This window comes from Carassius auratus, chromosome 9 (assembly GCF_003368295.1).
Source record: "Carassius auratus strain Wakin chromosome 9, ASM336829v1, whole genome shotgun sequence".
Classification (NCBI taxonomy): domain Eukaryota; kingdom Metazoa; phylum Chordata; class Actinopteri; order Cypriniformes; family Cyprinidae; genus Carassius; species Carassius auratus.
Genome location: NC_039251.1, coordinates 20,900,916 through 21,043,646, shown reverse-complemented (window position 1 = coordinate 21,043,646; position 142,731 = coordinate 20,900,916). Strand labels below are relative to the sequence as shown.

Sequence of the window (142,731 nt, the reverse complement as noted above, 5' to 3'; positions counted from 1 at the left end):
ACACAAAAAAAAAAACAAGATGATAGATTTGGGGAGAAAACGCGAGTTGAGGTTCAGTGTGAATTAAAGCCTGAACCAGGCTGGAGAAGAACCAAGAAACTTCATGGCACTTACACAGGACGGTGTCGCATCCAACTAGTAAACATTCTCAGGAGGCATATCAGAAACATAATAAAGTATAAACTTACTTTGGTAAAATGAATGTTACTTGCCGTGTTTTATGGAAATTCAATTGCTGTACACGGCAAAACTCACGCGTGTTGTTTGTGATCCCAGACGCAGAGGAGACACGCCGCAGAGAAGCAGCTTATAGAAACGTGCCAACGTCTGAAATGGAACAGAAATGAATCGAAAGGACATGTAATTTCACGACCTGAACGATTTTCTGTGAAATCTTCTTCTCGGTTTCTTTCTTCAGAGTAATTTGGGAGAAGAGAAAGCGAGCAGCCTCGACACGCATGCAGAATCTCTCCAGCAGTAGAATGCGAGCTGCTGTCCAAGGTGCTGAAAGATTGAGCGAAAGACAGCCACACCCCTCTCTCTCCTAATTGGACCATGTGTCCACGGCCCTACTGTAATCCCCGCCTTCCAGCTGCAGCGATTGGACCATGTGCTTGAGAAACCACAAACAATGAAATAGTGATTTCATTATTTGCAGAATTTTTTTTTTTTTTTTATATATATATAAATATATAAATCAGTATTTTCTATATTGCACCAAACTAAGCTACAGGCGCGTTTGATTATTCGAATGTACTGTAATTTTCATGCAAACAACTGAAATTGAAATCTTTCACATACACAGATGACCACAAACGTCCATAACATTGAGCCGCCGGCTGTGGTTGGGTTCATTTCAACGTGGAGGTGTAGTTTTGGGCATTCATTGTTAATAGTATAATAATATAATAATAATAATAATAATAATAATAATAATAATAATAATAATAATAATAAATAATAAAACAATATTATCTAATAATTATACGGAGAAAAATAATGCTATAATCACACTTATGGAAGACGTTGTAGCAGTGGCTGAATTATGGATCTCTAGTTCTGGTCACACTCTATCCATCCAGTCCATAATGTGACTCCTTTGAGAGGCAGCTGTGGCCTCCAGGGGGCGCTGTAATGTGCATCTCGCACATGTAGATTACATAAGCACTTACATCATCTCTCCTCTCGGCACGGCTTATTCCATTGAGTCTTTTCCGCTGAAATCTGCTCATGTTGTTGATACCAGCTCTAGATATTTTGAAGCTGATGATGCTTCTTGCGAATTTTATTTAGAATCTTATGATTAGATGGAACGCCATATACCCCAAAAGAAGCTATGATAAATTCAAACCATGTTTTTCTGAATGTATTATAGGCTACAATAGAAATCTGTATAGAATGTATATAATGTAGACTATCCAAAACAACAGAATACACTGAAGAGCAAGACAAGTCTTGCATGCAAAGATTTTTATGTCTAAATAACCAAATATATATATATATATATATATATATATATATAATATATATATATATATATATATATATATATATATATATATATTATATATATATATATATATATATATATTGTCTTAATCTTTTTACATGTTTTCTTATTTTATGTATCTAATTTATAGTCTATGCACCATGGCTGCTCACAAAAACAAACTTATTTGCAACTTACTTAACTGTGATTTTGTATTATTTAATACAATTGCAACTTTAACAAGATGGTTATTGGAACAACTCACCTGCAAACTACCTTTAAAACTGTGTCTGAGGAAGCTGATTTAATTTAGTTAATTGATCAAAATTATCCATTGTATTTTTAAAATATTACATTACTTTCTCTTTTTGTTTCTTAGAGAACTTGCCAGCTCTTCTATGGATTTTGGATATGGACATACCCAAAAAAATGCTATTTAAACTATGTGTAGGTGCCTCAAAACTGCTGACAGTAAATAGATATCTGAATATTTTGTAATTTCTTTAAGGGCCTGGGTGCTTAAAGTACTTCGTTTTGAAAGGGGAGTTAATAATGACCATGATTACAGGGTAGAAACATTATGCTTTCTAGTATTTGTCTCTTGACATTTTCAGTTATCTATTACTTTGACTGTTTATTGGTTATAAAATTATAGATCATGCTCAAGCTCCCCAATTAACTGACTAGAAGCTCAGTAGGCTGCCACATATAATTGCTTTTTAAAATCTCTTCATTAAATATACTTTTCATCATGAATGCCAAGGCCTATTTATTGGCACATACCCCAGACAACATTTTTTATTACTGTCTAAGGACAGAATCAGAGACTGAACTTTAAGAGTGAGAGATACAAACAAAATGATGCAATGATGTTATAAATGCGACAAGGATTAAATAATTTAAGCTTCTTGTGCTAAAGTAGCTTGTCACTTGACAAGCATCCCCACATGGACATGTTTATCTTAGTTGTATTATTATGTGGCCTATCACGACTGAATCACACAAAGCAGTTTTGCTAAAGGAACTCAGTAGGGGCCTTCTCCCTCTGCTGCTTGGTGGATGTATAACAGAAGAAATCCCTTTGTTGAGAGGATTTGAAAGTGAAGTGAAAAAAAGCAAAATAATCCTCTTCATCATTCCCTCAGGGTAAACAGCATCCAAGATAATGCAGCTGCCAAGACAACGGCACGGGGTGTGTGCTGCACAACGGGGCCGCTGCGTTAATCTTCCAGCTCGAACCTGCAGACATGGATTAGGGAACATGTACACGTCAGGTATCCCATAGTGCAATGCAATTGGAGAGTTTCGACTGGGCATTATACTGATTAAAATATGAGGTGGTAAACCATTAGAGATATATGCAGTGGGTAATTTATTCACAAATTCAAAATGACCTATGAAATAAAAGGGTAAAGGTTGCAATCTGCTAAAATAAATATTACGATTTGATCCCAGGTCGAAGTGACATATGGGATACTGAGTCATGACCGTGCCCTTGAGACAGCCACTTTGCACCATTTGTCTCCAGGGAGGACTGTACATAAATTCATTGTACTGCAAGCTGTTCTTGATAAAGCATTTATGCAAAATTACAAGCAAGCAAAAATCAGTCTAACACCTAATTTACAAGGAAACAGCCTGTATTATGTCTTTGACAGTCTAAATCAGTGGCCCCCACAGTGACCTCAGCCTTGATGAAAGGCAAGATGTACAGTACCTATTGAAACAATGCAACAACACTGTCACACTCGCAGTGAGCAGATCATACAAAGTGTAATGGTCAACTGTTTAAAAGTGCTATTGTTAACAATAAAATGCGTATTCACTGAAGCTTCTGAAGGCACTGCCATCAGCATTTTATAAATGCATTGTGATAACAAAATGTAAACAACATTCTCAATTAAGCTAAGTGCAGTTCTATGCAGCATCACTCTTCACAATGCCATCAGAAGGCAAAACTGCTGCAGTGATGTTACTCACGACTATGGGTACGACTTTATACTCTCTGTGTAGTTTGGCTCATAGCTAGAGTGTGAGGCAGTCTGTGAGGTGTCTGTCAGTAAGGTGGCTCCTGTAATTTGATTTAATTGTTTTCATCTGTGAAAATGCTATCTTGCTGAAAGTAAATGGATCAAAGGTAGACACTGACTTCCAGTGCTCATGCAGTGAGGGAAGTTAAATTGTCTCTGGTGACAGGTCCCCAAAAGTCCCTGTGCTTGATCTGGCTTTCAGCTCTGCGATTTTTCAAATTAAGTACTGTATCACCATGTCAGCTCCACTTGACAAAGCAAATACTTGCTGGAATTTGGCTACAACCTGGTCATTGATGGGTTTGTTTTCAATGCTCTGTGACAGTTTTTTAAGCTTTAGCCTCCCATTGTTTAGATGTGTGATCAAAAAACTAAGGTTAGACTTAAATGCATCCACTGTGCTTATAATGCGGGGCAGGTGTCAGTCTTTTCCCTGGCGCTCATTGTTGAGTGTAATCAGATTGTGGTGAAGTCTGACAGAAAAGCTAAGTCCAACAGCCACACATCATCTGACAGTTCCTTGTGCTATTTTTTCATTGCAGACAGAACAGTTTATCTCAACAAGTCGTTAAAGCATTGTAGCACTTTCCCATAACTCAACCATCAGCACGAAGTAGTAGATCTTCATACCCAGTATCAAGCTCATTAAAGAATAAGTGATGCTAAGGTTTTTTTGCTTGTATCAAGTTTATCATATTATGTGAGGAAAGTCCACAACTTTGCCAGCCAAGGCCTGCTGATGAATCACACAATAATAATTCATGAAGTCAGGAAAATCAGGGTCATTACAGCACCGTCGGCACTCACCATGCATTGCTGGTGCTCCATCTATAGTAATAGCTATCAGTTTATGAATGGAATATAATTTTCACTGACATATTTTTTTAACTCATTGTAAATATCCTCTTGTTCGCTCCTTTAAGTGCAAAACAGTGAGGATGTCCTCCTTTGTTGTAAAATCCTGGAAAGCCATTCTGACAAAAACAACAAACTGAGCTGTGTCCATTACATCCAGTGTGTCATCAAACAAATATCTTTCTTGAATAAATCATCTTCTATAAAAATATTTTGAGCAGCAGATTATGTAAACTGTTTTTAAACAGATTTTGTTTTTGGTGGCCCAACAAACATGCACACTTGTTGTTCACTAAAGAAGTTTCTCTTCCCATTCGGGATGCAAATTGTATGTTTTTGCCTTCTTTTGTGAAGCCTAGGTTAAGTGTTACCTTGGAGGCAATCATATCCAAGGAGGGCTGTATATTGACATTTGCACTGTAAGAATGTGCAAGACTCTTCAGATTTAAAAACTGTGATTTGTTAGGTAATGTTTTCTCATTAAAATCGTATACAATTTCATATTAATTCAAAACAATGTATAGGAAAACGCAGAATGTACTAGGAAAACGCAGTATGGTGACAGTGGCTTAACTTTGAGACACTATTTCCCTTTTTTAATACTGTCAAGCTGCTTTGACTCAATCTGCATTGTAAAAAGGGCTATAAAAATAAAGGTGACTTGACATCATGAGCAATCCCGTTAAAGATCAGTTGTGAAACTGATTATCAGTCAATCTTTAAAAACATCTGCCTTGAGCATAAAAATTTCTCCCTGTGGTCTTATTCCTCAGACTTATAATATTCCAGCTACATTTTCATTTTAGTTACAGTAGTTTAGCTTTATCAACAGCAAGCGGTGCAGTCTGACGAACCAACTCAGGTGCATGAACTATTTTGAGGTGGAAATTTCATATGAATTATTGTATATGATGCATTTTATATGGAAATTTATGATTTTTGGAAAATAAAAACATTTAAGGTTGTAAATCCACCCCTGTCCCCATCCTTAAACCTAACCATCAGTGGGCGTAAGCAGATCGTAAGAATGCAACTGTACCAATTAATACAATGTACTGTACCCACCGATTTGCCAAAGCACAAAATAATTATGAAGTGCCATGATGGTATGTTGGGAAAACTTACAAAATCACTATGTATTGTTCACATCGTTTTTAAAACTGAAGAAATAATCAAACTTGCTGTGCTCGAATGTCCTTTATGTTAGTTTGGATGATTCAGATAAATAATTCCTCTTTAAATCATTTCATTGAACCTTCAGCTATGGCTACTCTTCTCAAATGAGCAGCGGACCACTTAAGCAGTTGAATTTGGACATAGAGCATAACACACCAGCCAGTTGAATGTCATTGTAATACTCATTCTTATTCACACTGTCAGCAGTGTTATATTAAAACACCCCTAGAGATATAAAAGACTTGTCAATCCAGCTTAACAATGTGTTCTTAATGGTACATGGTACACTAGCCTCTGAGAGAGAGAGAGAGACGCCAAAGAAACTGTAACACATGGAGTTCAATTTTATGATTGCACACCAGCCTGAGGTAAAGCAGGTGCTTTTGCATCTTTCTTTGTTCCAACATACTCTATTGTAGACCTCCAAATGAATAATTTAGCATTCAGTAACCCGTGTTTCACAGTTATGTAGAAATGTCACACTGCTCAGTTTCCTTTTCAAAACAATTAGAATAAATGAGCCCCACAAGCACATCCACAATCCACATGTGCCTTCCAGGGTCATAAATCAACTTACGGTATAATGTGAGAATATGATTAATAAAATATAATTGTCAGGTTTTAGACCGCATGCATTGTGCAACTGTCCTTTACTGCTCGGCACCCGCAATAACCATCAGACCCGTCGCTTACGATCAAGACGTTCACAAAGGCCAGTCACTCAAGATGAAGCTGTTGTTTTTCAATTAGGGAAAAAAAATATGACTTGACTGAAATTTTTTGTTACTCTCATGTGTTGTTGCTAATGTGACCGTGTACCAGGTGACAGGGTTTGAATAATCCCCTGTGAGGATATCCTGAAGTGATTCCCATCTGGTCATTGTTTGAAGGACAAAGTAAAGCCATGATGTTCAAAAATACAAAAATTCAAGCGTCAATCAGAAATTATTTGTTACTTATTTACATCAGTTTACGTCAGTATTGGCGCATTATTGCTCTTATTAATTTAGGGTACATATGCACAAAAATGAAGCACTTAAAAAATGTCCTTCGCTTTTTCCAAGCACAGATGACATTGTTTTTAAAATATCTAATGGTAGACTCTAATGGAGACATTTGTATTTGCAAGAAAAACATGCATTTGAAACCTGTTTTCAAAAGTTTGCATTTTAAGGCTTAAAACACTGTTGTTGTGTTAACCATTTTAGTTCCATTTTTAGTTGAAAACTGTGTAAACACCCCCTTACTTCTGAAAAGAAATACTGATTACCCATTGGCTAACTTAAGGTTGGTCAGACTAGTCCTTAGTATTTACTCAGAAAAACCAGTATCCCTTTTAGACAATTTTAATGGTTGAATTACATTTCAATGGTTGCAATGTTTATGCTTAGGGCCTAGATCTTGATAAAGAACATTATTACTGATATCATATTTACCAAACTGATCTTGATGACAATAAGTCATTAATACACAGAAACAGCAAAAACCTAAAATTAGAAGCATTAACACAACATTTCTTCCTCATTATGTAATATTTTAAGGCATATACTTACTATGCCTTCATTAGAAGAAACCGGTTAATTTTAAGTCTTACAGTTTTATCCTTTAGGACAAGTTTTTGTTTCAAACCTTTTCGTTTACCACTAGTTGACCTCAGATCAGGTCAGCTTCTTTTCTGTTTGTCTGCGCTATCGATCTAACCGCCTACATGCCTGCACCGTTTTTGGATGAGGGTTTATTTGTAGTTTTTCTCTGCCTCTGGTGAAAAAAGAAAAGAAAGAGAGTAACAACAGATGTAAGTGTCAAAATACAAAACTTCTCAAAAACACATTATTAGAATTAAGAAATGTATAGAAATTCGTCCCCTTGGAATTATAAGGTTCTATCTGCATTCCGAGTAGTTTTGAGATATTGAGCTTCTAGTTATTGTGTTCCATTCGACTGTGTAGTTAGAACATTGTTGCTTTTTAAATAAAAAGTCCCATAATGTACACAACATTAAAAAATCTATCACATAATGTAAATACACAGAATATGTGAATAACTCAATTTTGACAAAAATGTCAGATAGAACCTTATAATTACAAAGGGGACAAATTATAAATTATAAATTATGGAATTACATGTACAGTATGTATTGTATTCAAAGGTATGAAATGACATTAAACAGTAAAATATGATTAATGTTTGAAATGCTCAATAATCAAAACAAATTGAACATATTATGAACTTATTTACAATAATTTGTATTTTTTCTTCATCTAATTTGTTCTTTCTCTATTTGTTCTAATAATGTCCTTTCTTCTTATTTACAAGACTCCTGTGTAGTTATTTTCACTGCATGCAGCAAATATCAATGAACATGTTCTTACCATGGTTCACTTTATACATACCTCCAGGCAAAAGCTCAGAATTACTCTGAAAAAGCTTGACAATGGGAGGGAAAAATATATTATGCATACATGTTTAAGGTTAGTTTAATAGTCATAATTCTTTTTGGACACTATCTACACCTACGATTTATGTAAAAGTTAAAAGATAACTGATGGGAAAAACAAAAGGAAATCAATGGAAAAAAGTTGGTGAATGTGCAAACAGACTCATGGAATATGGATCTCATGCTGAACGAGACTACAGTGGAAAACAGCTATGGCAATGTCAAGCCGCTTGTTTTTGGATGTCATCGTGACAGTCTCAGTGGGGCAATGGGGGTGCACATTCTGTCACAACAGAATTTGTGTCACTGTCCCACTGTCACAAGCGTGAGTCACCAGAGCCTAAGATACTTGTGTGCACACAGAATTTATCAGTGACTCAAAACATCTGCCATTATTGTTTAGTTATTATTTATTTTATTGTTTTTAGTTTTTTTTTTTTTTTTTTTTTTTTTTTTTTTTTTTTTTACATATAATCTATTTACAAAAAAAAAATGTTTGGTTAATACACATCAAAGGGCTAATCCCTTTAAAAATAATAATAATTAAAAATAATAAAAATAAATAATCCTGTAAAAATCCATAAATAAATAATACATTTTATAAACACACATGCATACATATATAGAGAGAGATGCGTAAACATAGAGCTACATAGGCCACAAAAGCTTCTACAATATTATCTATTGGCTTTTGATAACCTGACTGCATGAAGCAAAAGTGCTGACACTGTTTAGTGTTTTCATGCACTGTTAGTATTCTGATACTCTATTCTTATTTGGGAATACATATTTACCTGTAGTCTTAAAGTGCACGTGTAGAAGTGTTGAAGGTATAAGAAGACTTTCTACATCACTGGAAAATGACAGGATTTGTTTGCAGGCTTGTTTAAGATGACCGTAGGTAAAACTCCTCTTAATTTAGCACTCTGTCTTCTTAATTAGACTTTCTGTCTTCTATAAAATATTGTGTTACTGTTTTATGAAGTGATAACAGCTACAAAAAAGGAAGTGGGTGAATGAACTGTCTAAACTATAGACAGTAAAATAAATGGACACAGCGACCCCATTGGATTCAACGGAGAAAAATGAAGTCAATTAGAAGCACGCACTTCCTGGGGGTCAGGCGTACTGCGCAGACTCAAACTGAGCTTGATGATGTAGATGTCACATGAGCAGCCTGTAAGTCTTCTAATCTCTGTGCCAAGAGAAATCTGAATCACCCACTGAATCTTGCAGAGAAGGCAAGCGTGAACAGGAGCAAATTTTGGTAAGTATTATGATTAATTATCTCCCTTGACTTCATACCTCCACGTCCCCCGATAGCCTCATAGAAAGTAAAGGATTGTCTGCGAGCTTCTCCTCCTGTCCATACGGTAATTTCTCTACTGTGCGACAGAGAGTCGCTGGTTATGACGCAATCGTTAGCCTATTTTTTACAAAAACTGCTTCTATGGGACCATAACGTAAGATGCAATGTAATGGAGCCTTTTATACATTTTCGTGTTTCTTTAGAAATAGTTAATAGACAAATGGAGTCTTTAAATGCCTCAGATGTAAAGTTAATCGCTGTCAAAGTGACGCCAAAATGAATGGGAGTCAATGGAAAGATAACAGCAGGTGGGGGTCCGCTAGCCAATGGCGGCGTCCAGGGGTGCTTCTAATATGAAACCCTGCCCCCCTGGTCTAAACGAGATTGAATCTTGAACTGATTTAGATCGGCTCTACATTTGATTACTGATGAACCCATTGGATTCACTGAAAAGAACCGATACAAAAGACTGATCTGAATCGTACTTCTGATTTTAAACAGATTTAAACGGATATTATATGGTAGATACTGTAATTTCTTGTCCCCTGTCCAGACTAGAAGATATCAATAAAGTTGATGTAAAGCCTTTTACATTCAAAGATTGGTAAATCTGAGTGGCCCAAAAGATGGCCCCCTCTGCGAACACCTCTGATTTGAAGGAGCTGACGTCTGTCATGAACAGTCCAGTTATCCAGGTGAAACATTTTATTTTATTTTATAATTTGCTTAAGTTTTTCATTGGTCAACTCAGTCACCTGTCAAAAAAGTACAGATTGACTGGATTCAGTTCAGAAACATTACATTTATGCATTTAACAGATGCTTTTATCCAAAGCAACTTACATTACATCCAGGCTAACAATTTTCTACAATCATGTGTTCCCTGGGATTTGCACCCCCAACCTTGCGCTTGCAAGCTCAGTGCTCTACCAGTTGAGCTACAGGAACACTATCACAAACATCATGGATTGATTCAATTGGGACAAACAGTAATGCTAGTAGGGGTTTGAAGCCAATTGGAATCGGGTGAGGGTTTGACTGAACTGGTTTATCATGTTTTCTGGACACACGAGCAGCAGCAACCATTGATGAACATTAACATAATTTGGCATCAACTCTGGCAAAAATCTAGCATACAAATGGATCCAAAGTTAATAAACATGGACTGCAGGCCCAAAAGTCAAATTAAAACTTTATAACCATTACAAATTAGTCTGGGGCATTGTGGATTTTATTTGTAGGTTAGGAGGAAATGACCCATTTAACGCAATCCATCCTTTTTCACATTTGAATAACAAACAGCACTGTGAGACTGAACTCTCCCTTTAACTAATAAGATCAAACGTTCTGTTGTCCACAGACAACAACTGAGTTAGTAAATCATCCCTCCAAGGTTTTTGACCTAAGTTCCATTAACATCAGTGCCCAAGCCTTAATCGTCATTTAACAACAACTGATGAAGTTCCCATTTCTGCAGCAAAGAGAAGTCTTCCAGGTTCAACCCATAGACAGGTACAGGGCATTTGTAATCGATTTAGAATTTACATAGGTCACAACAGTAATTGAGTAACAATGTTGCAAGAGACTTTGAGAGAAGGAACAGACTTATCCCTTGAGGGATTTCTTTGATTTGCATATAAATGGGCGGGTAAATGCATGCCTGCCATTATCAGCCTGCCTGACTGGCTAAGAGGAGAGGGTAATGAGTGCCTGCCCCTTTTCAATTAGCATGGCAGTATGCATTCCATTTTAGCGCAAAGACATACATACATGACAATACAAGCAGAAAAGAAAACAGTTCTCTCACTCACAGGCAAAACATGATAAACAGCTCAAAACACACCCAAACGACTGCTATGAGACCATGTTAATGTCAAATTGCCTATGAAGCTGAAGAGCAAACCAAGACTGCTAATCATGATCCTGATGATGTTTCATAATGTTTGCATTTATCTATTAAACAGAAAAGCTAGGCCTGGTGGAGCAGGAGTTTATTTCAGATTAAGCATCTGTTTTTTACTGGAAAATCATGCAATGATCTGTAATTCCGAAAGCTAGAGGGCCAAGTGGGAGGAAATGGCTTATTTTAGAGAAGCTATTCCAAGGCTGTTGCTCTTTGTGTTACTGTCATTTGGTGCCTATGACTCATAGCCTTATAAAGTCATTACATAGCTCTCAGTATATGAAATTTACTTCTACTTAATGCAAAATGCAACGGCCACGTGGCAGTCTGTTGGGTCAGTGTGTGAGTGCATTTATTTATTCAGCCTACAGACCTTTGATTGCTCCAACTAAATTACCTCTCCTAAATAAACATAAAGTTGCTTTTTAAGTTAGCATCAGCCTGGGCAACCGCAAACAAACAGACACTGTGAATGGAGCTGAGATAATCATAACCAACTGAGGACAATTAACAACTGGTGGAAGACAGTTGCACCACCAGTAAAGATGAGCTATGACCCCCAGAAGACTTTTCTGGTCTGTCTTTGTAAGAAGTGACTAGAGTGGTCTGCCCAACTCTCTAGGGTCATATCATTAATTGTATTCGTTTGCGGCACCTTTTGTTCACTGTCCTTGAGTGAAATGGCATACAAACCTTACAGTACAGAATGAATGCACGTCTAGTATTATTCTCCTTGACTGTGTTTGGAATAGAATATTAGTGCTCTAAATAGTACTTCACAAACTATAAATTGAACGGTGCCAGTAGTTTTTAGTTTTTTTTTTTGGGACAAATATGATTTATAGAATGGTGATCATAAAGCAAGAGAATATTTTGATTCTTGTTCTTTAGTAATTCAGTTTAAAACAGTTCTTGCAAAAGGTGTTTTACACAGACTTTGTGTGATTTCATGTTTTAGAGGTGGGGTAAATGCAATCCAATAACTGGCCTTAAATATTTGAAACAATATTCAGCAATATTGCATAATTGAATATCCAAAAACTGCATAATTGGTATCCAAGTGCATAAAGTCATATAAACAGCCAGCCGGTAACTACATTTAAGTCAGTTAGTTAAAGCTGAATGTGTTTGATTCTTACCAACTCACAAGAGTTGTTCGGTCAGGAATCAGAATAAACTGTTAATATTTTTGTGTTTATGATCCACTACAAAGAACTGACTCATTAGTCTTTCATTCAGAAATCCAACTAATCATTAATGTCTCTAATTCAAAAAAACAAAATGGATCATCAGGGTCATTTTATAATAAGACTATTGGTAGCTGTTTGTTTCATGCTGTAGTTTCAGTAGATATGTTGTTGCATGGACAAAACCAAGAGTTTTGTAGTATGTCTGAATTCACAGTATTCTTAAAACATTAGACAAAATGTTCAAGGATGACCTACTATGTTGTCATCATTATGTGACTTTTTTTTTGTTATGTGATTATGGGACATATGTAGTATGTCCAGACTATTCACACATTCATATAGACCTTCCTTTTTACATCTGCAAAGTATTAGCATTTTTAAAGAATACCTCCTTAAAGAGTATACTGTTTTGGACACATCAGTCACTGAATGTGTGAATGAATCACTGTTTCTGAATGAATCAGTTAAATGATTGATTCAGTGGTTCATTGCATAAAAACAATTACCTTTTCTCCTTACTTACTGATGATGATGTAAAGATTCAAACTATTTCTGAATATGAACCGATTCTAGGTTCCAACCCTGATCTTAAATGTAGATAGTAGCATTCAAAATCTATTTGGCCTCACTGCCTTGTTTGATTCAGTGTTTGTGTGACGGAGGCCAGCTGGTAAAAGCTGTATGGTTAAACCTCACTCCCCGAACTCAAGAAGTGTACTATTGCATTTTTTTTTTTTAAATCATCAACAAAATCTGACATCAACTGCCCCATAAATATTGTTTCATATGCTCAAAAGGCATTCAACATGTTTATATTTCCAGCTTGGCCAGCTATGTGGCGGTTGGTTCTTTCATTCCACTTTCTTTGATTCATAGTAATGCGATTGCACCATTTTGTTCACATCCAGTTCATGGTAGGATGCCTTTTTCACAAACCCTGTGTGCTTGTCTATATGTCTCATTCTTCCCCTCACAAATCATAGGTGAATCAGTGAAGATGCTTTATAATTAGCACATGACCTGTCTGAACACCTCAGTGCATGCACCAGATTCACGAGTGAAATCTTCTTAGACACACTGAAGGCAATGAGAGGAGACAAGCATGCACAGCTTGTTCCTTCAAACACATCGAGAGCACATCATCTCAGTGGCATAGTTTTGTAAGGTGCCATTTTCATCCCAAGCTCCGTACTCACATTATATGAATATGATAGGCAGCGTACAGATCGCAATACTCATATCATCATCCAAAACAACATTATTATCTTCATCCATGTCATTATTAACATTATCATCATTAACATAATCATGATAATTATAAATGGCTTCTGTCGCAGCGAGGGAGATGTTATGGGAAGATTATATGGAGATGAAGGAAAATGAGGACATCTGTTATTATTATATCCTTTGGTACATTTGGTTTCTGAATTGAGTTACTGGAGAGAAATCAACATGACAGTGGAACGGAGTTACACCAGATCCCCACATACCCTCCCTCTTTCAATTTATTATTTTTTTTTTTTCTCGCTCTTCAGTCTACAGAGAGGGATTGTGTGCAGTACACAGTGTAAATTAGGATGACACTGTTACCGACACAGAGCACACAGAAGAACACACTTTAACTCTTCAGGCTCCAACAAACCTAATGCTACAACACAATACCTTGGCTAAGTTAGCCACTTGATTTATTTATAAATCTATTTATTTATTTTTTGTCCCCTGGAAATATTTTGAAATAAATAAATAAATATATAATATAATATATATATATATATATATATATATATATATATATATATATATATATATATATATATATATATATATATATATATATATATATATATAAAATGTGGCTATATATATAATTCGGTCCCACTTTATATTAGGTGGCCTTAACTACTATGTACTTACATAAAAAATAAGTACAATGTACTTATTGTGCTCATATTGTATTGTAAAACACTTTTGCTGCTATTGAGGTGGGATAGGGGTAAGGTTAGGGAGAGGGTTGGAGGTATGGGTAAGTTTAAGGGTGGGTTAAGGTGTAAAGTATGGGTCAACAGCGTATTTATAAATGTAATTACAGAAATTAAATACATTAAATGTAATTACATGTCGTTTTTTTCTATAAGTACAATGTAAAAACATGTATTTACACAATAAGTACATTGTTCTAAATTATTAATTAAAATGTAAGTACATAGTAGTTAGGGCCCACTTAATATAAAGTGGGTCCTATAATTCTGACTACGGTCTATGTTTATGTTTATTTGTGTACACTGACACTGTACACAAGCCTTAACATTCCGCAAACATATCATACAGGGTTGGACATAAGGGTAAATAAATGATGACTGAGTCAAGATTCAAGACCTGATGTAAGACCAAACTATCTGATGCCAGAAAGCTTGTTCTTGAATCTAGAAACCACTACATTTTTTTTCTTTGCATTACTTTTATTCCTCCATCTAACAAAATGCCACATAGTAAACACTTGCTTTGCTTTGTCGGTTTTTCATCCCTTTAGGCGTCTCTGCTGAAAGCCTTGAAATCCATTACCCATATGTGACGTTTATCTTTTTTCCCTCTCTGAGTGGATGTGCTTTTACTGGATTTTAGCATATATAAAACATGATAATCTCATTACTCTGTCACACATTAAATCAAAACCGAACTGTACTTCTGCTCCATGTGAAAAGAGAACCTAAAAGTATATTGCTTAACATCATCTAAAAGTGAATCCATCAATTTTATGACAAATTTCACTTTTAACTCTCCTCTTGTCCTAAGAAACAGTACCTGTGATCCAAGCTGGCCCAAATTTGACCCAAATTAAAAGGATACAAATCAGACCTGGACAGTAAAAGAGATGAGAGTTACATTTGCAAAAAAAAAAAAAAAAATTCTAGTCAAAGAAAAGAAATGTTGTTTTTTTGGTGTTGTGGCGTTTGACGGGCCCAGGCCTAATTTAGTTTTAAATGAATTCATCTTTTTTATTCCTTGGAAAAAAAGAAAGTCGTATGAGAGTAAGTAAATAATAACATTTATTCAAATAATAACAATGATAAAATTTTTAAGTGAACTGTTTCTTTAAGAAATGTATGAGCTAATTGATCCAGCAAGATAAAGGCCTATCACAATTTATTTATATATTTTATCATTTCAAATAAATGAATTTATTTGAATGATCAAGTAATATGCAGTGTTGCATTACTCGCCGTTGTACCGTAAACCTGGTGCCTGCATCACCATTTTGGAGGTCATGGTTAAACAGACAATAATATCTAACTGCCTTTCCACATGGCTAGCATCTAGCAAGAAGAGGTGTGGCTCAAGGAACAAATAAATCACCTTAACCACAGCGCCACCTTCAATTGCCCAGCCATAAATCAGGGGGTCATGCATTCACGTGCCACCAGCCGTACAAGTCTCCATGTGCATGTTTTATATGTGATTTAATGTTGCAGGTTCATAAATGAAAATGTAACACAAGGACATGCGCCTTTGAGTCTCACATTCCCCTGCAGATCAACTTCTTTCATTTCATTTATGACATGGATGCGTAATGAAGTTCCTTATTTAGTGGTCCCTTGCCTTGATGTGTGAAGGTCTGACTGATTACTGCATTGATCAGTGGGTGGAACAAACAGTTGCTTGAACAATGCATTGATTGATTCATTGATTGACTTTATTAGTTTACTAGATTTTTCTTGGGAGAGAAATAGATTAAGGCCCCATGGTCCCTAATGAAACAAAAACAATATGGGAATATGCTGGAAAAAGTAGTGCAATATATTATAGAATACATTTCTATATTTGGGAAACTAATGCTTATATTTTTCAATATGCCTCATTGTATGCGTGGACCATGTATGGCTATATTTTGATATGTCTTGATTAAAAAAAAAACATATTTATATTGAAATAGTTTTTTGGAACACTCAGTTAATTCTCTTTTATGAGTTAATGTATGTCACACACTTTTATCTTACTTTATTGATTGCATAGTTACACATTTAATCTGCAAATATGTGTAGTAAATGTTTTACTGTGAAATTCTTTATGGACAAAATATTATTTTATTATATATAAACATACATGTGATTTATTAACGTACTATAAAATTCTGTATATTCTGAAAATAAATAAATACAAATTAATATAAAATATTAATCATTTTCATATAAGGAAATATATATTGTATATTTTTGTTGTAGTGTTGGACAGACAAATTAAATGTTAAATGAGCAGCTAGTTTAATTTATGATTTTATGATATTTCAATCAAGCATTCGTCTGTAAATTAAAACTTTTGAAAGACTGCCAGTTATTATATTTTCAAATGTCTAAATAACAATGAAAGTAATTATAGTATTCACTATTGAGTACCTAGCCCATGGAGGATGGAAGGGTGTAATCAACTAATTACTTCCAAGCATTTCAATCTCGTGCATTCTCATAATTTTTCTCTTTTGCTCCCATTGGTGACCTCATGAAGACTTTTTAAAAAGAACTTACATGAAAAGTAAGCAGGCCTATTAGATATTGTAATGGATCCTACAGCACTCACAAATAAACCCATTACAATATTAACCGACTCATGTAAAAGACATGACTGGACGTTTTTAGAATTCACTGTTCTGTGTTGTATCCAAAATATCTTCTCTTTTACTCTGTCTATCTTTCAGACGCAGCAAGTATGAGCTGACAGGAGGTATCAAAACAATTAATATCACTCAGCTGTGGGCAGCTGCTGCTTTCAGAGAGATCTGGTGGCGAGATCGGCTTTGACATCAAAAGCGTGAGTCTAGCGCTTCCTCTCGACATGAGCACCGTTCCACTGTCTCACATAATTGCACACTGACATCAATTAGACCTTAATGAGGGCACCCAGATTAGATCCAAACAGAGAAAATATGAAATGTGACCTTTCGTGAACTGAGAACACGTTTGCGTTCATCTGGTAGGAATAGATTGGACACTGGCCCAATTTGGGTTTTGTGGCCATAATATTTACAGCGTTGAAAAAATAGATACAATTTGGACTCCTTCATCTAAAACGCTGTCAGCATCTCATGTATCACAATGGTTTGCACTGACAGTTATTGTTCGTATGTTGTTCTGTGTCAGCTGTCAGATCCGTTTTCAACATTTACCTTTGTTATACTCTCCAAAATGGTGCTAGGGTTATTGAATAAATGAAGTAATTATTTATTTAGTTGTATATGTATTTTTTGCTCACAAAAAGTGTTCTCGTAGATTCGTAATATTACAGTTGAACCTCTGATGTCATATGGATTTTTTTAGGACTTATGGGTTGGAAAAACATGAGGATGAGTGATTAATGACAGAATTTTCATTTCTCTGTGAACTATCCCTTTAACTACAGAGAAACAATGAAGAACTAACTATAACTAAGGCTTGGGCGTCATGCGCTCATGGTTTTTGAGGGGCAATGATGGTGGGGGGGGGGCGGTTGGTATGGGTTCATGCTTGTCATGTGACAGAACAACCACGATAGCACTGTATAACATATGTAGGCTTATGTTTTATTGATTTATTTCCCCCTTTTACGTTAACGGATATCAGGAAATATCTTATGTGTAAATTTACCAACACATATTTGAGTATCAAGATATTTTCTGATATTTTCCTTATTCGTTTCGCACCTTTACAGATTATGTTATTTGATCAATGAATGGTGATGGAAAAAGTAGACTAATAGTGTTGTCTATTAGCTACACATAAAAACATGACTTTTTACTTAAGTACCATGCTACAGTAAAAATGCCATAAAATATTTTTAATATGACTGACTTTGCATTTAATGAGAATTTTATAATGTTATTTATTAAGTAATATATTAGTAATACATAATATTACATTATCAAAGACCATTTTCATACAATCTTGCCAGAGATCAGGCACGCTCAAAAACTGAAGCTGTTTACACTGTGAAATTAATATCTCAGCTCACATTCGTCTCTGATTGGCCATTGCGTCCATAACTCATAATCGTGTGTGATTATTTATTATGCAGCGTTGTACAAACGCATCTGCATTCACTTTGAATGGGCATGACGCCTCTAAGGCAGACAAAACACAAACTGAATATGAAAATGAAAACAACGGTGTGTAATTATTATAATGCATTCTGCTCCGTATGGCCTTCCATATTCCAGTGTTATCAACTACTTTAGATAGAATATAAATTGCAATTTTTCTTTTTCTTTACTCTTTCTTGATTATTTGGTTGGACTGCCAGGGGTTAGAATTATAAAAAATCAACTAGAAATGCAAAATAAGATGGAAACCTTCACATAATTAGAATGTAATGTAATACATTCATTTAACAACAACATGCCACACTGCTGTTTGAAATGTTTATCTTTGGATACGCCATACATTCTACTGTAATATAAACTACCAGGAAGTAAGCGATGCAGTGTAGACTGTGCAGTATGCTAGAATTCCATTCTGAACACAGTTTGCATCGATCAAACAGTGTTTTTGTGTTGAAGCATGAAGGGAACGGGTAACCAGCCTAATAGATAGACAGCTTCCTGTTCAGAGGGTGTTTTGTTCCCTCATCAGGATCCAATAGCAGGAACTGCACGCTTTGATAGAAAAACACTTCCCCCAGAGCAGAATACAGCTCCCAGGAGGACACACAATGACATCACTGCTCAGAGTTATTGTTTCAGAAAAACAGTTTGGAATTAGTTCAGTCAACCCTAGATGTGTAGTATATTTTGTCCCCACAGTGAACACAGAAACCTGAAGTAAAACCTGCCCTGTAGCAGGTCATGTACATGTTGCCTCCATGTTTCTAGCATTCACCTTTCAAAAAGCTCATGCAAATGTAGGTTTACAGTTTGTTCCAAGTTAGTTGCTTTACTGAAGTCAACACTGCTTTTTTTCTAGCATCCGAACATTAAACTGAGATAGGAGGAAGCTTTTTTTCACACACAATTACACATCTTGCCTATAACCTCCAGGAAGACTGTCCCTTTAATGAAAATGTGCTGCAAGTTGCTTTAGATGTTGATGTCAAATTCCAAAATATCCTTATGCAATTTAGTCTGTCGTAAAAATACCTATAATATTAAATTTTCATAAATATTTAAATTAGGCAATTTTGCAATTAATTTTTAGCTAAGGTGACTTTGAGTGGATGTAAATCCGATCTCTTCAAGCACACACAGATGTAGTTCATCACATTAACACATTCTCTAACTTTCACAGCCAAAAAATATAACTTTTGAAGTCAAATTCTTTATGATTTAAAACCTAGCAGACTTTATTTAACAAAAAAAAATTTTTGTGCGCTCTTTCTTTAAAATAAATGCCACTTGCTTAGATATTTTGTTATCTAATCCAGTGACATTCAGATATTTTTATATGTGGTTTATTGGGGCCACTGCACACCTCAAAACCAGACGTGATCCATTTGAGAGGGAGTTCAATTCAAAGAGGAGTTTGTGTGCATGAAACAAGGGATGATATTGCAGAAAATTCTTTCCTCAGGCTGTGAAAATCATAAACTACACACACGCACACACACACACACACACACACACACACTGCTGCTGCTGCTGTTTGCCGGCAGGTATGTCACCAGGGACAGACTGACCTGTTGTGACACTCTAAAAGGCACATAAACTCCTGGGAGAAAGCAATAACACACACACAGCCTCAAACACAGTTCAAATGATTGTATATAAATGTCCTGTTAATGGTGACAGAGCCTTTAATTCTAAACACACTGTATTTAATATTTTATAAAGCGTAGAGAGTGTACACGATAAGTTCAGGTATGTGCATACAGTGTGAATGTGTTAAATGGCATTATTGGCAGTGTCTTGTGGCAATTTATTAATACTTAAAGGGGTCATATGACTTGCTGAAAAGAACATTATGTTGTGTATTTGGTGTAATGCAATGTGTTTAAGCAGTTTAAGGTTAAAAAACACATTATTTTCCACATAATGTACATTATTGTTGCTCCTCTATGCCCCGCCTTTCTGAAAAATGCAGATTTTTACAAAGCTCATCGTTCTGAAAAGTGAGTTGTATGCTGATTTGCCAGCTATCCAGTGCATTGTGATTGGCTAAATACATCAAGCTTGTGACAGAAATGTTACGCCCGTTACCATATTGTTATGCTGAGTCCTGGCTCTGCAAGACAAAGCCAATAAAACCCATTACAAACTAGGAATTTGTAGCATCCAGTGTGGACATAATTAATGATTATAATATTACGCGCCGCGTAAACATAAACCCATGTCTGCATTTGTGACTGGAGAAACGACAAACAACAAGCGCTACTCTACTTCTGCTTAAAATGTTGTGTCTGAATAATAAGTGGCAAATTCTTTAAATATAAAAAAAAACTTACTTACAGGCTTACTTACCAGACTGTCCTTGCAAATTTGGAACTGCCCCACTTATATATCATATATCATATCATATCATATATATATATATATATATATATATATATATATATATATATATATATATATATATATATATATATATATATATATTAGGACTGGTAATTTAAAGTGTTAATTAGATTAATTATGGAGAAAAATAACTCGTTAAAATTATTTACGCATTTGACGCACTTGCCCCGCCCCAGACCTATGTGGATCATCTGCCATTTCATACAATCGATTGATGACTAATATAAGGCAGGGCAACAAATTACTGTGTGATGGGGCCTAGAAAATGTCCCTTAAATTCAAGATATGGGGCAAAACGCCCATTTGAGATTGTCTCATATTTACATCACATAGTTTAGCAATATCAAACTAGTGCAAATGTGATACTCATTTTACACAACAGTTCATTAAGAAGTGAATATTGTGACACAATGTCTGTTTTGCTCAATTTTGCCAACCAGAAGATAAAGACAAAGCAGAACTGTTCATCTCCAAGCAACCCACAGCTGCACTTCATTTCTTAATCCATGTTTTGAAGGAATTGGGTGAACCATTTGACGAGTTGAACCATTGGCCATAGTCGCATTGGATTTGAAGTGGCGCTGCACAGACCGATTGGTGTATGACATCAAAGTACTGCGGGAGCGATTCAGCACAAGGGGTCATCTGCTCTCTAATAATCTATCTGATGATGATGACCAGCTTCAAGTCGAACAAGCTCAATGATTCAATGAACCATTCATAAAGAAACCTTTACTTCACTCCTAAATGAATCAGCCATTTGAATGAATCAAATGAATGAATGAATGAATGAATGAATGAATGAATGAAATGAATGAATGAATGAATGAATGAAATGAATGAATGAATCAATCAAATGAATGAATGAATGAATGAATGAATGAATGAATGAATGAATGAATGAATGCCTCGATGACTTAATCATTTAGACATTTACCACCACCTACTGTGAGCTTTAGTTTATTATTATTATAGAGTATCATTTCAATAAAGTAATAATTTCATATTTTCATAGTAATAATAATAAAATTAAGAAAATAAATTATTAAAGTTATAGTTCACCCAACCAAAAATGACAATTCTGTCATCATTTACTCACATGGTCCAAAAGATTAAGCTATATGTAATACATTTTATCAGACAAAATATTATACTTTTTGTAATGCCTGTTTGATGCTTTACACAATGCATATATATGTGTGTGTGTGTGTGTGTGTGTGTGTGTGTGTGTGTGTGTGTGTGTGTGTGTGTGTGTGTGTGTGTGTGTGTGTGTTTAACTACCTGTTAAAAAAAGGCTTCTTTTTAACATGAATAATCATTTATAGTGATACTCAAATCAGGATCTTTTTAGACATTCATTCTGGGCCTGACTTTCATTTTTGAAAATGGGGTGAATTCCCCTCTTAGATGACACTTGTGGGAGGGAGGTTTTTTAATTATTTTAATGGTGGAGGGGGGAATCTTTAGACTTTTTTTTTTTTTTTTTTAAATATGTAATGTAATGTTTGATCATGCTGTATATTTTAGTTTTTACCATTGGGGAATTGTTAAGTGTGCATGACATAAGCACACAGTCTCTGGAGAGTGCACAAGTGGTTTAAATACTGTACAAACTTAAAAAAAAGAAATGCAAATGATAAACTTTAGCCACGATGCATGTAAACTGTGACAATTCCTGTGTCAACCGTGCAGTGTGCAGCTCGCTTATAGTGCAGACGCGATGTGGTGTAAATAAGTTGTCCTGGAGCTTATCGGTAGTCCGGTATGGACACACATATTCTCAACATCACACCTTCCGAAAATGAAGCTGATAACTGTCTGGAATGGAGGGAGGCCAGATGGAAGGGCAGTGCAAGATATCTATCCTGTAACCACCATCACAGCTGTTAAATAAACACAAATTATTCACATTTTATTTGGTCATTTTTATTTTCTACAAATACAAAAGCAACAAATTATTATTTTTCCCCCTGTTGGATTTTAATATTGGTACTGTGGCCATCTCCTCTTCATCTGTCTGTGATACTGGTGCTGGTTCTCATCCCATTTTTGTAGCATGTTGGATTAGAGAACATTTATTTGAAAAAGCATTAGACTGTGGGATAAGCTGCTTCACATTGAAATAGATATACATTCAATGATATTTATTGAATGTCAAATAGCCTACTTGTTAATTCATGTTAGCCTACACCCATTTTACGCCTGAAGCTTTACCTGACTGAATTATGTTTTTATGTTTAATTTCTATTTCTTGATTTCTGCTGCCACATTTTTTTTTCCTTTTCTCTCTGTTTTATTTATTTATTATTTTTTTGCCTGTGGGATATCATGAAAATTAATATAGTTCAGTAATTAAATTTTCTGCCAGTTTTCAACTGATAACATTGATTTAAAATTAAAATGTTGAAAATTCAGCTTGAATCACAGAAATAAATTATATTTTAAAATAATTATTTTAAAGTGAAATACTATTTCATAACATGAATCAAATAAAGGCAGCCTGCTTAAAATTTAAGATTTCTTTCAAGAATCTTATCCTGAAACTTTTGAAAGGTAGTATACAGTGTGTGTGTGTGCTCTTGTTTTTGTGACATATCAGGACACAACTTTGTACAATGACATGGGTATGACACAGGTATTACAAGGAGAGGGTGACTTATGAGGACATAACCCATGTCCCCATTTTTCAAAAGGCTTATATATATATATATATATATATATATATATAATATATATATATATATATATATATATATATATATATATATATATATATATATATATATATATATATATATATATATATATATATATATATTGTTTGTATTGTACTTAAACAAGGTGGACATAAATATTTGAAACATGCTTGTGGGTATATAATTATCTCATTAACACCCCCTTTCCCAGCTCACCCACAGCTTTCCATGGAAGAGACATTAATTAGTGTGTTTGGAAGTAAACAGAGAGAGAGGTAAACAGTACACCGTAACTAATAACGGAGTGGCCGTGAGTTAGAGCAACATGTTCAGATTGGATACAGCAGAAGCAGCTGCAGGAGACAGCTAATGGCTTTTAAATGACTGACAGATGACAGTGTGTACGCTTTCCTAATTGAATAGAGAAGGCCATCGGATCCAAAAATATCCTCCATGAATTTATCTCTCCTTAGTGTGTTCTTCATTAAAAAGATTTAAAGGACAAAAGAGTGATAATAATGGGATTAACTTGTTAAGCAACCAATAATAAATATTGACCATTGACTATTAAGTAATATTAATGTACACTTTCACTTCCCATATGCCAGTTCTAAAACCAATCAATTTCATTATCTTTAATTAAGGTCTTTTCAGTATTTATTTATAATTTAAGATCCATTATTATTATTATTATATTAATATCTTCTTTTGTGTTCTGCAGAAGAAAGTCGCTGAACATTTATCAAAACTAGTAATTATTTTTGAATAAAATATTTTACAGTGAAAAAATAAAATAAAAAACCGAGTGCATCCTTACTTTCCTAACAAGAACAGCAGTAGAGGGTCTATAGGAAGGGTACAAGATGAAATGCAATATGTTAGGAAGACAAACACATTTACAACGCAGAACACCTTGACCTCACAAACAGCAAAATAATTGAGAGTTCTCTGAATTTTCCAGCTGAGAAATGGTTCTCATTTACAGCTGCGGTTATTAAAAGTGAGTAATATAGGTATGAGTGCAGAATGTGGCTAATAAATGAATGGGGACAGGGTGTGCCAAATCAACCCAGTCTGACTGAGCATAGAAATGGTATGAAGAAAAAGTAATTTACAACAACAAGGTCAGCGAACATTATATGAGATTCATGAATATGTAAAATCCAATGAAAGCCTTTTCATTAGAGATTCATTTAGATGTTAAACAGAGGTTTATGCATGGTAACAGAAACAGTTTCTTGTAAAAATTTAGCAAACTACATACTTCTGCTCTTTCATTCTTATTTATTTTTCTTTACACATAATTTGAGAATCCTCAATTCACAAAGTTACAAGCGCCAAAGCTCAGAGTATAATTTCTTAATACATTTTTACATACTATGTTTTCCTTCACTGGATAAAGGGGACTTGGGAAGAAAAACAAACAAATAAATAAATAAATAAATAAACTCTACAGGGGCAGTAAAATATTAATTCATTAAAGTAAATAAACAATTCACAATGGATCTTAAATAATAAATAAATTATGAAAATCATTTTTCTTTACTATTATGGCATTCCCTCATTTATTTAGTTAAATTATCAGCAAACATTTTTTGACCCTGGACTCGAAAACCATTCATAAGGGTCTTTTTATTATTATTATTGAGATTTCTATTGAGACTGAATAAATACGCTTTCCATTGATATATGGTTTGTTAGGATAGGTCAATAAAATTGGCTGAGATACAATTATTTGAAAATCTGAAATCTGAGGGTGCAAAAAAATCAAAATACTGAGAAAATCGCCTTTAAAGTTTTCCAAGTGAAGTTCTTAGCAATGTATATTACTAATCAAAAACTAAGTTTTGATATATTTACAGTAGGAAATGTACAAATTATCTTCATGGAACATGATCTTTACTTAATATTTTAAGATTTTTGGCATAAAAGAAAAATCTATAATTTTGACCCATACAGTGTTGTTGGCTATTGCTACAAAAATACCTGTGCTTTTTGGTAACCGGTAAATGTCACAAATTTCTTAAATTTTACCATAGAAATTGAGCAAAAGCTCAAACAATTGTCATTACGTTTCTATCCTAACATTCTTTTTCCTTTAATAAAACTGCAAAACATATTTTAAGAATCAGATTACAAAAGCCATAAGTTTCAGTTCACCCCCCTACATATCATTTAGACACACCCCCTGCATTGAGCCGCAGATAGTTCTGCACCTGTAATGTGACGTGACAGCAGCACTGCTGGTTTTCTGTCTGGCTGCGTGTCAACACACCACCGATTTTATCTCCCGCATCATCTCAACCGCAGCTGCACCAAAGCACTTCCCCGGAGACTCTGTTCCCAATTCAATTACACGATCACACATTAGAGGTCAATTCAAACATTTTTGGCAACAGTCACTGCAAAACCAACCTGTTTTCCTTTCTGGGCGAAATAAACTAAATAGCACAATTTGCTGTGAATACATTTATGTGAAATAACAGCAGGATTCTTGTTTATGAAACTCATCTATTAATTCATATTCATCTCTTATTGAGGTTGCTGCACACACCGATTCATGAATACACAGACTGAAGTTTTCACACTCAGGGTTTTATTACTGTAAAACGTCTAACAAACTGAAAAAAATGTATTCCACTTGTGGATAAACAAACAGAAGTGAGTAATGTCCACTAAGGCAGAGACCAAAAGAAGAAATGCTCATTTCTGCCGTGAAAGGAAAGCAATCATACTCTAAACAAACATATCTCATCAAAACTCACATCAAGGCAGTCGGCTAAAAACAAAATCCCTCATCTTTCCTTTCAAACTGCAAGTCCTGCTAAATACTGTTGAGAAAAAGAGCCATGGAAAAACACATGAAAGCAAGAAGATGCAGAAATGTCTCGGCAGCTTTGAGCAAAACAACATTTGTCACGTGCAGTCATTCAAATGTCAAAAAAGCCAGAAAAACCCATAGAACCCAACGGTTTGGGGTTTTCTTTTGAGTAAAACTGTCCCAGAGGTCACTGCAGCAACACTAGTATTCATTTGGATGTCTTTGAATGTGGCGAGACTGCAAACAAACTAGAAAGGTAGCATTGCGAGTGTGTTTGCCAATGTACGATACTCTTGTTTACAACTGTGATACTTTGGTATCATTGGCACCAGAGTAGCTTCATATGCGGATATGGCAGAGGGATGAGAAAAAAAGAAGAACGGTCAATGATATAACACTACATTTCTCAGCTCTGGCACGTCACACAACACCGTTTGAGACTGTGCAAAAGAGAGCGATCGAAACTATTCTGTAAAGGAAAAAAAAATGGACAAAAGTGAGAAGGAATGTGAAGCAGACTGACATGATGGACTCAGAAGTACATGTCCTGGAAGAGGTTCTGGCCCATCTCAATGTACGCCTCTTTCTCCTGAGCACTCATCTGTTCCACCAGCTCGGGTCTCTGGCTCACTTCCCTGTAAGAGAAAGGTCTTCCCCCACCATAACTACAGGGTCGTCCCCGACCTCCTCAAACTCATCATCATCATCTTCGTCCTCCTCATCCTCTTGTTTTCCTGGCCGCAGGGCTGTAGCGTTGCGCATAGTGTGGACTGGAGCCTGAGGCAGTGAGTCTTCATCTGATTCACTGGTATCGCTGTCAGAGTCGCTGGCGTTAGCCGCTGGAACGGTCGGTCTGGAGACGACAGCACCTCCTGGACCAGCTCCGCTCCTCTTCTCGTGAATGAGGAGAGCCAGCATCACCTCCTCGTTCTCATCCTGTGCAGCTCCTCGTCCAGTCATTCCCTCCTGGGTTAATACAGAGTCCTCGCCAGCTGGTGTGTAAAAATTGGAAGAAAAGAAGAAAATAATCGAGTGAAATTAGATGCATGTCTTCTTCACCATAAATGTGCTATACTTTCTAAACTCTTCTTTCTGAAGCCACAAGACAGCTTTATAGGAACGGGGTTGATTTTCAATAACAATCTTGACTTCCAAGTACTCGAATTTAATTGCAATAAATTAACTGTACATTTGGTTTCTTCTCCTCTTTCATCAATGATGTTGAATATGCATTTACGTTTTTTTTTTTATATATATATATATATATATAATTTGAGTACGTGAAAGCAAAGTTTCTCAGTGAAAAATGACTTAAAATTTATGTCTATTTACAAATAAAATAAAGAATACATATTCTACTAAATATGTTTTTGTGTTCCATAAAAAAAAAAATCCAAAATGTTTGGAATGACGATAAATATCCCTTTTTACCAATTTGTGCGCTTGCTCTTATAAATAGATAGACTATGCATTCAGACCCAAGAAGTGTATAAACAAGAGGCAAATCCAAAAAATGCATGAAACGTTGTTAAATATGTGACCATGACCACAAAAACCACTTTCAAAATAGTTGATGTGACTCACGTTGCTTCAGAGCATCTGTCTCGTTGTACGCCCCCTGCACTGTGCTTTCCGTCAGCCATATGGGCCTCTCTTTGGGGGCCTTTCCCTCGGTAGTCTGGCCAGGCTGAGGCTCCTGGTCTTCCATGCTGATGACCACATCCTGCGAGTAGAGGTCATACGATGAGCCTTTGTTTTTCCATACTTCCCGACCAGGTGCCCCTGCACCAGCTCCTCCTGCGTTCTGGGCGGCCCGCTCCCGACTGCGGAAAATAGCAAAGGTGGATTATAGTGTTTATTTAAACATTATTTATTTGAATATTTATAGTTTTTAATAATCTGAATTAACTCTATATTTTTTTTATTTTGTTGCATGCTTTTGTCTTTTTTGTTTAATAGTTTTAGTTGAAAACAACACGGTCTAGTGCATAAACCTGCCCCTCGACTGAACAGGAGGTGCTGACCTTTGTTTTAGGGCTGGGATTTCTGACGGTTCGGGCTCCAGAAGATCATGTGACAAGTTAATGTCCTCCGTCTCTCGTAGCAGTACATAGATGGGTTCGATCTGCTCGTTGAATCGCGCCACCAAAGTGCGGGCGTCTTTCTTTGGCACGGCCGATTCGTCCTCCTCTACTTCTGTTTGACAGAAGGTACAGCGGAAGGTTCCTGTGTTTGAAAAAAAAAAAAAAGTCTTAAGCACAATAGATCAAAGTGTTGAAAGTACCATTCTGCTTATCGACCCTCATTCTCAACTACTTCACCGCACCACATCCATCACACTTGGCATCTCCAGGTCATTCGTTTTGGAAGTTAGAGCCCAGAAAAACTTTGTTAAGTGGCTTTATATCTCTGGCTTGCTGTGAGCCAGAGGCTTGGATTCCACTTCTCCTTTTCCCACAGACATGGTGCCAATTGTGCAGTTGGAGCAAATGCCAAATCTGGCCCACCTATCCTTTGGCGTTTCCACCAGGCAGTTATGGGACCGAAAAATCGGCTTTGCTCACAAACCCGCTGGTCTCGAACCAGGAACTACTAACATCAGCAGCCAGCGGGTGAGAAAATGTTGTCACCATTCAAAGTTTTCAAAACAGCAACGAATCAGTCTGGCTAAACAAGACATACTCGTTATAAATGACTACTTGACTTTTGGGATCCGACAATGCTGCACACTAAGTCTAAAACAAAATGATTAATTTACAAATACACATCATTATAATTGTCTTTACGGTCACTTTTAATCAGCTGAAAAATCCTTGCTGAATAATTGTAAATCTTATATCAAAAACTTGTGATTGTATTATTCTCAAAATAAAATATTTTATTAAAATAAAACAGCACTGCTACCAAAAAGGAAAAAGCATTTATATTTTAAGGAACTACAAAAAGAACCAAGCTGCGGTACATTTACAATTCAATGCCATCTAGAGGATGGTGCCAAAACCACTGCTGACCATCTAATATTACTGAAAGAGGAAAAACAGTCACGGACACAAGGACAAACATACGCAAACACACATTTTGCCCCAGAATTCACTGATGGCTCCATGGCAAGCGAAGCTGGTCTGGTTTGCCATCTGCTGCTGAAGTTATTTACAGCCTCCTGACAAGAACACACACAGCAGGGCCCTCTGTATGAGTGTGTAGCATACTCCAACCACTAACTGAATATAAAGTACATGCCTTGACATATTTTACATATGTGTGTACTTGGCATTTAATGGTCAGTCACAGATGGTGCTGCTGTTTATTGTAACCTTCCTTTAATGGTAATCTTTATTTAGAATGTCTCTCAACTCGTTTTCATGTTTTGCTATCATGAACACACCAGCAATGTGTTTTTTATGTTTAATTACTCCCATGTTATGTGCTGAGTGCATGGTGAAACAGCTTCTGAGTTTCTGGCCTTGAGGGGAATCGAACAAGTAAACGATACGCCGCAATTTCCATTTTAAAAGCTTTACTGGAAAGTTGACAACAAAATCTGTGGAGGTGCTCCTGAAAAACAATCACCTCCAGCTAGGCCTTTTTACTACAGATGTTTTCTCTTTTCACATCACGTCAAATTTGACACCGCTCCAGAGGAAATATTGACAAGCCCGGAGTGCAGAGAACAATTTTACTGCAGCCCTCCTGGTCAGTCAGTCTGTCTGCCTGTCTTCTCTCTCTCTCTCTCTCTCTCTCACACATACACCACACACACACACACACACACTTTACTGCACTGCCCTTTCATTATTTTTCTATGTAAACATAATGTAAAAACATCTATCTAAAAACAGCACTAAGAAATGCTGCATTGAAGTAGTTCAACTTTTGCAAAACAAATTTTTAGTAATTAAGCTTATTTTTTTCATTACACTACCATGCGTCTCACATTTTTAAACACAAAATAGTTTTCCCCCCAAGGTTTTTCTGCATGAAAGTATGCTGGATGACATCTTTGAACATTTTGTTTGCGTCTTTCGCAGCATCCGGCCTGTGAAACCGCATTATAAAAATATGCCACTAAAGTTTCAAAGTTACTTTGTATTTTTTATCCACTATACTGTATCTCACATTTTTGCAATTCACTCCACTGTCATTTAATAGTTTTTTTTATGTAGGTCTCTTTCTCGCTGCTTTTATAAAGTTTAGTATATGGACACTGCATTTTTAAAATGATGTCAACACATCTTGTGTTCTTTTCCTTTCTGCTGTTACATCTACATCTTATGTTTTTAAACACATGAATGCGTCCTGTATCAACTTCAACTGAGTCAAAAAAGGCACTGCTCATTTGGGTTACAAAAGTAGCAAGATACATCTCAGTGATCAAATATGTATGTGAACAATAATAAAAAAAAATCAAACTCTGGAACCCAAAAACATGCATTTGAACCAACTCTAAAGTGACCGAAAGAAAGTTAGTTCACTAGCTCAGAAAGGAAACTTTACAAAATTCTTCCAAAGGGAGGCACTGACCAATGTTAAGGGATGTTATATTAAGAAATTATTATTTTTTTTCCGTTTTTCTTTTACATGCCAATAGAGGCTTCCAGCCAAAATAATTCTGTAGAGATATCAAATCCAAAGTCTTGGACAATAAGCGATATTGCACATGCACACACTCTTGTTGTAATCTTTGTTTTCAGTCAAAGTGTGCACTGGGTCTGTGCGTACACATTGTACTGTCGCAATGATCTAAAGGAACATGGCACGCTGCTGTTAGCGTGTAGGCATACATTAAGGATTCTGCCGGGCCTGGTGTCTTTGTGTTGATAGTTTTTGTATTTTCTATGAGATATGAATAGGTCTGGTTTAAATTACATAGCATTCGCTCCAGTGAATCAGAGCTCTTTTGAAAACAGGACGGCGCTTTGTTCTGTCGTCGACACCAAATACAAAAGGACTTTTGTGATCAGCCCTTAAAAGATGAATCCAGCATCATTTCAGCATTTGAGAGAGGAGAAAGTTTTTTTTCATGATGGGGTCTGAGCAACTGTGACAAATGTACCGCATTGATTCTAATTGCAGCAGTGCTAATGCAATAAGAATAATTACAATATAAATACAGTTAAAAAATACCGTTAACTGTTCTCCTTTGGAGGAATGTATATAGATGACTTCTAATAATAACTGTTCTGGATTCAATACAAGTTAAGCTCTACAGACAGCATCTAAAACCCTATTCAGAAAGGATTAGTTTTCAGGACAGAACGTCCAAAATCAGTATCCCCCATCATCAGTAATTCACACTGGATTTGCAATGTCTGCAGGAAATGCCCAGATGGGCATATCCACTACATTTATGTGAAGCTGTTGGAAATGACTTGTTGGAATTGTCTCTTCTGCTCACAAAGGTGCACTGTAAAAAAAAAAAAAAAAAAAAAAAGTCCCATAAAAAATGGTAAATGACTGGCAGCTATGCCTGCCAAACAAAACTTTTTAAATTAAAGTAAATTATCGTAACTGAAACAAGGAATAATCTGTAAAATAATCTGTAAAATAAAGATTTTACACCTTAAAAAAATGTCCTATGGCTGCCAAACAAAACCGTAAAAATTTAAGTAAATTATCGTAATTGAAACAAGGAAAAATCTGTAAAATAACATTTATTTTCTGTAAAAACTTAATTTAAATTGTTTGTACTTTATTTGAATTTAAGATATTTTACTTTAATTTTAAGTTTTCATTTTACTTTTGATCGAATTTAATGTATGCTCTTTTAATTAAAATAAATTTCTTTAAAAACATTACTTGGAACATTAAACGCTAGCATAACCATGTCTGTAAAGTATACCAAATACAATAAGTCAGTAATCCTGTACATCGAAGTCTTGAATCAGAAAGACAGCCAGTTGATTCATGTCTCAATATTATTTGTCTGTTAAAAGAAAAAGAAAAAAAAAAGTTTGTGTGGGCATTATTACAATTCTAAAATTATCAAATGCATTAAGAAACTATTTAAAAAATATATTTTAGATGCTTCTTTGGTAGTTCAATTACTCTAAAATCAAATAATCTGTATTAGGGCCAAGGTTATATAACATGGCATCATTTTAAATAAAGTGCTCACTGATTAAAGCTTTCACTGAAAATGATGTGTTTTTAATTTTCTGGTCTCTTTCCATTGACCAACATCCACTCCAGACAGCTGCAGGACTAAAGAAACAAATTTCTGAAAATGAGTTAACCCACTGCCATTTCCTGATTATTGATGGCATACAATATGCCAAAAATAATAAAAATCAGCCATTCAAAAAAACATATTTGCAAATCTAAATATTGGGTGGTTACAGCCCTGTTCTTTGCAGACGTGCGACTCAGATGGAAGGAGGAAAGACTAGAGGGAGATAACAAAATGAGGCAGCGTGAAGACATGCCGAGATAGGATCAGCGAGTGACTTATTACCGTGCAAGCCTGACCTGTCAGATCTCCTTATCTCCCGTAACACCTCACCAATCAAAGAGATTTTCATAGATCAATTATTTTTTATTTTTGCTCAACGAGGGGGGACCTGGATGCGCTTGACCAATCAGATCAATACACTTTTCTGTTCTTAGCCGCAACTAAGCCACCTAAGCACAAAACGCAGCACAGGGTGAAAACAGCCAGTCGCAAAACATCCACATTTGAGCCCTCTCTGAGGACAAAGAACACAGTGCATCATGAAACTCATGAATGTTTAGAAATCCTTTCAGGGACACGAGTCCAGGAGAGAACATGGGAAATAAGTATGTGTTCAATATCAGGGTCTACACAGGGTTAGGTGCCTCATCGTTGGCTGTTCGGTTCTTCTGCTCTATCCTCACCAATCCTCCTGATGTGTATCCTAGCAACAACTTTGCCTCCCTGCCTGCCAGTTTGCTTTCAGCAGAGGTGAGGGTGAACATGTGCCATGCGCTCTTTACCTGTCTTTCTATTCCTCTAACACTCATCACTCACCTCTGACACCGCTCTCAGTCCTCCAACGCTCTCTCTCTCTTATTTCTGTTCCTCTCGTGTGTCCATCACTCTCTTAAACATATGATTTCTGTACAGAGGAGTTCCTCCTGTCTGTTTGGTACAAGACGGTCTACAAAAGCCCTATGCAAGACTCTTATATAAATGTTGGGCTCACAAATATAAGAAATTACATGAAGTCAGGGACAAAGACAGAAAAATAGTCCACAGTTAATGATTTAACTAAACCCAATTAAGTTTTGTGCTGTATTGTTTTGGTTTACTAAGAAGAAATGGCTCATAAGAGTCATTTGTTCAGTAAGCAGTTTAAAGCTGTCACTAACTATTATTTTGGTAATGGAGTAGTCGATTATTCTGATGATTAATCGAGTAATCGGATCATTTTTTGTGGTAATAAAAAGACTTAAGCAAACAGAAGACTTTAAAATGACTTAAAATACACATACAATATCATTGATGCAATAACAATTGGTTCAAATAAAATATCAGAAAGAAGTAATCATTTGGTTTTATTTTACAAAATGGTATAATCGTAACTTATTGTAAAAACAATTGTTTTTACTCTTTGCATCGCAGTCTAATCCTTGTTTAAAATGTAGACTAAACAACATTTCATTAAAATGTCCATTTAATCTTACAGTCATGGCCATAAAATTATCGCCAAAAAATGTATCTGCATTGTTCATCCTTTTGATCTTTTATTTAAAGAATTAACAATAATTGAACCTTTCATTAGATAAGATTTTAAAATGGGGGAAATATCATTATGAAATAAATGTTTTTCTTTAATACACATTGGCCACAGTTAACGGCACCCATTTATTCAATACGTTTTGAAACCTCCATTTGCAAGATTAACAGGTCTAAATTTTCTCCTATAATGCCTGAAGATGTTAAAGAACCTGAGAAGAGATCAGAGACCATTCCTTCATCCAGAATATCTCCAGATCCTTTAGATTCCAGCTTCATGTTGGTGCTTCTTCTCTTCGGTTCAACACACTCATTTTCTATAGGGTTCAGGTCAGAGGACTGGAATGGCCATAGCAAAAGATGGGTTTTATGCTCAGTGACCCATTTGTGTTGTTTTTGAGGTTTGTGTTTTGATTAATATAAGGTAGAAGATCCAACACATGGCCCATTATAAGATTTCTAACAGATTCAGTCACTTTGGTATTTGATAAAATCCATGATGCCATGTGTCTAAACAAGATGTCCAGAACCTCCAGCAGAAATATAAGCTCACAACATAAACATAAGTACCTATTCTAAATAAAGGGGTCATATGATGCAATTACAATTTTTCCTTTCTTTTTGTAGTGTTACAAGCTTTTGGTGCATGAAGAAGATCTGTAATGTTGCAAAGAGTAAATTTTCAAATCCAAAGAGATATTCTTTATCAAAGTTAAAGCTGCAGTAGGGAACTTTTGACGCTCTAGCGGTTAATAATTAGAACTGCTTGCGTCTTGCGGAAGAACATTGTAGCCGGAACTACTTCTCTCTGTTTATTTCTATAAAGAATCATAAAGGTACTGGGTTACTCCGCCGCGGTACCCCCGAAGCAATCTAAAATAGTCCGAATATAAACACTTATTATAGGTGTACCCTAGTGATTCAGGACAAGCTAAAAACACGGTTTGGAAAATGGATTCATGGTGTACTCGCTTATTATGTTAATTTTTCTACATTTTGAACACAAACAAAGTTACGGACCGCAGCTCTGATTGGTTATTTTTTACCGGGAGCGCATGACTTTTTGCAAATGGCAATAGGACCACTGGGCGGGAGCTTGATTTTTTTCACAGATTATCTGTCTCATATTCTACTATCAGGACATAATGACAGGTTTAATAAATATGTAAAAAATATTTTTTTACAAAAGTTCCCTACAGCACCTTTAAAGGAAAACCCCACTGTTTATCCATTTTCCACTTTGTTCTTCCCTCAACTTAGACGAGTTGATACATTCCTCTCCCGTCTCAGTGCATGCACTCAATCGCTGTAGCGTGCGGAGCCACTATGTTATCATTTAGCTTAGCACGATTCATTCCTTAGGATCCAAATAAAGATGAAATTAGAAGCTACCAAACACTTCCATGTTTTCCCTATTTAAAGACGGTTACATGAGTAGTTACATGAGTAAGTATGGTGACAAAAATAAACAGTGGCGATTTCTTTAAGTGTATAAAAATGATGACTACAATGTATGGCAGAAGAGCACTTCGCAGCGCTTCGACCTCGTCGCAATAATATCATCACTCCATTATGGGTCAGGAACTTGTGTGATAGTGTTAGTTCCATTGTGCACTGTGACTTTTGATATACTGTCTGCATGCTTTGTCCCGGTTTAGTATGTTTTATGTGTAATTGATGTGCTTTTATATGTATATATGCAGCATTCACTAAGCCCAAGAAACATTTCCCCTAAGGGGACAATAAAGTATATTGTATCGTATCGTATATTAATACGCCAAGGTCGAAGTGCTGCGAAGTGCTTTTATCCACTTAGAAAATCTCCACATTTTATTTTGTCACCATACTTACTCGTGTAACTACCCATGTAACGTTCTTTAAATAGGGAAAACATGGAAGAGTATCTTATAAATTAATCCCTGTTTGGATCCCAAGGAATGAATGGTGCTAAACTAAACATTAGCATAGTGGCGCTGTGCACTAGAGCGATTGAGTGCACGCACTGAGACGGGATAGGTACGTATCAACTCGTCTAAGTTTAGAGAAGAGTTTCCTTTAAAACTCTGTCACACCCCCTAAAAGGGATCATTCAAACACGCCCCCACATCTCTACGTCACTATGTGAGTTTTGCATGTTGTGTGATGTGTGAGAGATACAGGGTCACACAGTGGAGTCAGCTGTCTTAACCGTCCGTGGCTTGTGTACTGCAAACACATAGGAGCTTCATCACTGTGGTCAGTTGGCCAATCAGAGCAGACTGCACTTGTCAGAAAAAAAGGACTTTGTAGAAAATTGTGCATTTGAGAGAAGCAGGGAATAGAGGACCTACAACAATGTACAGTATTTGAAAGATAATGTTTTTAGAACATTAAAACATGTCAACATATTATGTTACACCAAATACACAAAATAATCTTTAGAAAAACATCATATGACCACTTTAAAAAATAAACCAGTATATTTCATTGTACACATGGGGTACTTTTTATCCATGTACACCAAACCTATCTTAAGTGTTTGCGGCTAAAAATCTCATATTTAGTTTCATCTGATCATAGAAGCCAGTCCCATTTGAAGTGCCAGTCGTGTCTGATAACTGAATATGCTGGAGTTTGTTTTAGGATGAGGTTCTCCCAAACAACATGTGGTGATGTAGGTGCTGTTTTTTTTTTTTTTTTTTTTTGACCCAAAGACTAAACTATTTTCTGCAATTCTCCAACTGTGGTCCTTGGAGAGTCTTTAGCCACTCAAACTCTCCTTCTCACCGTGCATTAGAATGATACAGACACACATCCTCTTCCAGGCAGTTTCGTTTTACGTCATTTTATGTTGATTGGAAATTATTTCCCTGATGATGTAAATGGGAATTTTCACTGCTCTAGCTCTTTTCTTTCTTCACTAATTTGTTAAGCTCAATCATCTTTTGCTGCACATCAGAAATATATTCTTTGTTTTTTTTCCTCATTGTGATGGATGATTAAGGGAATTTGGCCTTTGTTTCTACTCCTATTTATATTTCTGTGAAACAGGAAGCCATGGCTGGTTAATTTCATGTTCATAATCACCCTGGAGTGCTCAAAATTGTGAATTTGAATGGGAAAATACTTCAGAGATATTTCACTCATAAGATAAAAAGGATTAACAATGCAGATTAACTTTCATAGCCTTCTTTGATCATATTTACCAATATTTTTGTCCATGACTGTATTTGGCCACATGTTTATGATAGAAATGCTACAGCCACTGAATTTCTTGAACAAGAACATGTGGACATGCAAACTCAGAGGAAGGGTTTAGACTTATTTTGAAGTCATCTCTGGAATGCGATGTGCCACTTCCAGTATTTTGCCAGGTACTTTTTTTTTTTTTAATCAAGCGCTTGATTTAAATCGAAGAATTGTGACAGCCCTAAAGCTGATTAAACATTTTGCTCTGTTATATTTGTCAAGGAATTGAACCACACTTATCATGCTGTAGATTCAGTAGTGATGTTATGGTGCTAAACAGTACTGAAAAAAACACTGGCTGCATCCAGATATACTTACTTCCTTATAGTAGGCAAAAACGGTACGTAGAGAAATATGTATTCATAAAACAGCAGGCAAAAAGTAATTTGCTACTTCTGGCAAGATTCTGAAGTGCACATCTAATGATAATGGACGCTTTACTGTCCCGTGAGGCCATGGGAGAGGATTTGAGAATTGCACTGAAGCTACTTGACTAATGCTGCAGGTCACATGGTGACAACATGATAAATGTAGTACAATTCCTTTCCTATTACACACATTTATATTACACGGAACATACTTTTTTTAATGGTGGTAAAGTATTTATTCAGACGAAGTACCTATTCTGAGATTTCAGACGCAGCCACTGTCAGTGTTCCAACTCACATTCCTTGGGCAGCACTGCCAATAGAATTAAAATATGCAATATAATTTTACAGTGCATGTTAAACTGCTGATGACCAGCTTAAAATAAATAAATAAATAAATAAATAACATCCTAGACATCATGTTTGCTTGATAAATGTGGAAACTACATAGACTATACGCAGAACATTTTTATGGAGCAACTCAGCACACAGGAATCAATATCTTGAAGTTTCTCCATCTACAAAATCAGTGTCTTAAATGACAATTAAGAGTTTTACAACTCCTATTACACACATTTTATTACTGAAGAACTGCTTTAATAATACAAAAAGAGCTGCGCATTTCTGTAAAAGCCCTCTGGTTGTCTTGTCTGCCAGGCATAAATCGTAAATCCATTACTGTTTCCTGTTCGTATACACTGAGGTTTGAAAATAACATAGAATATTTCCTTTAATTGCCAATACCACATTAATATCTTTTCATTGAGCCCATGTATTCAGTCAATTTCCTACAAACACTGTCCAAATCTGTTTTATGAATGTAGATAAACACTTCATGCGCATTAAAAACAGACATACTTGAAAAGAATCAAGGTAAAGTGTTATTCAGTGGCCATAAATATGAGTCTAAAGTGTTCAGTGGTGTAGAGAGACTGTTCTTCAGACTCTCTTTTCATTTATTTTCCTCCTGAACACAACAACGGTTAGATCAATTATACATGATTCAAGACTGCTGGAATGGACTCTCTCTCTCTCTCTCTCTCTCTCTCTCTCTCTCTCACACACACACACACACACACACACACACACACACACACACACACAGTATGCAGATTGGTAAAAACTTTAGGGGTTAGACTTAGGTTTTGCTGGCTTCAGTCCATAGTAAAAGCTTAAACTGGGACGGCCAGCAGTGTGCAAAGCTTCACAAATACTCCCTCTCTGAAACCATTAAAACACAAGTCACGTCAAGGGCAGCACTTGTGTGTGTGTGTTTCGTTAAGTACATAAATCAGCAGCTGTTGAAGTCAGAAGTGTTAAAACAGTAGGCACAGAAGCAGAGAGGCATGATGATGATGTCAATGCAGTGTGCTTATCCTTACAGCCGCCTCTATGAGATTACAGCCTCTTTATTTTTAAACCTATTAAAATAAAGTTTCATTTCCGTTCCTGTCTGTGATTACTGTCTGCAAACTGACGCAATTCAGCAGTCTCCAAAAGTGAGGTTCATTCAAGTGTTGAAAACATTTCACATTTTGACCTCTGCTGCCATCATGTGCCTGAACACAGTTCTGCCGAGGTCTGGATAAAGTGACTTGAATGAATTTATCACTCACTTTGAGATTACAAGGTACTTACCAAATATGGGCGAAAAGATAAAGATCAAACACAGACTTATATTAAAAACATCTGGTACTTCCTAATGTACATGGCTTAGGATCTTCACAATGATCACACAATCCCTTAAATGTGAGACCAGCTTGGTATTAAGAACTTCAAAATGGTTTCTGCTGAATCTTACAAAACCACTTCGCGGTTACAATAGCCAATGTAAGCTTATGTGTTCATCGTATATGGATCCTACGGAGATCTGAGATGAATAAACACCTGAGAAAAGATGATGCCAACCCCTCAGACGACATCAGATAATGCCAATCCTTTAACTGTCCAAAATTACGAAACTTTGCTAGTGTAATCGTAACCTATAATCAGCCATTAATAGTGTTCGCCGTGTGTTTGATTACTTGTCATTAACTAACTGCATGAATTTTACTGTACATTTCTGCCATATGGACATCAACTTGACCGTCACCACTGATAAGCGAAGACTAAATATAGGCTAAGAATTTAAAATAGAAGCTTTTTGCACAACATTTTGTATCATGAAAAACGCTATAAAAATAAACTTTAATTGAATTGAATATACATAAATTCAGCCAGAATAAATTAAAATAATAAAAAGATACTTATTAGTTTTTTCTAGGGCCGGGACTCGATTAAAAAAATTAATCTAATTAATTAGAGGCTTTGTAATTAATTAATCGAAATTAATCGCATATTAATCGCATATAAATATTTGACCTGAGAACAGTGAGAAGTAATTTTTTTTTCCACATGGATTTATAGTATACCATTGAATAATGACTGAATACATACGCTTAAGCAACAAAATATTGTTTATTTTAGTTCAGCCAAGTCTAGCAGACCAGTGCAATTTTTGCCATGAAGTGTAGCAATAGCATATTTAGTAACAATTTAGAAATAGTACATTTCAGAAATTCAGGTAGCTTATAGGTGCTGGAACCTTCTGTAAAGTGTTTTTTAAAGTAAAACACAATACTGTCAATTACATTCAGAACATTGGAAACACTGACTATTAGAAAACATCTCTCTGTTGCTTCCGAGGCCATAACATACTAAGTCCAACTCTCAATAACCTTGGCCAAAACAATAAAGAGTTCAACATAAACTGCCAGTAGCACCAACAAAATAATACACAGTTCAACATAAAGTGTAAAGTCCACGCTAGCTGCTATATGTTTTGCGTTGAGGTGATACTTGAGGCTTGATGTGCTGCTGTGATATGCGAACGCTAGTTGGTGCTTCAGTATAATCGGTCCGCCGAAACTCATCCAGTGAGAAACGGTCCGCGGTGCAAAAATAAGTTATTAAAAATGCGGGAATTTTTTTCCTGTAATTAATTAATCTTAGTTAATGCGTTATTTTTTGTGTAATTAATTAATCTCAATTAACACGTTAAAGTCCCAGCCCTAGTTTTTTCTAATTGATTTTCAACATAATGATCACACAGTAACTTTGACCAATCACTCACAATACCATTAATTATAACACTCAAAAGAATATATTTGTTCCATGAAATTCTAAGGGAAGAGAGAAATTAAAGCAGATGCATTTTCATTTATTACATTTGGTTATACTGATTTTAAATCCATTTGACAAACTTTGACAACAAGACAAACTTTGCTGTCATCCGTTCAATGCTGAAAATTATACCATTTTAAGTTGAGTGATATTTGTTTATTTTGAGTTAAATTCAAATCTGTGGTTCTTTTATGTGTGTCACACCATGGGACATTACGTCACACTAAATGAGTTAGACGGTCAAATAAAGATGGAACAGATGTGTTTTTAGTCGTTTCTTGAAGATGGCTAAGGATTCCAAGGTTTCTATCTGTTTTTGAAGGCGTTATGGTTAATGTTACTGGATGGAGAAATTTTGATAGTGATGGGTTTGTTCGAAACCACAGGCTGTTCTGTCTTAGCCAGGTTGAGTTGACGGTGTTGGTCCATCATCCAACAAGAAATGTCTGTTAGACAAACTGAGATGCGAGCAGCATGTTTGTACCATAATGACGCCTAACCCTAATGTCAATGATGTCTTTTAATAAAACATCCTTGAAGATAAGGCTGCACGATAAATCACATGTTATATTTAATGTGTATCTTGTCAGTATTGTCGGTTCTGTAACCTGCGCTCTTTCACATGGATCAGCATTAACTACACAGAGCCGTTGTTTAGAGCCTCAAATTTAGGCCCTGGCCCTAGACGCTTACTGCATGCCCTATCCTGGCCCTTGTCAGACAGCTTATCAGAATTACCAGCCCGAGCCCGTCTTTTTTCCCCCCTTCTCACTAAACATCTTATATTACTGTTTCAGCTATTAAAATAGTTAAGTATTGCATGTAATAGCAAAGTGAGCTATATATATATATATATATATATATATATATATATATATATATATATATATATATATATATATATATATATATATATATATATATATATATACTTTTTTTTATTATTATTAAGTAAATTTTGAAAAACCTTTGGAGCATTTTTTGATCATTAAATATAAGTTTTATTTTTTTAAAGTAACGACCAAGCAGCCATGTGGCAGAGAGTGAGGCTATGTTTGATCAATATATGTGTAAACGTTAAACCTAAATTAATTTGCGCTATATCCAATAGTTTGTGTGGAGATGCTTTGCAGGACTTGGAGGTGCCAGCGTGATCATATACCATAATTTTTGCTCATAAAGGTAAGAGTAATCATTCGTAACTGCAAAGGGTTTACTTTTATTTGTGAGCACTCACAATATCAACAAAATGTAGTAATTTTATAAAATAAAGAAAACAAACACGATGCGCTTTCTGCCATCTCGTCTTTAACAGGAGTACAGAAATGAACACTCAGTGAATACATGCCTTACAGAAAGATTTAAATGACTACTTAATGAAATCAATTTTTTATTATAATCATAATCTGTAAAGATGCAATTCTCTGTAAAGGCGCGTCTAATAAAGAGATGAGTCAGGCTCGGCAACTGCATCCTTGCGACACAGACTCAGAAAACAGTAGTTTATTAGTACATAATTCAAATATCTCCTTACTGTTTCTCCCTGTCACATTTATGGTAATTACTTTTGCAGATGCTTTGCGGCAAGCTTAAGCCTATTGCGTGCATTTGAACGCAGAACAGTTCAGCTGCGCTGACGGCACACACATGCATGCTGCAGGACTCTAAACACTGTCGAGCAGCTCTTATAGCAGCTCAATAATTTTCTATATACATTTCACTAATTGATGGATGTCTAAAATATAAAAATAAGGAGAAGCCTAAAGCAGACCAGAGGCCCAGCGCCCGTCTGAACTATGACGAGTTCAAGGGGCGTAAAAAATTCAGGGACCGTTGGGCTCGGGCTGAAATGCAGGTTGTTCACCGACAAGCTGCGCAAAACATGCACAAAATATGATTGTGTTTTTGCACAGCTTGTCAGTGAACAAGGGCTCTGTGTAGTAAATGCTGCTCCATGTGAAAGCACGCAGGTGATGGAGATTTACTGCTGTTTACAGAACCAGCATTACTGACAAGATGCGCATTAAATATCGCATGTGATTTATTGTGCAGCCCTGCTTGAAGTATAGCTTATTTGATCATGTGTTTATAACCTTCAAACACTTCCACTTTCATACTCACCGGTCATGGGGTCAAACAGCTGGTTGGCCTCAAGGTCAGTGAATGTGTTCATGCAGCAGGGGCAGCGGAAGGATGCTCTGTTAGTCGAGTCCCGTTCATCTGTCTCAATGCGTCTGCGCATGTGGTCCAGCTTGTACTTCACCACATTAACCAGCAGCCGGTAGTTAATGAAATAGTAATTGTGTCTTGTCGTCTTTCCGTCAGGTGCCGTCTCCACGCGCATACGACATTTGACAAACTTGTCAGCTTTGAGTGTGTTCAGAACCGAACGCAGCTGCTTGCGGTCGAACTTGAGCAGCTCCAGCATGTCCTCTTCACGTACGCAGGGGTTCCTGATCAGCACATCCAGAGCGAGAGCATGCTCGATGCCATAGAAACCTCGCACAACCTGCTTGGCCAGCCGTTTCAGAGACGCAGGGACCTCCGTGAGCAGCTCTGGTTCAGTCATGATGGAGGGGAGGGAAAGAGTGGAACTAAACGATGGAAAGATGGAGAAACAATGCAAAAGCAGGAGGTGGAAGTATTTTTAAGACCAAGAACAATATGGTTTTAGGAAGAATGGGAGTGGATAGTAATAGGAAGGGTCAGCTTGTCAGGTATTCAAGAAGCTAATCAGGTGGATGACTTTGGGATTGTATGACGGAGGTCTGTGAATAGTGGGAGAACAGAAAAAGAGATCAGTAACACATATGATCCAATAACTGTCTTTATTTCCATCCAAATATCAACAGGTCTATATATATATATATCATTCTCATAGTTTTTTCTACGATCAATCCATGTTAGCCAGAAAACAATGTTTAATCTAGTAAAGAAAGGCTGTCTGGATGATTTGCTCCATCATGACTTGCCATACAGAAAGCTAAGAACCATTAATGACTAGCTATAAGCATTATCAGAAGCTCGGTTTAGCTGGGTTTTAATGTGAACAGCAAATATTGATGTTAACAGAAAGCTTAAATACCAATGTGATGGGGCTCATTTTAGGAGTCATATTTACCCAGTTCAAACACTGTAAATTAAGAGAGAATATAAACGTAGTAATGTTTAGTAGTCATAAAATTTGGCAACAAACGCATAGTAAATTGTATGAATTAAATGAACCAAAACAAAGTGACAGTACTGCTCACTGCCCACTGAAGCTTAATTTATCTCACTGTTGAGTTTAATATTAGATTATCGAAACGGAGTATAATGAAGGCTATAGTTAGATTAATATCGTTAAAAAACAAACAACACAAAAAGCCTGAACGACAGGAATAATAAAAAAAAAAGCTCAAACCTTTAATTTTCCTCCTGTTAAGATCTGAACAAGTTTCCTAGTTCAGCACATAGGTTCAGCATCACGCTAACGTTGAGCGGAAATGACGCATGAGATGTCGCTGAAAAGTCAAATGGGCCGCTTTAAATTATATATATATATATATATGTGTTATGTGTTAAGGGTCTAATTTGCTGTGTTTCAGTACATTTATTTAATATACCGATCACTAAACTATAAGTACATGCGCTTTCGGCTCTGATTTTATGAAACGCTTTTATCATAGAATGATGAGCACCCGCTTCCGCTTTTGTGCTGCCTTCCTTGTTGTTTCCACACTTCAGGCTGCCTCCACGTGTGTTCAGAGTTATGCCAGTCAACAGCCGGAGATCGCAAGGAAAAGATGCTGCTGTGAGTCTGACAGTATTTGTGTTCTGTTGGGTTTCATTTAAACCGGATCAGATCAGATCCGAGAAATAAAAAGGTCAAATATGGCAGTCAAAAGGTGTCAATAGTACCACACACGCAACATGTTAATTAATAGTAATCTACTGTTTGGCCCATAGTTAGTACCTTAGTAAAATTGCATGTAATTTTGGAAATCAAACAATATATGGTATGGTATTTCCAGTCGGTCACCATAATATTTGCACAACCACAACCACAATACATTTTAATGAGCATAATGTATAAATGTATTTAAGTTATATTAATATTATTTATATAATGTTTAATATATTTATATTATATACATAATTATAATTAGCTTTCTGTACTTTGTATGTTGCTTTGACTTGTTATTTGCTGATCTTGAAGGAATAGTCAGTCTAAAAATAAATTTTCTGTAATTGTTTATTCACCCTCATGTTGTTCCAAACCTTTCTTTATTACGTTTTGTTGTGGCATTATTAATTTGCATTAACTGTGGCATTAACATTTGTCCATATTGTCATTGACATTTTCTGGCAGGTGCAGGGGACTAATGACAGCAGTGTGGTCAGTAAGGTGTCAGCCGCAGCACAGGGCTACTTCCACGATGATTTCCAGAAGCATTTTGTGTGCAAGGTGTCAAGAAGAGCTCCACTGATTAATAGGTAAATGTTTAGGAGACGGTTCTTGCTCCTTCAGTGACTATTTTTTTTTTTACAGAACAGATATGATATTTCTGATGCATGTATATTTTCTCTCAGAGGTTATTACGTGCGCTGGAAAGCAGTCGATTACTGTCTGAAACAGTTTTTCAATGCCACTCAATCCTGCTCGAGGAGACAGGTGGGGTGATATGTTCACGTTTTGTGATGTGTTTCTACTGTAAAAAAATAAATAAAAATAATAATAATATCTTGAACATATTGTTCTCTTGATCTCAGATTCTGTCACTTGGAGCTGGGTTTGACTCCTTGTATTTCCGGCTGCATGCAGAAGGAGCCCTTAGAGGCGTCACAGTTTTCGAGGTTGACTTTCCAGAAGTTGCCCGGCGCAAGGCTGCCTTGATCAATAGCAATACTTGCTTGAAGGACACGTTGCCAGATAGGGAGACTTCCTCAAATCAGCAGACAAGTAGGATGTTCACTGTACTACATATTCATATATTAAATTACAAAACATAACCGCTTAAAGGGGGGGTGAAATGCTAGTTTTCACTCAATATCCTGTTAATCTTGAGTACATATAGAGTAGTACTGCATCCTTCATAAATCCAAAAAGTCTTTAGTTTTATTATATTCATAAGAGAAAGATAGTCTGTACCGATTTTTCCCAGAAAAAAACATGACCGACTGGAGGCATGACGTGTGAGCGGAGCTAAAGAATCACGAGCGCGAATAGGCTTTTGCGTTGAGAGCATGTGGAAGCTGTGACATTACCGTGAGGGAAAACCCATCATCCAAAACAAACCATGGCTTACAGTCAGATTCAGCCGTTTATTTATGATCCAGAATCAGATCCAGAGGATGAAACTGAACGAAAGCAGCAGGAGCAACGACTCGCTCCGAGCGGGGCTCGAACCCGGGTCTCTGGCATGGGAGGGGACGCACTAACAAGGAGGCAGAGATATTTGAAGCAGTTTTACTCACCGCCTGCGGTTCCAACACACGATCGTGACCCTTTTTCCTTGGGATTGCATCATCCTTAAGAAATAAACGATACGCAAATCCGGCATCAAACTGGGCCTTGTGAACAAGCATCTTCGAAATGCAGGGAACAAACACAAACACTTGCACAACTCCGTTGATGCTCTGTAAAAATAAACTCCATCCACTGGTCCCTTAATGCTGTTTTTTTTTTTTGGTAATCTGTGCAGGGTTGTCTTGCCCTGGCAACCAAAAACACACTTCTTTTGTGACTTTTCGCGACGCTCTCGCTCTGATCAGTGAATCGCTCTGATCAGTGAAATGTTTGTGCTCAGCCTCGCTATACAGGAGCGCGCGCTCTTCCGGCAGAACTGCGTCAGGACCCATATAAGGAAATTCCGCTCCATCTAACGTCACACAGAGCCATACTCGAAAAAAACTTTCCGAAACTTGTCACAAACCGGAAGGAGTATTTTGGGAACAAAAATACTCCTTCAAATGTACAACTTAATTTTTGAAACTTTGTCCATGTTTAGCATGGGAATCCAACTCTTTAACAGTGTAAAAAACTCAGTATGCATGAAATAGCATTTCACCCCCCCTTTAAGTTGTATAGTACTGTTAATAAATGTTATTATCCATAAAGACATGTGCACATTTTGCTAGTCATTTTGTCCAACCCTGTCATTCGTCCCTAAAATGTCATGTTAAAACATTTGCGATATGTTTCTTGCTGATGTGTAGATGCTGTGTTCATCAGAAGTGGTCATTATAATCTGATTGGTGTGGATGTCAGGAAGGAGCAGGAGGTGGAGGTGACTCTGAGCGGAGCTGGACTACAGTGGGACGCTCCCACACTTGTCTTGTCAGAGGTCGTGCTGACTTATATGGAAACACAATGGTGAGAATGTGAATTCAACTTTAACTTGAATTGCAACGATTTGCATGCATGCTCCTTAACCATTGAGCCTTGTTGCTTATTCCATAGATTGAGCTTTGAGTCTTGCCTGCAACATATTCTGATCTCATTGCTATTCTGCCTTTCTAATAGCTTTCTTTTATGTTCTACTACAACTGTTTAACAAAAGAGCGGCCATATCAACAGTAGACCAAACAGAGCAGCTCATTTTGAACGAGTGTTGTGTTTTGGTGATTTACTCCAGGTCAGATGCTGTGATTGGCTGGGCTGCCAAGTTACTCCCACAGTCTGTGTTTGTGATGTATGAACAGATCCACCCAGATGACCCGTTTGGCAGGGTCATGCAGAACCACTTTTTGAAGCTCAATTCTACCATACACGCTCTCAAACAATATCCAGACACTGTCGCTCAGACGCAGAGATTCATACAGAAGGTATTCCATGAAATGTATTTTTTATACCCATTTCTTTTTTAATACTATATAGCCATGTAATAAGTGGGAGTATGTAACTGTTTATTATTCAATATATACATTTTATACAATGTAATATACAAACTAATAAAAGACCTGACCAGGCCACAGAGTTGGGTGTATGATAACGACTGACTGACTGTACATAATATCTATTTGTATTTTAAACTGTACCTTGTGAACATGAATGAAAGCCTATGTTCATTTCTGAAATTTGAAGGTTGTATTGACCTTCTTCATGAAGATTTTAAAGTGTTAAGGGTTGAAGCGATACAAAGATAGATAATATATGTGACACTGGACCACAAAATCAGTCTTAAGTGTCAATTTTTTCAAAATTGAGATGGATACATCATATGAAAGTTGAATAACTAAGCTTTCCACTGATGTGTGGTTTATTAGAATTGGACAGTATTTGGCCGAGATGCAACTATTTGCAAATCTGGAATCTGAGGGTGCAAAAAAAAAAAAAAATGTGAAATGTTTTTTTTTTTTTTTTGGCTATTGCTACAATATACCCCAGCGACTTAAGACTGGTTTTGTGCTCCAGGGTCACATATACACTGATTATTTAACAATACTTTAATACTTTTAATCAGAATTGGTGCATTAATTGATTGAAATAACAGTAAAAGTTATTTCTCTGTCAAATAAATGTTGTTCTTTTGATCTTTTATTAATCAAAGAATCTATGTTTTCAACACTGATAATAATACATGTTTTTGTGGAGCAAATCAGCATAATAGAATGAGTTATTAAGGATCATGTGACACTGATGAATGGAGTAATGACACACAGGAATAAATTACATTTTTAAATCTATTAAACCTAAAAAAAATTAATTGATAATTAAAAAAAAAAAAGTTTAAAAATCATACCAACTTTTAAATGCTTAATTGTGAACCTGGAGCACAGTGTCTTAATTCGCTGGGGTATATTTTTAGCAATAGCCAAGAAAAACATTGTATGAGTAAAAATAATCGATTTTTCTTTTATGCCAAAAATCATTAGGATATTAAGTAAAGATCATGTTCCATGAAGATGTTTTGTAAATTTCCTACCGTAAATCTATAAAAACTTATTTTTTGATTAGTAGTATTCATTGGTAAGAATTCATCTGGAAAACTTTAAAGGCAATTTTCTCAGTATTTAGATTGTTTTGCACCCTCAGATTCCAGATTTACAAATAGTTGTATATCGGCCAAATATTGTCCGATCCTAATAACCCATACATTCATGGAAAGCGTGTTTATTCAGCTTTCAGATTATGTATAAATCTCTATTTTGAGAAATTGACACTTAAGTCAGGTAACTGATCTTTGTCTGCCACAGGGCTGGGAAAAATGTGTCTGTCTGGATATGAACAAGTTCTACTTTGACCTTATACTTGAAGATGAGAGGCAGAGAGTCGAGGGACGGGAGCCTTTTGATGAGTTTGAGGTGAGGAAACCGCCTTTGTGTGTTTCCAGAATCGCCACTGAGTCGGACCTAATGCCTGATCCCAGACATGTTTATCTTTATGAGAACAGGAATGGAACCAGAAATGTTCCCATTACTTCATCCTTACAGCCTCCAAAGGCTCTACGACCAATCAAGCACTTCTCACACTTCCGAATGGTAAGTGTTGGTAAGATATTTGGTATTATGTGTATCACTAGATGAGGCAGTGTAGTAGAGGTACATGTGCTCTTTTCACTCCTAGTGTCCTCCATCCCTCACATGACTCCTCAGTGGGCCGAGCACCCTCCATTGGTTATTCAGCCCATGTGTGGGTCTCCGAGTATAGAGGCCATTGGTATGGCTTCTGCTGTTCTGGCACCTGGAATCATCTTACTCACTGGAGGCTTTGGGAGAAGTGGAAGAGACACAGCAGCGAGGGTCCTGATCAAAGAGAAGGATGGCTGGAAGTGTGTCTGTGTGGAAGCTCATGGAGATCAAGGTGATTTGATCAGTGCTTTATTTTTGCTTTTGTTAATGGTTTCCTTATTAGAATTTTTCTAAATGAACTGTACGACCTGTCTGTTAGTAAATAAACAAACTTAAAAGTATTTATGGCTTTATGTGAGTGCCGTGTATTATTATTATTATTATGTTTTTTTTTGTTTTATTATAGTGTTTGCAAGTTGGAGTTATTGATAGATTTTTGGGGATATGAAAATCTTTAGCATTTGAAAACAGTAATCTCTATTTTTTTGTTTAATTTATTATTAAATAATTTGGTGTGGAGACCAGTCTAATTATGTATGTATGAATATCTTTGTCTCGTAATTCTTCTCCTCAGTGGTTAGTGTTTATCAGACGTTGACCTCTATCCCTGGACGTGGAGCCGTCCTCTTCGGTGGCAGAACTTCTCCACTCAATCCAACAGGCAGTGTGGTGTGTGTGACCTTTGACCCTGGTAACGAGCAATCCCAAAGTGCTGTACAGCTGTCATTTAGGAACATGGTTTGCACCGGCACTGGTCCAAAACCACGATGGCGACACACATCAACCTTGATATGCTATAAAGGTTAGATATTTTATTCTAGTTCTTTTTTTTTAATCTTTTTTGATTATAAAGTGCAAAATAATAAATTCTTAATGTGTCGTTCCAGATAAGACCTTTCTATTTGTGTTTGGAGGACGTACAGAGAAGGATCCAGTTCTAAGTGATGCACATTTCCTGTGTTTGGAGGACAAACACTGGACTGAGGCATGACTTTCTCATATTTCTCATTTCTCATCTTTCTCATATTAAAACTTAATGAAAACATAAACACAAACAGGTACACTACAGTTAAAAAGTTTGGGCTTGTAAGTCTCAGCAGCCATTACTCCAGTCTTCAGTGTCACATGATCCTTCAGAAATCATTCTAATATGCTGATTTGCTGCTCAAGTATTATTTCTTCTTATTATCAATGTTTAAATTAATTTCAGGATTCTCTGATAAATAGCAAGCTCAAAAGATTAGCGTTTAATTGAAATATAAATATTTTGTACCAGTAAAGGGTTTTAAAGGCCACCTTTGGTCAATCCATCCTTGCTGAATAAGAGTATTAATTAAAAATCTTACTTACCCCAAATTTTTAAACAGTAGTGTATATGCATTAGATTTTGCAACTATCTTGTAAGGGCAGCATAATGTTCCTACTTTTTTTCCTGTTTCAATCAGATGACAGTTGTTGGTGCTGTTCCGGAAGCCCGTCATTCCCATTCTGCTTGCCCCTATGGAGGGGGGCTTTTAATATTTGGAGGTTTGGGGAAAGGTGGCAGACCTCTCTGTGATGCTTTCTACCTGAGACACACATCATCAGGTTTCTGTTGGGAGACAAAGAATTTACATCCACCCCCAATTCCCAGGTTCAAAACAACTCACTTACTGGGTGTGAAAGAATGAAAATAATGTGTTTTGAAGTTGTGGCACCTCTCAGGGATCAAAATCACAGTCTTGGCCTCTTTTTTCAGATATTCTCACTCAGCCCATGTAGTAAATGAGAAGTTGGTTGTGGTTGGTGGAGTTTGGCTTCAGGCTGATGGAGTACCAGGAGTTGCTGTAATAAATCTGAGCACTGGGAGCTGTGTGGAGATCCCGCTGGATACTGTAAGTTACTCCCGCTCATGGCAGTGGTTAATGATTTATTATAAAATAGAAAATGTTGGCTCTAACATTTCCTGGGATAGGCATAATAAAACAATTCTGACTATAATATGTTCAATGACGTTGTACAATCCAAATATACATATGCACTAATGCAGAAAGCTGCTACTGTATGTTGTGTGTTGACCAAGAACAGCTTACAGATAATTTAAAGGGTTTGTTCACGCCCCCCAAAAAATGGCCTGTGATTTACTAACCTTCGAAGCATCCTAGGTGTATATGACTTTCTTCTTTCAGACGAATTACCAAAGTTATATAAAAAATTGTCCTGGCCCCTCCAAGCCTTATAATGGGGTTAAGCGGGTGCTTTTTGTCAACAGTCCAGAAGACGTGAAATAAAGTGCGTGCATCCATAATGAAACATGCATCACATGACTCCAGGAGGTGAATAAATGCCTCCTGTAGCGAATCCATGCATTTTTGTAAGAAAAATATTGATATTTCAAACGTAATAAACACTATTTTTCTCACTTCCGCTGACTGTCGTACGTGGAAGCCATTCTGGCCTTTAGACTTATGGACAATATAACTTGATGAAGGAATTGTTTGATTATTGATATTAATAAATAGAGTTGGTCATTGGTCAAAAGGTGTGAAACCATATTTTATTAAAACAATAAGCTACCTAAGTATTGTATTGTAATATTAGCAGCTGACTAATTAATTTGGCAACCCACAATTTTCATATCTAAAAAGAAATATCACTTTAATTTATTTGTCATTGCTGATCTTTTTTTCTAATTGTATTTTATTTCAGTCATCTGTGCCTTGGCCTTTGATGTTGCATTCATTCTGCTCTGAGCTGCTGGACTCTGAGGGGTCTGAGATGGTGCTCATTGGTGGAGGTGGAAATTGTTTCTCATTTGGAACTCACCTCAATCTCCACCCCGTAACTGTAGATCTAAGACAAATACTTTGCAATTCATATTAGTCCAATTACAAACTACAAACAGGCAACAAATGTGTTGCTGAGTGAATCTCCAGCCAAACTTTATTTCAGCTGGAACTCAAGTGAGTCACAGCCAATTAGCCAAGTATTGTGACACAGGGACATCACTCAGTGAAGCGGCGGAAAGACTGCACGGTGGGACAGACTGCACCCCACTCCACTGGTTTGCGGTAGTTGCCCTTCTCCAGGAAGTACTGGTGGCCACGGTAGTTGGGATGCTCGTAGAAGATCCAGTAACCATCCAGAACTTTGCAGGAATGGACCTCTCTCAGACGGAACCTCTCCAGCACAGATGGACAGTCTTCAGTGGACTCTATAGCCTGGCCTGTGAAGTCAGGCTTGTCGTACAACTGAACCTTGTACTGCATTCCACTTGTCTGCATGGGTTGGATTTATTTGGTTTTGGGAAGGGGAAAAGGGTTAAAAAAAATGCAATAGAAATATTCATTCAGGGCAGAAATTGTTCTGATATTTTATAGATTCAACACGTCATACTTTTTATATGGGATTGTATAAGTGTTGGAGAAGATGACCTCTAATGTCAAAACAAAGTAAATTCAAGAGAATTGCATTGATCTGAAATTTAATTCAGTCCTTTGTATGGTCTATTGACTAAACCAAGCTAAAAATTTGCTCACATTACACATGTAGGTCTGGTCTTTCAACAAGACTGAATCAAATACCGCTGGCCATATGGACACTGATTTATTGGCAAAAGCCATGTGGACTAATTAGGTTAAACTGATGTAATAGTTAGAAAAGGTCTGTGCATGACCTTCCACTACTCATACTGTCCCCGGCTTTAATTGAATTCAGTTCTAACACAGCATTGTGAAACTACTGCATCATTATGCCCAATTTAAAAACATAGCAAATCATATTCTGCTCTATACACTATTCAAGAAAAAAAAAAAAAAAAGCTAATGCACACTGTTGAATATACCAGTTAAACTTACAAGGCGGATGAGCTTGCAGGAACTGAGACAGTCATTGAGGCCCATCCAGCCCAGGTATTCAGGATAGTCTCCTCTGGTTAGCAGATAGCGGTTACCCATGTAGTTGGGCCGCTCGTAAACCACCCAGGCACCACTTTCCACACGAATAGAATTGCAGCAGCTCAGGTAGGGATGGAAGTCAGAGCAGTCACTGTCACATTCATAACGGCGGCCCTGGAAGTTTTTGTCCTCGAAAAACACAATCTGAGAGACCGCAAGAGAATGTTACAGAACACTTTTATACCTGAGTGACCATTTTCTAAACGAATGAAATGTTTAGAAGAAAGGTTTTAGAAAACAGGGCTTTTAGAAAATAGTTTTAAAAGTCAATGACATCATTTAGGCATTGCATTCAAGTATACAATAATATACAAATTAAAATTTTCCCTTATATTCAAGTGATTTTCTGCTCACCCTGCCCATCTTGAATACCGTATTTAGTCTTGTGTGGATAGGTGGTCTTAGTGTCCAGAGTGAATGTTTATAGGGCGGTTTAAATATGCAGGTCCCAACATAAAAATGACGAGCAGGGGAGGGCCAGATATTCACTTTGTCATGAAAATGAGATCCAAAAATCGAGTCAGTGATTCTAGCACTATTCAGTTTTTTTCCAGAAAAGCAAATAGGGATTAAAGGACAATGACTAGCCTGGCATGGGCTTTCATTCACCCTGAAACAAAACGGTAGCCTACAACTGGACCAACCTGAACCACAACAAACACAGTGCACTAACCAGCACCTGATGCCAAGAGCACTGCCAAATAAAGAGCCCAGACTCATTGGATTGTATCATGCGTTGCTGAATGGCACTCTTTACTCTGCCTCAGCTCTTTTCAACAGAAAAGCCACTGGCAAATTAACCAACTTACTAAACTAAATCTGGAGAAAACGTGTGATTTGTATATATACCATTGAACAGGCAGCGATAATTTGGGTTTTAAAATGAGAAATCAACAGTGAAATATTGTATTTAATAAAGTAACCTACAGTAAATATACCCTGCACCAGAATATGCACACTTCCCTGCTACCAAAAACATGTAATGAGTCAGAGGTCCCAATACTCACTATAGACTTAACTTCAGTGAGATTATAAAGTGTGCAGCCATCTTTCCGATTAGGCCAAGAGACATAAAGATTTTGAAAACAAAATTTGGTCAGGGTGCCTTTTTTTAAATGTTTCAATGCTGTAAAAAAATTTCAATATCAGCATGGTGGAAGTATTGTGTATTTAAACGGATATATTGCACGTGATAGCGATGTTGTTAGTGTTACCTAAAAATAAAATATTACAAATATTTAGCAGTAACTAAAATAAAACTGAAATTAAAAATAAAGAACTAACTTAAGAAAATCAGATATATGTTGGATTTCCAACTAAGATTAAATACTAAAATTACTCTAAAACTGAAATAAAAAAAGCTATTATATATATATATATATATATATATATATATATATATATATATATATATAAAATGAAAATAAAAACCTAAACTACAAAAAAAAAACACTAAAATGAAAACCAACTATTATATAAAAAAATATATTATAAATATTAATAAATACTATAATACTAAAATAACACTGCTATATACTAGGATAAAGGTACTTTATCAGTTATTAAGATTCTTTAACAAATTCCATTCTATTAAAGTACTACCAAAATTTGGCGTAAGATAAAAAATAATTACCGCTCACTGAATTAAAGAGGCATTACACACATATACTCCATTCAGCAAGCCAAAGCTAAGTGCTATTGATTCAATATGGCCAATAAAGCTAAAAAGGGAAGATGCAGGGTGTTGTTTCAGAGCCTAAAGTCCAAATAGCTAAAATTGTCTTCAAACTGGACATGAAAATGGCTCTGGTTTATAACAACCAAACTATTTCACTATTTCACACTAACCTATAAAATGCTGATTCAAACACATTTCAAATGTTCACTTAAGACATGAATACATTCATGAGACATTTTAAGTGACAGCATTTTTGGAATCTGTATTGTGAAGATACAGTAATAGTGCAATTACAGTGCAAGGCATTGTGAACATAGATACAGCATAGGAGACATAAACATTTCTACTGGCCATGAGATATCAGAAGGCAACAGCTGCAAACTCTTCAGTGACTGGATGCGTTATAACAGGTACCAATTGAGATTAAATTACAGTACATATCTCATCCCTATTCCCTCTAAATTCATATAAAGGCAGCAAGCGGTCCCTTTCCTATTTTAATTATATAATGATTCCCGTAGGTTGATATTCTCTTGCATATCAACCTCTGGAATCACTGATTCTCATGTCTCATAGCAAAGAGTAACAATGCTTAAACTATCAGACACCTGCAGCAATAATACAGCAACTCTAAAAACTACTCCAGCATAGATTTTTCTAGATGTCAATAATGTGACATGACACAAAGTCCCCATCAAAACCTGATACAGCATTGATAGTCTTTGTACCAGAAGAACGATGATGTTCGATGAAGAGATGGCAAAAGCATCGTTAGGTCATTTAGCTGTTCTTTTAGCAAACAGTTGGCGCCCGTCCCATTGCTTGTTCAGGCTGTTGTTCTTTGAGTACAGTTGTTCCAGAGTTGGAGGTGTGGCTGGAAGGCCAGTGGTCCACAGAGGTGGAAGGGGTGAGAGCAGGAGGGAGGAGGCTGTCAAGCTCTTGTCTTTGTCCCGTCTCAAGCAACCACTCATGAAACTTCTGCTCCACTAAGGCCTGAAACTGCCGCCTCTGGACCCTTTAAAACAACAAAGACAATGCATCACTGGTGCATCCAAATGTGTCAAAAAATAATAAAATACTTACTGCCCATGTGATTATTATGGAGATGCATTATCATTTTACATCAGATTTCATAATAATGCTAGACTTATATTAAACTAGATTGTGTCTGTTTTAAAATAAAATAAATATATCAAAGAATTTATTTTAAAGCTACATAAGCCCAAACCCCAAATATATGAATATAGTGAATACATATTTTACATACAAATCAACAACAACAAAAATACATTTGTTATTTAATAACAATAATATATAATAATAGAAATAAATAATAATAATTACAACAACTACAACAATATTTGTTACAATAAACCTAAAATGGTTATGGAATGCTCCAAAAAAAATAAACAAAACGGAAAAATAAAAATGATTTTATTGGTGTACCACTAAACCTGTGCCTATGTTTACTTAACTACGATCTGAACATGGCTAAAGACAATACTACAGCCTCGAAAGAAACGGAAAAGCGGGCTCACTTGTTTAGGTGTGCTTCCTTCACAGTCTTCTGCCAATCTTCTATCGTCTTCTCTCGGCTCTCCATGGCCTTCTGGTAGTCCGCTGGCAGGCCCCAGGGGATCTCACAGTTATCCCCCTCCATTTGAAAGGGTATCACCAGCGGGTAAAACTCAGCAGGGGGCTGGATGCGGTAGCAGCCAGTGTCTGTAGCGGAACCCTCGGCTCCAAACAGCAGAGGTTGGTCCCATAAGTTGGGAACCACAGCTAGGCCCACACTAGCCATGTGGTCCTCTAGAGTGGGATAATGTGTGTGGAAGGGGCCCAGTGTGAGAGACACATTCCCAGGTAAGAGAAGGGGTCGAGTAGGGGTGAGGGCATGGATTGTACAATGAGAAGAGCCGCCTACGGTCAGACGGCCGGCCACACACACCAGACGAACATTCTCACAGCTCTGAATGTGGACACTGGTCCCCACCGGGCCGAGAACCACTGTACTGTTCCTGCACTTATCCAAGGTCACAGATCTGCAAGATAAGGACTTCGTTTTACATTGATGTTTACAAACTGAATGACATCAGACTATGACCAGCATTTATTTTAACTTTCTTTTGACATGAAGTCCAAGTAAGGCAATGCTGTTTTCATTATTAGGAATGGGACATGATTATACTAACAGATTATTGATTAATGTGTTAACTAGTGCACATTCATTTGATGCCTTATCCCATGTCAGCAACTTGGGTCAAATATTTTCATGGAAAGAATAGGGTAAACGGTAAAAAAAAAAAAATGTAAATAAACTAATTAAGAAACATTTTAAAAGCAGTTGTGGGATACCGCAAATGGTCATAAAGTGACAATAATAACAAATGTATCGCCCATGTGCTTTTTAAGAAGTTACTTTTCGATCCCACATCCCATTGATAGCCTTCAAGAAGAATTGAGGAGTTACTGTATTTTTCGGACTATAAGTCGTACCTGAGTATAAGTCGCACCAGTCCAAAAATACGTCATGATAAGGAAAAAAACATATATAAGTCGCACTGGACTATAAGTCGCATTTATTTAGAACCAAGAACCAAGAGAAAACATTACTGTCTCCAGCTGCGAGAGGGCGCTCTATGTCTTCAGTGTAAGACTACAGGAGCACTGAGCAGCCTAGAGCAGTGGCGGCTCCAGACAATTTTGATTGGGGGGGCAATGGGGGGGTCCTGGTCTTTTCAAGGGGGGGTCTCATGAAAACCAACAAAAAATACAGTGGACATGGCTAATAACTGCATATTTCTGCTACTAAACAACAAAAACACCTTTGCAATGTAAACAAATGACAGGCTACATTTGTAATTCATATCCTTCACACTGCACTTTCATGTCAGGTATATTATGCATTTTTATTGACATTGATATTTTTACATTTATTTCCAGATAGATATTATTGAGTTTACAGGCTAAAGTGGTCTTGCTGTTGTAAACACTGTTGCTATTGTAGAAAAAATATTTTCATCACATCATTATATTTTAATTCATTTCTGAATTGTTTTTATTTTTATAATGATAATTCAGAGAATGAGAAAATGAGAAAATGAGAAAGCCTTACCAGTGTTGTGATAATTATTTTTACGTGTTAAAAATAAGTACTGTAATATAATAAAAGTTTATTCAAATAACAAAAAAGACCAGACCCCTCGATGCCTGTGAAACTTTTCTCCCTCAAACAGCACGCTAGTGTTACTTCTACACAACAGGCTACACACATAGACAGTAAAAGAGGCTACACACAGTAATATAAACAACGTATCTGCATGTTCTCACATCACATCGTTCTTGTAAAATAATAATAAGTAAATAAACACCAAAATCACTTCGCTGAGAATGAAACACCACTTACCAGCTGCCACGATGTTGAAAATATCCTCTAGCAATTAAAAAATGAGCGTGCAGCATGTGGAATCTTCCCGGTTGGATGAGGTCGTAGTCAGGTGAACGGTCATCATGTTGGTCATTTTATTTACGGCTAAATTATTATTAATAAATTGTACTAATATTATGATTGGGCGTGGGCAGGCATTCACAAAAGTTTATGTTATTACAAAAAAAAATTGAGGAAATTTTGCTTTGACAAAAGGGCACTTAAGGGGCAAAGGAGCAGGTGCTCAAGTGAACCGGTTCTTTCGGACAATTCGATCAAATAAACTAGCTGAAAAAAAAAATGGTTCACCGGTTCTTTTGCGCTCGATGTAATGCCGTCATTGGCGATGATTGCCCTTCATTCAAGCCTTTGGTTTACCCGCGCTTATAACATTAGCAAAGAATCAGTTCAGAATCAATCACCAAAAGAATCAGTTCGGTTCAGATGCGCTCTGTGTCAGTCTGCTTCACGCTGAATCACGCATGCGCAGTTATCATCAGCTAATCGGTTCTCGAATCTGACACGTCCGACAGAAACGGTTCTCGGTTCAGTGTATGAATAAATGTCGAAATAATTATTATTTATTATTGTTCTGCGTAGTTTGAAGAGAAACATTTTTGGATCTTTATCCCGAATATATATATTTTTTAATCAGGAAGAGGCTGGGGGGTCAAATGGGGGGTCAAGGCATTTTTTGGCAGGGTCTTGAGACCCCCCCTGGCGCCGCCGGTGGCCTAGAGCGCCCTCTCGCGGCTGGAGACGATAATGTTTTCTCTTGGTTCATTTCTCTCAGTTCATTTCAAAGTAATTTAGATAAATAAGTCGCACCTGACTTTAAGTCGCAGGACCAGCTAAACTATGAAAAAAAGTGCGACTTAGAGCCTGGAAAATACGGTAATTTGCAAAAAAGATAACTCTGTTCTGAACATGTTTTTTCATTGTGCATTCCAATTAATCTCAATCAAACAGCAGCTGGGTTATTTTGATTAGGTAAAAAAAAAAAAAAAAACATCTAAATAACACAATAAAACATGATAACATACAATTAAAAAAAGATCTGTTTTTGCTAAGAAACTCATTAATTCAATTTACATCAAAGACAAACAGACTGAGAGAAAAAGTGTATTTGATACACAGTTAACAATAAAAGTGCATTTATTTAGCTTTATCCTCACCTCAGAGGAGAGAGAAGGTAGATGAAAGCCTCACTGCAACGGTGGAGCTTGATGTTGGCATTGTTCAGCTTTTCAGAGTCTTTGGCTAATGTCTGCTTGCAAACCTGCGACATGAGCAACAGTCGACTTCCCGGAGGAGCCATGTGGGCATTTCTGAATATTTTGGCTTTCTTTAGGGTGCCCTCTACTACAAAACAAAAATATAAAGTGTTGGTGATATTATAATCTGGTTAACCATCAATCATTTTAAAGGGTTACTCCACCCCGAAATGATAATGTTGTCATTAATCACCCATGTCCTTTCCTAACATGTAAAAACTTTGTTCGTCTTTTTTGGAAGAAAACAGGAAGGCTTGGGACTGTCCCATAGACTGCCAAGTAAAATACACTGTCAAGGTCCAGAAAAGTATTAAAGACATCATCAGAATAGTCCATCTGCCATCAGTGGTTCAACCGTAATGTTATGAAGCGTCAAGAATACTTTTTTTATGCAAAGAAAACAAAATAATGACTTTATTCAACAATTTGTCTCCTCTGTGTCTCCACATTACTGCAGTGCCATTTTGGAGGATATGACCTGAACGCAAACTGCCACGACACAAGAATCCATTTTCTACGTGTATTTACGCTTTGATTTGAACGAAAACAGTTCATCTTTGTAGTGCGGCTGACACAGAGGAGTGTAGACTGCTTCCGTTCAGCAAATATTCAGCAAAATGACACTGTGGCGATGTGGAGAGACACAGAGGAGACTAATTTTTGCATAAAGTCATTATTTTTGTTTTCTTTGCAAATAAAGATATTCTTGACACTTCATAACAAGAACTTCCAGTTTACCTTGCAGTGCCCACGCCAGTTTCTTTCCCGACTCAGAGCAGGTGGACATGCCGAAGGGATTGAGGCAAAGGGCCTGATGCAGAAACCCCTGGAACTGCTGCAGAGAGTAGGAGCGACTGAGTTTGGAGAATCCTGCCTGGGACTGCAGTGGCGAGCGGCTGAGGAGCTTGTGGATTGGGTGCACGGTACGGCTATGGCTCACAGATCCTTCCAGCAACAAACTGAGGCTTTCCAAGGCCTCTGAAGTGAGCTGGCTGTCACGCAGGAGCTGTCCTGAACTGCTCAGCTGGCCTGGCTCCGCTAGCAACTCCAAAAGCTCAGACAAGTGTGTCTGGATGAAAGTAAGATGAGCCTGGTCGTCCCAGTTCTGGTAAAATAGAAGGAATAAACAAACTTCTATCCAAAACTGTTATCATTATACACCAAAATAAAAAAACAAAAAAAACAGATCCTTTCTTCCTACAGTATTCAGGCATAATGTACACCTGATTGTCTCAGTAACAAGTTAAAGTACATTCAGAAAACATATCAAATCTGATAATGTCTAAGGATTTGACCCCAAATAAAAAATAAGGAAAATTAAGCATTTTTAATATATATTTTATTAATATTTAAATTAGTTTACATTATTTACAGGAAACCAAATTTAAATTTCATTAAATAAAATAAAAGCTAATTAATATATTTCTGTTATATGTAATTATTAACTATTTGTACATATATAAAAATGTTCAAAAGATTTTTAAGGTTTTTGTCTTTTATGCTCAACTAGGCTTTAAAAGAACAGCATTTATTTGAAATATAGAGATTTTATAACAAAATAAATGTCTTTACTGGACGATGACATCGGCGGTAGGATTGGGGCAGGTTTGCCCGAAGTATGAATCCTTATAAGGGAAAACAACGATCAATTCCTAACAGATAAGACCCGAACATAACATGTTAATATGTATTCAAACTAAACTCATTTAAGCTTTGTCAGTTTAAACATTTAAGAGCCAAAGGATGCGTGAAAGGTGGTGACGATTATAGGGGCCCACGACTGAGGGTGGTTGACACGAAAGCATATCATTGTGTTTTTAAGCATTGCCAATTTCCAATTAAATACTTAAAAGAGTGTAAATCATTCAAACACAAGACGTGGAAAAACTACACGGAGTAGCTGGTTACTTGCGCGCTGTGTTCGGTGCGGAGAGAGCCGCGTTTCACAGACAGCAATATTGAAGCCAGCTCTCCTTTGCAAAGTTCTCCTCGAAGTTCCTCCTGCACCTGAACGAACAAATACAATTCTGGTGTCCAGGGTGCACGCAGAGACGTGTCTCAAAACACTTGAATGCCGAATTTGCCTCTTTTTGCTTTTGTACAGACAAATACATACAAAATGTCAAAATGCCCGTCTAGGAAAGTATGTTCGAAAAAACTGGTGGTTATTTCTTAAGTGTTAGTAAACAGTTGAGAAAAAAATCGGATGTCTATTATATTGTATGTGTTCATTGTCTCTTAAAGTGACCGCGCCTAATTTAGCTACTAGCTGCTGTAATGTTAATCCAAGAAAATGAAAGAAAATCACTACCTGCTCTTGACTGAATTACCTTGTAGTTTCAACAAGAATTAACGTACAATCAAACCAATAATTACTAATATATATATATATATATATATATATATATATATATATATATATATATATATATAGTGGTGGGCCGTTATCGGCGTTAACGTGCTGCGTTAACGTAATCTTATCGCCGTTAATCTATTCTCAAACTTGGGTTTGGAGCTGGGTCTATACTAAGCAAGCTATGATGACTTTCACCTTGATATAGCGCGGATCTATACCTAGCAGAATTGCACTGTAGGGGGCGAGAACGAGTCTTCGCACTTGTGTGTATGCCTACTGTGAAATTACCACTTCAAACATGACGTGCTAACATGGATGCAGCTAAAATGCCGCCGGGTTTGCTTCAGGGATTTTATATAAAAAAAATATATATATTTTTTTACTAGTAGGTGAAGGACAATATAATTCATGTGAGTATAGCAAAATAAAGCGAACTGTGACATATTATACCCAAAAATTCTTCATACAATGGACTTACTACTAGTGAAAGTGAAAAAAATAATAAATTAGACCAAAAATCATTCCGACACTTTGACCTTACAAGGTTTGGCCTATGTGTTTTTTCCTGAATTACTAATGCAACATTTCACAGACTGAACAAATTTAAGCATTGCTGGGTAATTGTTCAACAAAGTATTGATAGTTGTGTAAATATTGTCATACTAACAGTTGTCTGAAGTTTTGGCTGATTGTAATACAGTACATACATTTCTATCAAAGTTATCTGACATTATCAAGATTCATTTGCTCTGACAGTTTAACTCTGACAGTTCTTGTAATATTTTATTACCATTTTCTAAACTATAGCAAACAAACTGATAGTGTGAGAAATGTTGAAGGTGTCTGAATACATTTTTGGTTTGACTGTATATTTATTGTTTCACATTGAAGACTATACAGTGCTGTTTTACATTTAATTATTTGGTTTCTGTACTTGGACATCAACAAACTTGAAAAACTTTTTTTGTGTCAAATTGTGTAAATAGCACAAATAAATAAATAGAACGAACAAACAAATTTAACAATTTCAAACAGGGCCCAATGGTACAACCTGCACCAGGGACCCGCAAACCCCAGCTATGGCCCTGTTTAAATGGACAAATTCACACAAAAATCATGTCAAAATGCCCATCTTGGTAAGTATCTTAACAGCAGACATAGCAGGCTGAACACAGGCCTACTGTATCAGTGCATTCTCTTAAAGTGAAGGTCTATATATTAATCGAACAGCAACAACAAAGAAATCACTCACTGCTCTTAATTAAAAAGCTTTTATAACTTTATTAAAGAATAACCTTTAATTTATACAGTCCAATATGCAAGGCTGTTATACATTTGATTAATTTATTAAATTTTTGGACCTAAAAACTTATGCTACCTAAAAAAAAATCACTGTTTATTGTTTGTATCTTTACTCTATTGTATTTATTTGTGCTGTTGCTTGTAATTGGATAGAATATATTCTTCTTCTTTTTTTTATTAGAAAGTATATTTTTTCCATTAACAAAGCACATACCGAACTGTACGGAAAACCGTGACTCTAAAACCGTGATACAAACCAAACCATGAAAAAGTTGAACCGTGCCACCCCTGGTATACACAGAGTACATGCAATCGTGAATCTTGAAAGTGTTAGGGAAACTAGAAAATGATGCATTCAAAAAGGGTGCGGGGGAATCTTTAAGAGACAACAGTAGGTTGATCTAAATTGATCAACCTACCGTTGATCAATTTAATTCATCCTTGCTGAATACAATTATTCATATATATTTATAAATAAAAATTTAACTGAACAAACTATATAAAACATATGAAAATATGACTCATGTTTTCAGAAAATACACCTACACACCTTATTTTGGGAGTTTATTTTGGTGTCTCTCTCAGACGAGGAAGAGGGAGATCGTGATCTGGGACTAGGCCACTCTTCTCCAATCAGTGAGGTGCGGAGAGATATTCGATTTAGTTGCTGTAGATACAGGAAGAGTAGAAATTGCAGAGTGTCCACTGACAGCTAAAAGAAGAGATAGAGAAAATGATTAGTACAGCAGAATGGTAATCATACTTTCGAACAGCACTACAACCATTTTTCTCTTACCTTACAACGCTGCCTGTCAAGCTCCTTAGGAGTGCAGCACTGGGACAGAGCTTCTGCCCATTCTAATCTCTGCTCTGCAGAACGAGGCATCAACAGATCAAAAGTTTCAAAATACAGCCAGGCAAGCTCCTCTGCCAGCTGCAGTTTGCCACAAGCGATGTGTCGCCACATGTGCCATCCAAGCCTGGGGAAGCAGCCGTCCCGTGTCCGAACATAACAAGCCATCTTGCGCAGATAATGCATGCTGAACTTGCTTGGGGGTGTGGCAGGAAGCACCCCGATCAGGAAGGGCTCCAGACGTGGCCATACACATGCTGTGTATTTGTCCATTTCTATTGAAGAAAAAAAAAGATTTGTTCAAGCGAGTGAGCTGAGGCAGGGAGAAAGTATCAATTCACCAATAGCATGGCGGTGTATGTCCATAAGTGATAATGCACTAACAAATTGCATAATGTTATAGACAACAATAATATGAATGGCAAGAAATGGTACAACAGAAAGACTGGATAGTTTCCAATACATCCAAAAAGTCAAGGAAAGAATTTCATCATTTCTAACCAGTCTGAGCTAGATGTATGAGGTAAAGGGAATCACTTGATGGCATTGTTAAAATTAACTTGCAGTATTTCCATGACAACCACATCATTCCAGTATATATGTATGTATGTATGTAACGTTACTTATATAATTTGGTTTGAAGTCCTAATAGTTAATTTTATAAATGGGAAACATTACCTTTGACAACAGTATAATATATGGCGTATCTTTATCAATTCAACAGCCACTGAAGTTATCATTATGTCAAATCCACTCACCTGTATTTTTGCTTCTTAGTTAAAAGTTCCACATCAATCTAAAATGTTTTTGTATGTATTGTAGACGCCAATTCAATTATACAAACACAGAAAACGAGGTTCCCCAAAATATTTATATTACTAATAACAATGATGTCAAACTTTCGATGTAAGCAAGATGTGTATCATTCAGCCAACTTTATGAGAGACATGTTTAGCAGCATCTTTTCCAAAGCAACACAGTGATAACGGACTCGCCTCTATTCTCCTTAACTTACCTGATCATTGAAGGTTTCAGGGCTTCAAGCGGTGGTCACCATTGTTTCATGGGTTAACATATAATAAACATATACAACAAATATATATATATATATATATATTTAAACTGAAATGCTTTTCTGTGCTGTCTATGCTGATGCGCGCGCGATACCAACCGCGAAAGCGCGCTGCTGTGCCGCTCAAAACTTCATTATTTTCATCCTTTCATTCATTCCACCATATTAGAGGCCCACACAACCACCAAACCGTCACCTTAAAACAATAAAGTAGTTCGAGCCTAATAAATATGTAAGATAATCGCTATAGAAATATTTTCACTCAGAAAACAAAGAACGATTAGACAGCACAACTATTAATGAGCGGTTGCCATGATGTCTGTGACGTAACACAGATGCAGTCCGACTTTATTATAAAACAAAAGTCATATATGTTGAATTGATCGATTGATGTCTTGGACAAATGCACACAAAACAAAACAAACAAGCAGGGATGATAATCACGATGATCAAATAATATTTGGTGTCATTTATAAATCCTGAATTATTTGTTCAGAAAAAAGACAGCCTTCTGTCTAGGTTAGAAGTGCTTCTCTCTATTTCAAAATAAAAGTTTGTCAATTTAGTCTAATTTGTAATCTATTTAGTTGTCTTATTTGTGTTTTAGTAAATTTAACCCAGTTTTAAATCTATTTTTCAAAATATTTTATTATTCTTTCAAATAAACTATAGACAAACCTAAATAAGCGCTATATACAACATTATTAAGTAAAATTTTAAACTTAGTCCTCCCAAAAGAGAAATAATATCAACCTTATATTAAAACTACCCATATATTACTATTTATACTCAACTTAGTAATGAAAAATACATTTTTCTCTCCAAATGCTTAATGGCTCAATGCGCATGCGCGGATGTGTAGGAAGTGCTCGCAGACCGATAATCAGCTGATAGATCAACAACCGAGCAGCCACCACCAAAACAGCCGCGACTGGCAACAACAGGTAAATATCGCTAATGCTGGTAGTCTTATGTGACTCTATGTATGTAAAAGAGGTGTGATTATTTTAGAAATTGGTGTTCATGACACCGTTCGGCCCGCATCGCCCGGATTGAGACCGAGTCACGTTAATAATGGTCAGAGTCTATTCTATGCGCCTCTAATGCATCATATCAGATACATTTAGCTGGCTGTCACAGTTATGGATTAAAGCACGTAAACACAAACACGCCGGATTATTACAGTTGTGCATTAGTTCAGTAGAAATATACTTGATTATTAGATTATTATCAGATGAGTCGACATAGCCTTCTCCTGGTTATCAGATGTATTGTTCAGGGTCAAAAGAAATGCACTAAATTAATTATTCAGATTAGCAGACATACACCTGATGATTGGAGTTATTATTCAGATCAATAGATTTTCGCCTGATTTTTAGAGTGATTAATCAAATCGATAAAAATACGCCTGTTTTTTTTAATTGTTAATCAGATCGATGGACATTTACTTGGTGATTATAAGAGTGTAGAGGTATGCTTGATTAACAACGTTTTTAATCAGATTAATATGCATACACAGGATTAATGGAGTTATTATTCAGATCAATAGACTTTAACATGATTATTATATAGGTTAATCGGATCAATAGACATACACATGATTATTAGACTTACAACTATTTGTTGGACTTATGCATTAAATTACATGCAGTATACAGATTAAATACTGGTAATAATTCTGGATTAATAGACAGGTTATGAATATATTCTAGATGAAACACAACATGCAAATGGACAGATGTTGCATAATGGAGTTTCCATCCCATAATGATAAAATGTGAGTGCAAAACATGGTAACACTTAAGTTTACAATGTAAATGTCAAGTAATATGTGTTAATGCAATTCATTACAACAACTCTGTCAACATAACTGTTCAGATACAATCAGGTCAACAAAGTTGTTACATATAAAGTGCACATTGTTTTTGCCTTTATATTGCTGTATGTGATGTCCACCCGACTTTGACCCTAAAGGGTTAAGCTATAAATATTTGCAAACCAATGCAAACTCGGAGAACAGCACACGACGGAGAAACCACAAAGAGGTGACAGTTTCACAAACCTGGTGGTGTTCCACTTACAAAACATCTAGTTTATTGATCATTGTTTATGTCGACATCCAGTACAGGAGGAATTTGCAACAATAAAGATCATTCTTTTTGGACAAATGGTGTATTAGGAATGGATGAGGGGGCTGTACTTTCAGTAAACAGATATTTTCACTAAGATGCTGAGATAAGAGTTGTTGTTGTTGTTGTTTTTGTCATGCTATGCCCAATAAATCAATCTTGAAGCTGGATACCTGGCACCTTGTTTTCTTGAAACATTTGTAAGCTGTTGAACCAGACACACAGATTTAAATGGTCATGAGGATGTGTAGCAATGCGGTTTTACCTAAGAAATGTTGTTGTATTGCTTTACTCATCAGCTTCCCTATTTCTGATGAGAACTGATTCACTACACAGAGCATCTGTGGTTCTGACTGCTGACTGGAAAGTTATAATTTGGCTTTGTATGGAAGGAGAAACTGAAGACAACTGTATTCTCACTTCTGTCCTCCAATTTTGCTTATTTGATTAGTTTTAGTTTAGTTGTGCAAGAGCCAAAATATTTACCCAGAAATGAACATTTTGGCATCATTTACTCACCCTCATGACTAGCTGTCTGTTGTGGAAAATAAAAGAAGATATATATAAAATGTCTCAGTATGTTTTGGAATACTTGTAAAGGCTTATTTTCAGTAAGTTAACTCTCCTTTACCAGAATGTTTTAGTTGTAAGTTACTTCCTCTTCCTTTACCCGTTCCACTTACTGTACATTCTACTCTTATCGTTGTTGATTTTTTTAGCATCACAGTCTGACAGCTATCCACACAACTTAAAAGAAGTCTCCAGTGCCAGTTGTTGAGTTGCTGCTTTTAGAGACGCTGTCAGGGAGGACGGCCACCCTTCCTACATCATGAACACTCGTGGGACCGGCAGGGCCAATGGAAGCCTACCGCAGACCAAGATCTGCCAGTTCAAATTGGTGCTGCTGGGAGACATGGCTGTCGGCAAGTCCAGCCTGGTGCTGCGCTTTGTTAAGGGCCAGTTTGATGAGTTTCAGGAGACCACCATTGGAGGTGAGGCATAGGGGATGAATTTTAATTGAGTTCATAAACATTGGTAATGGGTATTTATATTTAGGTGGATTTTGGTTGGTTTATTGCATTTGCATTCCTACATACTGTACTGTTCTAAAGTTTGAGGTCAGTAAGATTTATTTATTTATTTATTTTAATAAAAGAATAATTTTATTCAGCATACATGCATAAATGCTATTCTTTTGTACTTTCTATTCATCAAAGAATCCTTAAAAATGTATCTCCAGTGATGGCTGCTAAAAAATCAGCTTTGGTCTCTACAGTAACATAGAACACATTGTCATAATATTTCACAATACTACTGTTATTGCGCAAATAAATGCAGCCCTGGTAAGTAAAAGAGATTTATTTCAAAAACAGTACAAAGATAACTGACCCCAAAGTTTTGAACGGTATTGTACATCATTTGGTGGATTATTTTACCATGCACAACCAATTGTGCCACAGGAACACTGGTTTAAAAAAAAAAAAAAAAAAACCTTTGCACACCTAGATTTTTGCCTGTTACCCTTGCTTTGCAAATGAACACTTCAAGAGCTGGACGAATACCGCAGAGAACTTTGTACATTCAGAGTCTAATCGGGTGTGAGCAATAGAGTTAGCAGTGCTGAGAACACACTTGTGGGTTCTTTATAGCTATTTATAACCTTGTGTTAACTGATCTTATACTTTTAGTCATAGCTGTAGATTTCATCACGTGTGAGTATGATGACAAACCATTTTCATTATCTCTGAGTATAATCTTCACACTAGCATTTGCAAACATTGTTGTAGACGTTGCAACAGTAATATCAGACTGGAGTTCTGCTAAAGCAATAAAGCACCTTAGATCATGAATGGAAGTGATTTTACCTTGATTAAGGGGTAATTTTAGGCATGCACCTGTGGTTAAGTCACATTAAAACACAGCCTTGAGTTGATTAAAACTGCAGCAACAGCAGTATAATAAAAGACACATGTTCAATGAATAAGTAATTCTAATAAATTACACTTAACATTGGTTATAGAAATCAGAATAAATAAATCTACTGCCAAGTAAATTGTTCATTTGCTTAAATATGTTCTTTGCACTTGCTTTAGCCTTGCTGCATTTAAATATCAATGTCAGACATGTCATATTATTAATCCTTGAAACTTTTTGTCTGTTGTCCACCATCAGCTGCGTTCTTGGCACAGTCTGTTTGTCTGGATGACACTACAGTGAAGTTTGAGATTTGGGACACGGCTGGACAGGAGCGCTATCACAGCTTGGCCCCCATGTACTACCGTGGAGCCCAGGCGGCTATTGTAGTTTTTGACATCACCAAGCCTGTAAGTTTACAAAGGTACACTCTTCGCACAAGTTTTATTTGGTAAAATAGTAAATTTGTTGCTTAGACTTTAGCCATGTGTTTATAGGAAACATTTGAGCGAGCGAAGGCTTGGGTGAAAGAGCTGCAGCGGCAGGCCAGTCCCAACATCGTCATCGCTCTCTCAGGAAACAAGTCTGACTTAGCGGAAAAGAGACTCGTGGAGTATGAGGTCATATCCTTTTTTTTTAATTATATTTCAAGACATGGGAGTTGTAACGTTCTTTAAGGGGCAAAAATAATCACATTGTGGTTTGATTTATAAATACCTCTGGGATTGTTGCGTGTAGTGTGCTGCTATTTTTATTTCAATGCACACAGAACAGAATAAAAAGTTTCAGTTTCAGTGGTGTATCATTCAAAAGTTTGTGGTTGGTACGAATTTTATTTATTTATTTTTTTAAAAAGCCTTTTGTGCACATGAAGACAGCATTTTATTTGATAAAAAATACACTAAAAGAGTTATAATGTAACTAGGGCCGGGACTCGATTAAAAAAATTAATCTAATTAATTAGATTTGTAATTTTCTTTGTAATTAATTAATCGAAATGAATCGCATTTTAATCGCATATAAATATTTGACCTGAGAACAGTGAGAAGTAATTTTTTTCACATGGATTTATAGTATACCATTGAATAATGACTGAATACATAAGCTTAAGCAACAAAATATTGTTTATTTTTGTTCAACCAAGTCTAGCAGACCAGTGCAATTTTTGCCATGAAGTGTAGCAATAGCATATTTAGAAACAATTTAGAAATAGTACATTTCAGAAATTCAGGAAGCTTATAGGTGCTGGAACCTTCTGTAAAGTGTTTTTTTAAGTAAAACACAATACTGTCAATTACATTCAGAACATTGGAAACACTGACTATTAGAAAACATCTCTCTGTTGCTACAGAGGCCATAACATACTAAGTCCAACTCTCAATAACATTGGCCAAAACAATAACGAGTTCAACATAAACTGTTGCACCAACAAAATAATACAGTTCAACATAAAGTGTAAAGTCCACGCTAGCTGCTATATGTTTTGCGTTGAGGTGATACTTGAGGCTCGATGTGTCGCGGTGATATGCGAACCATAGACTGTAAAAAAATATGGATGTAGTGTCCGTGATGTCACCCATAGACTCCTCATTAGCGGTTTGAAGCCTAAAGTGTGTAGAGCAGGCCGTCGCCATCTTGGCAGCGCGTCACCGCGCGACTCTCCCGGATAATTGAAAATGGGCAAAAAGGCGGTAGCTGATTGCTGAAGCCACGCCCACCTAGTGCGACGGCATTGTCAGCAGCGGCAATCCACCTGTCACTCAAGTGGCCACGCCCTTAATTATGCAGAACTTTAAGTCTTAATATAATTTAAACGGATGAGTTTTAAAAAAATTCACCCCCCTCACAGTTGTCATGAAGAGCAAAATTAGCAATATAGACCAAAATCATTTTTTGAACCAGGCTGTAAACATGTTTTTTTCTGCTGTAAAGTTGGGCATTTTAACATGGGGAGTCTAAGGGACTGACTCCCTTTTGCAGCCAGCCTCAAGCAGCCAGTCGATGAATTGCAGTTTTAGTCACTTCCTTATTGTCGGAGGTTGCTGCTCGATGCGAACCATAAGGCGTTTCTCAATGTCAAGGATACTTCCTTGGCAGGACTGATCCTTCCAAGTCACTTCCTTCAGAGGCTAGGCGAGACCCCTCTTCGCATTTGGAGAACACGTAAATGGAACAGCCTAGCAAGTGTACGTAATTGCATCATTACGTCAGTGAAAAGGTCCGTTTGAATAACGCTGTGAATGGTATCATTAAATTACTTTGGACAACTTAAGTTATTTATAAAATAACTACCAATGACGCAACCAATTGTTAAATGACAGGTCCGGTTCAGTTAACCATTTGTATTTGTATAATTTATAATATCAATACGGTAGTAATTTGTACTGGCATTTAACTTTACAGTCATAACAAAGGTTTGGTAACGTAAATAAAAGCCGTTAATGCTCCAACATTTTTGCATTTTCGAACTAACGTTAGATAGCAAAGCTGCGCGCATAGGATTGTGGGTGATTTGAGAGCGCGAAGAGCACGAAGGATACACATGTGCATCCTTTCCAGGGGGCAAGGAACTCGACCGGAAGTTGAAGTCGGGTGGGGGCTGCCATCTTTTACCAGAACTTCACTTACGTTAGCATTCCCATTGACTCCCATTCATTTTGGCGTCACTTTGACAGCGAATAACTTTACATCTGAAGCGTTTAAAGACTCCGTTTGTCCATTATTTATTTCTAAAGATACACGACAATGTATAAAGGGCTCCATTACCTTCTATGTTACATTATGGCCCCGTATAAACAGTTTTTGTAAAAAATAGGCTAATGATTGCGTCATAACCACTCGTCTCTCTGTCGCATTACCGTACAGACAGGAGGAGAAGCTCGCAGGCAATTAACTTAATATGGCGTACTGGCGTTACATTTTAAAATACTATACAAAATAATTAATCAGAATACTTACTCCTGCTCACTCACGACAAAGAACTCCCCACTCAAGCTCGCCGTCTCTGCAAGATTAACGATGGCAGTTTGGACGCACAGCCACTTAGAAGATTTACATCTGTCAGACAGGTTGCTTACGTCGTCAAGCTTCGTTTGAGTCTGCGCGTCAGAAACAGAAGTGCTAAAAAACGGTAAAAATGGGCTTCACTTGTCTCCAATTGAGTTCCAATGGGGTCGCTGTGTGCATTTCTTTTACTGTCTATGATCCTGTGTATGGGATATTCTTCAAACGAAGGACTCAGTCCTTGGTTGAAATTCCGAGGATCCTCAACATTGGAACAGTCCTTCGACGGATGTCGATGACGGAGCATCCTCGAAATATTGGCTTCCGAGGATCCTTCCTTGACATTGAGAAACACCTATAGACAGTAAAAGAAACGAACGATATTTGGTGCTCCAGTATAATCGGTCCGCCGAAACTCATCCAGTGAGAAACGTTCCGCGGTGCAAAAATAAGTTATAAAAAATGCGGGAATTTTTTTTCTGTAATAATTAATCTTAGTTAACGCGTTATTTTTTGTGTAATTAATTAATCTCAATTAACGCATTAAAGTCCCGGCCCTAATTGTAACATATTATAGGCTACTATTTAAAATAACTGTTTTCTATTTTTTATATATTTTATAATGTAATGATTCTAGTGATAGCAAAGCTAAATTTTCAACAGCCATTTCTTCATTCATTCTAATATGCCGATTTAAATTGCAGGAAAATGCTTGTATAAGTTCTTATTCTTATCAATGTTTTGAGAGAAACATGATACATTTATTTAGAATTTTTTGATAAATAGAAAGTTTGAAATTGAAATTGAAATCCTTTGTAACATTACAAATGTCTGTACTGTCACTTTTTAATAATTTAAAGCATCTTTGCTGAATAGAAGCATATTTGTCTATATATGTATATATATATATATATATATATATATATATATATATATATATATATATATATATATATATATATATATATATATATTTATTTAATGTCTTGTGTGCAGTAACCAAGACATTCATTTTACATGTATGTACAGGAAGCCCAGACATATGCAGAAGACACAGGCTTGCTTTTCATGGAAACCTCTGCCAAGACTGCAATGAATGTAAACGAGTTGTTCCTGGCCATTGGTAAGTGTTAAAGCTGTCTTCCTACTAGTGTACTCTGTGCTGGTTATTGGTACTACACTTAAGATATATTATCTATAAAAAAAAAAAGGTTTTAATAAGAATAAAAAGTAATAAGATTAGTTGCTATTGTGTTTTAAGAAAATCTATGGTTACTTGGGTAAATGCTTGTAAGGGGCTACAAACTATTGTTAATAATTTGTTTACAGGTAGAATTAAAAATTCAAATGGCATACTGACCCAGTACCAGATTTTCGAGATTGTAATTTCTTAATTATGTTGCATTATACTTTATCTGTGACGTTGTAGTGAGATCTGATCTTTTCAATTGTGACAAACATCCGAGTGAAACAGAAAAAAAAGTGTTTCTTTCAGTCGGTTGTTGATTAGATAGAGGCAGATATGAACACAACCTTCAGTTGAGTGTAAGAAGAGGTCAGGGTTTAAAGCAATGATTGAAGATGTTTTGCATACAGTATGTCAGCAAAGATAATTAGTTTTACTGGTTTATTACATTTTTGACTATTTTGATTTAAAAAAAAAAATGCATGGATGAACTATTCACAATATAATTAGTAACATCATTTAGGAAATAGAGTGAGTTTCATTTCATGCCAAATTTAAACAAAAGATTAACGTTATGAATAGTGTTCAGACTTTTTCATTCAGTTTTCATTCAGCTCTTTTATTTTTATTTATCAATAGCAAAAAAGATGCCAAAAACAGACACCCAAAACCCCACGCATGCTGCCCGACACAGGGGGGTAAACCTGCAGGACCCAGATGCACAGTCCACTCGAAGCTGCTGTGGGAACTAAAGGCCTGTCAACACTCCACCACGGGAGACCACAGACACCTTCTCCTTCCCAAAATCACACCCTTCACCCTTTCACCTCCTAAGACGGATACGGAAAGAAAGAGAGAGGAATTACAGAAAGAGATTGAGGGAAAATCCCTCAGTGATGCCATCAAGAGATTTTTCATGGAAGACTTCTGATGGACAGGGCAGAAAGCGAACGGACGATGGACTCTGTCATAACTGGCAGTAAACATGGATTCTGTATTACTTTTAAGTCAACAATAATTTCAGCCTCTGTTCATTTTCAGTATGCAAGCACCAAGGTGTCACCCAAACAGATACAAGAACACAGAAGAATCAGAATGAACAGAAGAATTATTTCATTGACAAATCCCGTTCTCAGTCCTGGAATGAGCCAAAATGGTCCATAATGCCCCCTTAAAACAGCTAGAAGTCTTCAAGCATCCGTATGTTACCTGTAAGAGTATCCATAAGCTCTGGGCTCTCCCATTCTGATCCCAACTCTAACACTGGAAGGACGTCAGCACCTTACCCTAAACTAACCCTTGGAATTGTTCAACCGTGAGCCACATCTACTAAAAAGGACCATTGAAGCAGAAGTTTTTCTTTCAACCTGAGCTTGTTTTTTCAGCCTCCAGCTTTATTTATTACCTTTATTTGAACTGGTCTCCCGTAAGTAACTCGTCATTTATCTTATACCCAAAAAGTATTGAAGAACATCACTGTTGTCTTCCCTATCCCATTTCCTTCTCCTGACCACATCGACCTTGAAGTTCAGTTTTGAAGTTAACGAAACAACAGCAAGCTCTACGATGCCTTCTCTACGTTCTGGTCGCTTTGTGTAAATTACTGTTTGAGAAACAGTCGACAAATCATTAACAGCACATTGGCAGCAACCAGATGACTGTTCATAAACCATTTCGCTTTAGAAGTAATCACAGAATAACGCACATTGGTTCATCTGGAAAAGGAAGTCATGCAATACCAGACCAATGTCTCAGTATGTGTTATTAAAAAGCAACAAAAATATTCAAGCACCCACTAATCAAAAACGTGATTGAACCAGTGTTGTGCAATACGTCGGGACGGCAAATCGCAGCAAGGGAATTTTTGGCCCACAAAGCCCCTCAAAAAAAAGAAAAAGAGGAAAAAAACAGAAGTGCCTACTCCGTTTTTTCCGTGTTCTTTGTTTTGGGCTTGTTTGAGGTCGTCAGACCACAGAAAAGTAGCGTTTTCGAGACGCTTGCCCGAAGTGTACAGGCTGTAACCTGTAAGAACAATAAGTTGAGCGTGTTAGTAACAGTTTTGTTTTATGGATGCTGTTTGTTGAGGTGTATAAAATGAGTTTTATTTAAAATTGATTTTAGTCAGTAAGTTAATGGGTTACCAATACATTTTTATGATCATTTAGGGAATGAATTGGGTATCATGATATGGTGTCACACAGCTAGAAGTCATTTGTCATGTGTCTTCAGGTCCACTTTTTTTGTGGAATAGATCTGATCTCCTGTTAACACCTCTGTGAACTGAAATGTTAAATAAAGCTGTGCTGTTCTGCTATGAATGGAATGTGGCTTTAGTTTCTGTGGCTTTTTGACTAGCCTTGATCTAAATCTCTGCTAACTTTACCCTTAAAGCATCCAAACGAAATACCACTAGCAGCACCAAATGATATCACAAACATAACGACCAAACAGGTTTCTGGTGCTAAATGCTAATAGATAGCCCTCTAGATGTATTTTTGTGGCATTTCACGTACAGAATCTTGAAATTCCCCTTCCTCCTGCTTGAATGTAACCTGTGTTGTGCCCAATTTCGACCCCCTGCCGAATTATTACCCCCCCTTGTTGAAATCGCTACCTGATTGCCTAATCCTAACCCCTCCCCCACACCTACTCCTAAACCTACCAATACTAGGGTGGTAATAGTTCGACAGGGGGTCGAAATTGGGCACAACACCAGAATGGCAGTCGAGGTCAAATATCCAACTTAAGTCATTAAGTGTCATTTGACGTCATTTTCAAGATGGCTGAGACCTCAGCAGCATTCGTTCCATTGGTTATTTTGAACTGGAAATGGGAGAACTCAAGATTTGTGTGGAGAAGGGCATGACCGGAATGGTTTGAGATCGGAATAGGGAAATGTAATCTTTAATATAGAGTTCTGCAGGAAAACCCAGAAACGAGTGAGCATTGTTTGTGGTAAACACAAGCATACAATATTTTCACTGTTATTCTATGACATAAAATACATCAGTAAAATCCTATACATTATTTCTTAATGTCGTGAAACAAGAAAACTTTTATACTCGCTAGTCTACTTCTACAGCCTTGTGTTTACCATCACACTCTTTCAAACACAATTATGTAGATAAAGATAGAATTTTAAATCAAGTTTATTGCCTAACATTAGCTTTTTTACTTCTAGGAATTGCACTCATGGTTCAGAACTCATATAAATTTTTGGTGTTTTCACAAACGAGTAACAGTTTTTTAGAAATTAAGATTACACGGAGCTCCTTTTCTGCAATTTATTTAAACCACAATGGCCAAATTATTTGCTTTTTGACAAATTAACCAGCATGATGCAAACATCTCCGCAACACTGGTTAGCCATAAAGGAAAGTTGCCGTAGGGATAGAGCAAGTTATTGCCTTTTTATGAAAGACTGAGATGGAATTTACAAAAAAAGACATCACGATCATATATTGTTAAGACTTGATGTATTTACAATAGAATGGTAAAGCCAAGTCAATCGACACAAAGTTAGTAAAATAACAGTCCAGACAGAGTAAACTAATGAGTGTGATGTGATATATTTGACTGAAAGATAGAAAGAAACCGATCATTAAAACCCATCACAAAGGAAAATAAATGACAAATGCAAGATAAAAATTCATGGTTGTGGTGTTACTTTATACACATTAAAATGCCCCCCAAAAATCGACATGTTTTAAAACAGTTTTTCTTTAATTCCTCACACTCATAAAAAACCCTGCTCTTTAAAACAATCATTACCAAGCAGATTAAATCAGTATAGTATAGTAACCCATTCAACTCCTCAGACTCAACTATCCAGCAGATCATACTTGGTAGTACTTTGCTGATCAAAAAATATAATTGCATTTATCTAGCCCTCACTCTCTTCATCTTCTACTGCTGTGTAGATACTCTGGTTTCTCCGTTTGATTTGAGGTGTGCCACCTGTATGACTTGCTGACCCCTGTGTAGTCTCCCCGCTGGTGCGTTTGGGGACCCTGGCTGGTGTAAGGCCCCCCTCCTCTTCTGAGCTGCCCTGAGAGAGGGATGCTGAAGGAGGGGGAAGAGAAAGCGGCCGCAAGGAGCGTAGTGGAGCCTCTGATTCTGGTGTGGAACATGGGGGAGGTAAGATCAGTCTATTGGCCATCTCTCGCTGGGGACTGCTGTCTCTATCGCTGTCCTGGCTCCCTACTTGCCCTTCTGGAACCACTGCATCGGTCCCTTTCCCCTCGGTACATTCTACTCCCTCATCCTCTTCCTCCTCCCATTCGTCCTCAATGGTGATTTCATCAGGATTATAGGAGCTGGAGAGGCCAGAGGTGTCAGTGGGGTACTCACTAGGTTCGTCTATACTCCCTGTGCTGTCCCCATCCTCCTCTTCTTCAGTCACACCTGTGGCACCCTCCTCTCCGTAAGCCTTCCCAGCCAGGATGTAGATGTCTGTCAGGCCGAGGGTGGCACACAGCTCTGTGGTTTGGGGGTTGGTGGAGTAGACCGGGTGGGCATTGGGCTGTGGGCAGCTGGGGTCATAAGCGGGCACCGTCAGGCTGAAATTTTCAGGGATGCAAAGGTCACCGCTCAAATCACTCATGACCTCCATCATAGCTTCTTCTGATGCACTGAAATCCCACCTGAAAGAAACAGAGGAACAGGGTGTCTAAATACTGACAAATTCATTTGTGTGCAAGATATTGACTGTTTGTGTGCACAACTTCCTGATTAATAGTAGAATTTGAAGCCAATTTCTCAATTTATTAATTCTAATATTACAAACTGCATTCAGCAACATGCATTTAATTGATCAAAATTAGCAGTAAATGCATTTATAATGTCATGAAATACTTTTCAAATCAGTGCTGTTCATTTGAAAAAAATAAATATATATATATAGGTTTTTTTTTTTTTCAAAATATTAAGCAATGCAACCCTTGCAAAAATTTATAATAAGAAGAAATGCACAAATCAGAATATTACTATAATTTCTTAAGGATCGTGTGACATGACTGAAGACTGATGGCCACAGAAATTCAGCTTTGCCATAACAGGAATAAATTACATTTTAAAATATATTGTAATAGAAAACTGTTATTTTTAAACTTTAATGATGTTTGTCAATTTTGTAGTTTTACAGTATTTGTGGTCAATCAAAATAAGTCTTGGTGAGCATAAGAGACTCCGATCAAAAAGTTGGCCCCTTTTTTAAAAATATACAATGACATATTCAAAGAACAGTAGTTATGAACAGTGACAATGAGTATTATGAGGGACACAGGCAGCTATGACAATTCTACCAATCAAAGAGCATCTAAAAAAATTCCACAGGATAATATCAGGAACAGAACAGAACTTATTGAGAATATGCTGATTAATGAAAAGTGCCAATACGATATGGATTAAAAGGTATAGCTCACCCAAAAATGACAATTCTGTTATTTATTACTCGCCCTCACGTCGTTCCAAACAAGCAAAACCTTTGTTCATCCTTGGAAACACAAATTAAGATATTCTTGATGAAATCTGAGAGCTTTCTGAACCAACATAGACAGCAAAGTAACTACCAAGTTCAAGGCCCAGAAACATAGTAGGGACACTGTTAAAATGGTCCATGTCCATCAATGGTTGATTTTGATTTTATGAGAAGAAAACAAAAATAATGACTTTGTTCAATGATATCTTTTCTTCTCGGTCAGTTTTGTTATGCTGCCATTCACAAGAGTACTGTGTGGGCAGACTGAGCCAGAAAAGAAAAAAATCTTTGAACAAAGTCATTATTTTTGTTTTCTTTGCACATAATTATACTTTTAGGTTCATAAAATTACAGTTGAACCACTGATGTCACATGAACTATTTTATCAATGTCCTTACTACCTTTCCAGGCATTTAATGTGGTAGTTCCCTTGCTATCTATGGAAGGTCAGAAAGTTCTTAATTTGTGTTCCGAAGATGAACAAAAGTCTTAGGGGTTTGGGACGACATGAAGGTGAGTAATTAATGACAGTATTTTAATTTTGGGGGGACCTATCGCTTTAAGAATAATCATAAAATGATGTGTATGAAAATGTAGTTACTTTAACATAGTCTGTACCTGGTGTGTAGTCCGTTGTCTTGTGGTGGGTTCCAGAAATTGCAGGATGGTTTCTGAAGGCTGTCTGTCGCTTTCAAGATGGCCAGCCATTCTGGATCATACTCAAGGTGCTCCGAGGAGCCCGGTCGGTCTGCTACCTCCACAATCTGCAAAACCAAAACATTCATTCACTCAAAAAAAGACTAGATCTACTACTTGGATCTTACAATATTTGGACAAAGTGGATACTACTGGAAGAGCTTGAAACACGTTTTGTTGATGGAAACAGCAGAAAAATTACCTGAAGAAAGTCTCTATGTGGAAGACACTTGTCAAGTGAAAGAAACTTGGTGATCTTTGGGGCAGCATTTTTCTCAGCCTGTTATGATAAATAGCCAGTTGTGATTTGTTGTAATGAATAATAAACTCTGGAGATTTTGATAATAAATAGGTTTATATCGCTCTCTTTTTATAAATCCCACCTCGTGCTGCATCAGTGCAGCGAACTTCACGTGCAGGTGAGCTGAAAACCAGTATGTGGGCTGCAGGTGGTCCAGAAGCTCTGCAGCAGCAGGGCTGCCCAAGGTGCCGCTCTCTACTTCCTGTCTGAGGAACTTCTTCTGGCGCAGAAGCTGGTTTGTGTTGCCATAGTAATAAATGCCTCGTGGCCAATCATGGGTCATGAAGATGTCTATGGGCATCTTGATCTGGAGGAGTTAGGTTTAATATTAGACATGGATAGCAAAATATTGTTTCCATCTTTTTATGAGTTAAACTGTAAATCATATTTTGATCACTTTTTTTTCTGTTGATGCATTTAAAATATATTTTATCTAAAAGTACTGGATTTAAGGACTTCACTTATCGATTTACCTGTTTAAGTTTGAAGACATCAATGTTTCTTATGTGGTACACACTGCGCAAAGAATCTGGGCTGTATGGTGGGAACTCAAAGTGTCCTGAAATTGCATAAGGTTCAGAAATGTCATTTTTGGGTCTTTTATTAACCGATTTGAAATTGGTAAAACTCACCTTTCTTGTAATCATGAGATTTAAATATTCCCGAAAGACCACCAATCCGTACACCTTTAAAGCGAACAATCCCTGCATAACCTGAGGAATGAGGAACATCAAATCCATTGAGAACTATTTAAGTAAAGGGTTAGTTCACCCAAAAATGAAAAATGCTAAATACAGTTGTAATTTGTTATTATTTTTGGACCAAAATGTATTTTCAATGCTTCCAAAAATTCTAACTTACCCTCTGATGTCACAAGGACTACTTTGATTATGTTTTTATTACCTTTCTGGACATGGACAGGATACCATACATACAATTTCAATGGAGGGACAGAAAGCTCGGACTAAATCTAAAATATCTTAAACTGTGTTGCGAAAGATGAACGCAGGTCTTACGGGTTTGGAACAACATGAGGGGGGAATCATTAATTACATAATTTACATTTTTGGCTGAACTAACCCTTTAAGAAAACCGTAAAAGTCTGAGCATACAACACTAAAACACAAATCTGGCACTACACTTATTAATCTTACTACATATTAAAGTAAAAACGTTTGCGTTTGTGAGTATGAGCCAAAGATCTGACCCAGGTAATAGATGTTGGGGGCCACCCAGCCTCCATACGGAAGCTCCTGCAGATGGTTTGACGCCTCGTGGTTTCCGCCAATGAAAATCGTCAGGACAGGAGCCTTTTTCTCACCAGAGTAGTACCTTAAAAAACCCGATGGATATGACATGTCGATGGTCGAGCAATATCAACGTAATGTTTACTTAACATTCACTCAAAGATAAAAATATTTGAAAAACGAAATGTGCTTTATCCATATAAATAATAATAAATATGCAACCACTGAGTGGTCACTGTTTAATGAAACATGTACGTTATCTACTGAATAATATTGGGTGTATGCTTACTTGTAGAAGGTTTGCATGTGTCTGTACTTGACAGGCACCGCCATGCACTTCATGTCTCCTTCATTTCTGACCGCCTGGAAGTCTCCGCAGCACAGCAGCAGATCCACCTTCACGCCTTCTTTATTTTCCAGGTAACTGATGCTCTCATAGATCTTATCCAGCTCTCCGTGACAACAGCCTTCTACTGCCACCTTCATCCTTATTTCTCTGATCAACAGCCTTACGCTCAAAGACGACAAATTGAGTTACCCATAGCACAGATGATCAAACCTTTACCTATTTGACATAATTCTTCTAGCAGCCGCTTTTGCTATACAATCTATGCTTTTGCCTCCTTTAACTCACATGCTACTCTGCACATGCGCAGAACTGTCATGTGACCAGTGCGTTAAATGCATTTGTTATTCTTCATCCACACTTTCCTTCATTTATATTTGTTCTTCAATTTTATACTAAAATAATAATACAAAAAATGTGTGCAAGCTTTGATTTAAAGACTGATCATCATTCGGAATTCACGTGAACAGTATATGGAATGTACGGAATGTATACAAAAACAGCCATGCAAAATTATTTCTATGTAATACATTTTTTTTTCTCTTTTAAATGCATTGTTTTTACTTTTTCTTTTCTTTGCATTGTTTTTCATATTCATACCAGAACTTTTTTGCTGTTGTTGCAATGAATTTTTCAAATAACGAAGAAGAAGCAAAGAACTCTGAATTTGAAACTAAAATGCCAGTGTGGAAAGTGCAGCCAGTTGCGATGCTTGTTGTCACGTGGTGCATGTTACTTTTCTCAACGATATTCGGGAAGCACCAATCGAATTACTTATGATTAATAAATAAACCAATTCTTCAACCAGTTAAAAGTGACTGTTGTATCATACAGTACAGACCAAAAGTTTGGAAACATTACTATTTTTAATGTTTTTGAAATAAGTTTCTTATACTCATCAAGCCTGCATTTATTTGATCAAAAATACAGAAAAAAAACAGTAATATTGTGAAATATTCACAATTGATCAAATAAATGCAGGCTTGATGAGCAGAAGAAACTTCTTTCAAAAACATTAAAAATAGTAATGTTTCCAAACTTTTGATCTGTACTGTATATATAATTTTTGGTGCACAAATGTCCGCTGTAATAAAGATTTGGCTCAAAGGAGGATGCGTCTCTTTTTCTCTATTATTTAATTTAAAATAAGTAATCTATAGTAATTAATAGCTGAGTAATGATAAATACTTGTTATTATTTCAATTATGCATTGCTTTAATTTCAGATTATTTAAATTAATTTATAAAAATAAATAAATATAATAAGTAGATAAGGTGTGGAAAGTGCTGCTCTGCATGTTCTACATTATCAAGCTTTTGGAGAAAGTGCTGCTGTAAATGCTCCGCTGATTGAGTTGTGTTTATGTGGAAAGTGCCGCTGTGAATGTTCCGCTGAGTGAATGATGGCGTGCCTGCTGGAGGCCCCTTTACGCATCAGCGTGTTATCTGTGAGTCTCTTTGATTATACCCATTAAAACCTAACCTTTTCAGCTCAGGATCACTTACATAGACAATAGACACGTTAGATAGACTTTAGCAATTGATGTAAATTTTTTGCGATGTGGTGTTTGATGGCTAGCTCTGTGTTTGTGTGGTCAACATTAGATCTGGATGTGCTCAGACCTGTCAAATCAAAGTTATATTTAGTTTTCAGTCTATATTTAGAGCTGGGGCTTCAAAAACAAAATCAAACCTGCTTAATATTATCCGATGAAGCTGTTAAAGGATGAGGTGATGAGCTAATGTGGTGGTAACGCCCCCCTCTTGACAGCCCTGTGGTTCTGTGCTGTGTGTTTTGACACATGTTGATCAGTGATGGGGTCAGATGATGTGTACTTTGATGTATAGTGTGTTACTGGATGAATACCGATATTCACGTAGTACTTAAAATGGTAGTGGTAGAGAAAAAAGAAAACATAAATATGATGATTTGTTTGTAAAGGACATCATTCAACTTTAGCCTTCATGTTAGGTTTATTATCTTCCCTTCTAATACATTGAATGTGTGTCTCTGCAGTGTGATATTGTTAAAACTAACCTTTTGTTGAATGATATGTTCAGAAAAGTAAATTGGTTTCCCGTATATTAAAACTGTTTCTGTGTAAAGTCAGTTTGATCATCACAAGTATTATATACCTGCGGTGTTCGCAGTTTGTTCATCACAAGTATTTTATACCTGCGGTTTCCGAGACTCCCAACAAAAGTCATTTTTACAGTAGGATATGAAATTTTGTTCATTATCTTTATTTGTAAAAAAAAAAAATTTATTCATTTCCATTCTTCATATATGTATGTGTATTTATATATAGGTAATGAATATACTAAGTACACACACATATAGTATGTAAACATAGACTTTTATTTTGAATGCCCTTAATTGCAATTAGTCATTTTGAAGCCCTACAAGTAATTGTTTAAACCAGGGGTGTCAAACTCAGTTCCTGGAGCGCCGGAGCCTGCAGAATTTTGTTCCAACCCTGCTCCAACAAACATACCATGTAGTTTTCAAATAAGCCTGAAGGACTTGATCAGTTGGATCGGGGGCCTGTACCATGAAGCTAGATTAGCTGGCTAGCCAGGTAAGTTTCAGGTTAGTTTGCACCAATCCTGGGTTTTAGGTACCACATAAGTGGCTTGGCTTTTAGCGGCATTCATTGCCATAGTAACTCAAACTCCACAGCTAACCTTCTCCGGGGCAGGTTATGTTCTGGGTTCGAGATCTCAAACTGAAGGTGGACTAATCAGATGTGAGAGAAGTGACACATGTCTGACACAAAGTCACTCCTCCAGTTTATCTAGCTCCAAATCAAAGGTCACTGATGCTAAAAAAAGGAAATAGAAGAAGTCTGGCTTTAATGATAATTACGGAGTCGTATTATAATTTATATAATTATTGTGACTCATATTATTATTATAATAATTATTTATCTTTTACACACAAGCAATTTTAGTTGAACAGTTATTATAAATTGTTTATTTTAAATAGATATTAATGTATACAGATCATGTAATATAAATAAGCTGTAGTATCAAAATAGTGCACTATTTAAAAAAAAAAAAAATCTTACCTTACATGTTCGAGTCTCTATCACTATATATTTTCAAATGTATAAGCTAACTTAAGTTTCATGTAACTGCATTGATAGAGCAAGATTATTTATTTTATATTTTATATTTTTCATATGACATTTAAATTTGTCATATTCTTCCATCTCTTAACCTTTAGCAAAACCTTTAACCTTTAGTTTTGAATCTCGCTGGGTCTCTCGCAAGAAGTAAATCAAGCTTGCTTTGTGTTGCAAGGCTCATGATTGGCTGTTCGCCAGTGATGTCACACATCCATGTGCACGCGCTCCACAAACTCAGGATCAAAGCCTGAGTTGACAAATAAAGTTGATGAACAGCATCATGGTACCAACAAATCCGGATTGGAGAGGTTTGGTATTGTCAACTCAAAACAAATCCTGTAACTCTGAATTTGTTCAGCTACCATCGTGGTACAGGCCCCTGGTGTGTTTGATTAGGGTTGAATCAAACTCTGCAGTGCTGCGGCCCTTCAGGAATTGAGTTTGACACCCCTGGCCAAACTGACAGCTGAATATTTCTTTAGGGCTGGGTAATCATAGGGAAATGTAATACTGTAATTTATTAATTATAACAATCATTGTTTAAGTCTGTTGGAAACTCATTTGTGTCAGAACAGGTTTGGCTGGTACAGCAAAACACCATTATGTTACATTGTTATGAAATTATAGAGTTCATGGGAGTGAATCTCATGGGGTGGATGTCCTTCCCAGTTTTCCCTGGCCTGAAATTGCCATCTCTGCCTGTACAAGTGAGTTGCAGTGTTTGAGGAGATGGGAAGCAGGTCTCTGCTCCCCTTCTAGAGACTTCCACCAACAGCTGGCAGCTGTAAGGGTAAACAGACCAAAGTATTGTGACCCTGTGAGCAAGGGAGGAGGCTATGGGGCGAGACTGAAGGTGTTTTGATGCCTCCGATGGGATAAGTTTGCTGAATCATCTTTGTGCTGTCTTTTGTCACAATGCAGGAAGTCACAGCCACGAGTCGCCACTATGTTGACCGGCTTTTTGACCCCGACCCACAGAACGTGCTGCAGGGAGTCATGTGAGTAAACAACCATGTATCCCTCCTTGTGTGTAGCGCTCTACTCTGTGTTATAGTTCACCATGTTCAATTTCTGAGTCCTAAAGATGAGGCTGTCACCAAAGGAGGTTGTTTTTAGTCCTTAGAGAGCAAGTACATTTTAGTTCTTTTTTGTTTAATATAAAAGAAGCTCTGAGGTGCTGTACTTTTGTGTTTATGTGAGTGTATCTGGGGAGCTGCAGATCGGGTCTCTTCATCTTTATTTTTAACTCCGGTCTCCAGCTCTGGTTACTGTTAGGTTGATGTTTTCCCGACTGCCACAGCCGTACTTTTCCAAATAGATCCTTCAGAGCAGCCATTAACTAAAACATGAAGGTTTTTGCATTTTTGAATACATTAAGTTTTTTGCATTTATGCTGATTTATAGTAATGTCACAATCATTTCAGCAGGATGAACGTGATCTCGCGTTGCACCATTGCTGGTGTTGTTATAATCACTAGGAAATGCTGGTTTCTTTTAGAGTTGGGGGCCTGCTAAAAGAATAATGATGAATAATTGATTCTGTCCAGTCAACGTAAATTGCTTTGTGGGGAGTGCGCCGACTTGTAGCGCCATTGCACTTTGGGTGTCCCAAGTTCAAGTGCCGGCTTGCGGACCTTTCCCGATCCCCACCACCTCTCTCTCACCCACTTCGCTTCCTGTCAATCTGTGTTCTATCTAAATAAAAAGGCATAATATGGCAAAAATAAATCTTAAAAAAAAGAATAATAATGCTGTCCAGATCCTTCTGGAAATTTTGAATTGGCTTTTATTTATTTTTTTAATGAAAAATAATATATATTAATTTTATTTCAGTTTCAGTAATCTTAGTATCTTAGGTTATTCCAATTAGTTCAAAAAAGCATTTATAATTGTTTTTTTGAGATTAAAAAAAAAGTTTGTTATCTGATATTTATATTTTTTTACAGTTTTATTTCAGTTATTTATTTTTAGTAGTTTATTTTCCTTTTCTGTTAACAATAGCAGCACTGGGCAATTTCATATTTCTTTCTCCTTTTTTCATTTCTTGACAAAGGCAGCAAGCACTTTAGTATGGAAGCCCGTTCCCGCCACTTTGAGAAAAAAATATATAATTCTGTAAGTCATAATAATGAGATACTTTCTCGTAATCATGCCTTAGTATCTCATAATAATGAGAAATTGGATGATGCAACGTGACGGCATCTGTTGGTCAATACCATGCAGGAACACCACAAACATCACTTGTTCTGTAATCTAAAGTGTATAATCTATCATTAAATAGTGATTTATGATATATTATCTGCATGTAGTCTTTTAATTTGTACACCCCTGAACCTGACCGTGTTATACACGCAGCATAGAAGAGAAAATAATAATGATTAAAGAAGACGTTTAGGTCAGCGTACAATGAAGGAAAAATAAAATTCAGCTTATTTGAGTGACAGTATTAAGCCCCTTTCTCTCACATTGACATACAGGCAAAAGGCAGGAGAAAATACTTTCAGCTAAATAACGCCAATCTCACATACACAATCTATGTGTGACAACTCTGTGTGTGTGTGTGTGTGTGTGTACTGTACTTCAATTCAATCAAATGTCCTGAAGTCGTCGTCTTTTCTTTTTTCCTTTTTTTTCGTCCACAAGGAGACACGTTTCTGTGAATACGCACACATTTTATATCAGATAGGCGTTTCGTCCACAAGGAATCCGGCGTTTTGGAAAAGAAAAACTGATGTTTTTTGAAACCGAGACCCAGACTGGATAAATTTGAAAATGTCGCCCTTTGTGTTTTCGTTTGGACGGCGAATATATTTTCGAATACATTTTCTGAAAAGATGACGTCATCAGCCCACATCTCGCCCCTAGTCAGACACCGCTACGTTTCTTTTACTGTCTATGGCTACGTCACGTAACAGCAACAAAAACATGAACAAACACTGAACGATTGTCTTTTTATTAACTAATATTAACACGGATTAATAAATGAATTGTTCCATGTTCCTTTGTGTACCACGCGTAAGGTTTATGAGCAAGTCAATGTCTTCTTCGTTTTAAGTGTATCTGTGAGGCAGAATTACAGCGCCACATGCTGGTCTGGCATGTATACTACATTGTTTTGTGGTTTTTGTAGACGCGGATATTTGTACAGATGGATAATCTCCATCTCCGTGTGGACGGGGCTGAAGAAGTAACGGGTACTTACAGTTATAGATAGAAATGTAGCAGAGTAAAGAGTACAATATTTGCCTCTGAAACGTACTTGAGTAAAGTCATGAGTGCTCCCCAAAAATGATACTCGAGTAAAGTACAGATCCCTCAAAATTGTACTTAAGTACTGTACTCAAGTAAATGTACGCCGTTACTGTCCGGCTCTGTTCACGACCATGGCAACCACTTGTTCTTCAGCAAAAATGCATAAGCATTGCTGTTTTGTGTTGCATTCCTAATTTGGGTCTGCCTGAATGCCTGTATATACAATATGCATGATCATTAAAGTTGTGTACTGAATATAAGAACGTTTCCCATTATTATTGTGACTTACAGAATCATATTTTTTCTCAACTGTGGCAGAAACAGGCTTCCATACTTTAGTGATAATGGATCAAAATAAAGGGCAAATGGTGTACATTAGGTTTGTAGTTAATGCTCTGTGTATCTATTATTACTTTGTTCTGCCGTTCGTAAACACTCCACTCTTCATTACTTTTTGTTTTGAATGTTGCATGAGTTTGTGATTATGGAATATTTAAAAATATTTTGGGTACTGTTGATAAAGAAAAGCATTGATAAAGCATCAATTATGATTGCACATGCATTGTCTTTCATTTTAGTGCAAAAAAGCATTCTAGAAGAAAAAAAATAAAAATATTCAAAGGCATGCCCATTTTGTTCAGAGCAGAATCTCGATACATTACCTTTGTGTGCTATATGTGCATTCAGGTGTTGAGTCATGAGATGAGAGTCTGCTAGGAGGGTGTTACTATTTGCTCTCGTTATCAGCCTCTGTAATCCTCAGATCATTCAAATGTACGCTAACCAATTACATTTGACATGTCCAATAAAGACAGCAATGTTCTCTGCTAAGCTGTTTTAAACAGCGTTATTGCTTAATTATTGTACATGCAGTTTCCATATTAATTGAAATACTAAATGTAATATTTTTACTTCTAAAATGTTTGTCTCATACTGAAGGAATATTTAAACCTTGTAAAAAAATAATGGGCATATGAAAAATAGTATGATATAAAAAATATATTTAAAACAAAATGTTCTAATGCTCACCAAGGCTGTATTTATTTGATCAAAATACAGTAAAAACAGAAATATTATTAAGTATTATTACAACTGAAGATAACAATTTATTCCTGTAATGGTAGAGCAGAATTTTCAGTCTTTTAAATCGCACCGGAGTATAAGTCGCATTAGTCCAAAAATACGTCATGAAGAGGAAAAAAACATATATATGTCGCACTGGACTATAAGTCGCATTTATTACCAAACATTACCATCTTTCTCTTGGTTCTAAATAAATGCGACTTATAGTTCATTTCTTTTAGTTCATTTCTCTTGGTTCATGTCAAATTAATTTTGATAAATAAGTCGCACCTGACTATAAGTCGCAGGACCATCCAAAAAAAGTATGACTTATAGTCTGGAAAATACGGTATGAAAGTGAAAGTGACGTGACATTCAGCCAAGTATGGTGACCCATAGTCAGAATTTGTGCTCTGCATTTAACCCATCCGAAGTGCACACACACACACACTGTGAACACACACCCGGAGCAGTGGGCAGCCATTTATGCTGCGGCGCCCGGGGAGCAGTTGGGGGCTCGATGCCTTGCTCAAGGGCACCTAAGTCGTGGTATTGAAGGTGGAGAGAGAACTGTACAGGCACTCCCCCCACCCACAATTCCGTCCGGCCCGACACTAGAACCCACAACCTTTCGATTGGGAGTCCGACTCTCTTACCATTAGGCCACGACTTCCCCGCAATCTGAAAGCATGTGTAAATGTAAATGTATGTAAATGTCTTTACTGTCATGTTGATTAGTTTAATGTGTCCCTGCATAATAAAAGTATTATCTTCTTAAAAATATAAAAATAAAAATCAAAAGACCCCAAACTTTTGAACAGCTCTGCTTTGTTTACAACGGCAACCATGAAAATTCTGTACTGCTGCTGTTCCATAAGCACCACATGCTTTCAGATTGTGAACTGCATCTAATTCAGCCTGTCTGCTGTTTTTGTTTTATGGATATATATTTTATAGTATTGTTTTACAAAACTAATGTCAGATCATTCTGTTTTTGCTGCAATTTTTTAATTGTGCAAAAAAAAACTGCTCACGCTGCATGTATGCGGCATATTTGTAATTAAAATGCAGTAGTCGCCGCTAGTCTCTGATTTCTTTTGTTTGTGTTATTCGATTTGGGGTTTGTTTTAAAATGTATTTGAATTTGTTTTGTTCAGTTTAACAAATAAATGTGCAGCATTTTGTCCAATCAATAATAAAAGTGCTCCATTTCATGTCTTAAATCTCATTTGTTCCAAAACAGTCGTGAGAAAATTGTATTGTATCGTAAGTTGAGTGAATTGTTACATCCCTAGTAAACAGCAGTTTAAGTACTTTTTTTTTTTTACTTAAATTTTGAAGTCAGCAACCACAGTACAGCTTTTTTCACCCAGCTTGTTGTTTTTCTGCCCAATAGTCTCAAAATGATTTCTTATGTTCTTCTGTTGATAAGTTTCTATGCCATAGAAAGTTTCTATGCCATGGTTTTGCACCATGAGTTATAAGTGATTGCATATTTATTGACAGTGACATGAAGAATGCTGTCATCGGAAACAACAAACAGAAGGCCAACCTGATAGTGTTGGGAGCCGTGCCAAGGTAAGTCCACCCACTTCACCCTTTTTTCACCAATAGTACTGCAATGAGTTTTGACACAGCCAGTAAGGTTGAAAAATCAGTTAATGTATCCAGTTGTCTGGGCTGGGCCAATGTAGCTGTAAAATTACAGTGAAGTCCAAAAGTCTGAGATTATATTCAAAATCTGGGATTCAAAATCATATTTAAACCTATAAATAAACAAGGTTTATTTAATTAAGACACCTTAAAGATGGCAAAAGCTGTTTTCTCTGTTTTACATGCTATTCACTGCTGATGAGGATATACGTGTGTGTGTGTGTGTGTGTGTGTGTGTGTGTGTGTGTGTGTGTGTGTGTGTGTGTGTAGACTGCTGTATCTCCTCCAGCAGAGCTCCTCTAGTCTGGAGCTGAGGACTGAATGTGCGGTCGTGTTGGGCAGTCTGGCAATGGGCACAGAGAACAACATCAAGTCCCTGGTGGACTGTCACATCATCCCAGCCCTGCTTCAAGGTGCTTGTTCTGTCTATTTTTCATATTACTGTTTTAACTTTTTTTTTTTTTTATCAAATAGCTTAATCAATGCCGCCTTGATGAGCCTTAGAGATTTCCTTCTAAAAAAATCTTCATGATACCAAACTTTTGACCAGTGTTTTCTGTTTTTTGCAGGACTCTTGTGTTCTGATCTGATCTTCATTGAGGCATGTCTGCGCTGTTTAAGAACCATCTTCATCAGTCCAGTCACTCCAGTGCAGCTGCTCTACACAGTAAGACAACATGCACATTCCGAAATGGCATATGTGCATTCTTAATAGGAAGTGTGATCAACATGTTTTAATTTGCATCAGGACCCCACTGTGATCCCCCATCTCATGTCCCTGCTGAGTCGGTCACAGCACACACAGGAATACATCACACAAATCTTCGCCCACTGTTGCAAGGTAGCACACACAACTCTGTGCATTACATGTCACGTATACATTTATTCAGTATTAGAAAAGAATGGTTCCAGTTCTAAATGCTTATTAGATTAGCTACATAAGAGATTTATTTTAAGCTTTATTAAGGATTAGCCAACATGCACCTGTGGGTACGTGTCAAACCATAAAATGGTTGCAGTATTCCAGTTTAGGATTCTTGGCAAAGTCATATTTTCTTTTCTATTGAAATAATTTTATCTATTGAAAAAATGCATTGAATAATTTGTGTGTCCAGACTCCAGAACATCAGATGGTGTTGTTCAACCACGGTGCCATCCAGAACATCTCTCCTCTGCTCATATCTCCCTCCTATAAGGTACAAAAAGGAAATGAATTGCTTTTGCATTTGTAATTGTATTTTTAATGCATGTCGTGTGTTCAGAGTAATAATGGTCTGTGAACCCTCTCTGTAGGTACGGATGCAGGCGTTAAAGTGTTTCTCAGTTTTGGCCCATGAGAACGCTCAGGTCTCCATGACACTGGTGAATGGTGAGCACGACCTCTATCATCCTCTATCATTGGATCACCACTAATTTTGTTCTCCTGGCTTACGTTCATCATAGGTTCTCTTTGACTTCTCTTGTGTTGCAGTTTTTCATTATCTTTGGTAATATCTGAATCACTGTTCAGTGAAATAAAAGAATAGTGCAGAACAGTAGGTTGAAAAAAGTAAAAAATACCATTCAGAACCTCCATAGAGACAGTTTGAGGTTGTTAGGTGAAGATATATGATTCTGTAGAAGCTACAGTGCAGTATGTTAGAAATGTAATTGCTGATTTTGGTGAAGATCTACATCGTTACCTTGGAAAAGTTGGAGTGAGCTTTTGCTAGCAAGTGGAGTCTTGCTGGTTTAAGTTATCTATTGGAAAGCCACCATGGTACTGTAGCTATATGCACTAGTGTTTAGAAGTTTGGGGTCAATAATCTATACATTATATTGATCAAAGTGGCAGAAAAACACTTTACAAAAGAATTCAGTTTCAAATAAATTGTTGTTTTATTCAATCATTTTTATTAGAATTTCTATAAGAATATAAAGCAGCACAAAGGTTTAATAATTATACTATTTTAAATAAATAAATAAAGTAATATATAATAAAATAATAAATAAATGTTTCAAAGTTTTAAATACATTTCTCAAATCAGCATTTTGGGATGATTTCTGAAGGATTGTGTGAAGACTTGAGAAAAGGCTATCGAAAATTCACTTTTGCCATTACACGAATACATTAAATTTTGAAGTATATTAAAATAGAAAACTTTAAATAATAACCATATTTCACAATATCACTGTATTGCACTGCAGTAGTGTATAATACCTATTTTAATGTGTAGTATTGGAGCCTAAAAATTATCAGCACTGTTTACTTCTATCTAAATGCATCAAAAAGACAAAATAGTTTTTTGCTCATTGCTTATTAAAATGCTAATTTTATTCTTTGAATTAGATGTGGTTATATAAGAGATGTTTGGTTCAAAGCTTAAAACCTTTATTTAGATTTTCTGTATGTTAATAAAATAATACTTCAGTCTGCTGAAAATCATATTTTGTGTATATGTGTTATTTTTCAGTGCTTGTAGATGGTGAGCAGCTCTCTCAGGTTTTTGTTGGAATGATGCAAAGGGACAAACCCATTGAAATGCAGCTTACAGCCGCCAAATGGTGAGTAAATCTCATCCTGCAGGCTATTTATAAAAATACATGTGTAACCTTTTTCAGCTTTTACAAACTTGCACACTTTTTTTTCTCAGCTTAACATACATGTGTCGAGCAGGAGCCATCAGGACAGACGACAACTGTGTTGTACTAAAGGTACCTCAAAAGAAAAATCACATTTATGTTATGAATGAATGTGATGAATGCAAAAGTGTCATTTAAAGTGCATGTGAACTAGTTCTTTCTCTCTGTGTGCGTGTGCGTATGCCTGTGTGTGTGTGTGTGTGTGGACAGACTTTGCCGTGCCTAGTGAGGATGTGCAGTAAAGAGCGGTTACTGGAGGAGAGGGTGGAGGGGGCTGAGACGCTAGCCTACCTGATGGAGCCGGACGTAGAACTGCAGCGGATTGCAAGCGTCACTGACCACCTCGTGTCCATGTTGGCTGACTACTTTAAATACCCAAGCTCCGTCAGCGCCATTACTGATATTAAGAGGGTAACTCCACATACACACACACATTTCAATAGCTTTCCAAATTTTGGCTTTACAGAGACTTCTATTGTTTTTATATAAAGCCAAGTATGTAGATTTCAAGGATGTCACCAGGTAACTTTTAAACTCTTTTCAAGTGAAATTAAATCAGTTTAAGTGATCGTTTGTCTTTCTGTAGTTGGATCATGACTTGAAACATGCACATGAGCTGCGACAGGCAGCTTTTAAACTCTATGCTTCTCTGGGCTCCAATGACGAGGATATCAGGAAAAAGGTGGTGTATTATATTGTATTGTATTATAAGTGCTCTGTCTTCCATCAAAAAATCTACAGTATGACTGTTGACTACTTTGATACCCTGAAAATTAAAACAGGTTATTAGGTAGATGTGGTGAATGTGCTAAGGATGTTAACATTAATTTCCCTGCTACAGATTACGGAGACGGAAAATATGATGGACAGGATTGTTAGTGGCCTATCAGAATCTAGTATCAAAGTACGGTTAGCAGCAGTCAGGTATGACACACATTTTCTCTTAGTTGTCCATCAAAAATAATTAGGAGAATAAAAACTGCCATTGTACACTACCATTCAAAAATTGGGGGTCTGTGAGATTTCACAATATTACTGTTCTAACTGTATTTTTGATTAAGTACAGTAAATGCGCCTTTGGTGAGCATTTTCTTTCAAAAACATTTTAAAAAATCTTACCAACTCTAAACTTTAGAATAGTAGTGTAAATGTTAAATGTGTTTGTTGAAAAGGTACAACAATTGAATAGTGAAAGAATTTAAAAATCAAACAAAGAAAGGAGGTTTTGGTTTGCTCTTATTTTTATTTATTTCTTTTAAACTTCCTCTAGATGTCTTCACAGTTTATCACGGTCTGTACAACAGTTAAGGACAAGTTTCCATGATCATGCAGTATGGAAGCCACTAATGAAGGTATGATATTCAGAAGATGATGAGTGAAACCTGCAGACTAGTCAAACCCTAACTGAATGCACATTTGTTTTTGTGGGTAGTTATTACAGAACGCACCAGATGAGGTCCTGGTCATGGCCTCTTCAACACTATGCAACCTACTGCTGGAGTTTTCACCCAGCAAAGAGGTAAAGTACAACACTTCATTGGTTTATTAGTATTATACAGCCAGAATTTTAAATTTCTTACATTAAATGATTTTCATTATATAACTATTTCATACTGAAAACCTTTAAACTTCAAGCTTTTAAAACTACTTGAGACTTTCTGGTCAGGCTTTCTCAAGCCAACATCAAATTCTTATTCCCAGTGCCGCTGGTCGTAAGTGATTGTGTATGTGTTTGTTCACAGCCTATCTTAGAGTCTGGGGTCATCGAGTTACTATGCAGCCTCACCCAAAGTGACAGCCCAGCTCTAAGAGTCAATGGCATCTGGGCTCTCATGGTAAGACCAGCTGACTTCGGTCCACACCAAAGCTTCAGTATGAAAACACTCTGTCATCAGAAGCCATAATGTGTTTCTGTGCAGAACATGGCCTTCCAGGCAGATCAGAAGGTGAAGGTGGAGATAGTTCGAGCTCTGGGCACAGAACAGCTCTTTAGACTCCTGTCTGATCCTGATACGAATGTGCTCATGAAAACACTGGGCTTGCTTCGAAACCTGCTCTCCACCCGGCCGGTAAGTCATATATGCAAGTATATACAGGTGCATCTAAAAAAAAAAGTAGAAAAATGTTTTGTAACATTTCAAAGTTTAACCTTTAATTTATTCTAGATTCATTACATGTAAAGCATAATATTTAAAAAGTTTTTGTTTGTTTGTTTTCATTTTGATGATTAGAGCTTACGGATCATGAGAGTAAAAAATCCAGTATCTTAAAATTGTAGAATATTTATATTTGAGTTTCATTAAAATGACCATCCCTACAGTATAAATTGCGGGTATCTGTATTTCATGAAACCACAATAATGGGGAAGACTGCTGACTTGGCAATGGTCCAGAAGACAATCATTAGCCGCTTTTCCACTGTCTGGCCAGTGTGAGCTAGTGCTTTAAATGGGCCATGTGGTGCTAATAGCCTCGAACCTGTAGCACCGAGGCCAAAATAGCACTGCGTTTCCACTGTCCGGCCAGAAGCTCCACTGCTCTTCACTTAAATCCGTCCTTTACACGCTTCTCAGGAACAACGTCATGTAATCCCCCATCATTTCACCAACAAAGAGAAGTTATCAGAAAACTAATAAGAAATAAGTCATTGGAACTAGCGCAATCACAAAACGAACACAATAAAAGTAGCTGTTTGTTTGCATGCTTTAAATATTTAAATCCAAAAGCATTCATGTTTTACTATAATAAGTGATGCACTGATCAAAATGAATTAATTTATCAGAATTGGAAATTGGTCACACAGAAATAAAGCGTTATGAACATAACCTGCTTATTCAGTCGAGTCGGTTTCTGTTTATTTGTATTATTTGTAGAAATAATGATCATTTCTATATTTTTATAAAATCTCCCAAACAAAAAAACTAAAATCTCGAGGCAAGACTTATGACAGATAAAATATGTTACTAAATAAATACATGATTGTGACAGAGAATAAGAAGCTGACATCTGATTTCTTCATGTGGTCGCATTTAGGCTACCATGTTTACTATGGTAATGTTAATGCCTAGCGTGCAAAAGTCTTTTGCATCACTTATAAATATTCCTGCCTTGTATGGTGATTATTATCCATATCGGATCAAGTTATTTTAAACACTCGCTGCTGACTGAAAGTTAGTTTTGAGCTCAACTTATTTAAAACATTTTTTTAAAGCTGGTATTACAGCTGTTATCTTTATGAAATGATCCACGATGCTGATCCTCTCCAGACGAAGAGATACCCTGCCTTGGTTCATAATCACTCCAACTCCTCTAACCCCAGCTGACCCGCTTTGGCCCAAGGTTTTCATCGGGCAAAAAAACCTGGGCCGCTGGCTCCAAGGAAGCACCGACAAGGGACGATCAAGCACCGGAAATGACAGTGGAAACACGATTGGCCTTGGCACGCACTAGCACACCCACTTTTGGCCTGACAGTGAAAACGTGGCTATTGACACCCTCCACAAAGAGGGAAAGTCACAGAAGGTCATTACTGAATGGGCTGGCTGTTCACAGAGTGCTGTATCAAAACATATTAAATACAAAGTTGACTGTAAGGAAAAGGTGAACAAACAACTGGGAGGACCACAAGCTTGAGAATACTGACAAGCAAAGCTGATTCAAACACTTGGGTGAGCTTCACAAGGAGTGAACTTGACTGAAGCTGGAGTCAGTGCATCAAGAGTCACCACACTCAGACGTCTTCAGGAAAAGGGCTACCAAGCCACTTCTGAAACCGGTACAACGTCAGAAGCATCTTACCTGGGCTAAGAAGAAAAATAACTGGACTGTTGTTCAATGGTCCAAAGTCTCCTTTTCAGATAAAAGCAAATTTTGCAATTCATTTGGAAATCTAGGTCTGGAGGAAAACTGGAGAGGCACAGAATCCAAGCTGCTTTAAGTTGTGAAGTTTCTGAAGTCAGTGATTATTTGGGTGCCGTGATGTCTGCTGGTGTTGGTCCATTGTGTTTAAGTCCAAAGTAAATGCAAGCCGTCTACCAGGAGATTTTGGAGCACTTTATGCTTCCATCTGCTGACCAGGTTTATTGGCAATGCTGATTTCCTTTTCCAGCAGGACTTAGCACCTGCCCACAATGCCAAAACCACTTCCAAGTGACTTGCCTACCATGATATTACTGTGCTTGACTGGCCAGCCAACTCACCTGACCCGAACCCTATATGGAAACAATGGGATTTTTCAAGAAAAAGATGAGAAATTGTTGATCTAACAATATACTGACGAGCTGAAGACTCAGTAGTTCCTCAGCAGTGCCACAGGATCGCTTTCATGCCACACCTAACTGATGCTGTCATTTGTTTTAAAAGAACCCCTACCAAGTATTGAGTCCATAAATGAACATATTTTAAAGAACTTGAACTTTTGGGTTTTGCAAATCCTTTTTTTTTTATTTATCTTAGGAAATATTCTAATATTTTGAGACACTGAATTTTTGACTTTAATGAACTGTAAACTCTAATCGCCAAAATATTTTTTTTTTTTTTTTTTTTTTTTTTATGTTTTTACATATAATCTAGAATACTGTATATGAAAGATTCACTTATTGAAATTGGTTTCCAAAAAAAACTTTCACGGTATTCCAATTTTTTGAGATGCACCTGTATGTGATTGGTCTGATACATTGCCTTTCACTGTCTTAACACACACTGATTTTCTTTCCCTGCCTTTGGTAGCATATAGACCAGATCATGAGCTCACATGGGAAGCAGATAATGCAAGCGGTCACGCTAATCCTAGAGGGAGAACACAGCTTAGAGGTCAAAGAGCAGGTGAGCTTCTCAAACACACAAAGATGACATTGTGCTTACAGAATCAGACTAGTAAGATTTCGCAAGCAACTATTATTTTTCACAGGTGCTTTGTTAAAAGAATGTTCCCAGTTTAATACAATATAATAATAAAAAAAAAAAGATCTTTGTGTCTATTCAGAGTGTCTGTAGAAGTCCTTGAAAAGTATTAAAGTCTTAACATCACTTTTTAAAATGTAAAACTGTTAGTATCTTAAATCCCATAGGAAAAGTCTTTAGCACTTTTGTCTTGTTATCAGTTGGTTCTCCTCTCCCCTGATCAGTTATCAGGTTTTGAGTGTTAAACATTGTGGTGCATTAAACTGGCATTTTTGTGGCATACATAATTTGTTTTAATTGTTTTCTCATCAAGACTTACAGTAAAATCATTAATACTATGCTCTGAAATTGATCTTTAAAGGGTTATAAAACCCCAGACTACTTTTTCTGCGATTTCAGTAGAGGTGTTAGTGTTTCATGTCATAGAAGACAATGTTATTATTGGTTAGTTCTAACTAGGGCTGCACGATATTGGGAAAAAATGGCATTGAGATATTTTATTTTTCTGCGATATATATTGCGATATGAAATCGAATCTAATTTTTTCTTACAAACAAAAATGGGGTGAGTACACCTTACATTCTCATTTTAAATTATTTAAACATTGGCACCATCATGTCAACTGATTAATATGCGCAAGGGAGAGAGAGAGCAAGACAGCGCTCGTGTAGTTTGAAGATGGTGAGCTTGCGGCCGGCACTCGCTCTCTCTCCCCCTCTGTCTCTCTCTCTCGCGCGCGCACTCTTTGATGGTTAAGCTGTGCAATTAATCCGCGAATCACATTCGTCAAGGGCTGGGGAGCAGCTTGCCCGTACAGTTAATGAATCAACTACGAGAGCCTACATCGCACATCCTGCGATGTGACTATAGTGGATTCGTACATCGAGATATCGATGCTTAAACAACACATCGTGCAGACCTAGTTCTAACTGTTGGAGAAAACTGGTTAATTTTAAGCATTTTTATGCTACTTTCATCTTCCGGGTTTAAAATCTACATCGTGTTGACGTCACAATTTGTGATGGGTAAATGGACTAGTACATCGATGACTCTTTGGTGTATATTAAATGATTAATGAGACTGCGTGTTCTTATCCTGTGAGAAGACGCTTCCCTTAATTATTCACAACGGCATGTGTTGATTCGCTATGACAGACGCTTTAGACTGCGAGACCGCGTATATTAACCGACAGAAACGTTCAGGGATTGATGGAGAGTGTATGTTTTAGCTTTGTACTGTAATAAGAATTTGGCACAAACGCGCTTCATTTACTTTTTAAGTGTTACCATTTGTACAGCTCCGTGACACAACCAAAAGGCTTATATTAACGCTGCAGAATAAGCCTAAAGTTATCAGAGGTGCAACAGTACTTTCATGTTTGTTTGTTTTTTTTCGTTGCAGAGTGCAAATGGCTGTGCTTTGTGTTTTTAACTCGATGCGAGATATATATCTGGTTAGCCATGGTTAGCTCTCACCATAGTAATAAAGAAATGCTAAAAAAGTGGGCATGGTTCTACAGTTTGGTTCTGCATCTACAGTTTCAGACAGTCTTGCATCGAGTTAAAAACACAAAGCACAGCCATTTGCACTCAGCATCAAAAAAAAAATATGAAAGCGCTGTTGCACCTGCATTATAACGAGAACAGTATTATACTGTAAATTTTTTTTTGGTTAGTTGTCATTTTTTGCACGTTGTTGCTTGCAAGTTTGCTGTTGGCTGTAATATTGGTGAAGTAAATCCACACTTTGCTAAAGAAGCATTAGCAAACTCTTAGGCTGTTACAACCGTACCAAATACTCTGCCATTTTTTGTGTATGTTTGTTTGCTCTTGCCTTTTAAAATCATCATGCTCTGCGCATGTCTACATACCTAACACATACTACGCATGCACAGAGGATTATTCATCCTCCCAAGCTGTGGCGATCTCTGTCTATCATGTTCAAAATCTGAAAGAAGCACTTACTACTAACCCGAGTCTGCATTGTAGTTTACTACCTATATCGGAGAGACCGATGCATTTGGTGGAGTTGGACCTCAAACGGTATGCTGATGTTTTACCAGCACTTAACCTGGCAGCAGAGAGCTCAAAAACGTTGCACTTCTTGGCCTTGATGAATTTCCTGCACATCCTGTTCAGTCTCATGTTTTTTTCCGCAAACCTTCACCTATGGATTCCTTTGCTGTGACAGCATGAGTGTATTTCATTGCAGTTTTCAAATTCCCTCAAAGGGCCAGATATGGCCAAAAGCCAATCCAAGAATAGTCACACTTTGGCTTCAATGGCAGAGCCAGAGTCCATTGGTGTGCGGAATGTACCTGAAGTTGAACAGCCAGTTTTGGTGCTAGTGGTGTCACCAGACGAAGCACTGCAGGCAACTGCTCAATGCCCTAGTGTTCAGTGTGGCTGCACAGATTCCCTTATGAAGAAAGTTTATGAGTCAGCTGCCTACATTATTTGAGATGAAAATACTGTCTGCCAACTCATTTTTGGCTGCTTCTAACTCCTTGGAAACGGTGGAGGTGGATACCTCTGTCCCACAGTTTTTACAGACAGCCTTGCTAGCTATGGGGCACGAGACTCGAGAGCTATGATCTCTCACAGCAGCACTTTTGAATGCTCGCTGTTAGGTATGGCTCGCTCAGACCAGATTACCGGAAGATTGTAAAAAGAAGGATCTTCCCATCATTCCTGGACATTTTTTTGGTCCTGATGTATCTGAGATGTTGAAGAAACGCATGCTGTCTGCGACTACCCAGCAGCTAACATAGGAGACCTAACAGGTTTCTAAATAAGCTCCCCATTTTGGATGTTGCATGTGACCGATGTTCTCCAGTCAGTTGCAGAAGGGGATTGGTTCACAAGTGTAGACCTGACAGATGCATATTTCTACGTTCCGATTGCCATGCATTACAGGAGTTTTCTATGCTTCAGTTTCAAGAACAAGACCTATCAGTTTAAATTTCTACCATTTTACCTTTCCCTAGACCGTCTTGTGTTTACGAGATGTATGAAAGGTGCCCAGTCTCAACTGTGGGCCCAGGGAATACAGATTCTACCCTATCTGGATGATCTGCTGGTTTTGCTCCGATGAAGAGCTCTCTGTTCCCTGCACAATCCATCTCGTTCATCAGGATGACTGTCAATTCAGTTTCAATGCGTGCTTCCATGTCTCGGAAGACAGATATCCCAAACCTCTTGCCCAGTTTCATCTGGGAGTGTCTCTACAGTATGGAGTGTTACTGAGGCTAATCGGAATGCTAAAAGCAGCCTCCTCCATCCATTTCCTTTGGATTACTCCATTTGCGACCCCTGCAAGTATGGAACAACCTTCTGCGATTGGATTAGTCTCCGAATCAGCATCGGCAGATCATAGTGACACGCAATTGCATGCGTGTCCTCTGCAAGTGGATGTCCCTAACCTTTTTAACAGCAGGTGTGCCATTAGGAATTATCTACTCTTGTCGCAAGGTTATAACAACTGATGCATCCCTCATGGCCTGGTATCCACAGAGGTATCCGTGGCAAATGGTCAAGAAACCAGTCAATGGACCACATAAACCTGTTGGAGATGCATGCAGCTTTTCTGGCCTTGAGACATTTCCTTCCGGTTCTAGCAATACATCCGTTTTTTCAATCTGAATCACCAGTGGGGTACAAAGTCAGAGAGTTTGTTGTGACTCCCTCGCAAGATCCTCACCTGGTCACTTCCACGGTTCGCATCATTGAGGGCTGCTTGTCAGGATTGGTCAGTCAGGTTGCAGATGCTCTATCCAGGAATCGAATACATCCAGGAGTGGAGACTACACCCGAATGTAGTTCAGGTCATCTGGCAAGAGTTCAGTAATGGTGGAAGTAGACCTATTTGCTTCAGAAAACATGACTCACTGCATGTGGTCGTTTACCCAGGTGGTAGCATCCAGTCCGTTAGGACTTAGGCACAATTGGCCAGACTGCCTTCTGTATGCCTTCACTCCGATACCTCTTCTGTGGGAGACACTCCACAGGAGTGCTTAGGGCAGACACCGTGTGCTTCTGATAGCTCCACAGTAGCTGTCCAAACCATGGTTTCCCTGGCTCCTATCAATGTTGGTGAATAAACCAAGGAAGCTTCCAGTCAGGAGTGTGTGTGTGTGTGTGTGGTGTGTGTGTGTGTGTGTGTGAATAAATATATATGTCTTACATTCCCTTAAACATCCTGATAACTGTTATTGAACCTGGAACAATCATTAAGAAGAATTTAAATACTTTCCAGAGTTGATGTTTATCAATGCTTTTGTGTGTTGTTTTTTTTTTTTTTTTTTTTTTTTTTTTTTGCAGACATTGTGCATATTGGCCAATATTGCTGACGGAAACACTGCCAAGGAACTCATTATGACCAATGACGACATGCTCCAAAAAATTAAATATTACATGGTCAGTGAATTGTCATTAGCTCATCTGGTTTGTCAGTTGTGGGCTTTTTTTTTTTTTCAATATGCTTTCTTTCAAACTATTTTATTGTCTCTACCATAGTGTCCTTGTACTGTTGCTTGTTTCCACCTTATCACTGTTCCCCTATGGATAGTTATTTTGCTTCTGGGTAATTTCTTCTGTTCATGTTTCAGGGTCACTCCAATGTGAAGCTGCAGCTGGCTGCCACCTTCTGCATTTCTAACCTCATCTGGAATGAGGAGGACGGTGAGAAACTCATGATACCAGTGCATGAGTTAAATAGGATCTCTTTGTGTATTATCAAGAATACAAGTTTGTGTTTTTCCGCTTCCTCCAGGCTCACAAGAGAGAACAAGACAAGCTAAGGGAGATGGGCTTTGTTTGATATCCTACACAAACTCAGCCAGGCATCAGATCCCAACCTCTGTGACAGGTGATGGACCGATTTTCATTCACAATCTGTTGGTAGTTGTTTCATCTTTTGTTTGGTTTATTCACTACCTCACATAGACACACTGACAGTGTCGCCATGTTTTGCACATTTGCTTCTTGTACATTCCTGGGTATCTTAATATTTAAGACTACAGTAAAATGCATATATGCACATTGTACATCCCTGTACATCTTAATATTTAAGACTACAGTTTACACTCATGCACATTATTTTGCATTCTATATTTAATTCTACAATATACATTTTTATATTTTATTCTTATATTTTTATTGTTTACTTTTATTTCATTCTTACATAGCTTTATTTATGTATATTTTCATCTGTGTTGTTTTCTTTAATAATTGCACTGTCCATGGAGCGGACCTGACTCACATTTCACTACTGGTTATATATGCTATATATAATTTTGTATGTGACGAATAAAAATCTTGAATCTTGAAATCTTGGTTTGGTGCCATAATGATTTGACTCTTCAAATCTCCCTCTTTCTCTCAGGGCAAAAACGGCGATGCAGCAGTATTTGGCATGACCTCGAAGGAAGGCGGGATATGGCCTCACTAGCAATCTCTAGGAGGATCACATCTCCCCGAGTTTTTGTTTTAGATTCGAGTTTCGTTTTGCTCTTCCTTTTGTTTTGTTGCACAAGATACCCTTTGGTTGTGGAGACCCTGAACAGCTTCGTAAATCAAGAGACACGGTATCCTGGGGGCCACAACACCTTTTGGGCTTTCAGCTACATTGGCCTTACTTAAACGTCAATTTTATGTGACAGACTTCTTATGTTCAGGTGGCATAACAATAGCCTTTACCCATGTTAACTATTCAGAGCATGAAAGAACAGGTTGACTGGGGTGGGGTTGGAAGAGCAACATACACATAACCACGCAATAACATACACACACACACTCACACACACACGCACGCGCTCTAGCGCACGCGAGTACAATCATAGACCAAATAGGCCAAACATACAGCAATACAGATGCAGTCTGCTAAGTTTTTTACTTGAATTACATGAGGTGAGAAAAAAAAAAAAAAATAATAATATTAGATAACTTTTTCCTTCACAAACAATCATCTGAGTCAAACTGACTTCCAGACATTGATGGTAGGCTATATATGAATACATTGACCGATCTCATAAAGAATAAAATAAGATATGATAACAAAATATAACAAAATTGAACTAATCGGCCTGAGAGATAGATGACTCACTTCAATAAATGTGAGCCTTTCATGCCACAAATGACAACAGCAACAGAGTCAACTCAAATAATATTTTTCCTGGGTTAAACGAAACAATCAGTCATTCTGAGATTGAGCCTCGAAATCCCGAAGAAAGGACTCAGCATCTCCAGGACTTTTAAACAGGATTACTTTGCCCGCTGCAGTAATCCTCAGTGTGGCAGGATATTGGAGAGAATATTCCATCTTCAGTTCTCGGAATTTCTTCTTGATAGCATCAAATTGACGACGTTTTTGAGCAATGCCGGCACTGAAATCAGGGAAGATGTGGACGCGGTTGCCTTTGTACTTTAGTTCCTTCTTCTCACGCGAAAGGCGTAATATTAATTGTTTATCCTGGAGGCTAAGAAATTTCACGAGGATTGGCCTTGGCCCAACTTTCAGCTTATTCGTTTGTAGCGTGGTGGGAAAACGGTGGGCTCTCTCGATAACTGGGGGAACCATAAAGTTCTCTTTCCCCAGAAGTAACTGAATAAGCTCTCTCATGAAGCCAATGATGTCCTGACCCTCCGATTTTTCCGGAACATGCACAAAACGCAAGTTATATGCTCTACTGCGATTCTCTGCATCCTCGACTTTATCACGCAGGTAAGAGTTTTCAGTTAATAATGTTTTCACATACTTTTGAAGTTCCGTTACGTTGTCTTCATTTGTGCTTACTCTTTGTTCAAGTTCAGACACATGATCACCAAGTGTGGACAGTGAGCCTTGTATTGTTTGTAAGCCCGATTGGATATTATCCATTTTCGCGTCAAAGTGAGAGAACATATCAATTTTCAGTTGCTGTATAGCGTCCCAGATTGATTGATTTGAAATCAGTGTTTGATCCATGATGAACTCAAGACACGCAGATCACAGGTTTGAGTAATGGAAGTGCAACAGACAAAGTTTCTTTGCAACAAGCAGAGGTTCAACTCGAGGTTCAACTCGTATTCAGTTAGCAGGATTATGTTTAAGGACATGAAAGGCCACAATGGTATAATTTAGCAGACTACACCTGACACGCGTGTTGCTCACTCCGCCAAGTTTCAATGCGTGCTTCCATGTCTCGGAAGACAGATATCCCAAACCTCTTGCCCAGTTTCATCTGGTAGTGTCTCTACAGTATGGAGTGTTACTGAGGCTAATCGGAATGCTAAAAGCAGCCTCCTCCATCCATTTCCTTTGGATTACTCCATTTGCGACCCCTGCAAGTATGGAACAACCTTCTGCGATTGGATTAGTCTCCGAATCAGCATCGGCAGATCATAGTGACACGCAATTGCATGCGTGTCCTCTGCAAGTGGATGTCCCTAACCTTTTTAACAGCAGGTGTGCCATTAGGAATTATCTACTCTTGTCGCAAGGTTATAACAACTGATGCATCCCTCATGGCCTGGTATCCACAGAGGTATCCGTGGCAAATGGTCAAGAAACCAGTCAATGGACCACATAAACCTGTTGGAGATGCATGCAGCTTTTCTGGCCTTGAGACATTTCCTTCCGGTTCTAGCAATACATCCGTTTTTCAATCTGAATCACCAGTGGGGTACAAAGTCAGAGAGTTTGTTGTGACTCCCTCGCAAGATCCTCACCTGGTCACTTCCACGGTTCGCATCATTGAGGGCTGCTTGTCAGGATTGGTCAGTCAGGTTGCAGATGCTCTATCCAGGAATCGAATACATCCAGGAGTGGAGACTACACCCGAATGTAGTTCAGGTCATCTGGCAAGAGTTCAGTATGGTGGAAGTAGACCTATTTGCTTCAGAAAACATGACTCACTGCATGTGGTCGTTTACCCAGGTGGTAGCATCCAGTCCGTTAGGACTTAGGCACAATTGGCCAGACTGCCTTCTGTATGCCTTCACTCCGATACCTCTTCTGTGGGAGACACTCCACAGGAGTGCTTAGGGCAGACACCGTGTGCTTCTGATAGCTCCACAGTAGCTGTCCAAACCATGGTTTCCCTGGCTCCTATCAATGTTGGTGAATAAACCAAGGAAGCTTCCAGTCAGGAGTGTGTGTGTGTGTGTGTGTGTGTGTGTGTGAATAAATATATATGTCTTACATTCCCTTAAACATCCTGATAACTGTTATTGAACCTGGAACAATCATTAAGAAGAATTTAAATACTTTCCAGAGTTGATGTTTATCAATGCTTTTGTGTGTTGTTTTTTTTTTTTTTTTTTTTTTTTTTTTTTTGCAGACATTGTGCATATTGGCCAATATTGCTGACGGAAACACTGCCAAGGAACTCATTATGACCAATGACGACATGCTCCAAAAAATTAAATATTACATGGTCAGTGAATTGTCATTAGCTCATCTGGTTTGTCAGTTGTGGGCTTTTTTTTTTTTTCAATATGCTTTCTTTCAAACTATTTTATTGTCTCTACCATAGTGTCCTTGTACTGTTGCTTGTTTCCACCTTATCACTGTTCCCCCTATGGATAGTTATTTTGCTTCTGGGTAATTTCTTCTGTTCATGTTTCAGGGTCACTCCAATGTGAAGCTGCAGCTGGCTGCCACCTTCTGCATTTCTAACCTCATCTGGAATGAGGAGGACGGTGAGAAACTCATGATACCAGTGCATGAGTTAAATAGGACTCTTTGTGTATTATCAAGAATACAAGTTTGTGTTTTTCCACTTCCTCCAGGCTCACAAGAGAGACAAGACAAGCTAAGGGAGATGGGCTTTGTTGATATCCTACACAAACTCAGCCAGGCATCAGATCCCAACCTCTGTGACAGGTGATGGACCGATTTTCATTCACAATCTGTTGGTAGTTGTTTCATCTTTTGTTTGGTTTGGTGCCATAATGATTTGACTCTTCAAATCTCCCTCTTTCTCTCAGGGCAAAAACGGCGATGCAGCAGTATTTGGCATGACCTCGAAGGAAGGCGGGATATGGCCTCACTAGCAATCTCTAGGAGGATCACATCTCCCGAGTTTTTGTTTTAGATTCGAGTTTCGTTTTGCTCTTCCTTTTGTTTTGTTGCACAAGATACCCTTTGTTGTGGAGACCCTGAACAGCTTCGTAAATCAAGAGACACGGTATCCTGGGGGCCACAACACCTTTTGGGCTTTCAGCTACATTGGCTTAATATGTTTTCTGCTGAAATCTTGGAACTATTGTATTTTTGTTTGTTTGTTTTTTGGACTTAATGTGAATGAAAAAAAGCTCCTCAAAGTGTGTTGCAGCGCCACCTGGTGGATTGAGGCTTTGATGCTTTGGACTCCCTTTGGAGAAAGCCGACTGACCTCTCAGTGCTACGCTTCTAGGAGCTTAGTCTCCTTATTTTGGTTTGCTGATTCATTATTGCTATTATTATTATTCTAACAATTATTATTATTTTAATTGGGACTTTGACACAAGGTTAGGAAAAAGACTGCTTGTTTTTGTTCTCTTTTTTTTTTGTGGATACATACCTCGTAAATATATATAAATATAAATATATAAATATATTTTTTGGATTTTTAATTTCCCTTGCAGGTTGTTCTTCCCCTTTGTATTTCCCTCTCTGTAATTTAGGCTGATGTGGGTATATCTGGAGAGGCAGCATGTTGGGTCATATACAAAGACATTTCGTAGAAACCATCCAACCCCAAATAGAAGGTGAAAGTTTGTTTGCTCTTTACACAGCTTTCTTGTTTTCTCATTTTCACTCCCTTCATCATTACACAAATCAGTGCCCTCTTTTTGAAGCTCTATAGTGAATGTTTCCACTCAAATATCTGCAGGCCTCTGCCATGGTGCAGCCCACTGATTTGTGTGTTTTTTTTTCTGGGTTGGGAAGGGCTTTTTAGCAAAGAAGAGCTTGAAGATGAGGCCTAGCAGATATTAAATGGTTTAGAAATGTCAGGCTGTGGTGCTTATGTTGGAAAAACTGGTTTGAATCCTGCCGGTGACCTATTTTTTCCCAAATAATTTCATATCTTCTACCACCGAATGTTCTGAATAATGATGAAAATGAACTCTGTAAGTTATCACATGTTCTAGATATGTTTAGCCTTGGTGCTCATAATGGGTAAAAACATGTTTGAATCGAGAAAAATACACATCTTGAAAAGTGAAGCCTTAACATTTTGATTGCCATCTGGTGGCTGAGTGCAGAACAGGTCATAAACCTCGTCTTCTCCAAGTAAACCGTTAAGCCAAACAAAAAAATCAAGTTGCACTTCAAATAAATGTTTCCGAAAGATTGTTTCCATGATTTGAATTCTTACAATGTTGATTAATGTTCAATTGTCTTTGCTTAATTAGCAATTTTATGCTATAAAAACAGGGTGTGGTGTCATGATAGGGTCTATATATAAATACATACATACATATATACAGTCTATGGTATGAATCCAAATGTCCTTTCTTCTACTTTTGTGTCCAAAAATGTTGCAGAAAACCCCAAAATAAAAAAAGAAATACAAATATAATAATATAATTATTATTTCAAATCAACCAAATATGCTTTTTTATTTTATGAATAATTCTGATAAAGTGGTTTTAAAAGGAAAAGAGAAGTCATTATTCATAGAAAAAAAATCACCTTTTGTTTTATTGTCCTAAGTGTCTCTCATAAAGCTCATTACAGTTATTAAAATACATCTGGACCCCTGTTTGCCTTGGGTCGTGCAGCCCAACCCCTCCCCCCATATATGCAGGCACATTCCTCATGCAAATTAAATGGACATGCAGGAAACCCCAGACCCCAAAGTCCATCAAAGTTTCTACTATTTCTATTTTTAACCCCTGGCCTAGGTAAAGAAAATAGAAACCAAAGTATTCTATTGTTTTACAAATGTGTACTTTCCCTATTCAAGCAAGTGCACGGTAGTCAGGATGGACAGATGGTGCAAGCGCCATGTGTCCAACAAACTGAAAAAAAAAAAGAGATATCAGTCTGGTTCCAAGAGATGTGCCAAATTATATGGCAACTAGTGAAAAGAGGTGACACTGGCTGCTCGGTTTCAGCCAGTCTCTTGCTGGTCATCAGATATCAGAGATGCTGAGGTGATCTTCATTACTGAAATCCATAATCACACGGTGGTGAGGAACAAATTCAGTTTGAAGTGTTTCTGCTTCTGTGGGCACCAGCTGCAAGAATCATCTTTGAGGTTGATCATAGGAGTCTATTCTTATCAGGATAGCAGATAGATAGATAAATACATAAAATCATTAAATAAATAGATCAGTGAAATAAAAGTGCAGTGCTCTCTACTGTGAAACGACCAACAGGTTTTTTTTTTTTTTGTTTGTTTTTTTTAAGGATTGTGAATGCTGAAAAATTGTGAGTGCTGTAAGATTTTTAGTTTATATTTAATGAGAAGGCACACTGGCTGGATGGCTAAAGCTGTGTATATGTATTTATTTCAGTTGTAGATATGCTGACTTCTGTGGCTGTTCATTAGGTCTCATGCCAAGCTCTCAGAACTCACATGGGCTGCTCAGCATATGGCATGCCAACCCCTTCATAGTCTTACTGCTAAATATGGTTACGGTTCCACATGTTACAATAATGTAGTTTGAGTGTTTTGATCTGCGTGATATTCTGATGATTGTCTTGAGTATGCCTGTTATGACGTCTTTTAAATGTGTAATTTTTGCAACAGAACATAACTTATTAGGCATAGTATCATGCATGGTGAGTGCAGGGTCAAAAATTAACACTTGCCTAGTGAAAATGTGAGTTAATTGGCTTTAGCGAGTAAATGAATGCCAGGTGGCTGGTAATGTTTTTCCACATTTCCACATTTTTTTTTTTTTTTACTGTATGAACTATAGTTTTGGCTGCTCCACAACTTGAACAAATCCAATCTAAGCAATGCAAGTAAAAATTTGAATAGCTGTAGATATGTGGTGGCACATTTGTGACAAACCACTGAAATGAAAACAAATTCTAAAGAACATCAAATTAGTTTTGTGTTTTTGATGGGTGGATTAACTGTGATACTGTGAATGACACAATGTGCTAAATATATCAATCGTGATAGGGAATGTGTGTGTATTCCATATTACTATTGATAACACTCACACACACGCGCATATATATATATATATATATATATATATATATATATATATATATAATTAACAAATTACCATATGAATTATCTAAATTCATCCACTATATGCAGGTGTTGCAAAAGTTAATTTTGGACCCTGGTTGTATATGTGCATGTGACAAAGTGTTACACTTTCAGCTCTTAATTATATTTGTTCGGACTGAATGTAATGAATACATCTATAAACTAACTGAAATGGATCATTTTTTTAGAAGTGGAGGACAGGCATTTCCCAAGGTCTCCAATCTGACTAAATATGCAACTCATCACGATTCTGGCTAGTGAATGTGTTAAGTGGCTTGGGACAGACCGGATGAAAAAATTAAGTATTATGGATAATGTGTTGTGACACCTCATTAATTTATCAATTCTGGAAATTCAAATATGAACTCGATTCATAAGGTGGGTAATTTGTAAAGTAAAAACATTGTTTTGGTAATAAAGAGATAAGAAACACCACCTGACATGTCCTATATTCTGTGCATGATTAGTGCACAGCCATGCAAGGTAATCATTGCACTTTTACTTGTTATATTAAATTCCCATAGCAAGGTATGACCACAGTGTGATTTTCGCGGTTTTGGTCACCATGCTTTATGTTGACTGTAATGCCTTTAGAAGAGGAACTCCATGAAGTTGTGCTCAGAGGAGAGTAACTGGCTGGTGTCAGGTACTGAGGGGCTCCCAAGTGGTGTATACCACAGTGACTCTGTTCCAAATCATAGTAAGCTGCCTTATTGTAAGCTGTCTACATTGGCAGCTACAACTCCATAGATGACCAAATTGAAACCGCTTTCATGAGTAGCAGTTTCCTTGCTGAAAAACAGCTTCTTTCAGCCTGACCAGCTGATAAGTTCCCATATTCATACTAAAAAACAATCATAACACATTAGCCTAATCAGCAATATAAGATACCCGTTCACAGTTGATTCCAGTAGAGTCTGAGACACAATATTAGACTAAACATTTTAACTTAAACTTAGGTGGAACTGTTCCCATCAATACTTTTCTTTGTTGACTAGTTCTGTTAGCGTTAGCAGCATGCTAAAATGAACTGGAGTCTGCTGTGAACAAATTTGCATTCCTGACATTTTTATATTACAACAAATACAAGATTCCGACTTGTAAACTGCATTCACGTCCTTGTTGTGTAATTTAATCTTAAACTGATTTTTTAAACCTAAATGCCTAAGCCTACGATGCCTAAAAATGCTATTTATAAGTAGATAGCTCACTGGGGTTTGGAACAGAGCCACAATCTGTCCAATTACAAGAGTGTCGTCCTGAAGGAACAGCAATCAGTTTTGTCTGTCATTCAGAATGTAGGTGTGTTGGGGTAATTGTAGTTGGCCCAGTTCACCGATCCCTTATTTGTTAAGTCAACTAGTCATAGTCTTTATCTTTCAGTCTCTCACAGTGCTGGTCCCTCTTCATCTATGAAGCTGATATGCTCTGTGGAAGGCCTCCCTCCTGCAGCCCATTCTTGCATCTCAAACTCTAACTGAGGAGGTCCCGGCCTGAGGTTCTGCGGGGACCGTGAGGTGCCAAAAGAGGCCTGGGTTTCAGGAAGGGCGTCAAGGGAGCAGGGCAAGGGTAGGGAGGTGTGCGGACAAGGAGGAGTGGTGGACGACCGTGGCTGGACCCTAGGGGCAAGCGCAGTGGAGGAAGGGGATGAGGGAAATGGACTGATCCCCTGCCTGTCGTCACCAGGGGAGTTATGAATCGAGGGTGGTGCAGAGCAATGAGAGGGGGGTGGAGGTGGGGTGTCCTGTGAGGGGGGTTGAGGTAGCAAACCTCTGCTGTGACTGGCAGGTCGGTGAGGACCCTGGCAGGGAGAGCAGGAAGTAGACTGGGAGCGGAATGTAGGGAGCGAGAATGAAAAGGTTAGAGATGGGGATGCAGGATGGCTGGTTTGCAGTGGCAGGGCTGAAGCTGCCTGGATGCCTTCTCCCTCCGTTTGGGCTTTAACTGGAGAAAGAAGGACTGGCAAGGAAGATCCGCTTGAACAGCCTGCCTGAGCCTGTGCTTGAGTTCTCTGCGGGGGGCTGGAGGGTATGAGACAGCTGAGCAAGCCAATGTTCCCAGTGTCTGCGCTGTCCAATAGGGAACAAGTTGGTCTGAGCGGTGCAGACGATGGGGTTGTGGGCGAAGGAGCTGGTGGTGTGGATATTGTTGGACCGCTGTGACTGCTGGGAGATGGAGGCATTGTTGGACTGACGGCTGTCAGGAGAGGTTGAGATCCAATGACAAGCAAGGGCCTGAGGAGACGTGTCATTTCCTGTAGCTCTTTGCTCAGCTGAGAGACTTGCTGGGATAGACTAGTCATCTGTAAATGAGATCAACAGAATGTAAGTCATGGAACATATAGTTCTGGCTATAAAATCTGACTGGATGTTCTTCATTCAAAGTTATACACATTAAACAATGTCCCAGGTAGCTATTTACGTATGGCTGTAGTGGCTGCATGTCTCTCAAATCACAGAATTAAGTCATTTTAGGATATAAAGAGCTTTTCACTTGGTATCTAGGTCCTGATCAATCTCTCTGGGTTTATTTTGCCATGTTGACCAGCTGACTCTGTATAATCCTCTACTTACTGAACAAAGATGTATTTTATGATTGTAGTGCAGCCCATTTACAAAAATCAATAAGCCTCTTGTCTTACACCCTTTAAAAGTGGTAAAAATCAATGTAACGGTTTTGGTGGAGATCTACTTTTCCAACATCTTCACAGATATTAAAGGATTTTTTAACCTGCAAGTTGTGCAGTGTTGTAGTACTCAGGATTTTGCCTGGACTTGACCCAGACTGTATACCTATACCAGTTCAGAGTACTAAAACTCTGTCCACATTGTTGTAGTACTTGAGATTGGAATTGATCTGGAGGTTTGCGTCACAATGACGTGAAACCAGGGAAAGCATGTTGATATTTGCTGAATATAATTTGATTTATTCTGATTTAATGTGTTTGTTTCACTTACCTCCTCACTCAGTTTGGTGATGCTCTGCTTGGTCTCCAGCTGCTCCTGGTTCACTGCAAACAAACCCACACAAAATGAGTTAAATTTGTTGTAGAGAGGATGAGGAAAGATTGAATGGATGAAGAAAATAAATTTACTCCAACAGACTGACTGTCTGATCCAGATTGCACACAAAACTTGTAAGAGCTGCAATCTTATTGGCCAGCTTTAATTTCTCACTGTGCATCAGAAGTTGCATTAGTGAAATTTCCAAGCTGTTACGATTAATGATTTAAAGGAGACATTAATAAATGGATTTGGTATGGTTTGTAAAGTTCAAGGTCTGTGGCATCAAGTCTTATCCTCAAAGGTACTGAAGAGTTTTGATTGAGACATTTAACGGGACAAATATCCCTGAGCTGCAAAATATTATGAATTGCTTTGAGGTTCATATCCAATTTCAGATGTACCAGCCCTAAATGTCACATAAAAAACATAGTTGGCTGTTTTACATATTGGTCAGATGGTCCTTTCCTGTCTAAGTGGGCGGTTCTTGGACCGAATAAGTTGCAGAATTAGTCTGACTTTGAAAGACAGTCTATTTTTATACTTCCAGAAATCGCATTCTGTCTTATAATTGTGTATGTACCTGGAGAAGGGGATGGGGGACCGCTCTGAGGTAGGGTGGGACCGAACTCAAACCTTTGTGTTGAGCTTGAATTGCTTTCTGTCTCTATGCCATCCACAAACCTGCAGAGACATCAGACAAATGCACTGTTGTTCATGTACAGTAATTTATTCCCATGATGATTTCTGAAGGATCATGTGATGCTGAAGTAATGGCTGCTAAATACTCAGCTTTGCTCTCACAGGAATTAATTCCATGTTAAACGTCTTGCTATAACATAATAAATTCTTAATTATTCCAAGCTTTTTATTGATAATGTAATATAAAAATTCCTAGACAGAAATGGATTCCTTTACTTTTTCCTCATTAAATTCAAGTTTTAGATAAATCTTGATTTCTGAGTATAAAAGTGAAGAGCCAATTAGTAGAGGAAGCAGCTATTCCACCCAAATTGGTTGTCATGGAAGCTGGATACTTCTATATTATGAATCAGTAAAGTTCTTATGAGAGCCACCAGAGGGCTACAGCTCATTGAGGATATGATGTGAGATGTGTGTGTACCTGGGGCTGAGTTCTGGAGGAGCACTGCTGAAACTGACCACAGGGATCTGGAGGGTGGCGGGTCGCGTGTGGTCTGACGGAGGGCGGAAGGGGCGAGGGGGGAGAAGAGGCGATCTCAGGGGGGAGCTTAGGGCCCGGGTCAGGCGAAGGGGAGAACGTGAGGCCCTTGATACTGAGTGCTGCTCCTCATCATGCTCCTCATCTTCACGGATAGCAGGAAGTTTCTTCACCAGACCACCGTTGCTTTCCCAGTCCAGCTGAGAGAGACGGAGCAGATTGTTATGTTTGTGTCCGTACGAAATGCAGTAGATACACAAACCTTAGATCAGCAGAAGTCTGTTTAAGTGGTAAAATTAGATCTATTTTAGATCTATTTTTACTATTCTAGTATTTGCAAGGTAACACTGTACTTTTCAACCAATCCATTTATTATTATTATTATTATTCAGCTCATGCCTCTTAATTTTTCTGATTCTGATCATTTGTTAATATAATTTAAACTTATTTTTAATTTCAGATGTATTGTATTTTTGAGATGTATATTTTGGATATTTATACACCGCTTTCTGGAAATTCTGATTTTAATCTAATATCTCTCTATGGACTCTTTCATTAAAACATAATTCAACACACATAGATATTCCATGTTTATGTCCAGATTTATTTGATAAGTGACTGTGCAAAAAAAATAATAATAATAATAATAATCTACATATTAAGATTAACATAATTAGTATAATTTCTATTTATACTTAGTGTTTCAATCAATAAAAAAAATATAAAATTAATCACATTTTTTTTTAAATTAATTAGGATTAATCACAAATCAGCATAATATATTTATACTGTCATAATTTCCAAATTTCCAACACTGAATTTCCAAATTAATGTGGAAAAAACATAAATATGATATATTTTAAATATGTGTTTATTGGCATCTTTTTAACCATTGTTGTAGCCATTAAACTTTATTTTTAAAATGTAATAGGCTATGGGAAATTTTTAATTAGAATGATTAAATGATAGAATGAAAATTAGAATGATTTCTGAAAGATAATGTTACATTGAAGACCGAAGTAAATAAAAAAAATTAAAATAAATAAGTTATAATATTTCCAATGTCAAATAAAGAAATTTCTTTCAATACATGAATGTTAGTGTATATACTGTACAGTATGTTTCTACAGTTTTAAAATCCTCCATTCTTCATCTTGAATGAAACGTTCACATTCAAATTCGCTACAATCTGACTGCAATAATACAGAATAGTGACTGGCCTTCTCACATGCATTTATTTGCAAGCTAAATTGTGATCTTACATCTACTTAGCCATCTATAATCACTTTTCACTGCCATGAAACTGTGGAATTGTGTTGAACCTAGGGTTACTTCCAACATTAACCCTATTCTACTGTGCCCTTGTAAACACTTCCTTCTAAAAATGCAAATCTAGTTATTAAAGAACAATTTATTTTTATAAAACAATTCTTGGTTTTCAGTAGCAAGTAATTCTGATAATTATTTTCAAATGGGCAGTAAAGAGTCATGACCAGTGCGTGGCAGACTAACACAGCCTGTTGATTTTTCTTGTACCATGTTTCTCCACCTCCAGTTCAACTCTCTGCATTTTTTTTCCATTGTACCAGATTAAGGAATCTCAATTGGTTTTTGCCCACAAAAACACTTTTCTTTGTAGAAGCTAAAAATTGATTTCGATTTCTTGGTTGTTAACTCTCAGCACTGCTTGTTCTTAGAATGTCATAAAAAGGATGGCAGCAAGCGCCGTTATCCTGTGGGTCTACAGAAGAGGTTGCAGAGAGGAGAAGGCGGCACTGTTTATTTTTGTTTTGTCAAAACACATAAAAGACTATGTCAATCAAAGTCCGTCGCTATAGGGTAGCAACACACACACACAGCCCGCATCCCTGTATTACGTACTAACATAAACCAGGAAGGAAAGAGAAGGAAATATGATAAAATATTTTGAGCAAATCTTAATTAACGTCTTTCCCATCCCTTTCTTCCTATACCTCGATTTGTTCTCCCCCTATTCAATTTGACTGAAATCTCTCCATCTTTATCTGCAACCCCCCTCCCATTCTCCGCACCCTGCCTCTCTCTTTCTTCGCATCTTGTTTTTTTCCCCCGTTCTTCTCATGATCTCCACCCCCACGCACCGTCTGCAGTCCCACACCCCACCTAAAGCAGAATTTATTTTTAGCAATCTCCTTCCAATCTTAGTAACACAGACTCCAGCGGCACGAGGGGAGCTTGTGTGCATGTCTGCGAGATGCTTAAATTAGTGTTTCTACAGAAGTTTTCACTTTCTTTCCCTCCACTCCTCCAGAGAACGAGCTGTTTATTCAGGCATTTCCATGTCCCACGAGTCACCAAATTCAGTCAATCACAGCTTTTTCAGCTAACAAGAAAAAGGGGCATTGCCTTTTTCTTCAAACGCTCTAGTGCAAAACACACAGACGAACAGTAACAGGGAAGCTTCCCCAATAATCACACGTCTATTCTCACCAGCTCTGCAATTACGTGCAAATGTATGTGTGAGTGTGTGTTCATTGGTATTCCTTGTGCATTCTGGGGTTGTGTGATGAGCATCGATGCTGATCCGCTATGTCTCATGGCACACACAAACTTGATTTTTACATTTTCTGAAGGAAATGAAGTGTTTACGTATGCAAAAGTCTCTGCCGAGATGCCAAGCTATTGTTGCTGGTTGCCAGGGCATTTCTATGCAGTTTCTAAGGTGTTTTGAGAGTGCATTGCTATACAGTTGATAGGGTGTACTGGGTGGTCAAGGTCAGATAAATCTCTTCAATTGAAAAGCGATTTGAGGTAGGGTTAAAGCTGCAACAGTATCTTGTACCTGCCTCTTCACCAACCGTCATTCCTTCCCTCTCTTTCTCTTCTCAAACACAACGATATCTTATATCTAGAGTAAAAGCTGCATGTGGCACCTTGCAGAAGCAGCACTGCAGGAAAGAGTGAAAAGGAGAGAAAAGAGGCACCTCAACCCCCCCTACCCCCGCGCTCCTCTCGTTTCAGAGCTATTTTTATCTTACAGGATCCAATCTTAGCTCGAGGCGTGGGGGACCCATCCAGCGCGGAGTCCCCGCCTTCCCCCTGTGCTATTCTTAGTATCGGCACACACTCCAAACCGCAGCCTGCTGCTATTCCTGTCTTCACAAGTTACACTCAAGGCTGGGAGAACGTGTGTGTGTAAGAGAGCGGTCTCGTGCGCATGCATACATGTGCATCCCAAAGATGAGGGGGGGAGGGGCTTTATCTTAGTCAGGGAAAGGACAGGACACAGACTTTCGAGAATGTGCAAGGAGGAAGGAAAGATGCCAAAGACAGCAGATGGGGATCCATTTTGTATTCTGCTGGTTGTGGATGTGGGCACTGCAGGTTTACACACACATACCTCCAGTCTGTAGGGCACAGCTCATGAATTCATTGAGTAACCAGTAACTCTACATGCACAAATTCACTTTGGACAACTGGTGTGCAATAGAGAGTTACAGATTGATTTTTTTATAATTAATTTGGCAAACCATTTTTTTTTTTTTTCAAAAGGGACAGTTCACACCAGTCTGGATGTTCGGCATGAAAAGCATAAATACAATGGTTACCCCAGTTATTACGGTAAACAAAGCAATGCTTCATAGCTTTCTGTTTCTAATATGCTTGTCGTGGAGAAGAAGCTAGTGTCAAACAGTATTTACGCTCTTAAAAATAAAGGTGCTTAAAAGGTTCTTCACAGCGATGCCATAAAATAAAAATTTTTGGTTACACAAAGCATTCAGTCAAAGGTTCTTGTAAGAACCATCTCTTTCTTACCTTTTTATCCACCTTTTTTTCCCGTAAAAATTGGTATATTATTTTCCATTTGTAAATTCTATGCATTTAGCTTCCAGTCTCATCCGTGTCCAGCTATTTTTAGCTCTACAAAACAGTTTGTTATGCTACTTGATATTGAAAATTGGTGTGTTTTACCTTATTATCTCAATGCATTTTAATCTTAATTACGCACACACTGGTTTATAGTGCAAACAGTTTTACTGTTTACTGCATGTTGTTATTCCTCTCGTTATTTCCCTAGAGCGGCTAATGAAACGGAAGTCTCGCCCATAGGCTTACTTCCATGTTAATGAAAAAGGTGAATAATCTGAAGAACCTTCTGACCTTGTTATTAAAGAAACCATTTAGACAAAAGAGGTTCTTCTAAAGCATCGTGAAGTACCTTTTTTTTTTAAGACTGTACATGTTTCCAGGTCTTTCTTTCTTTCTTTCTTTCTTTCTTTCTTTCTTTCTTTCTATCAACCAACCTGTTTGTTTCCAAAATGTAACCAAGTCACACGTGACTTGCATAAACACATTTTGAAACACTTTGACATATAGCTTTGTGGACGTGAACCAATCCAGCAAATGTAACAACTGAAGCATGTTTCAAAATAAAGAAAACAATAAATATGACCCTGGACCACAAAACCAGTCAAAAGGGCCAATTTTTTAAAAACTGATATCTATACATCTGAAAGCTGAATAAAAAAAGTTTTCCACTGATATATGGTTTGTTAGGATAGGAAAATATTTGTCCAAGATACAACTGTGTGTACAGTATATATATATATATATATATATATATATATATAGAGAGAGAGAGAGAGAGAGAGAGAGAGGGAGAAAATCGCCTTTCAAGTTGCCCATATGAACTTCTTAGAAATGCATATTACTAATAAAATGAAGTTTTGAGATTTACAAAATATCTTAATGGAACATGATCATTACTTAATATCCTACTGATTTTTGGCATTAAAAAAAAAATCTATAATTTTGACCCATACGATGTACTGTTGGCTATTGCTACAAATATACCTGTGCTACTTATGACTGGTTTTGTGGTCCTGGGTCATATATACATATCCTTTTAAGAGCTTTGTTAGCGTCATTCAGTACTAGCTGAGTTACAGAAATATCACAAATGTAATACCAGCAATGGGATTAAATTCTGTGAGAAAAGCACTTTATAAAATGTATACAATTATTAATAGGATTCACACAAAAAGAAAAGGTGTAAATGTCATGCCAATAAAGAGAATAGTTCACTCTAAAATGAAATTTCGGTTATCACCTTCATGTCCCTCCAAACCTGTATTACGTTTTTTATTCTTCTGCAGTCAAAAACAAAACAAAACACAAAAACAAACATTTCTAAGAACATCTTAGTCGATTAAATGACAACTTTTCATTTCTGGGTGAACTTTATGTATGAACTGTATGTATGTATGTAATGTTTGATGTTCTATTTTGATATCTACTAAATAATTTTACAGGAAAAATCGAAACAAAACTGACTCAGCAGAGAATATGAATCATAATAACTGATCATGAAGGCGACTATTATCATGTTTCTCTGTTTGAACTATCTATATTGATCTATTTATAGGACTCGTATCAGCTCCACTGCACAAGCGTACATTACTGATAATCTGATCCTAGGCGATGTATCCACTCCTGACCTGTATGTTTGTGGTAATTGCCTCAGTGCACATGATTCGGGCTAAAAAAAGCACATGCACACACCGCTTGACCTTTACAGTCAAGGCTGTAGAATCAAAGGTGTACTCTGGGATTTTCACCCTTTGCCCTAAAAAACATCATGTGTGCATCACTCACGTCAGCTCCACTGCCCTCCCGCAGGTTATAGGTGAGATCGTGCTGAATTTCGCTGACAAACTTCTGGGCATATTCAGGATAGAGGCGCAGAACTTCTCGCAGTCCCTTTAGGCTGATGTACTGCAGGTCACAATACGTCAGTGCTTTCACGTTTGCGTTGGTCTTTATCACCTGCTCTTTCGTCAGCGAGTCCGATCCGATCAGGTCCCCCTTTCCTGTTTGAGAAAAGCATATAGAAGTTCATTTGTGGCTAACACAGGCTTTGTCATGCAAAATTCATAAGTATGCTTTTAAAGTTGGATATGCATGTTTGATCCCTCCGGTATTTTGTGTGAACATGTTCAGACAAGTAAACAAAGACCGAGTGTGTCAATCAATGCTGAAGTTCTAAGGAAAAACTTTTTGTTCTAGGTTTGAATATGAGAGACAGGAGGGGCACACGAGGGAGCACAGAGGCTAAAAATATATTCTGGTTTGGTGCAAAGGGACTATGAAAGCACTGACAAATTCTGAAGTGTGCTGAAGTGTCAGAGCACTGCATTCTGGGAAGGCACACCAGTTGGAGACAACTGAGTTCAGCAGGGCTGGGAGAGAGATGGGTGGTAGACCATATGTACATCTTTCATCAAGTAAGCAGGTGTGCTAATTATGTGTGTGTATAACTTCGCATGTTTGTACTCTCAGTTTTCAAGAGCTCTATCTATATTGTCTTGGAGATAACATGGCAAAACTTAATAGCTGCAGGTTGTTTTACATTTTTCCTTCAACTGGCCAAAGCACCTTCCTTTCTTATTCCTCCTTTTTGTTGCTATTTTACCTCTTGTTCTCTTCTACTTTTCTATGTGAGCAAAAACATGACTGTACGTTGACAAGCAAAGTTGCCATATATTCTGCCAAAACTATATTTGAAAACTACTTCTCAATCAAAACAATAAGGACATATAAAGAAAAATTGCATACATTTTACTTCTGAACTGACATTTCCCTGTTCTTGTTAATTATTGATTTGTTAGCAGATCCAATGATTCCATATTTTCACTAAAATGTTTACATGTGACCTCCATTGAGACCATGCAATTAAAATGGAATATTCTCATATTTTTATGGATTTTTTTTTTTTTTTATGTGCACAATCTTTAATCACAAACAGGAAAAAAAGCAGGAAGTGTGCATAGGATTGTAGCAAGAAAAAAAAACTGCTGGTAAAATTTAAATTAGTTTAAAAATACAATTAAAAAAACAACACCATTAATATACATGAATGAAAAGAGTCATTCAAGATTATATTGTAAATATTTCTTGTGGCTTTGGTGTCTAGAAGACATCATTAGATATGCAAATGCACGCATGAATCACTCAGGATCTGTCATTGCTGACTGCATTTGGAAAGGTCAGTGGGAAATGGAGTCAAAGTTGAAAGTGTTGAACTTTAAGCACCACATTACAGAGCTTGACTTGCTTTCAGTCATTCTAACAGTCAATCCATAGAGTTCAATGCATCAGGCAACACTGACATGAGCCATGTGACAGAACATTAACAGGAATCTCTCTCTCCATCTCTTGGTTTCCTTCCATCTTGATTTATATATCTGCTTTCTCCTCCTCTCTCCAGTTCTTGTTCTCCTCACAGCCTCGACAGACTGTAATTCTACAGTGCAATAACACGTGTAATCTCATTGCGAGGTGACATGAGTCTAGGAAGCCATTTCATATCACAGCTTTAATTAAGACAATCACTCCCACTCCAACCACAGCTCAGAGACGTCTGTGTGTATCTGTGTGTATTGGTCTAGATCCAAGTATAAGTGTTTATTGCTATCTGTCTTGATTAATCGTTCACTTTCATTTCAAGCTTTCATTTTTTTATCAGCCATTGCCAATTTGCTCGGTGTCTTTTCCTCCTGCTGTCTCTCTGTTTTCCTGGCTGTCGATCAGTTTGTCTCTCATTCTCTCTCTCTCTCCAGTGTTCTCCAGAGCCTCCTGTGGATCCTCGGGTCAAGCTGTCAGATCGATAACGCCACAGGAAGGTGCCATTACTTTGCGTGTGTGCAGGTGGTGTATTTTCAACATCAAACACAGATCCTCCAAACACTGAACCAAACAGTCTCTTGGTGACAGTGAGTGGACGTGCAATGGAACACAGGCAGGCTATATGTGTGTGTGTGTGCATTCATTCACATCACTGCTCTTCCTCTTCCTTTCAAGAGATAATAGTTCATTCTTAAAGGTTGCATACATATTTTTTTGTTTTTTTGTTTTTTTAATTAATACTTTTCTTGAGCAATAATGCATAATGCTCTTCTTTTTAAACTCTCAATTAATCAAAGAATCCTGAAAACTGTGATAATAATGGTTCTCAAATCAGCATGTTATATTAAGTTCTGAAGGAACATTTGACACTGAAGACTGGAGGCTGACAATTCAGATTGGGCATTACACCCATAAATAAAATTTTGAAATATATATATTTTTTAATTAAAATGTATTATTATCTCACAATATTACTGATTTAACTGTATTTTTTGTTCAAACAAATGCAGCCTTGTTGAGCATAAAACTTTTTTTTCTGAAGCTAATAAATATATTATATTCAGCTTACTAGGTTTTGGAACATCTTTAATTTGCAGAGTGAAAGATTCTGTCTGTCTTGTTTTTATTTCTTCTGTATGGCATGGTCTTTTGCCCATTCCTTGATTCAATCCCTCCCACATTATTTTCCACATTATTGTCCATGTGTGTGGAGATCTATGGTTCTCACCTTCATATGTCAGCCTGTATTAATAGTCAAAGCACTTTAATAATGCATTGACCATCAATTATTAAGTGTTTGAGAGAGAGAGAGGTGGATGTGGCCTAGCAGCATGCCAATATTTGATTTGATCAGAGCAATAGAGTTCAGGCATTTGGAGATAAAGAGACCCACATACACACACACACATACAGGAACCTTTAGCTCGGTAAGAGCTCTGGCTCATCGCTTACTGTGACCTTTTGAGAGCCTTTATTTCCAGATTAACTGTAGCCACTGTACAAGAGGGGGTTCGGATATGACAAATAGTTTATTTATGATGGAAAACTGTAAGCATCTGAATTATTTTTTGTCCTTTGGTATGAAGCAGCTTTTAAGGCCACTTGTCATATACTGTATGAATTTTATAATCCTTTAGAAATTGTATAATTCGGTACAAATCATGTTTTTTTTTTAAAAAGGTATGGCTCAAATTGGGAGTGTGAGGATGTGTGTTGAGCAGCTGCTCCACGCTCAGATGAAATGAGAAAAACACAGTAAAAGTTTCATAGTCCATCTATGGTCACAGCTGCTGTCTTGCAGTTTAAAAAAAACAAAAAAACAAACACCGAAAGGCTATGGCAAAGAGGGTCCTGGGTGACTAAGCTAGAAGAACACAAAGAGGCAGAGAGAGACTACATAACGGATGAGTTCATTGAAATCCAGTCCTAATACCCTCAAAGGCATATGGATGATGTTTGTGACAGCGCTGCATTGATACATCTTAAAGAAGACAGCATTTGTTCATTACATGAACCTATACACTCTAGTGTGTCGCATTAGATAAGGATTATGAAGAAATCCTTGGATTATGAAGAAATGAATGAGGTTCTCCTTGTTCCTGTGTGTGTTTGTGTGCTGCAACAAACACTGTGTACAGTCTCTGAATCTAAAATACATATTAATTTGACATTTGCATCTTCTGCCCAATTCTTAATCCACAATATATTTTTGTTTCATCAGCTTTGGAACAAGGGTGAGTGTATATTGACACATTTATATTTTAGGTATCATTCACATTTAGGTTAGAAGATACTTCATTAACCCAGCAGCTTATCAAGATTCATTCTGCTAACAGCTGAAGGCAGTTTGGCCTGCTCTTATCGTGCTTCTAGAAGCTTCCCAGCAAGGTTTTTGGGAGGCCATTGTACTGTGTACAGCTCCCATAAATCCTTTCAGATGAAGCAGAGAGGTTTATTATTATTATTATTATTATTATTAATATTATTATTATTATTATTATTATTATTATTATTAAATGATCCACAGACTCTGTTTATGGCAATGATTTCCATTTTAAATTAAAAACCCGGGCTTTTCTTTTGTTTTTCTATTTTTTTCTTTCATTGACTTGTTTTTCCCCTGTTGTTCATATTATTATTATCCATGGGCTTGTAAAGTGAACTGATTGCTGCTTCATAACACCCTGAACGGTCCTATGTAAAATAAGCCATTAGGAATAGCTGTAAAGGTTATTAATTACTAATGTATGTATCTGTTGTGGCTACCATACATTTATCTTTTGATTTATATTTCATTAATTCATATATGTCATTACACACGAGGCACAGACTTTTTGTTAATAAAATCAGACAATTTTAATTTAGACTGGGCTTAGTTGTCACGATGGCTTCAAATATCTAGTTAAAAATAGACAGTCATAGGTTAGAATATTTTTGTGATATTTTGCTATGCTACGTTTTCCATTTTGATGTTTCATAATCTTGCTATTTGTAATGCATTATTCTCAAATCAGTCTCAATATATGAAAGATTAACTTTGGCCCAACACGTGTTAAGTATGATGCAATTTCAATTTGTCCTTTCTCTTTGGAGTGTTATAAGCTTATGGTGCATTAAAGTCTCAAAACCAAAGATATATTCTTTATATATTCTTTATATTTTTTTCTGGACAGTAATAGGTGAAATGTACAATATTTCTTTGTACACAAAACAACTACCTTTCAAATAAGAAGAAATATTCACTTGAAAAGTGTGACAAGTGGCTCAGGTGTCATTGCATTTCTGCCTCATTAACATGTTGAGTATTTATCTAGTAGATGTCCTTATGGTATGCTGTACAAGATCATGTGATTAAAAGAAGAAAGAATACATTTACATGGAAGTTATCTCTGATTCTATTGTCATTTGTCATCAAAAGTAACTTGCAGGGCAGTTAATGCAGTAACCACAAGGCTAAGTGTCTCGCCGAAGGACACAATATAGGTCATAAAATCATGAATTCTAATGAATACTGGGTTTCACATCTGGGCTGCCTGCCGAGCTCATTAAGCTCTACAATACCATAAAAAGCACTGACCTTTTCTAATGCTGTGCATAGAGAGATTCACACATTTCCAGAGATTTACACAAAAAAAAAACAGTTCAGTGCTCGACTCTAATTTGAGTGGCTACACTATATTTTCCTGAAAATTACTATGTGCATCAGATTTCCGTGTATATGTCAATATTTTTCTTCATATAAGTGGAGAGTGGAGAGTATGTAAGGAACATAAATGTAAGTTTGGGGACGACAGATGGAATGGCAATTACGTACTCCATGTAATTACAGGTACATGTGAGCTGGATTGCTAATGTCTCTTCCGGCATGAAAGTATAAGGTAATGTCAGGATGCAGGATACATATCTATACCAGCTCTAGGTAAAAATGTTCTTAGGTTAGACAACTGGTCAAATGCAATATAGCCAATGGGGAAAATTAAGACTTTGTAGGTATCAGATGCTGTTATAAAAATCCCAGAGAGCTATCTATACTTAGAAAGCATTTGAAGGGATATTTGCAAGCTGAAAAGTACGCTGCCTTCTAAGATATGCTGTTTTGGACATATTTAAATGCACATATCCACAGATCCTTTACAAGTTGTCATACCAGTTTAGAGAAACAAAGCTTACTGTATAAATGTTTCATTTCATTCATTTGGAAATGATACATAAAACAAATGTTTAATCCAAGCAAAATTGAGTATTTTACCCAATTTGGGTATGTGGTATGCATTTTTTATGTTCTATGCTATACTAGTATTGTTTTGTTAGCTTATTAACATGCTAAATTTAAATATCTCAGACTGTGTGTCAGTCGACGAGCCTCCTGTGTGCTTTGAGTGTTTCGGTGTTAATAATATTGCATATATTGGGCCTGTACAGTTCATGGTAATATTATATAAATTGTATTTTATTTAATTTTATTTAATTTTATTTTTAATTAATTACTCACCCTCATGTCATTCCAAACCCATAAAACCTTCGTTCATCTACTGTATGACCCTGCATAGACAGCAAGGGAACTACCACAGTCAAGGCACAGAAACATAGTAAGGACATCGTTAAAATAGTCAGAAAGCTCTCAAAAATATCTTAATTTGTGTTCCAAAGATGAACAAAGGTCTTACAGATTTGGAATGGCATGAGGGTGAGTAATTAAAGACATAATTTCCATTTCTGGGTGAACCATCCCTTAAAGATGTGGTCACACATAAGCAAAATTTCTGTGTAATTTTGTAGCAAAAAGGTCCATTGTCAATAGTGTAGCAATGCATGAACACAGAAGTCATTAAACAAAACAGCATTTTATTGGTGAGTGTGAATTTGTGTTACCAACTTGAATACAAGTCAAATCTGTGTGGGGGAAACTTTTAACGTGAATCTCCTGACTGCACAGATTCCGACTGAAATGACTGTTCTCCGCAGGTGAAAATCGCTGAACAATGGTAAATGTAACCACACAAATAGAAGGTAGCTGCTTAGACAGGCAGCTCACTATGTTTTGGCATGTCATGTATTTGCAAGCACATTAGAGAAACCACACATAACCTCATCATCAACAGTAGCTGAATCTCGCAGATAATATATGCATTAATATGCATAACAAAGGAAGACAAGTAATGAGAAAATGAAGCCAATGAGCCAACAGTGTGTGTGTATAATGGGGGGAGGGGGATAGTTACTGTTCAATAGACTTGAAAATTATATGGGAATCCTCCTCTGAAACAATAAGAACTACAGTGGGAGGATGAGATTCATTGAACAAGTGTGTGTGTGTGTTAAGGTGCTTTAAAAGAGCCATTATTTAGCTCATTTATGATGTCTTACAACTATATCAATGGATAGTGTGTGTGCATGTGTGGGCAGTTTTATTGTATTGGCCTGTTTCAATATCACACAGGAAGCACAATTAATAGTGACAGGTAGGAGGAATTTAAATGGGCTTTGAAATTGCTGTGAAATTGTAATATAGGGGCCACTGAATAAGCCAGCATGACTGACACACAGAAATGCATTTGCATGAGCTGTATTGTGCTAGAAATGACTTTTGAGTCTGAATGTAATTGTTTTGTTTGTTTTTAGTTTTCCACAGTTAACAGCACATATTATATCTGGTTACCTTAATCAGGTAAGTACTAATAAAAGTGGGTTATTTTAGTGGCACCAATGGAATTGCAATCAGTTTTTTATAAGCCAGCTGCCGTAGTGTTTAAAAATTGTTTAAAACACAATATACAATTGGATTGTGTGTGTAGGGTGAATTCAGGTAAATTTGGACAACTTTTCCCATTGGGATGACTAAGAAAAATGACCCTAAATGATCTCTTGAACCCTACTGTTTGTGTGTAATCTTACCCAGTATAGCTAGCACAGTGTTGTCCTTGAGCACTTCCATTGAGCCTGAGCAGACAAAGTAGATGGCCTGCAAAGCGTCACCCTGGCGAATGAGGAACTCTCCTGGAGCACAGAAAGAGGTTTTGATGATGAGCGACAGCGAGCGCAAACACCCTCGACTGGCCGATTCAAACAGAGGCAGCTGGAGCAGCTCTTTATTCAGGTGCATGGCAATGTCAGCCCGCAGTTCATCTGGGAAGTCCTTCAGAAGCTGGGAGAGGACAAAGAGATCTTTTAGTTGAAGTACTTGCACTTACTTTTACTTCTCATGCTTGAAAACCATACAAACTTTCTATTTAGGGTTGATTGTCAAGGAAACAAGTGCTGCAAAGAAACTGTAGATCAGTCTTCTACTTAGACTTTAATGGAAGGTGATACTGATATCAAAGAGAAGAGACATTTATGAGTTATGTAACTAGTGTTTTGAATTGGGCTAATTAAATGCATTGTGAGTGTAAGATGAAATCCCTTGTTTATGAGCAGATCAGAATTATGGATGAGAGGTGAATGGAAAGAGAAAATAAATCAAATGGTAAAAGATATGAGTGATTATGAAACAGAATGAGAGATAGGGAGCATGGTGAAGTGAAATGCGAATAAAAAAAGGATAATACACTTTAATCTTAGACAGATGCATCAAATCACACCAGTGATAGCAAGAAGGCCATTAATTAGCAACGCAGATTGGACTCAACTGTTGTAAAGAAAAGGAGCTACAATTACACAAATGTAATACTATTAGCATAATGTTTCATTACAAGAGCTTATCAGATTTCCTATATTTTGACCTGTAAGGCTACGGGTTAATGGGAGATCCAGCATAGAGAAATGATGAATGCAAAATGCATTGCCTGTAAATGTTAAAAACATTTTCTCCTGGATCATGGAATATTGAATGAATTTTGCCAAATTAGCAGGTCAATAATGTATTTTTAAAATAACATGCTACTCTGTACTCAATAATTATGATTTTACTATCAAAATAGGATCAATAGGATTTTGGCCAGAGCAAGTCAAACAGTTCGAATTTTAATTACATATTATTTTTTCCCATGAAAAGAGGTACTGAGTTAAATGTGTGTACCTCAGAAGAGGCACATTCTAAATACATTACACGTCTACGTCATATAACAATAACATTCCTTAAAAAATCTAATTTCATATTCATTGAATTCTATATACTTCATTTTGATTCATTTTATCTAATGGCTATTGCTAGAAAATAGAAAATCGCAATCCAAAAGAAAAATAACTGAAAATGAATCAAATCATACAATCGTTTGACATCCTGAGGTTGAAGTTTCTGAATGTTAACTGACCGCTAGAGAAAATGAGAAAGAAGCTAAACTACTTATTCAACAAGTGTCAGGGCTACTGATCCTCTCAGCATCAAGAAACCAGGAAAACCCACCAAGTGTTCAACGAGCAGATCAGAACAGCATATATAAGCCCGACATAACTGAGCATATCATCAGCACCTTCAGTACAATTGTTTGCACATGATTTATAAATTGTGAAATTGTTTTGACAATTCATTCATTTGTGCACACAAATTATTGAAAGAACATGTAAAAGTACTACCTCACTGACATCGATGCCATTGTTGACAGACCATGTCGTCTGAAAGCACTCCAGCATGCGCTGCGCAAGGGCCTTGGGAAGTCGATGCACGCGGATGAAATCTTTGAGGTCTTTGGTACGAGTGTGATAGAGCGAGCGGCGTGAGTACATCCTTTGGATAATGGCCGTCACATTACCGAAGACCGCAGCGTGCATGAGTGCTAGAGAAAAACACAACAAACAATCATTCCAGGTGAATTACTGAGAGAAAGCAAGTCGTTTACACATGGTCTTAACATGCATCTCCGGTAGGCTAATCACTTTTTTATCAGGCAGTTGCTTCCTAGCAATTTAGTCACACCCAGCTAGCAAACTGTAAAACCATTCTTCCGTTGCAATGATGGACTTTCCTTCTATGTTGTACATCAGCATGCATTCAAATGAAGAGAGAGAATGCATTCAGATTTTATCAGGAGTGAATGTTTAGTTATTTAGTGAGAAGTGGATCAGTTTTAACATCTTGCTCCAGCCTCTTTTCTTTCTATTGCTTGATCTCAGAGTGAGTGGAATGCATGCTAATGATTTGCAATGCAAGTCCTTTTCAGTTTAGTGTCCTCTGCATACATTATGTTCAATGCAACTCTTTTCACTCCACCAAACTCTGTATCATCTTTTATTTGTTTAACATTGTGAGCTTTGCCAACATGAGTGTAAACAATCAAGAAGGATTGGAGAGTACTCATGGAGTGCTAATTGAAGTCTACACAAATTGTTGCGGAAATTGCATGCCGCTCTTCTGTTCAAGAACTGTGCTCAGCATAAGTGGCTGCACCTGGGTTATGTGCCTTTTGAGTGCTTGGATGTGCTTTGCGATGAAATCCGTGAAAATCTTCAAATTAGGTGAAATAGGGCAACAGAATTATTAAAATCTAATAATACCTGTTTCAACCACCTTATTCCTGTTGGAAGTACAAATTAGTTATTTTGCTGAATTGTCTCTACAAGACAGGAGTGAAATTTTATGGAGACATTTTTTTCTTTATTCTTATTTCATTGTGGTTTCAAACTGTGCAACAAATATGAACTCAAACATCATCAGATTATCCAATACCAAATTATTTGAGCAGTGGTTGCCACATGAATTGTATACTTCCTTTCATAAATAGAGGCACTTAAAAGGCTGATTAACAATTTCCAAATGTAAAGCTGTTCTTTCACTGACCATTAGTATTATTTTCTTATTTACCAAATTGTGTTTTTAAGCATATTATACAATATTACTTTGTGTGACCTTGCAAATTCACCAAGTTCTGAAATGTTTTGAAATGAACTGAATCAAATTGAACCAAAGTGAATTGAATTCATTCAAACTTACTCTTACGTACAAATTTTAGTTTTATTTATCCTAATGGATTTTGGCAAAATTCTTTTATCCAAAGAAATCAACTGGGTCCATAACAAATTTGGTCCCATCTGAATTTTATCATATGGACTTCGTATGGGAAAACTTATTATCTTTACATGTTTTGCATATTTTATATTGCATATTTGCATAGAGTCATGTAGGCAGAATTTTCTTTTTGGGGTGAAACATCCCTTTAAATGAAGCATAACTGAGAAGTTTATTAAGTCTAACCTAAAAAAGCAAAATTAAGCTGAGCTTAGCAAGCTGAGAAGTAAAGGTTTCATCTGGGATGGGTGGTACACAGCATATTGTAGTCTGGATGATATATAAACAATATGCTTACTTGTTTGATGTAATTATGGTAATTTTTAGGCATGTCAGTGTTCCCCAAATACCCTCAGTGTGCATGATCTCTGTGTGTGGGTAGGAGCCCAGCTGTCAGCTGGCTGGGACAGTAATGGCCCTTAGTGGTAGGATTTGGTGACAGATTGGTTCAGTGTGCATGTATGTAAGTGTGTATGGATTCAGCCATCCTCATTTGGCCCTCTTAAGTGCAATGAAGCCTGTGTCTCTCTCTCTCTTCATGGCCCAGAGGAAATGCCTTAAAATTCAGTCCAATGTCATAACATCTCCCTCAAACCCCCACGGGGCACATGCAGCTGAAAAATCATTACATCTGTCTCAGCAGATAGCAAGCCGCTCCAAATCTGTGGAATTCGAATCCCAAAAGTCAGGTTAAAAGAAAACAGCTAAGAGAGGCCAAAATAAGCAGCCTTCTCATAAGAGTTAAACAGTTTAGGAGGTATAAATGATGCCAAAAAATCCACACAAATATTCCAACACTAAGGTTTTGAACCTTGACAAATGAAGACACTGAATTGAAAATTTCAAGTCACTCGTTTTGCAATTAAACATGAAAGCAACATGTCATTAGACAAATAGCATGTTGTCCATTAACATAAATTGGAAAATACAGGAATATTGGACAGATAATTACTCAACTGTCACTGATTTTATAGTTGAAGATTTAGAGGTAGTTAAAAGATGGTCAATAAACCTTATCTTCAAATGTGTTGAAGACAGAGATAATCAATAGCTAAGATTAATGAATAACATGGTCAAAGAAAATGCTGGTGCTTGCTTTAAAAATGGAGCCCTTTGGGAAATGTAGTTTAAAAAGTAAATGAGGTCAAATGGTTTACTAAAAACTGCTTCAATAAAGCAAATGCACCTCTGTGTCTTATCTTATGAAGAACGCGGTTCTTAGGGAAATTCAAGAAGTTAACAGGAAGTTTAGACCTTAGGGAAAATGCAAACATAGCCTTCTTTTGCATGTGTATCTGAAGTATACATAATTCTAGGGAGTTTTATGGTTGAAATGGGTTTTCAAGAGTTCCCTCTAACGTTTTGGGTTAAAATTAGCTGATTTGTTTTTCATTCTATCCTAAATTTGTGCTATTCCATATAAACAAACTCATCATTTTATAGTGTGGGATGGTGAAAGCATCTTATTTTAAGTTTTAAATCATCACTGCTTGAGGGGACTAATCATCTTTCTGAATATTGATGTCTGGTGGGAGTGGGAAAGATAAGAGAGGGAACATTTGGATCCCCCCAAGCTAAGAGAAGTTATTAAACCATGTCTTTAACACAAAGATTAACGAAACAAGAGTGGGATTCTACCAGAGAGGCACAAATACACTTGTCCCAGTATACATGACATTCACATTTTCAACCTTCAAGATTTAATAATCCTGTTTAGACATACATCCTTGTTAGAACTGTAATTCTACAAAATGCTCAATATCTTATTATCTATATGGTTTCCCAAATTTCTGATCCTAAAAATGCAGACTTGGTGAGCATATGAGACTACTTTCAAGAACATAAAAAAAATATTACAGACACCAAACTTTTAAACAGTAGTGTATATAGATATTTTAAACGGATCAAGACAAAAACAATGCTTGAAAAATTAATTATCAATATTTAGAACTAGGTATGCATGATATTGGATTTTTGCCGATATCCGATATGCAGATATTTTTCAACTCATTTTGGCTGATCGGTGATGCCAATAGCAATATATTTCCTTTTGTTTGGAAACAACCAAGTCTCCTGTGCTGAAATTCTAAAGTAATTGCTTTTAATTTGGGTTAGTTTTTAACAAGAACTTATTTGTTAGAATTAAATAAGCAATAATGAAGTTATTTTATAATGACTGTACACTGAAGCTTTCAAAATAACTATAAATAAACTATGTATCAATCGCTGCATTTTTTTTTTTTTTTTTTTTTTTTGAAAGACAAAAACCCTACATTATGGTAACCTAATAGTGACCTTACATTTATTATTTTAAGATTTTAAATTTGTAGATGGTCTAAAGCAAAAGAGTTGTAAAAATTCTGAAAATCTTTTAGAGCTCATAATTTGTTTTAAAAATATAACATATTACACATTGATGAATAAATCAGTATATATAAACTTATTTAATTTACAAGTGCCATGTTTGTGATTTTTGTATTCATGTAAGCTATAGCTTCTGACCTTTGAAACATGCTCATGATTTTATGACATCAATTACTGCTTTAATTAATCAGAAACTCAGTCTTAATGTTATTTATTAATTTTAGTTTCATTTTATTTGAAGTAGGCCAACAGCGCTTCTACGGAAATATCCTTACCAAACGGGCATTAGGACCCAGGGAAGGTTGCCTGCTACCACTGCAACTACAGTATTAGTGTTTACTCTGTCATGCACAGAACACATCATTCTGTATGTTTTAATTCAGCAATCCAAAACAGATAGTTCAACTTTGCTCCAAGAATGAGCTACACTGCTGACAAGATCTAATCGCTAGCACACCCTGAGCACATGTGAGTTAACATATTCCTTTCATCAACAAGACATATCAGCATAATGTTTCATATCAGACTGATGCCAATATTTACATTTAAAGTAATTATCAGCCGATTCTGATATCGGTCCGACAATATTGTGCATCCCTATTTATAACACAAATCTATACATCCAAGAATTAAAGCATTATGAATCCAAAACTCAAAACCTTTTAAAAGCTTTTAACCGTGTTTTCTTCCACTTACCTCCAATCAGCATGGTGCAAATAGAGAAGATCTTCTCTGAGTCAGTATTCGCTGAGACATTGCCAAAGCCCACGCTAGTCAGACTGCTTAAAGCGAAGTACAGCGAAGTCACATATGAACTCCGAATAGAGGGCCCGCCTCCCAGTACTGCTCCAGTCTTTCCTGCATCTGAAGTGCCCATCGGCCCTGCTCCTGTTGTGTTCCATTGGCTCAAGTTCCACACAGACTCATGTCCCACCACATCAGTGCCATTCCACTGGCTTGAATTGACCACCAGTCCATCCAAGATGGTGGGGCGCAGCGAATCAGGAATGAGGGATGCAAGAGGGGACAGAAAATAGGGGGTGCCCAGACGTTTACCCAGCTCATGCAACCAGCCTATGAGAAAAAGAGAAAATTTATTCAATTGGCATATGTTTTGACCTTTGAAATTGTTGAAATTGTCTGTAATGTTCATAATTTGTCACAATTTAGTGATTGTTTTAATTATATATATATATATATATATAATTATATTATATATATATATACTTTTTTTTTTCATTTGAGTTTCGCACTATGACATCCCCGAATGCAATGAGGTTGTCACTTCAAAATTGTTTTCAGTGAGTGCATGGCCACTGTCCAGGGTTCTTAGGTCACTGTCAGAACTGAGTAGATATAGAGTAACTGTCCTTGTCCATGGTGCTGAATCTGAAGAATTTTGAATATCAGTTGGTTCGCAGTAGGCTGAAAGTTTGTTCCCTGCGTGACTGGTTCTGTACATTTTCTTTTCTCTCTCTCTTTTCTCCCTGCTTGTTTATCTATAAGTGTCTAGTTTGGATGTAGTAGAGGTACTATATGTGTCATTAGAAGTGATATTTTTGAGAGAACCAGAAAAACTGACACTGAGACAGAAAGAAGTGTGAAAGGTCAGAAAGGGAATGATGAAGATCGAGGGGGAAAAGTGCCAGATAACCTTTTGCTAGCGGCTGTCAGGCAAGGTTTGATACACAATCACACATGAAAAAGCCTCCTTCACAAATACACAAACAAACACTCACTTTTCTCATTTACACAGCGACCAGCTTCAGTTTACATGACCTTTCTCATGCACACATACACCAGAAACCTTGGTCATTCCTTTCCTGACATATAAACATATCCAAAGTTTTCCTTTTGGTGTCTGTAATGTGTCTACTTGTGGTAATAGGCAGAAAAGTGTCCTTCATATATCCTGGACACCTACAGATATCTGCTTTCTAATAGTCCCTTTTTATCATGCTACTATGTGCTGATTTGTTCTTATGTCCATCTTTTTTTTTTCTTTTCTTATTTCCATCCTTGTGCTCTACTTAATATCTACAGTGTTTTAAGATAAAGATTTCCATGGTTTTGTTCAGATTAAGGATTGTTACGGAGAAGAATGCAGCTCCATTTCCATTTCTCTTTTACTTTCTAAAATTACCTTTTGACCAGACAAAGGAGTATATAAAATAACTACTACTGCCAGTACTATGTAATAGTGCCATTATTGAGAAAGATTTGATATTTGATATTGAATTGGCTTCAAAGTCAGTGTTATAATTGCCCCAATTACACAAATGGTATTAACCCAAAGTATCTCAAATGAGAGCACACCTCAAAGTAATAATATAATTGGTTTAATACTTGATATTATTACACAATAGTTCACTTTTATACAGTGCTAATGGTTTTAGCTAGAAGGAATAATGTGCATGTAAAGGACCTACATTGTTAATATTTTAAATAACTAGATGTTATCTTCAACTGTTTCGTTTTAATAAAATAATGTTCTTCACTCATTTTCAGGATTACACTTTTCAGTTTTTATAAATGTTACAATTGCCCCAAACTCGCAGCCATGATTAAAATCTCATATATAGTAGCTGCATTTACATTAACATTTAACATTATTTGCTGTATTATTTGCATTCAAAGGCATCAAAAATAATATTTGCTTGTGTGTGTGAAAGCTGTGGATGACTGGTCTGGCTGGGGGAAGCTGATATGTATTAGTGCGAGTGTCTCCTCTAGACACCACTGAGATTTATGCAAGCTTTTCTGTTACATTATTTGTGTAAAGTAAAAAAAAAAAAAAAGAATGTGGTTTAGACAATTCAATTGCACTTGATGACAGAGGGCATAATTATCTATGAAAAACAGCCATCAGCCAGTGCTTGACAAGCTTACCGTCTCTAGAATGAATAGAACAAATGTAAATGTAATACTAGCAAAGAGAATTGCAGAAGATTAATTTATACCAGTAATGCCTCTGATGGAGCCGGCTTCATAAACATATACATAACATATCCTGCTGTTTTTTTTTTAGGAAGGAAATGAAAAATGGACAAATTGTGTCTCAAACCACAAAGACTACCTTAGGTTGTAAATCACTGCTGGAGGAAAAGGGACAAGTAAACAAGAAAGATACATCTGAATATCTAATATATCTAATGTCAGAAAACAAGCTATATGTCTGATATAGTTATGAGGCGCACATTATTTATTCATAACATGGAAAGGGAGCCAAAGAGAAGCCCAAGGGTAATGAAACAGGTGACCAAAATTAAAGATAGCTCTTTGAGCAGCAAGAGGTCAAGTAGAAAGGGAAAAGATTCCTTCAAGATAGTGTTAGCTAGGGTTAGGGGTTAAATAAAAGGGAACACTCCAGCAGGAATGTAGGAATCAGTGTTGGGTGAAGAAGGTGAGGGAGATTGATGTGCATGAAGAGGATATTAAAATGCCTGTAATAATAAGACTAAAAGCATAATACATTTCTTGCAGTGGGGGATCTCTGTTCTCTTTCAAACCACTTAAGAAGGAATCAAGAGTTTTGACTGATTTTACGGTATGATTTTTACAGCCAACTTGAAAATCCTCTCTAGTCTCTCAAGGTCTGCTGGGCAGCTAGCCATTAAAAAGAACAGCGTTCTGCTGAGGTGAGTCCAGTGAAGTGAGCAATATGGAGGAAAAAAAAAAGATCGAGAGGGAAGCACAAAGCAACCAGAGTTCAATCAGCTTCTGGAGGAACCATCAGAGAAACCTTTCATTGTTGATACAGCAAAACTCCAGTCCATTTACAACCTTTATGGCCCTATTTCCAATGCAGATAGACAGCACTACTCAAAGCTACTTCAGTATTTCATTATCATTAGGGATGCAGCGATACCACTTTTTTCAGAATGAGTACGATACCGATACTGATACCTGTATTTTCACAGCATTTGTCTTTTTATTTTTTTCTTTATTTTTTTTAAAAATCGTTGGCTAAAGAGACAAAATAAAAATAATAGTAAGAAGAAGAAGAAGAATCATGTTAGTTGGCTTCATTTAGCTAACAGATATTTCCATCAGATATTTCCACACTTGATTATACCTGTTAAAATGTATTGTATAAGCTTTTGTTACTTTCACTGTTCATTTTAATGGAGCCTCAGAGCTCCTCCATCTCAGAAACTGAATAATACTGTAATCACAAAACATTCAACAAACTCGTTATACATTATATGAGTACAGGTTACTATTTTGGTGATTTAATTTGCATCACACTCACTATACGGGGACCCTCGCGTGCAAATAAAAATCATAATTTTAAAGCAAACTAAACACGTTTGCATTGGTGCAGAATGAGAGACATTTCTTGCCTAGTGCATTCCACAGTCTGCTAGTTTCACTTCTGCTTTAATTGTGTATGTTTGATGTTTGAAAAAAATATTGTTTATAGTGAATGCCCATATAATTTTTGTTTGTTTTATATTGACGATTTAGTAATAATCCAAATGCATGGGCTAATGGAGTGAACAGCAATCATGATCATACAACAGAAGTGTGCTCTCTCTCTCTCTCTCTCTCTCTTATACATCTCTCGCCCTCCTCACCGTCAAATAACTTTAAGTAACTGTTTTGCTTGCTTGCGTTTTACATATCTGATCGAACTACAGAACTAAATTATTTCATAGGACTCTTTAAATATTTTCCAAAGTTTATCTTGGTCAAAAAAAAAAAAAAAAGCCTCCTGTGAGGTTAAAGGTCATATAGATATACACTCTTTTCTCACACCCTTTTCTCACAGACCTTTGGTCTTTTTTCTTATTCATGTATAGGGTAACACATGGGGGGTTGAAGAGAGGTTCGTTTCTAAGTCAGACTGATGCAGTAATTCACCTGTACATAAAAAAAAAAAAAAAGTAAAAAAAGGTACATTTGTTCAGACGTGACACACACTTGAATGATGTGAAGAGAATGTCTTAAATCAGAGACTGTCTCATGAGTGTGCTGTTCGAAGAACCAGAGAGATTGTTCTGTCCTTTTGACAAAAGACATTATGGCTGGCCTTTTTTTCTCATGTGTCTGTCTAATTTAAAAAGTGATTTGCAACTTTATTAAAATCACAAACGCAGGATATTTATAATAGGAAGCCTTTTTGTAAGGCACATAAAAAGGTTATACATTTTCAATATAATGAGAATATTAGTGGACAGACGGATTTAATAATGATCCTTGTGTATGATACACTGTGAAAAGAATTCTTTCACATGGGAAGGTAAATGAGATGGGTTCTGTCCAATTTAGTAAAAACAAAACAAGGCCTCAGTCTGATCTGTTAGAGAGAAGTACTTATGCTAATATGATAACTGCCCTATTGTTGATGTTGCTGTTGCGGGAGCTTTAATTTCACTTAGAGTATGTGGTTTAATAAAACATCTATTATAGATATTCAATATTTTTTAGGAGTTTATACCATTTTTAGGGATATTTATAATTCAGCTCAGATAGTATAAGTAATAAACACTGTATTCAAAACTTTTTCGAAGACCATAAGAATCTGTTTGATTGAATTTTAACTTGAAAGATTGGTACAGCTACTGTATGTTGACAGTTTGTAGATATGGCACTCACCAATGTCCCAGGAACCAGGGCTGTTGTTCTCAATCTCACTGCGGCCGATGACATACCAGACACAGGCCATCCAATGTGCCAGCAAGGCAAACATGGACATGAGTAATGTGAGTACCACTGCGCTGTACTGGGAGTAGCGCTCCAGCTTTTGCAGCAAGCGTAGAAGCCGTAACAAGCGAACTGTTTTCAGCAGATGAACTCCAAAGTACTAAACACAAAGATATTGAATGTTCAAAATGAAATCATAGAATGAACTAGAAGGTACATTTCCTGAAGAAAATGTGAGTGGTGCTTGCAGTGGCAAAACTCGCCCCTCTGTTGCTAAGGTGTGGTTGCTAGGGTACCCAGGGTGGTTGCTAGGGTCCCTATGATGGTTGCTAGGGCCATTGCTAGGGTAGCCAGCGTGGTTGCTAGGGTAATTGGGGTGGTTGCTAGGGTGTTGCTATGTGGTTGCTAGGGTACCCGGGGTGGTTGCTAGGGCGGTTGCTAGGGTCCCCATGATGGTTGCTAGGGCCGTTGCTAAGGTACCCAGGGTGGTTGCTAGGGTGTTGCTATGTGGTTGCTAGGGTACCCGGGGTGGTTGCTAGGGCGGTTGCTAGGGTCCCCATGATGGTTGCTAGGGCCGTTGCTAGGGTACCCAGGTTGGTTGCTAGGGTAATCGGGGTGGTTGCTAGGGTGTTGCTATGTGGTTGCTAGGGTACCCGGGGTGGTTGCTAGGGCGGTTGCTAGGGTCCCCATGATGGTTGCTAGGGCCGTTGCTAGGGTACCCAGGGTGGTTGCTAGGGTAATCGGGGTGGTTGCTAAGGTGTTGCTAGGCGGTTGCTAGGGTACCCGGGGTGGTTGCTAGGCAGTTGCTATGGTCTCCTGGGTGGTTGCTATGATGTTACTAGGTGGTTGGTAGTTGTCACAGATGGTCACTATGTAGTTATTATAGAGTTCTTAGCCCATTTGAGCACTTAGCTAATCACTATTAGCATGTAGCTAAACACTGCTAGCATGACTAGAATGTTGGAAGTCCAGTGTGCTAGCATGAGTCAAAAAATCCAACCGCCATGTCTGTACGATGTTCTGATGCAGAGATATAGGTCGTGCAAAACGGTTGCTAGGGTACTCCCTTTGGTTGCTATGGAGTGGCTTGGCAGCTGCCAATGGTGATACTCCAAAGGCTGCTCGCCAATATAAACCAACCCCCATGCCTCTACGATGTTCTGATGCAGAGATATAGATCTTGCAAAACGGTTGCTAGGGTACTGTGTTTGGTTGCTAGGGAGTGGCCTGGCAACTGCCAATGATGATACTCCGAAGTCTGCTTGCTAGTATGAATGATATAAACCAACCCCCATGCCTTTATGATATTCAGATTTGAAGATATCTCTGTATGCTTTTGGTCGCTAGGGAGGTCCAAATGGTTGCTAGGGCGTGGCTATGAAGTGTTGAAGGTGATTCGTGATTGGCCATTTGCTGCCCCGAGTCAAACGAGCCAACCCTCATGTTTCTATGACACTTCTATCCAAAGTTATTCATTTTATATTTTTCAATGGAAGTCTATGGAGCTTGTTGCTATGGTGCTCTATATGGTTGCTAGGGCGTGGCTTGATAGCTTCATAATGATCATGAGAGTCTGATTGGTTGCCTGATTCAAATGAGCCCACCCCCTTGTCTCTATGACTATGTGATCCATAGTTATGTTCAATGCAAAATCCCTATGTAATTTCCCACAGTAGGAAAAACACATTGTTTCATGGGCGATCCCTCACCATTGGCTTAGTATGGGGCAACTTTGGGGGGCTCTTGCGCCCCAGGGGTACAACTTATACCCCATTGCGGGGTATGATCGCGCACAGCCTGATAGCCTCTCCAAATGTGGTGATTCACATGTTTCTGCGAAATTCTCACTCGGAGCTACGATCCGTCAAAGTTGGCCGCAATGCATTGTCTATGGGATTTATCGCCCGATTTATCGCCCGCCGGACGAACATCGTACGCCCGATCGCTTATAAAAGTCATAGCACACCATTCCCATATAGGCCGCACGATTTGACGCCTGTTTCGTTGGTCTGTGACGAAAACTGCGGGACTAGTTACGCGCCGAAATTTGTACGGATCTATAAGAAGCAGAATAATAACTAGAAGGTACATTTCCTGAAGAAAATGTGAGTGGTGCTTGCAGTGGCAAAACTCGCCCCTCTGTTGCTAAGGTGTGGTTGCTAGGGTACCCGGGGTGGTTGCTAGGGTCCCCATGATGGTTGCTAGGGCCGTTGCTAAGGTACTCAGGGTGGTTGCTAGGGTAATCGGGGTGGTTGCTAGGGTGTTGCTATGCGGTTGCTAGGGTACCCAGGGTGGTTGCTAGGGCGGTTGCTAGGGTCCCCATGATGGTTGCTAGGGCCGTTGCTAAGGTACCCAGGGTGGTTGCTAGGGTAATCGGGGCGGTTGCTAGGGTGTTGCTATGCGGTTGCTAGGGTACCCGGGGTGGTTGCTAGGGCGGTTGCTAGGGTCCCCATGATGGTTGCTAGGGCCGTTGCTAGGGTACTCAGGGTGGTTGCTAGGGTAATCGGGGCGGTTTGCTAGGGTGTTGCTATGCGGTTGCTAGGGTACCCGGGGTGGTTGCTAGGGCGGTTGTTAGGGTACTCAGGGTGGTTGCTAGGGTAATCGAGGCGGTTGCTAGGGTGTTGCTATGTGGTTGCTAGGGTACCCGGGGTGGTTGCTAGGCAGTTGCTACGGTACTTGGGGTGGTTGCTAAGGTGTTGCTAGGCGGTTGCTAGGGTGTTTTTGGCTGGTTGCTAGGCAGTTGCTATGGTCTCCTGGGTGGTTGCTATGATGTTACTAGGTGGTTGGTAGTTGTCACAGATGGTCACTATGTAGTCATTATAGAGTTCTTAGCCCATTTGAGCTCTTAGCTAATCACTATTAGCATGTAGCTAATCACTGCTAGCAAGACTAGCATGTTGGAAGTCCCAGTGTGCTAGCATGAGTCAAAAAATCCAACCGCCATGTCTGTACGATGTTCTGATGCAGAGATATAGGTCGTGCAAAACGGTTGCTAGGGTACTCCATTTGGTTGCTATGGAGTGGCTTGGCAGCTGCCAATGGTGATACTCCAAAGGCTGCTCGCCAATATAAACCAACCCCCATGCCTCTACGATGTTCTGATGCGGAGATATAGATCTTGCAAAACGGTTGCTAGGGTACTGTGTTTGGTTGCTAGGGAGTGGCCTGGCAGCTGCCAATGATGATACTTCAAAGTCTGCTTGACAATATAAACCAACCCCCATGCTTCTATGTCTTTCAGATGTTAAGATATCTATCTTTGGATTTTGGTTGCTAGGTAGCTCTTAATGGTTGCTAGGGCGTGGCTAGGTTGTCTTGAAGGAGATACATGATTGGCCGATTGCTGCCCGAGTCAAACGAGCCCACCCTCATGTTTCTATGACACTTCTATCCAAAGTTATTCATTTGATCTTTTTCAATGGAAGTCTATGGGGCTTGTTGCTATGGCGCTCTATATGGTTGCTAGGGCGTGGCTTGATAGATTCACAGTGATCCTGAGAGACTGATTGGTTGCCTGATTAAAATGAGCCCACCCCCTTGTCTCTATGACACTGTGATGCAGAGTTATGTTCAATACAAAATCCCTATGTAATGTCCCATAGCAGGAAAAGTCCTCCCTATACTTTGTATTAGGGCCATTTTTGGGGGGCTCTCGCGCCCCAGGGGTACAACTTATACCCCACTGCGGGGTATATTTCTCGCACAGCCTGATAGCCTCTCCAAATGTGGAGATTCACATGTTTCTGCGAAATTCCCTCTCGGAGCTATGATCCGTCAAAGTTGGGCGCAATGCATTGTCTATGCGATTTTTCGCCCGTTTTTTCGCCCGGTGTACGAACATCGTACGCCCGATCGCTTAATAAAAGTCATAGCACACCATTCCCGATTAGGCCGCACGATTTGACGCCTGTTTCGTTGGTCTGTGATGAAAACTGCGGGACTAGTTACGCGCCGAAATTTGTACGGATCTAGTATAATAATAACTAGAAGGTACATTTCCTGAAGAAAATGTGAGTGGTGCTTGCAGTGGCAAAACTCTGC

At 37.4% G+C, this 142,731-nt stretch overlaps 8 protein-coding genes across 9 annotated transcripts; 3 read left to right on the top strand and 5 right to left on the bottom strand.

Moving 5' to 3' along the window:
* Nucleotides 1-26,128: 26,128 nt before the first annotated feature.
* On the bottom strand, nucleotides 26,129-44,301 carry gtf2e1 (general transcription factor IIE, polypeptide 1, alpha). The gene is given in 6 exon segments (XM_026271981.1): nucleotides 26,129-27,032; nucleotides 27,035-27,367; nucleotides 27,960-28,198; nucleotides 28,400-28,601; nucleotides 42,948-43,594; nucleotides 44,230-44,301. Coding segments are annotated over 5 exon segments (1,347 nt in total). The 5' UTR covers nucleotides 43,396-43,594; nucleotides 44,230-44,301; the 3' UTR covers nucleotides 26,129-26,907.
* A 146-nt stretch (nucleotides 44,302-44,447) lies between these two features.
* lcmt2 (leucine carboxyl methyltransferase 2) lies at nucleotides 44,448-52,277 on the top strand. 2 transcript variants are annotated; one of them, XM_026271979.1, is made up of 14 exons: nucleotides 44,448-44,619; nucleotides 45,184-45,302; nucleotides 45,399-45,480; nucleotides 45,579-45,768; nucleotides 47,025-47,181; nucleotides 47,444-47,633; nucleotides 49,005-49,112; nucleotides 49,202-49,289; nucleotides 49,375-49,611; nucleotides 49,954-50,181; nucleotides 50,267-50,364; nucleotides 50,825-51,012; nucleotides 51,118-51,253; nucleotides 52,068-52,277. In XM_026271979.1, exons 1-14 carry the CDS (start codon nucleotides 44,578-44,580, stop codon nucleotides 52,239-52,241), a joined length of 2,037 nt encoding a protein of 678 aa, XP_026127764.1. In that variant the 5' UTR covers nucleotides 44,448-44,577; the 3' UTR covers nucleotides 52,242-52,277. The 2 variants fall into 2 exon arrangements, with proteins under 2 accessions (XP_026127764.1, XP_026127763.1); XM_026271978.1 differs by having other exon boundaries at nucleotides 44,449-44,619; nucleotides 45,178-45,302.
* Nucleotides 52,272-53,772, bottom strand: LOC113108701 (gamma-crystallin S). Its single transcript, XM_026271980.1, has 3 exons — nucleotides 53,669-53,772; nucleotides 53,216-53,458; nucleotides 52,272-52,636 (listed from the first exon to the last, which is right to left on the bottom strand). Exons 1-3 carry the CDS (start codon nucleotides 53,675-53,677, stop codon nucleotides 52,364-52,366), a joined length of 525 nt encoding a protein of 174 aa, XP_026127765.1. The 5' UTR covers nucleotides 53,678-53,772; the 3' UTR covers nucleotides 52,272-52,363.
* Nucleotides 53,773-55,227: 1,455 nt separating this feature from the next.
* On the bottom strand, nucleotides 55,228-65,596 carry tbccd1 (TBCC domain containing 1). Its single transcript, XM_026271977.1, has 7 exons — nucleotides 65,220-65,596; nucleotides 64,148-64,479; nucleotides 63,902-64,063; nucleotides 60,432-60,798; nucleotides 59,595-59,781; nucleotides 56,531-57,034; nucleotides 55,228-56,007 (listed from the first exon to the last, which is right to left on the bottom strand). Exons 2-7 carry the CDS (start codon nucleotides 64,475-64,477, stop codon nucleotides 55,785-55,787), a joined length of 1,773 nt encoding a protein of 590 aa, XP_026127762.1. The 5' UTR covers nucleotides 64,478-64,479; nucleotides 65,220-65,596; the 3' UTR covers nucleotides 55,228-55,784.
* A 524-nt stretch (nucleotides 65,597-66,120) lies between these two features.
* Nucleotides 66,121-75,831, top strand: rab5b (RAB5B, member RAS oncogene family). Its single transcript, XM_026271976.1, has 6 exons — nucleotides 66,121-66,220; nucleotides 68,125-68,397; nucleotides 69,578-69,729; nucleotides 69,817-69,939; nucleotides 73,352-73,445; nucleotides 74,148-75,831. The coding sequence occupies exons 2-6, from the start codon at nucleotides 68,235-68,237 to the stop codon at nucleotides 74,258-74,260; spliced, it is 645 nt and encodes a 214-aa protein (XP_026127761.1). The 5' UTR covers nucleotides 66,121-66,220; nucleotides 68,125-68,234; the 3' UTR covers nucleotides 74,261-75,831.
* Nucleotides 75,832-76,967: 1,136 nt separating this feature from the next.
* dbr1 (debranching RNA lariats 1) lies at nucleotides 76,968-81,893 on the bottom strand. Its single transcript, XM_026271975.1, has 8 exons — nucleotides 81,521-81,893; nucleotides 81,192-81,316; nucleotides 80,617-80,697; nucleotides 80,458-80,543; nucleotides 80,067-80,291; nucleotides 79,886-79,963; nucleotides 79,606-79,751; nucleotides 76,968-78,151 (listed from the first exon to the last, which is right to left on the bottom strand). Exons 1-8 carry the CDS (start codon nucleotides 81,715-81,717, stop codon nucleotides 77,392-77,394), a joined length of 1,698 nt encoding a protein of 565 aa, XP_026127760.1. The 5' UTR covers nucleotides 81,718-81,893; the 3' UTR covers nucleotides 76,968-77,391.
* A 1,040-nt stretch (nucleotides 81,894-82,933) lies between these two features.
* On the top strand, nucleotides 82,934-108,517 carry LOC113108695 (armadillo repeat-containing protein 8-like). Its single transcript, XM_026271974.1, has 22 exons — nucleotides 82,934-83,024; nucleotides 85,626-85,702; nucleotides 90,525-90,596; nucleotides 90,942-91,084; nucleotides 91,241-91,338; nucleotides 91,420-91,512; nucleotides 91,787-91,867; nucleotides 91,965-92,040; nucleotides 93,125-93,215; nucleotides 93,305-93,365; nucleotides 93,504-93,704; nucleotides 93,880-93,975; nucleotides 94,135-94,217; nucleotides 94,564-94,645; nucleotides 94,726-94,812; nucleotides 95,036-95,128; nucleotides 95,213-95,362; nucleotides 98,021-98,116; nucleotides 102,514-102,609; nucleotides 102,801-102,873; nucleotides 106,963-107,056; nucleotides 107,161-108,517. The coding sequence occupies exons 1-22, from the start codon at nucleotides 82,977-82,979 to the stop codon at nucleotides 107,192-107,194; spliced, it is 2,025 nt and encodes a 674-aa protein (XP_026127759.1). The 5' UTR covers nucleotides 82,934-82,976; the 3' UTR covers nucleotides 107,195-108,517.
* A 1,897-nt stretch (nucleotides 108,518-110,414) lies between these two features.
* On the bottom strand, nucleotides 110,415-138,870 carry LOC113108694 (potassium voltage-gated channel subfamily H member 8-like). The gene is made up of 9 exons (XM_026271973.1): nucleotides 138,643-138,870; nucleotides 133,741-134,118; nucleotides 129,252-129,451; nucleotides 127,632-127,881; nucleotides 120,207-120,421; nucleotides 114,516-114,772; nucleotides 113,976-114,076; nucleotides 113,348-113,400; nucleotides 110,415-112,692 (listed from the first exon to the last, which is right to left on the bottom strand). The coding sequence occupies exons 1-9, from the start codon at nucleotides 138,740-138,742 to the stop codon at nucleotides 111,778-111,780; spliced, it is 2,469 nt and encodes an 822-aa protein (XP_026127758.1). The 5' UTR covers nucleotides 138,743-138,870; the 3' UTR covers nucleotides 110,415-111,777.
* Nucleotides 138,871-142,731: the final 3,861 nt, after the last annotated feature.

Excerpts from the sequence above, each read along its gene's own strand:
- lcmt2 (XM_026271978.1), top strand. The coding sequence starts at position 44,578 with ATGCCAGTCAACAGCCGGAGATCGCAAGGAAAAGATGCTGCT. Across the intron at positions 49,612-49,953 it reads GGAAGCTCATGGAGATCAAG|TGGTTAGTGTTTATCAGACG; the intron begins GTGATTTGATCA and ends TCTTCTCCTCAG. Across the intron at positions 51,013-51,117 it reads CATCCACCCCCAATTCCCAG|ATATTCTCACTCAGCCCATG; the intron begins GTTCAAAACAAC and ends CTCTTTTTTCAG.
- dbr1 (XM_026271975.1), bottom strand. The coding sequence starts at position 81,717 with ATGAAGGTGGCAGTAGAAGGCTGTTGTCACGGAGAGCTGGATAAGATC. Across the intron at positions 81,317-81,520 it reads CACATGCAAACCTTCTACAA|GTACTACTCTGGTGAGAAAA; the intron begins GTAAGCATACAC and ends GGGTTTTTTAAG. Across the intron at positions 79,752-79,885 it reads CACATAGAGACTTTCTTCAG|ATTGTGGAGGTAGCAGACCG; the intron begins GTAATTTTTCTG and ends TTGGTTTTGCAG.
- rab5b (XM_026271976.1), top strand. The coding sequence starts at position 68,235 with ATGAACACTCGTGGGACCGGCAGGGCCAATGGAAGCCTACCGCAGACC. Across the intron at positions 68,398-69,577 it reads TCAGGAGACCACCATTGGAG|CTGCGTTCTTGGCACAGTCT; the intron begins GTGAGGCATAGG and ends GTCCACCATCAG. Across the intron at positions 69,940-73,351 it reads AGAGACTCGTGGAGTATGAG|GAAGCCCAGACATATGCAGA; the intron begins GTCATATCCTTT and ends ATGTATGTACAG.
- LOC113108694 (XM_026271973.1), bottom strand. The coding sequence starts at position 138,742 with ATGTCCATGTTTGCCTTGCTGGCACATTGGATGGCCTGTGTCTGGTAT. Across the intron at positions 113,401-113,975 it reads TCCCCCATCCCCTTCTCCAG|TGAACCAGGAGCAGCTGGAG; the intron begins GTACATACACAA and ends GTTTGTTTGCAG. Across the intron at positions 112,693-113,347 it reads TCACCAAACTGAGTGAGGAG|ATGACTAGTCTATCCCAGCA; the intron begins GTAAGTGAAACA and ends TCTCATTTACAG.
- tbccd1 (XM_026271977.1), bottom strand. The coding sequence starts at position 64,477 with ATGGACAAATACACAGCATGTGTATGGCCACGTCTGGAGCCCTTCCTG. Across the intron at positions 60,799-63,901 it reads AAATAAACTCCCAAAATAAG|AACTGGGACGACCAGGCTCA; the intron begins GTGTGTAGGTGT and ends CTATTTTACCAG. Across the intron at positions 57,035-59,594 it reads TACCTTCTCTCTCCTCTGAG|ATCTGTGACCTTGGATAAGT; the intron begins GTGAGGATAAAG and ends CTTATCTTGCAG.
- LOC113108695 (XM_026271974.1), top strand. The coding sequence starts at position 82,977 with ATGATGGCGTGCCTGCTGGAGGCCCCTTTACGCATCAGCGTGTTATCT. Across the intron at positions 94,218-94,563 it reads GTACGGTTAGCAGCAGTCAG|ATGTCTTCACAGTTTATCAC; the intron begins GTATGACACACA and ends AACTTCCTCTAG. Across the intron at positions 94,813-95,035 it reads AGTTTTCACCCAGCAAAGAG|CCTATCTTAGAGTCTGGGGT; the intron begins GTAAAGTACAAC and ends GTTTGTTCACAG.
- LOC113108701 (XM_026271980.1), bottom strand. Across the intron at positions 52,637-53,215 it reads CCTGCAAGCTCATCCGCCTT|ACAAGTGGAATGCAGTACAA; the intron begins GTAAGTTTAACT and ends CAACCCATGCAG.